Raw genomic sequence first — 129,778 nt, forward strand, 5'->3', positions numbered from 1 at the left:
CAGGTCCTTAAAATAATCTGCCTGATGTACGAGGCTATTACAAAGCCAGAAAATGTTGTTGGTTGGTTGCTGTTTTTTTCTTAATGAACAAAGAATATTCTCAGAGAAAACAAAACCAGAAGAGCTTTGCCCTCCCCTTCTGTTTGTGTCTGCATTCCCAACCTCACTCCAAACAGCACCTGCCTCCAAGCAGCCCCCTGCTGCTGCTCAGCCCTGTGCTGTGCCTTGCAGCCAGGAGTGCTCTCTCCACCCTCCTCCCTGGAGCAGCACTGGCTCATTGCCACCCAGCCACAGCCCACCTTCACTTTACACATCACCTTTTCTACTGCAGGGGTCACTTTGTCTTAGACTGAATCAAGCTTGTACGTTCCTGGCACCAAAGGGAAAACTGATGTGAAATGCTTAACAGGGGCAGAAAGTGTCAGGGGGCAGCAGCCAAACAAAGTCTAAAACACTACCTCCCTATCAGGTGCCTCGAATAATGTCTTCACTCTAAAAGCATCAGACAAAAAATTCTCTTTTTAATTTAGAACTGCTGTTTCCTCTAAGAATGACTGAGGTCTGGGGAACAGCCCTGGAAGTATTCAGTACAAATTCCTAATTGTACCTTTCCTACCTGATAAACACTTGCCCCGTGCCACTAATTAGGCAGAACCTCTTTCAAATGCAGTGGTTGGGGAACTGTCTATTTCTATGCTCGGGGAGATAAACATCAGCTTCAAGGTGTTAAAAAGCAATTTGAAGAATGATGTCATGCTGCAGGGTGTCTCTGCTAATGAATGGCGCTCCTTATTTTAAGGTTTGTAGATGTGACAAACTGTAACGAGCATCTGAACTACCCTGTGCTAACCACATGTACAAGAAGGTAAAGCACTACACAGCAAAAGGGAAGCTGAAGCATCCGTATTTTGTATGTGTCCAATTAATTTGGATAATAAAATGTCAGAGCAGTATTGCCTACAAATCCCAGAAGCCCAGATTCATGAGATATTTATGCTGGAGCTTCTCGCTTCTCTGATTATTTCCTCAAAAACCAGGTCACTGTATGAAAGGCAGAAGCCAAAAGCAAAGCAGACTGGCTGTGGCACAGGTTTCATCACTAACAAGATACGCAGTCACCCCCTAGCTGTCCAAATCTAACCCGATACACAACAAATAACTAAAGTGCATCACGCAGCAACAGCTTTTGTTGCAACGTGGGAAGTAAGCTCAGGGAGTTGATCCAACTCTTGGGTGACAAGCAGAAAACAAGACACAGCCACTGACACCCATGGGCATCCCACAGAGATGCGAGCACAGAGCACTGCCTGCAAAAATCCTTCTTTTCCATGATAATTTCTGTAGTGAAAAGCTTTCTTTAAAGGAAAGCAATACTTCTTAGACAAAGAACACGTACAATCCCATAGACAGAACATTTTTCTGTTTTTCTGGAACACTGTGGAGAAGACAGGATGTCTGTGACAGATTTTGTGAGCAACTGATGCCCCGCTAAACTCACAGCTCTTCTGTTCTCATAAATGATGTTAACTGGGAAGCATTACCTATAAGCACCGCAAAGAGAGATACCACCATTTTTCTGTGATTGCATCCCCACCACTTCTTAACTGCAGTGTTTCACACTTACCTTCAGTCCTAGAGCAGAGACATCAAAAGCATGTCTGATTCCCTGGGCAGGAAACTACAGATCTACCTGGACTCTTCTATATTGCATTTATCAGTATGCCAAAATGACTGTACTGGTTAAACACACAACAGAAAGGGCATGTAAAATGTCACTGCAAAATCTATCCTCCTAAACTGTCGGCAGTCACTGTGGGGCAGGAGCCAGAGCAGCTCACACAACCAGGGACAAAGCAAATGACAGCACATGACAGACTGAGCTGATGGCAGCACCTGCCTCAGGAGGGAGGAGGTTCAAGCAATGTAATTTTGAGCAGCGTGGACACAGGCCTGTGGAAACAGAGAGAGGATGAGGATCACCTGTGAGGTCTAACAGAAGGTTTCATGGGGCACAGACGGATGCTTGTTTCCTCTATAACTGTTCCAAAGAGCTTTCTTGCTGCTCCTGCACACCCTGTGTGGGCATGGCCTTAAGCAGGCAGTTCTTTCTGACCTGTCTGCAGTACCTATATTCACAGACTTATTAATTGAGACATATTAGTAGCTGGTGCCTACGTGAGGCACTGCCTGAAAAACTTAGACATGTTGTGACTTACATGCTGTTGAACCCCGTGGAGGACTTATGGCCTGCTGGGCCTCTTTGGCTTTCATTCCAGTCACTCCTGCAGTTTTCAACCTTTGTGTAAGTCTGAGCATCCTGAGGATGATTTCCTGTAGAATGAAGAAATTAATCCACTACTATTCTGCAAAGCACTATGATACTATGACTCTATGATACACTTTCTTTTCCTTTTCATATAAAATAAAATTAACTTAGCACTTACATTTCATGTTGTTAAACTTCTTTTCAGGCTATTTATGGCCAGATAACCAATATATTACACACTATCTGTCCGTTCTGGCTACAGAGCTGCCCACTACTGCCAGGGGGACGCTCACCTGATCACAATAATTTCTCTGTGCAGTGGCCTGTGATGGCAGCAGGGCCTCCTGCATCCCCACAGCAGGAGATGAGAAGATGGCTACTACTGGTAACTGCGGTTGGTGCAGTGAAACCACGAGAGAAAGGTTCATCGAAACACAGCAATTTTAGTGCACCCAAATAAACCATTCCTTATGGGCACTGTTTTCCCTCATTTAAACTTCTTATAGAAGAGATTAGAGACAAGGACAAATTACGGTGCTATTTTGAAAACTTCTGTGCTGACTCACCCACGGTAGCTCTGAGTACACAGTAAAAAATGAAACAGGTCTCCAACACAAGCTGAAAGAAGTGAGGGTTTGGATTTTGACTGGGCTGCTCATCAGAAAACACAACCATTGCTAGATTTCTACAAGCAGTGCCTTACATTGCTTTAATGTCCTTCCCCCAGGGAAGTCTCATAGGGTTTATGAGTGCAAATTCCAGTTTTTCAAAGGAGTCTGCGCTGGGTTTTCCTGCAGCACTGGTGGAACTGATACAGCTCTGGATGGACACAGGAATCAGATCATACTGCACAACTGCAGCCTCCAAATCAATTAAAATAAGGACAGATGAATTATTTTGTGTACCAGTACAATAAAGGTAATATAGTCCCAGTCCCACTCAGCAAGGCAGGTTAGGTTTAATATTACAATGTCCTTATATACAAGAACAAATTCCCAGAAACTCGCATTTGAAGATGTGTGCACAAACAGCTCTCCTAGATACTCAAGGGTGTTGTATTTCAAAGTATTTCCAGTTCAGATAGCAACATATTTTGGTTATGAGATTTATAAAGCACTTTAGACATACCACACGCAATTAGATTTGAGTCACCACCTCTGGAGGGCTCAGTTTCTCATGTTTTATTCTTAAGCAAGCTTAGGTGCTTACTTTCAGATTACGCTTGGACTAGCAGATAGAATCAAACATTCCTACACCCTGCACTCTTCCTTCTCTGGCTATTATTTCTACCTCTCTGCCATCTGAAGGGTGTGTTTTATAAGTGGCCTGAAGGAAGCTGTCCTGCAGTTCTCCACCTATCGTCCTAACGATGGGCTAGCACATCAGCAGATGGAAACCAATGGAAACCTTTGGGATGTACAGAACAGGTAGGTGTGTTCAAGGACTTGGAACTTTGTTGTGGAATCTATTTTATTACCTGATTTATATCCAGTTCAAAGAGGTTATCAAACAGCAACTACTGGAGGTAAAGGTGTACTGTGAATGTGAGCAAATTAATAAAATGGTTAATAAAAAACTTTAACCAAGAATGAAAGAATGATAAAATACAATGGAAAAAAAAAAAAAGTTATAAAACTTACACCCTTTCAAAGCTTTTTAGCATACTTGAAAAGATGAGTTTAAACGATAAACACTTTAACACCAATAACCACAATAACAGATCATCTTATCAATCACCAGAGAAAGACATCTTCATAAATTATTAATAATATTTGCGGAATACAGGATCCTAATACAGAGTAATTTAGACTGCTTGGTAAACTGGATACAGACTGTTTGACTGAATAAAGATTAGGACAGACCTTTAGAAAGTCAAATTTCTGCCCCTTAGCTACTCACCAGGTCGACAGCTCTTGCTCAGGAAACAAGAAAAAGACTCAGTCAAAGGGCAGCTGAAGCATAATTCCTTGCACATCTTAAGCCCAGAAAAGCTACAGACGTTTTTGAGCATAAATGCACGGTATTTTCAGTTAAGAAATTAATAGATACTGAAACTTATATGAAATATATATATTCATACACACAGAACTAGAAACTAACTTAAAAGAGACACTGTGATTATGGACTCACCTCCTCTTCAATGCAGTCTGCAGCAGGGTCTGCCTGAATTAACTCTTGTTCATCTGGAGTGCACTTCAGAAAAGAAACTTGACTGAAACACTGAAATTCATGTATCTACAGATCAAGGGAGGTGTTAAAAAGCAGGAGGAGAGTCAAAGCACAGGCATGAGGAAGGTTACAGAACTGGAAATACACCTATGCAACAGCCTTGGAAAGCTCCGACACACAGAGGGCCCAGCACAGGGTACAAGAAACAATGAGACCCAAAGGCAGATTCCTGCCAGGCAAATTCATACCAGAAACAAAGGTTTTTAAAGAAAAGGTTAATTAACCACTAAGTAACTCACTGTATCTCAGTATGATTTCTTCCGCACTTAGATTTACCAAAGCCAACCAGACCTAGTTCCAAAACAGCTGTTCCACAAAGGCCCCATCTGCCCTGATGACACAGGTCGTCTCCAGGCATGGATTCCCTGAGGACAGCCACAGCTCTCAGAGCCCAGCACAGCACTGCAGCACTGCTCTCCTTGCATGGGGCGGCCTTGTGCCCTTACAGCCACAGGGCTGGGAGCGTTATAAAAAACAGAACAGACCTTACAGTGCCTGGTTTCTGGCTTTTACCAATTATTTAGTTTACGCAAATTAATCTTGAAATGAAACAGAGTGACATAACAGAAAGAGAATGAAAGTTTATGAGGAGCTGATTATAACCCCACTGCTTTGCTGCATGCCCCCTGTGTGCTTCTCTTCCAGGTTCCAGTTTCCCCTGCATGCACTAAGGAGAGCACACAAAAAGCACAACCAAGAATTTGAGGAAACAGATACTTTAGAAATAAGTTAATTTTATTGAATAGGCATTATAGCTTCTCTCTGTTTCAAATAAGGAGAAGTCAATTCACACAGATTACAGAGCTATCAGTTACTTGGAGTAATCTTTCATAAAAGAAAGAAATTAAATTACAGTTCTGCTATAAAAAGTGCGACAGTTATAACTGGAAGTTTTTCAAAACATAAGCAAGTTTTACTACCTATTGCAAAAATTGGTTTAGTGCTTTAATACTTTACAAAGGAACAATCCGACTGCTAAAAACAGCTCGTACACATCATCTTTGTCAAAGTATGGATCAGATTAAAAATGACGTTTAAATTGAATTAGAATGAAAACTGCATGTAGAAAAGGTTCCCAAGAACTCATACTTTTCACAACAAAACAAGATCCTTTAACATTACTGAATGCTCACCTCCTTTGAACAACGGATTGAAATATACGGCAGTCAGCTTAAAAACAACCAAAAGTTTTCATTGCAGGCAAAAGTGACTCCAACCAACCACACCTTGGAACTACGACTGGGGAAGGCAAATTCATTTCTTTCACACGTAATAAAAGTTTTGCATGAAAATGATCAAATACAGAGAAACCCAAAAAGGCGCTTCAGCTTTAAATACATTTCAGATACACCTTACTATACTGCTTTTTGAAATCCAAAGTCAATCTTTGTTAGAAGAGTATAAATACATAGAAGACCGTAAGAAACTGAAACACAAGGTCTGAAAAATAAGGTAGGTTCCACTACACCAAGAAGTCCAATTCTTAACCAAAAAGATCATCGAGGCTTGCTTTACTCCTTATTAATGTTTACTTAAGCATTGGTGAGAACCAACCACCCTTCTTTGAGATACACAGTGAAGGTGCAAACACAGTGCTTCAGTTTTAAAAAAGCTTGGTTTGCTAGGTTCTTAGAACCATTACCCGACCTGATTTCTTATTAATTTTACATCAATAGCTATGGTTATAATTGAAGAGGGACCCTCAATTAATGAGTAAATGAACTTCTATAAATGGAGCATGAAATCAATGTCATTTGAAATAATGTTTATGGAGACAAGCTACTCTTTATGCCAACTGACCAGAGATGAAAAACGTAGCAGAGGCTTAAAAAGGTAAATGAGAACAAAGAGCTTTCGGACTTGTCAAGGAAGCAGAATATAAAAGGAAAACATTAGCAGTAGCAAAAAAAACCATGTACGAACAATCTGGGGAGGGCGAATTACACAACAGTAAAGGTGTGACCAATTAGCTATGTATACCCTTTGTGTATAATAATTTGGACTGCCCTTCAAGATTTACCCTTATCTGAAAGGCATTGGTTTTTAACACAGAACCATGCAACACAAAGCATACTGAATGTCAGAAACACAGATGAACTGCACCAATGTTTTCAACATCTCATTCAACTTTTCCCACACAAACACATCAGTCACAGGAATCAATGAGGAGAAACAAAGCTTTCCAAGGAGAACATTGCCTCTCTGCCATGCAAAAGTTAACTTTGAGACATGACAAATAGTTTATAACAGTACCTTATTTCTTAAAATTGAACGCAAAATCAAGCTCTAGACTGATTCCAATAGGAATGCAAGAGTTGTACAGTTTTGATAAACTGTTTCATAGCTGAATCATGGTAAGGCTGGCACATCATGAGTGCAACACAGAGCTCCCACAGTTAAGAGCAATGGGCTTGAGAAAGACACGAAGGAACTGCTCCTACCCAGGAAAGAGCACAGGCCTAATCCTAATCTGGATCATTTGGACAGAGTTTTATACAAAGCTGTCAAAGCTGACCTGGGTTATTGCGGTTGGGAACTCCCTGCTGCTTAGATCTGAGGGTCTGATTCATTATTTAACCGGGGCTTAAGCCCCATTTCTTTTCCTTGGTTTATGTTGAATCAATTGAGAAAGAGATTATGTACGTGCAGCACTCCTTGAGAGGCTCCAAGGGAAAGCATTCTGTGTACTGTACGTGCATAGTACAAAGACTGTATTTACAGTACTTGGAACCTTGAACAATTAAATAATAAAATCATTGCCTGATTTCTGCTAGTATTAAAACATAAGTACACACAGTTTGCAAAGTCTAGAGACAAGAGCGCTTTTACCACGCCTACATGGCTGTATTTCGATTTATACCTGATTGCAAGCCTGCTACAAGGAGACACCAGGCACTCTCCTAGCCTGAGACACTGTGGTTTGCTGTGACATCTCCTGCATATTTTAAAACAAAAGCATGGGGAAGAGGCTTTGTGTTAGTTAAACCTGGAGGCAATGACTAGACAGTGTTCCACATCGTCTGCACTGCAGGCATGGCTCAGCCACCACGGGCCAGAAGGGTCAGCCATGGCTCTCAGGCTCCTGACACACTGTCATGCTTCACTGGGCAAAGGCTCTATGCCAAAGGATCCCAACTCCATTCTATAGCAAAACAAGTCCATGGGATTCACCTCAAAAGGTGCCTTTTACCTCTGGGCTTCCTGAAAGCCAGCCCCAACCTTAAAGCCATTGTCATGTTTTTGTTAATTCTGCACATGAACAAAAGAAGTCATTATCGTACCAGTTTTCATGCCCTTAATTTCCCGTTAAAAAAAATAAAAGGATAAAGAAAGGGGAAAAGAAAAAGGAAAATGAAATACGCAGCACCCGCAGAGGGTACCTTAGGCACTGTCTAGTTCTCTAGTTCTAACACTGGTCCATACTTCTGTAATCTCAGATGATGCTGCCACTGCAGAATTTGCTTTTTGGCGAAGGGCAAACCTCTGCATCAAAGTGAAAGGCTACAGCATGCAGAGATAAACGGCAAAGCAACAATGCTCTGCTTTCCCAGAATGCACAAAGATCTACATTTCCAGTCTTGAAAGGAAATGGTTCCTGACACAACATAGCCTTCGCTTCTGCAGTATTCTGGTGCCATGGTTACTGCACTGCCCAACATTCACCTGTTTTTAGCCCCATTGCTTATGTTGAGTAAGGTCTTCTGACATAGGGACACTTATCAAAGAACCGTGAGCTTTTAAAGAAAAACGCCTTTTAAAGTGACAGGTTGTTTGGATGAATATGCAGACACTTATGCAGAGTACAGCAAGCTAGAATGCTTTACAGCCATGGCTAAATGAGAAGTGGGGCAGAGGCTGCATCCAGCTAAGTGACTCCTGGTCTCCAGTGAGCTGTAACTTTAAGGCTGTTTGGAACCCGGTGGCTATTACCCATATCACGTGCTCCACAGTGCAAATGTGCATCAGCCATTTCAATTCTCTTGACACAATACATGCATTCAGGTAATAGGAGATAAAACAGCAATCAGAACAGCATATTTACTTGAGAGGAAAAAAAATCAGAGCGAATATGCTATCCAAGAACATCTGTGGAATACAGTAGCCCTGTTTTGACTGCAGTAGGTTAATGTATAACAATATGGTCTTTTGGTACAAAGCAAGTCTCTCTGTAGGCAAGCAATCAATGAATAAACTCAACTATTTGTTCACACATGGAAAAATCACCGAAGATAAAATGCAATTTCCACTGAGTAAAAATAAGCAGAAAAATAAAGAAAAACCCTGAATACGTGTTGGAGTAATGCTCCCCTGACTTTCTGGAACCAAGAGCTCATGCTACAGCAGAAACTGATGCTCAGTCCATCTTCAAATCAGCCTGTTTATCAAGAGAAACTGAGATGCAGAAGCCTCACATTAGGCATCCAGATTCTACTGTTTTGGTTGGAGTACGTAACTTAATAGGGAATGCAGAAAACCAAACAAAAAAGCAAACAAACCAAATCACAAAAGCTAGATGAGTTTTAAAATCTGTACTGATGCCCAACTTAAAACATGCCTCAGTTCCTAAAGCCTTTTTTTGCATGACTTGCCGGTAATTAAGATGCACAGTACAAAAACCCATGAAGAAATGAAATCTGCACACCTTCATCTGCAGGGAGGCAACACATATCATATATATTCAGATACAATGCATCTACCAATCACAAGATGACATCTCTATGATCTATAGTCATTTTCTTCCCACAGATGATAAATCAATGCACTGATTCCTAAGTCTTGATTTTCATTTGCAAGGAATAGTCAATCCAAGATTCCATCTTTTTAAAAGGCAGAATTATTGTACATCAGTGGGTGCAGGGTACGTGATCAGCAGCCCGGGTCAACCAGAATCAGTGCAGAAATGCTTCATGTGGTAAGAAAACTTTCCAGATGAATGTTTATACATAAGCTGCTTATAAAAGTGGCTGTTGGTAGGGACTGGAAGGAGAGTTTTACCAAAATACAGAAAGGAAAATTTAAAGCTTTTCAATTAAGAAAAAAACTGTATACTCAACTCTCATTAGACACAGATGTGCACAACAGACAGCAGTTAGAAACAACACACACATTTTTACAAAGCTTTCTTTTCGTGCTTAGTTTCTACCAGCACTTTGGAAGGTAACCTACTAAAATGATGACCCTGTTTATAATAAAGGCGCAAAATATTGCTCTGTAGCATATTTTGAAAATAATATAAAAATAATTTCTATATTACAGTTTAAACTTGGCTTGTAAAATTCCAACATAATACAGCCTTAAGTCCACAAACAGAACATACTTAGAAACACCACCGTGTTATTTTCCTCTCATTTATAACAATACAGTATTTTTAGTCACATACATAGGAAATGAATGTGCAAATTAAAAGAGGGGTTAGTGCCTGATACCAAAATAGTTTAAGTTCTATGCTGTACACCGTTTGGTGATCCTCTCTGTGAGCTCTCATACCCGAAAAGTAATACGCTTCAAATACACTGACAGAGACTTGAAGTACCCAAAGCTGTAAAGCCATCTACAATCAGCATCAGTTACTTTGCTTCTCTGGACCTCTGCCTGTCTGAGATCATTGTGACGTCTGTCAACACACAGGTTTTTAACTGCAGAGCTTTCCCAGCATTACGAAGACGTTAGCTCTGCACTAGCTCATGCTCTGCTCTCACATCCAGCTTGCAAGTATTTTATGTGTCCGTGAAGCAACTGATTTAAGGCCCCCTTTGCTAATGGTATTCTGTCTGTAGATTTCAGAGGACAGCAGATTTATCTCACAAAGGCCTGAAGCATCCCCCCTGCTCCACAGGCACAATGCTCATCCGTTCTACCACTGTAAGAGCACCGACAGGCAGCCTGAGAACAAGCACTGGCTGAAGGTCTCTGGCCTCCATCCCACCAACATCTATGCTATGTTTCTTAACAGTTAAGTTTCCGAAAATAAGCAGTCTCCTTGATGTCAGGAAGACTATTCATATTGGTGAAGTTGAGCACCAGTGTAGTTGTTTGCAGAGTCAGGGAGTTGGAGGGCAGTATTTTGTCAGATCTGTGCTGTGCATTTTTTGATATCTACACATTCATCATCACAAGTGAAGTAGATTACCCTGAATATGCCTGTATGTATATTGCCTCAGCAGACTGCTTTGATCTGCAGTCAAATGGTGCACAAACCCATGCTAAGCATCTCCCCTCAATGCCTTCTTTATCAAATGCTACTGCTCTTACCATGAGATTTGTGATTTTAGAAATGACGACCCTGAAGACTTCACTTGGCCTATTTAGATGCACTAAGAAATAAGCAACACAATCTCCAAATACAGCATTTTTCTTTCACTGATGCTTCTCATGTTACCTTTGACTTAGGAAGGAGGAATTAACAGCTAAAGGAATCTGGGTCACATGCACTGCTTCCATTGCAGCTACAAAGCACAATGAATTACATTAACAAGAGGTCAATCAATCATTTAAAAATCACTTAAAAATTTAGAAGTTGCTTTTGATAATCTGTACCACCTTCAGAATGAGCTGCTTGTTGGCTGTCTGTTACAACTGATACCCACATCTGAAAAAAATACTCATAGAGTCTAGCAATAGTTTATGAACTCCTTGTACAGCATTTTAAATGGCACTTAAATAGAAAGCGTGACTGAAACCCATTATGTATTACAGGCCTATTGTGTTATGAGCAGACTTCTGTATCTGAGTTCATGACCAAATTAAAGTGTAATAGGTTTAAATGCTGCACATTCAGATATTATAAAAGTTTCAGCTTCCTCCAAATCTAAGCATCTCCTGGTGGTTTTGGAGCTGTTCTGGGAGGGTGCAGTCTGTACTTTAGTGTGTACTTTTAGAATCTGAATAACAGTGATAATGTCCAATTGCTGTTAAAGAGGAAGAAAAAAAAGGCATAGTACAAATGCATGAACACGCATGTACTGCAGCCATGTGAGATAACAGAAAAACATGAACAGGGATCTCCAAAACCAAAAGTGACTTCTGCACAGCTTGGCCTCATCTCCAACACGGAGTCAGGTCAGGCACAGAGAAAGACCCTGTGGCATAATTACTATTAGATGAGTCTCTTATCTAAAAAATGACCTTCTGCAAACTTCATGTTGCAAATAGCACATCTTTAAAACATACTTCAGAAATGATTACTTTGAAAAATGGAAAGCAGTAAATTCTCATGGTAATTCCTTGGTTTTAGACATGCACTGTTACTGTTCTCCTCATTCAGAAGGAAGCACCTGACTCAGATCCATGGGTTGGTGCACTCTGCTGCTAATAATGAGTTTTTTTAAGCATAACTTCACACAAACATTACCCAGAGCATCAAATGCCATCACTACTGTAATGCTCTAAGAATTCTTAACTATGTATTATATGAAGTTTTATCCTGGCAGTTTCATCCCTCCCAACAGCATATACAATCTAATCCAATGTCTCATTTAACATATTCTGTCCTGTTTTAACATAACCTGAAACCACAGATTTCTTTGGCAATGAGAACTTGCATGTCATCACAACACTTAAACAGGACACTGCTTACCAGTGTTTTCAAGCAGAGTCATGCATTTTAGAACCTGCTTACCTCAAGGACACAAGTCCCAGTGAGTTTTAATTTCTTGTTAGGCTTCCCAACATTTCCCTTTTATGAAAGGCTGCAAATTCAGTGACATCCAGCGCATGCTCATATATTGCTCTAATACATGAAGTACAGGTCTGAATTCATGGAACAGCAGACAGGGGAAGGACCAGGACTCTGAGGAGCAGTGAATGGACTTACTCTGAAAGAGTTCATTAAATCTCCCTGGTGTAATCAATTTTAAGTACATGTTAAGTCGCATAAATTTCTGAGGGGCAAGAGCAAGTGCCTATGTGCTTTTTGGAGAGAAAGTAAACATCAGCATAAGGCTGTGTGTTGTGTTTCACAGACTCCTTCACACAAGGCTTTGAGGCTAATTAGCATTAGCTGCATACAGGCCAACCATGCCAAGAGTCAAAAATGGGGTACAGCAAAAAAGAAGCAATCCCTGCGAAACAACCTGTTTTGTGCAGGCCAGAAAAATGCTATTCTGTAATGAACAGAGCAGAACTCACATCCTGCATCTTGAGATGGCAGAGCAAGTATTCTTGAAGGCAATGTTAGGCTGCACTTCTTCATGAAAACAAGCTGAAAAAAAACCATAGGGACGTGCTGATGAACCACTGCCACAAGCACAGCCACAGTAAAGGTCTACTCTTGTTAAATTACACCAATAGGTGGTGGAATAGCATAAAAAAATGCATATACTTCATTCAAGAAAACATGCTAATTTCAAGCATCTGCTTGAACAGTATTTCTGAACAGAGCTTTACTTTCAAACGTATTGCAATTACTTATGTATACATCTGGAAATCAGACGTGCACATCTGTGCTAGGAGAAGACATTTGTACCTGTAAGCATTTCATATCCATCTTGAAAGCTCCCGGTAGATGCATGGCTTACTGAAGGAGAAGACTTGAAAACAGGTTGGGTCAAATGTCTCCAAGAAATGCTCAGAAGTAATTATGTTTGCAACAACGTTGGAAAAGGAATAAACAATGAATAAATTCATATAACGGCTAAGGCAATCTGGGGATGCAAAACACTTGTTTTGACAAGCAGTTCATTCGGCTCTAAACTGATCCAACGTCTCCTAGCTGGTCATCAAATCTTCCAAATCTAATAAGACTTTTGTATTTTGATTTTAATATATATATATTTTCCAATTTCAGCAGCAGTGAAAATACTACTGAGATTCAGGTGCCCAAAACGATACTGAGTTTTATATGAGTTTTTTTGTTTTGGTTTGTTTTTTTTAGTTTAGGAAGTGAAGTCTTGCAGGTCATAATGTTTTTATATAAAATGTGTTTACAAATTCAATACAGGCAAAAATGGCACAAATCTAATTTTTAATGGACGTGTACAAATACTTGGTGAGAACTTAAAGTCAGGAAGAGCTACAGCCCTCATGAATTCAGACCTTTCACTTCAAGTTTCCTAGAATCATTCCATCTCAAACTAAAGTGAGTACAAACATTAGTGCTAATGCAGTATGCTGCCATGTTAGAAGTGTGCGTTATGCAAAAGTCACTACACCCTCTGGACAGGAAGAAAAGCTATGAAAAATTTATTCTTGCTGAGGAAAAAAATACTCTCGTAATAGCTACAGAATCTCAAATGCTCACAAGGCAGATACTACCCTACTACAACACCTCATCTCCGGCATTATGACTTTCCCCTATCGTACTACTACCTGAGTGATGTCAGTGTAAATTCAGGCACCATTAGTAAATTTTTGACCAAACATACACACAGCACTGACAAAGAAGTAAACAACCCTTCAGCTTACCCAGAGTATGTAAAAAAGACACTGACAAAATGGAAAATAATATATATATTTTTTTTATGATAAATTAATCCTATTATTTCCTCATTGCCCAGGAAAAGCGAAAAGCTAGACACTATTTACTCATCAATCCTTTATTCTCTTTCTTGAAGGATTCCTTTTACTGCAATTCCACACTGTTTACTCTGCAAGTAAGAAAATGGTAAAACTAAATATAGTCACGGAAGAATCCTCAATGCCTGTGTCCCTTACTTTCCCTCTCCCTGCGCTTCAGCTCTTCTTTGTAGCAGTATGAACAGTAATTGTCAGTCTCAGGACGACCATAAAAGGAACAGTTATCCTTCTTACAGCGGTTCTGCTGGATGGGATATATTGGGCAAACTGTGCTTCTGCCTTGATTTTTATCATTGTTCAACCAGGTCTGAGGAGCATCCTCATCAGCATATTCTAAGCAGTCTCTGATATCACCAGTATTGAATCCATTAGTGTATGTCTGAGACTTGTGTTCAGTAGGCATGGCATAGCTCAGCGACTCCACTGTGTTCACTGTGCGGATACCAGTTATCCGGGCTGGGCTGTAGCTCTGAGAAGACAGCGATCTGTTTTGTTGGGGATACGTGGCACAGGTCTTCAATGTGCCAACCACTGGCTTGTAAGTGTCATCTTGGAAGCTCGATGGCTTGGAGTTGACATCATGCAAATGGATGACACTTTGCCTTTGAACAGGTGGCGTATGGCTATAGTGGGCAGATACTGGAATGGGTCCGCTTTTCTTAGCACCATTACTAGGTGAAGAAAATGACCCAGGAGTGGGACTAGTGCGATCTTTAAATTTTAAAACCAGTTGTGTTGTATGGCTTTGAGGCAGGACAGGTGATGCCCTGTCCTGAGGAGATGTTTCTAACTTTTCTTTTGAATATGCTTCCGGCTCCAGCTTCCTACTAGATGACCCATTCAATGCAGCCTTTTTCTCAGCATCCTTTCTTTTCTGTTCCTGCTCAGCATTGAAACGCTCCTGTGCACTGGTCAAGTAATAACCGATCATCTCCTCGTGAAACTGATGCCTGTGGCTGGTCAACAGAAGGCCAGCAAAAATAAACTTTCGTTCACCCTGCATGGCTGCTCTCAAAATATTGAGGCTGAGTTTCACATCCGTGCTGTATTTCCACGGGTCAGTTTGCTTATCAGACAATGACTTTGTGTTCATCTTTTCAATGGGTGAGTTGCTAGCTCGGTCAGTAGGAGATGGAGTGGTCTTTTCAGATGGAGAAGTGCTTGCAGACTGTCCAGATTCCTCTTTGCTACCTTTGCGAGACTTAGACTTCTTCTCTTTGACTTTCTCTATGGTGTCACCATTTTTCCCATTCCCTGAATTTGCCCTGCTCATTTTGCCATGCACCAGGCCTCCAAGACCGCCCATATTCTTTTTCAGCTTAATCCCAAGGGTTTTACTGAGGCTTCCTATTTTATTGGCAACCGAGTCCGTCCTGTTCTTGTCTTTATCCTTCCTCTGTTTGTCCTTTTCTTTTTCTTTACTGTTTTTTCCATTGCTGCCGTTGGAATTACTACAGATGGAATCTCGGTCTGAGTCCATTGAGTCAGCCAGAGACTGAACATCTTCCCCAGCTGAAGCTGTAGGGGATTCTGGTTGAGCCAAAGGGGCCTGCTATGGAAAATTAATTATAATTAGATACAGAAAAAGCAGTTTCATACAGGGACTTTGTGCAAAAAAATGTAATCTAACACAGACTTTCACACTGACTTTAGAAGTGTATTTTTTAATTTACACACTGACATTTTATTCTGGTTTCTTTCTTATTTGGCTCTGCTGCCTATCTTGCTTGCTCCTGCAGTAGCTTTTGGCTCACTCCAAGCACATTTGTAGGGTAGAGGTCAGTTATTCAGATGATCTGTGAAAACCATTGACTGAATAATGGAGAAAGTTAGTACCCTCATCAAGAGAAGTCTGCAGCTCAACCTCCCTGTTCACACTGACCAGCGGAGTGGCTGGCCTGCATATAGAAACCAGTCACTGAACTGGAAGCATCCACAATACTTGCAGCCTCTTGGTGCGGAGACAGTCCGGAAGGGAACTGATACCTCCGTGATGGAAAATTAGCAGGGTTCTGCTGAAAGCTGTGAGGGGTGTGCAGAATACAAATCTGTCTGTAGTAACATTTCAAAATTCACCATGTCCATAAAACAACTTAGTTCATTTCTTTGTTGTTCAGGTCTCCAGTGCACTTACATCAGAGCTACAATGCACCAGTCATCCTGTCTGACATAGTAAATTTGAGCACATAGACCAATAAGGTCTGCTCACTCTTACTGGAAATACAATGTAGATAAAACTGATGCATGAAAGTCTGAGTTCCAAGTCACATTTTGGGTAAGGTGATAAAGTATCTTCCGTGACAATGCAGTAACAGAATCCTATGATAATTTCAAATTTGTCTGTAGTCACTTAATCCTGCAAAACTTAGTTTTGCATCCAGGCTTTGCAAAATAAATCTGCTAAAGATAACTTGAAACGCTTAACTGACTGTAGTGATATAGAACCACTCTGGAAATATATACACCTTCACTGAAGAAATGCACACCTGTTTCTTGTCCCTGAGTACTTAAATGTCCTCTTGTCTGGAATCCCTGAAGTAGGGAAAGGTAATGCAGGTCTCATGTGGTTTCAGGCTTACAGCTCACAATTACAGGACAATTTTGCCTCTCCTTTTTCTCATGTGGTGGCTACTGCTTTAAGGTGAAACTGTAGAAAAATGGTTTTCTTCCTCTCCTGAAGCTTGTTAAACCCTTTTTCCTTTTGTGTTGTGTTCCTCCTTTCAAACACCATCTGTGCAGGCTGTCTAAATCACCACCATCTTCTCCTAGCAACCTTTTGCCTTCGGACTAACCCCTCAATCTATTCAATGTAATTTGCAGAGAAATGTGCAGCTGATGAGGTGCCAGCTGGGCACAGTTCTGAGACAGTTTTCTGAAAGAACCAGGCTCCAGTTCAGTGCCAGTCTGTGGCCTTTTGTCAGCCAGCCTACACTGGAGGCTGTCCAGGAGACCAAATCTATTCTTAAAAAGAGAAAGGGCTGGGGACTGGTGACCTAACAGTTGTATTAGGAGAGCAAGCCAAGGTTCTGAGAAAAAAGTAGTTAGAGAAGGCCTGTCTTATTTTTCTGAACTAAAGGGGCTACTGAAATAGATAAGAGAAAGAGAAAGCTAGAAAATACACTTCAGAACAGTACGTAAGTTGCAAAAATATACAATAAACTGTCTTAAAAACAGAACACTATCAATCTACAAACCCAGAGGCAGTGATGGTGTGCTACAAGCGACTTGTCTCCGCTGCCAGGATACAGGTGGTTCCAGGCAGCTGGCCAGGACATGAAGCCTACCCCACACAACACCACATTGTGCCTCATATCACTTGTTTGGTTTAGACTGAGGAGGAAGTTTACCTTACCCGTGTTTCAGATGGTATGCGTATCCATGTTACATTCATATAGCTGTGTAGAAGATTAAGCTTTGCCTCAAGAGACAGAATCAAACTAAGGACGAAAACAGAAAGGAACACACAGTCAAAAACACCCTGAGAGAAAAAGGGTAACTGGGAGAGACAACACTGCCCAGCAAACAGCAGTCTGATCTGTGACCATCAGATGGAGACCCACCCCCCACCTCATCTCCCATGCAACCAAAACATGAACAAAGCTCTTTCTAGTAGCAGCTTCCTCAGTACTTGGATTAGGTACGGCTCAGGACACTTTACTGCTTAATACTGAAGTCGCAGGAAGGTCTTACTTGGCCAGTTTGGTGTTGTCGTTGTCATCTTTTCCCCACTCCCAGTCTTTCCCAGGATCAACCGCAAAGTGCAAAGGCAGTAGCTTGTGTTCAGAGTCAGTCAGGGGGATCACCGCTGAAGTAGAGATAAAACAAGAATTGGGGTGGGGGGCATGGAACAGAGACAAAAGATTTAGCTGCGAAAAGCAGTTTAAAAAAAACACAGGTAAAGACAAAGGCCAGAAGTTGGATGTGCTGCAGTACTGGCTCGTCTGTATTTTGATGCTTGTGTGACAGAGGAAGGGAGGAAGAGAGTAACACCCTGACTGCTACTGGCCATAGTCACCAGAGGCAGAGCAGAGACCTCAGGGCTGACAACGCTATTATGTATTGCACAATAAATATTTCCTGGAGACAGAACAACTGGAAGCAACAAAACGTTGAAGCATTCCTCTGCATCTCACACAGACACACACATTTGCTAAATATTTTTGTTTTCAGGTTTGTAAGTGAAAAACAAAACCATGGTAAGAAATAAAAACATACTGATAACAGCATTATGTGACACAGCAAACAGTTGTTACGGGGATTCTGGACTCAAACTGTGAATTAGCATAAATGAGGAGCAAAGATCAACATATTTATGAGCTAAGAGGTCAGTTTGAGACCTGCCTTTAGTATAGAGGAAAGAGCATTACTGCTGTAATAACCCAGCATCACTGCCTATCTGCTTTGGCTATTCTGTTCTTGCCCCTCCCTGTCAGAGCTCTCTGCCTTCTGACATATCTTAATGTCTTTGTTTTACACTCAGCATGCAGAGATTGCACTTCGATTTCATTGAGTGCCTGTCATTCATCACCACCAATAAGCTAAGAGAAAAGCACTGTCAGCTTTAATTAAAAACAGCAATTTGCTTCCATTTCATTAGAAAACAGCCAGAAAGCTGCTGAAGGACCGGGCAGGATCCTCAGCACAATGCAGGTCACTGCTGTTTCTCTGACAGCCAATCAAGGAATTTAGTTTTCTGTGCCACAGCCCTTAAGGACTTCACCCACGTAGCTATTCCAGCAAAGCTGAGGAACAAAGAATAAAGAGAAATAAAGAGAAATCATCCAGCAACATGGTGGTGAATTACTGCAAGTTTATGGCATTAGTTGGTTATGTGCTGTTTACAGCATTTCTTACAGTTCAGAAAATATGCTCTCAAACAAAGGCACAGCAATTTTGGCTAAATATTACTCTTTACTTAGCAGAACTCAGGAAATATAAACTGCATTTTTATTAACATTGTTATGTTGGTATTAGATTCAGACAGCTCAACAACTGCACATAATATGCTTATTTTTCATCTTATTTGCAGGTCTGGTATAGCTCAAACTCTCTGAATTTCATAGAAATGTTGCCCCCTACTGCCTATAGAAAGTAATTCCTGAAATATTTTCCCTATGCTAACAGCAAATACAGTATGGAACAGCTGGAGATTAATCAAGTTCAGCCACTGACTGCCTATAACATATCACTATTACCTGGAGAATTACCCTTCAGGTTAGAGTATAAACACTGTGCCTGACAACAAGAGGAGCTTCTTTTAAGAAGTCAGAGCTCAAAGCTCTCAGTCTTCTGACAGTTCAAAATCTGGCCATGTACTGTGGTGCCTTTGCCATCCTATTCTGACCCTCACAATTGTGGATCTCCCTTCCACCATACCAAAGCTGCCAACACCGCTGTGTTGATACAAGAGCATCCGTGTGCCAATCTATTTCCTGTCACAGTATTTGAAGAACAAGCACGGTGCTGTTAGCTGCCAGCAGTCTCTAACAGCAACCAGTTTTGCAGCTGAACGCCAAAGCATTCCCTTCGTGCCAGATTTAATGCCAAGCGTTCTCTGCTGCTTCTCAGAATTGAAGCTTGTGTATTCAAGACCCTGCAGCAAAACATGTAAAACCAGATCATACAAAATACATATTATTATTATATTATGGAGGCATGCTCTACAGGAAAACAGCTCTACAATTTCTAATAGACACGTGTAGAACCTGGCAACTTAATGGCATGGAGACATTCCTGTCCTGGCTGCAGCATATCAGGAGCAACCACCAGTAGTGAGACAGTTTCCTTAAAAGGGTATCAAAAATTCCTTCCTTCCTTCACTTCTTCCTTATTTTTGCATTAAATTGTAAGAATTTGCTTTGCAGACTTTAAATTTCATACCATTCATCAGCTTAATGTTTAGAAAACGGCTTCTATGCAGAAAGCTTTTTCATAAGAGCTCTTCTACAGATTGAGCTGGAAGGCTGCTGCAGTGTGGAATGTAAAGGCCAGAGCTATCGCCCAGCATCTCCTTGCAGATCCCTGCAATAGTTCTGTGTACTGAAGGCTCAGCAAGTTGAGTGGGTTCATTTTCTCATAGGAGATCTGACTTTCAGATCAACTTTTTTTCCCCCATTTTTGTGTTATGATTCAGTTTCCACCAACACAAAGGCTGCCACATGCAACAACCTGCAGTGTTGCCCATATCATACGATCTCATTTCAAAAACAAAACTCAGGTCCTTCCAACAAGAATGACTCAATTGGACGACAGATTCTTTCATGAAACTGTTTACAATAAAATCTGTCCTTCAACAATTTTTCCTCATTCCATCATTTCAATCAACAGCTTTCTCTCTGTTGACAACCGCACAGCTGCAGCATGCTCACTGCCCCATAACCATGGGAAATACCAACATACATCCAAAATCAGATGGAATGCATGCAGTCTTAGGGAACTGAATGCAAGATATTCAGTTGCCTCTAAACCGCTCTCTAGGAAGGACTAAATGAAATTCACTTTGGAGATCTGAAAAACCACATGTTCCACATCTTTATGTATTCATCAGGGATTTAAAACACCCCTGCAGACATCGGCAAAAATACGTGGAGGACTCATGCCTAATGCTAAGCTCCTCTTCACTGAATTCTTCTAAAGCCACATCACGTCTTTAGCAAAAACACGTTTCCCTTTGCCACCAAAGGAGTGCAGACAGACATGAGCTCATCTGAGCTCTGCTTGTTTTGATCTGCTTACTATTTAGCTTTGAATTTCATGAAAGTGGAACTGGAAGCTTAAGTGGACAAGATTTATTCACAGCAGGATGGAGTTAGAAGTTTGAGTTGAGACTGGAAAGCCGCACATGCAGCCCTTTCTGTGCTAGAGGTGTCAGCACAGCAATCTGTAAATGACAGCTGGAGGAACTCATTTTAAACCCATACTTATATAATTTTAAATGAGCTTTGTAGCTTAATGATTTTTTAAAACGTAGAGCTTTGGCAATAATGAATAGTCATATAAAACTGTCATCAAAATATACAATTTTTCATATGAAATACTGGAAAAACAAAATGGCTTATGGAAGTATATGCTACCTTAAAGCAACAATACTGCTCAAGAATCTTAGACTCCCACTACACTAATTATGCATCAGCACAACAGAAGACACAGAATTGAGAAGCACCATCCCAGCCATACATAACGCCCAATGGTGACGCAGGGTTAATTATTCTGAGAAGAAAGTGGTACTAATGAAATCAGGAGCCTGACTGCTTACAGTCTACCTACTTAGGACTCTATGTTTCTTCAAACATGTACGCAAATCTATCTAGCTGGCTTCCAAGCAGACACAAGCTCTAGAACTACTGGCTTTGCATTTCACAACATACCAGTAGTGTAAACTGTTATAATGCTTTTGGAAAATGTCCTAACATCAAAATCTCATGGCAATCTAAATTCTCTGTGATACAGTGAGAGGTGGATTCTCTATGAGATACTGACTTTCTGCTCTAATGAGAGAGAGCACCTAGAGAAAAAATGTTCCAAACAGCAGGCTGGCACATGAGAACTCCCAGCACACCAAACCCAGTAGTAGCTAGTTATCTACTCTGAAATTGGGTGCTGGGAAACAAGATAAAGGTAGGACGACCAAGTGCTGTTTCGCTTCTTTCAGATTACTATAAGGCAAAGAGGTCTTCAAATTAACTGCAGTTACAGCTACCTCCTAGGCTACCTGTGCAGGAATTAATCCACTCCTGACATTCTTGTCAGTTTTAGTCCTGTATCCTAGAAGCTCAAATCTGACACACAAATATCCTCTCAGACTTTGTTGTCACTATTATGGAGTTAAACTGAAGATAAGGTATAAAGATTGATTTTCACTATATGTTTTAAAATGGAAAAACAAGTGCATTTAGTGCGCTGGAAGAGGCCTTTCATTACCTGATTCACAATTAGCTTTCTAAATGCTTTATAAACCCTAATTAGCACAGTCCTTCAAGAACTCAGAAGCACAGCACATCACTACAATTATAGCTATTTATATACGTAAAAAGACACCGTGATAATGCAAAGATTAGAACTGAGTAATTCTTGGCTCATGGTTTTGTGATTAGACTACTAAAGCTTAGACTGTAAGAAATAAGATTTAGTGCATATTGCTTCCTTTCTGACAAACACATACACTTACAGGTCTATGAAAGTACTTAGTGCATTGTGTTCAGTATGTATTCCTGAGATCCTATGTTTATAGCATACCTTGCTCTCTCTGTTGATCTTTTTGTTCCATGGAAACAAGAGCAGAGAAGTGTGCCTGATCATAGGCTAGAACCAGAGGTGAGCAATGGCATCTGTTAGGTAGAACTTCAAGTGGCAAATAAATTCCTCCAAATGGTATAGGTGCAAATGCTGCAACAAAAAATAAGATTATTATCACTTTTTTAAAAATTATGTAAAAAGACATTAACATTTACTATATGAAACAGTTGTGCTTCACTGCTTTCAGAGCTCCAGTAGAAGAGCTCTGAAGCGGAGCAAACAGGCATAACAGCATGTAAAAATTTGTTATAAAACTATCAGGAAATACACTAAGAGCAATAATGAAAACATTCCACCTTTACATATACTTTCCTTTGTCTGCTTAATAGAAAAGATATAAAAGTATTTTAACAAAAACTTGATGACTGTCACACATTTAACACATCTGTAAGGACAAAGCTTCAAAAGTATTGCCTCTTATTTTATTACATTGGCCCACAATGTCAGAGGTGATTGCTGGTGGGATGGTGGCAGTGGGGCAGTCTGGCAAAATAGCATCTGACATGGAAGTGCAGATGAAGCACAGGTGAAGAACTGAATTCCTCCATGTGGAAAAAATGCACCTAATGGCGATTCACTGACACTCGTTGAATGTTTCTGGAGCCCAAACAGTGGATGTGAGCAAAGTGAGAAAGCGAATGGTGCATTTCAGCCATGATAATAGTGATGTAAAATACAAGCCATGTTACAGAAGGCCATGCACAGATGTCATAGCATGAAAAGAAGAGCATCTCAATCAGCTAACAGTGCCAATCAATGGATAGTGACCAGTGAACCTTAATACTGGCTTTAATATTGGAAATGATAGTGGCAATGTTGGAATATCACAACATTTTGTCAGGAGGGTCCTATGAATGCTCACTTATGTACAGAATGAATACTATATGCAGGTTTGTCAGGGCTTGTTAAAGCAATATTAGGCTGGAAGTGACATTTTTCTTGATCTTATCATGACTGGTGGCAAGACATGGAGTCATCACTGTGAGCTGGAGTCAAAACTTTTGCAGCCCATGCAGCAGAGGTGTAAGAATTTCTCATTGAAGAGAAGCTCAAAACAGCCTTCAGTGATATGCATTCTCTTTTGGGATAGGGAAGGGCAATCCTTCTGCATTTCCAAGAAACGGGACAAACCACCAACTCTGACTGCTACATTTCGATGGTGACTAAACTGAAGGCTCCAACTTCCAGAGTCAGGCCAGAGAAGACAATAACCTTTCTCTTGCAACACAATAACACTGGGTTTCATACCAGTTTGAAGAATTTAGAGTATACCGTTAGTCTTGGCTGAACCACACCTACCATTTAGTCTGGATTTAGCACCTTCTGACTTGGATCTGCTCAGGCTGATGAAAGATGGATTGCATGGGGAACATTTTACAAGCAATGATATCATCATGGCAGCTGTGAATCAGTGGCTCTTCTCCACCAGTGCAGACTTTTATGCATGCAGCATGCACACTCATGTCCATTGCTGGAGAAAATGCACAGCTAACAGTAGTGACTGTGTTGAAAAACAGTTTTGTAGCCGAGAATTTACTCTATCGAATAATGTTATTATGCTCTTTGTATCTGTTGCAGCTTCCATGAAAATAAACAGGAGGCATTAGTTTTGGAGCAACCTACATAAATAAGTGCATCAATTTCCATTGAAAAACTCTTACCTTCCCCACCAGAGTCTCGTAACATTGTGTCTGCTACTACAACAATAGGTCGTCTTAAAATGTGGGCCAAGACAAAAACGTGGAACTCTTCTAAGCTCTCATACACCGGATCCTCTGAATTATCAACTCTGGAAGACACAGCATTGAAACTTTAGAAAACCAACCCCATGGGGCAGCTATTTCCTCTTCCTTGTTACTCATATTCCTACTCTTCTGAAACACACATTCTTATTCTTGAAATAAACCAGAAGAAATTGGAAAGAAAAATGTTTTTTTGGACATAAAGTAATAGCTACAGAAAGTGTTTTTAAATGCAGACTCCACATGGGTTTATTAGTCATCAAAATTAATTACTGAGATATTGTCTGATAGCATAGATAGAACTGAAAAGGTAAATCTCAGCCAAACTCCTTGTGTACAACTGCTTCCTATCATAAAAACAGTCATTTCATATGACGACGTGGGCAGAGAGATTCTGCAATGGAAAGCTAAATTTTCTTCCAGCTCCTTTAACCATAGCATAGACAATTTACCTTAGCAATATAAGAAACAATGTCAGCCTGAGTAGGTGGAATTTAACTTGGAAAGTTGAGTAAAGCTTTTTCCTCTGATCATTACCAAAAGATTCCTAAGATGGAAAAGAGTATCTACTTAAATAACTGGAGATTCATTTTGCTATCTGTTTTCCCAGTGAGATAAAATTCACCTTTGAACATCTGAAATAAGAATTCTAAGCATTTCATCTTGAATATATATAAATAATTTAAATAGATAAGCACATCTGGAGGTAAGATCATCCCTCTCACTTAAACATTTGCCTGAAGACAAGGTGAAAATTTTCATATCCTTTTTACAGAATGCAGAAGGAATACAAATCAATATGTACTGAGGTCAGACATGGCCAAGAAGTTTTGTCAGTGGAGCTTCATGCTTCAGAAAACACATAGAAAAAAAATCTATACAAGAATCCTATACATCGGGGCAACTGAATGCAACAGTCAAACAATAAAACAGCACTACAGAGAAGTTGTTTTGTTTGGCTAGTTGGCTTTTTACAGGATCGATCCAACTACCATTCCTTTAATCTAGCTGGAATAGGTACAGTAGACAGGTCATATTTCATTACAGATTAAAATAAATGGCTTATTCAGGACTATTCCATGGTTCTAAATAGGACTCACACCCAATCAGCTTCACAGTGAGCAGGTACTTTAAAATGCGAACAAAAAAAGTGCTGTTCTTGAAAGGAATTTCTGAACACTGACATAAAAACTAACTGGAAGCCAACTAGGGCACCTCAAGAGTTTTCTGCCTTTGTTGTTATCTTTTTTTTCATATTTTTGATACCACTATGTTTATCAGACATCATGGGACAAAATCTATTAAATTCATTTTCTTTACACAGCAGAAGTATGGAAATGCCTTTCAACACCTATTTCTTCCAGATAAGGGTACTGACTGGTAACATTTCACAGCTGACAATACGATGTTTTGCAACAAAACAGTCCTAAATTTCAAAGGTGGACAAAAAGAATAACTGCCTACTAAAAGAATTTAACAGGTACAAGTACACACAATATGGTGCAATTAAAAAAAAAAAAAGAAAAAGAGACTGAGCTACCCCAATCCTACCCATAATGCTTAAGGCAGTTTCTGTTCTAGTGATCATCTGATGTCTGAAATGCACAAGCAATGAAAGAAAAGAAAGAGAACAAACAGGCTGTTCTACATGTGAAAGGAATATCAGACAAAACTGATATGAAATGATATAATTACTACATATGGAACATAAAGCAAGATCTGTAATATTTTCATGAAGGTAACACAAATAAAAGAATTTTTTTCCAACATGTATCATTATGGCTTGGATCAGATCCACAATACTGCATTAACCAAAGGAGATTAGAAATTATATCTCAAGTTCTACTTTTTATTTCTTACTCTTTAAAAACTCAATGCTTTTTTCTCAGGGAAAAACAACCTTAATAGAGCATTTGTTAGTCATAAGGAACATAATTTTCCAGAGATATGACTTAGCAGAGGGTTGTTAGAGTTAGGGTACTATGGTTAGGCTGCAGTTGAACTTGATCATCTTTGAGGTCTTTTCCAACCTGAGTAATTCTATGATCAGCTAATATAAAAGATTTGAATATAAATAATATAAAACATTTGCAATATTGAACCTTCCTCTATCTGCATCTGGTAATTGTTCTACCTACTGAGATAGTATGAAAGGAACAGCACTCCTGTAATAGAGAAATACATCAAATAGTAACTGGTTTTAAGCATTACCTTTATTTAAAAATGATCTAAACTAAATCTTCTGCAAGATAAACGTCTTTGATGGATGCAGCAGTTTGGATACTTCATTGAATTACTCTGAATACCTAACCAAGTCTGAAAACCCAAATTACATGTAGTTGAGAGATAGCTCCTGTTTAAACATTCTGGTGTTGCTGTGTTAAATAAAACTAATGACACATGGGAAGATCACAGGAACCTTCCCTCTCTTCTAACCCATTTAAAATCACCTGACTTTTTAAACAAGATGCTGACACCATATAGGACAGCCAGCCAGAAACTGGCAGGTATTCCTAAAAATGAATATCATCCACTTTAAAAAATATGTATGTTTCATAATCTGTATCACTCCATATGAACAAAACAATTATGAAAATCTGATATATATATTTTAACGTTTACAGTAGGATGTGCAAATCCACTTCAAATTAAGACTGTGCCTCAGTTGATATGTAGTTGATTTGCTTGAAGGATTTTGCATATTGGGATCAAAAAACTAGGAGCAGGTTTTTTCAGTGTTCTCATTTATTTCTCCAACATTCAGGCCTCAGAAAGAACATCTTCTCAGAAAAGAAATCCGTGGAAGTTTAGTGATGGTTGCTGGTCACCTTTACACGTGCTTCAATCTCTGAAATTTATTAAGATTTGTAGGTGAACGAGGCAGCATAATTCCTAAGCCTGTCACTGAATTCTTTTGAAGCACACACAACTTCTGATGCTTTTGCTAATCCTGACACCAAAGGAGAATGCTTCATCTATAATTCAAAGACTAATATGCAAGATTTCTTAATATAGTACCTAAAGTAGAGAATGTAATAAACTTCATCTCAAAAATACTGTTTTGATGTTCCTTTTTCTTTTCAGAGTCTGTTATTTTGAACACTGGATGCATTTCATGATTCTTTTAAAGGAAAAATGAACTGTTACATATTTATGCTTACCTCTTTGCAATTAGAAAAAGAAGAACTGTGAACCATGGAAAAACAATTTAAATTTGTTCTCTATACAACAGCATGTGGTATTGCCTTTTGATTTTGTCTGGGGAATACAGGTAACTGCCGAATGCAATGTTTCATGACATCTCTGATTAGAATATACTGAAACCATAAACTACATGAAATTTGCAGAATTAAAGACAGAACACAGCCTGGGAAAACTAGTCGTAAATGGCCAAACTTAAGAGAAAAGTGAATTAAACTGCATTAGAAGACTAAAGCATATAAACAGGAAAATATCTACAAGCATGGGAAACAAACTGAGGAGTACAATGAAAATCAATCAGTTAAAAAAAAAATTAAATAGAAGAAAATGGAAACAATTATGGATGACAATTTGATTATCATCTTCCTTCTGTATTAGATTTCCCTATCCCTGGTATCACAGGTTTAAAAGGAAAATACAGTATTATGCCATAGCCCAGAGAATATTTTTTTTAACCTTTTGTTCTTTCATTATGTTTTATGCTTTGTCAACTTACTATTCACATACAGTTTTCTTCAGGAGAATCAGAAACTAGAGGAAAAAACGCAACGAGTACACAAACCAAAATATTCTTCATTACAAAAACCAGACAGAAAAACTACAGCCCTTGCATTAAGGCTGGTTGATAGTCTTATACTTTGGAAGAAATGCACTGCACGATACTGATACTCTGCACTTACCCACCACCAGTGCCTCCATTTTTGCTGAAATGTGTGCGAGGCTCACTTGATGCCAGCTTAAGCAGTTCATTCCACTCCCGCTCCCATTCTTCTTCTGTATACACTAAACCTGACTATGAGAGAGAATGAAACACTTCTGGAGTTATGCCGGTTAAAAATATTTAAGCAGAGTTCTGTAGTATTATGTGCAATTAACTTTTCTGGTCTTCTTACATGATACATTAATTGTTCAACATTCCTATTCAGATGAAAAGAACATTCATTTACTACAAAGACCTAAGACACAAACTGTGTGCATATTTATGCCCACAAAGCTACAAATACATTTACTTCTGATGTTCAAATTCTAAATACAAATCTCTCTCCCCATTGCAGAAAGGAAAAAGGAGGAATTTATAGCAAATGAAACTTGCACAAAGTTCAGAACATTCTTTTCGACTCTGAATTACGTCAGCAAGATTGTCTTCAGACCATACAGACCTCCTTATTCTGCTGGGTCTGTTGCCATCTCCACCTTCTTTTCAGTGCTTCCCTTTCAGCTCCACTTCTCATCATAGTGTATAGCGCCTTCCGTAAAACAAGATCCCGGTCATGAAATCCCCACATTCCTACAGTGTCACAAGAAGGCACTCAGTTTTAAAGAAACTACATTAGAACAGAAATAACAAGCACTAATATAATTAGTATTGTCCTATAAGCAAAAGCAACATATCTTATACATTATTTAAGATTCCCCTTGGCAAATAATTTACTCATTATTTCTGATGTTTCCATCTAAAACAGACAATTTATAAAGTAGCCAACAGTTAAAGGGAATTCTAACAAAGCTTAAACTTGGCTTAAAGAATGACAAGAATGCGAGTTGTTTGAGAATATGTTTGCAAGTAACAAACTTTGCTGCAAGCAATGGAATACTCAACGCACAGGTTACTTCTAGCCAGCTGCTTCTAGTTGCCAGCAGAGCTTGCAGACATGAGAAGTCTAATGACAACTGCAGGCACTTCTGTGCATCGCAGATGATGATTCCGACGCCCACAGGCGTCCACTCTTACACAGCATGACAGCAAATTTCCTCTGGCTTCAACATCCAAATAAATAGCATTCAAGATGACTGGAAGTCTAAAAATACAACCAGCCATGGGCTTTCAAGCTTCTTTTAAGAAAGTTTGCAGATCTTCGCACAGTCGAGCAGTAACCATGACAAAAGAGCAGAACGCTCATCGAGACACATGTCCATAGACACACAAGTTTCAGTTATATTATCAGCTGCTGGCATTAAGTATGTGTATTTTGAACTCTGTGAGTCAAAAAAAAAACCCAGCATTTTTTGTAAATAATGTACAGTTCCTCCAAGCAAAAACAACAACAACAACAACAAAAGTAGGCAAAGATAAAAAGGATCCTTGGAAAAAATAAAAGCTACTCATATACATATGTATTTTTTTTCCCTACTATTTCGAAAAAGATCAACTCCCTTCAAAATGATTGAAAATCTTCATGGTTTTTTTTTGTTTTTTTTTTTTTTTAACAAAGTTACTTTTGGAGATCTGCTGGTGCAAGATTTTAGCAACAGCAACAACAAAAGAAGCTTCCTCATGATAGTTATGATATGGAGCAAACATCAAAGACTTTTGGCTTCACAGGTGTCTATTTATTTCATATGATTTGCAAAATGGCTTCAAAGATGTTGTATTAATGATTAATTAATCAATTGGAAATTATTTTCCATTGAATCATGGAATCCTTTGAATTGGAAGGGTCCTTTAAAGCTCACCCAGCCCAACTCCCCTGCAGTGAACAGAGCAAACTCATAAACATTTTCAGCAGAAGGCTCCATGCACAGATTCCCCCTTACCTAAAGAGGCAGCATGCAGGAGGCAGTTTCCATCACCTGTTGTGGCCAAGGGAAGAAGACGTTTGCAGCTTGTACACACCGTGGACCACCAGTTTAAACGACCTGAAAAGAAAGCATCTATTAAAATGACATGATGGGTACTAAAGGAGGGTGAGTGCTGTGTAGAGTCACATGGGGATGATATGTAATGTTGAAGGCTATTTGAAATAGTCAGATTTAAATTAGAAAGAAACCCAACAATGTTATAATGATACCTTAAAAGAGAGTTTGCTGACACGCGCTTAGTTTCCTTAAGGGAAGTAGGCTAAAAGAGCCTTTCTTTCATTTCTTCAGCAGATTATACTTCCAGAAAACTGCCCATCTACAAAACCACTCATATACACTGCTGTTCCTGAACTGCAACACTGAGCTGTGCATGTACAAATAAGTAAAACTGACCAAGTAAATGCTTCTTTCTGGGACAATGCACCAGCAATACCAAGGCTACCAACCAGAATGCAAATCCAAAGTCATAAACTAAGATGGCACAGAAGTACACAGCTACGTATAACTGGCTTCACATACCCAGCAGTGAGATCAGTTTACGCGTTTATTTTGTTATCAGAGATGTGTTTTTCCATGACATTACTGCATGTCATTTTAGTGTGAGAAAGTATCTGCTGCTCATACTAGAATCAAATTACACAGACATGTATTCCAGGCTTAGAAGGGAGGAAATTAATATCATTTTCTTCTAATTGTGATGGTTGTGACTCCAGCACCTGACAGATATTTGAAAATCTGTTTAAAAAATCATAGCTAGGAAAATGTTCCTATTGTCTCAAAATGCACTTATTGATATTTCTTTTAAATCAAAGCTTAATTTTTAACAGTCTGAAATCAAACATTTTTATAATTTTAGGCATTTGTTTTGAGGAGTGTGAAATCCAGGCATAATGTACAGCTGCATTATATGCTTCATAAGAATTAGTTTTCAGGCTCATACAGTTTAATCGTTACACTGAGTTATGTTTCAGCAGAGCAATACAAATCCCCACTGCGTTAGAGCACTTCCTGTAGCCATTCTGCTGCCCACGTGGTGTGTTTGCGAACCCATCAGCACAGCAGTTTGGGCACTGCTGGTACCTCCCCTGCAGCCAAGCTGCTTCTTTGTCAGACTACACCTTAACAACAGAAGTGTGGTAATAGAAATCAACTTGCTGCAGTACAGTGCTTAGACTTATGTAATTCCTTTCACCCAGATCTCATTTAAGATTACCACCACCTGAGCCATCCTCCCTTGCAGAGCTACATTGATTGCTGCAAGAGCACTCAGTGTGCACATACCCTGCACACTGACCTCATTCCAGGCAATACTGAGCAGCTGGGGTTACGAGATGCACGAAAGCCTCAAATGCTTTTATGAGTGCATGATGAGCTCTAAATGTATAAGAGAAATTCAGAAGGCAATCACACAAATACTAACAGATACACTGCAGCGGCAGCAGAGAGAGAGCAAGGAATGCTGCAATAACCTGGGTCTTCTGCTTATCATCTGACAGCATTACTGAGTGAAACAGGAGTTTCTGTACAGGCAGGAAGCAACCTGAAAATCCTTTCACATATAGATAGTGTTAACAAGTGCCTAAGCATGTAGAAAGAAAATTTAAAACCTTTTAAAGACCTCCATCTCATTTGGGCATCTCAAGCTAAATGTGCTCCAGGCTGTTTTTAGCATTTTTGCACTCCCCATCTAAGTTTTTCTGAGTAGTAATCTGCTGCTCCTTCTCTTGTTTAATCAGCTGTTTTTTTTTCCCCCCCTCCTCCTATTGAAATTCATGCCCTTAAACCAGAACTCAAGCAGACACTCTTCCCTTAACAGTATCTCCAACTTCAGCTACTGAAACAACAACCCTTTTTCTCTTGTTAAAATAAGATCCCAGTCGTTTGCTGGGAATGCATCTTATCCACCAATGTTTTGATGTCACTGACCAAAGAGTAGTCAAACTGGGCCCTCTGTTGGTCAGACACAAAACAACGTGTGATGCAAAGTGACACCTATTAATTCAGGCTTCTCATTTCTGACATGTGCACAATGGCAGGTAGTACAAGGAGACAGAACATTTGTGTGTTCTATAGAAAACAGGTCACTTTATATGACAATGCTTTACATGAAAACACAGGTGTGTTTTGTTTTTTTGTTTTGAGGTTCCTCTTCAGAAACCAGGAGCTCCAGGGGAGAAGTAAGCTTCACAAAGCAAGTAGTAATGGGGGGACCAGCAGCCTTCACTAAGAGAAGTGTCAGGAGCAAAACAGTTACTGGTTGTTTCCACTTCCATAACACTTTATTAAAAAATAGGTCAGCTTTCCTAGTGTGAGTCAAGGTATTGCCTTGATTCAAGTAACATGAAAAAAATGAATAAATGATTAATTCTAATTGTCAGAGAGGTCTGAGAGGAATACCCAGAAGCAGGAAATTCTAAGCAGGTTTCCATGGTATAATCCTGTAAATGTATCTGCTTTTTGCCATTTGCAGTGATTTTGGACACATGAATGACAGACAGGACTGCTGCTCTCTACTTCCTTACTCATCTCTTCTGCATTAAATGACTGAGCTGCTTATGAAACAAATCCTGGACAGCTGTGTTTTAAAATCTACATTTTTGAGGCAAATCAGCACTGACTGCTGGCTCTAGACCAGAAACCCAGCCCTAAGTTTTCTGTCTCGTTTTGTTCTGTATTTGTACACCCCATTCTCCTATTTCCTAGCATGCAAACTACACCCATGCTGGTATCCCAGTCCTACCACCCTTCCATATGAGATTTATTTTTTGGATCAATACATCCATCCCTATATCCTCCACTCCCTGAAGTACACCATGTACATCCACTCTGTGGTCTCTCCGCAAGTTTCACTCTACCAGGCTTAGGCTTATTTAGACACACAACCTTCAAAACTAAGTCAACATCTCAGTAAACAGAGCCCATACTGATGGGTACATTTCATGGTTCATTAAAAAACTTTATATTTCACCAGGTAAAGATAACAATTTCAAATATGTTTCTCCATATCTATCAAAATTAAAACTTGAACTTTGAAGTACTAATGAACACGAATATCAAAATTAACCTTTTTCATGTTAGTAATGAACCGTTACTTTCACGATCCTCAGTTTCTTATTACAAAAGCAATAACCAATATGTAAATTGTTTTAAAAATATTCTCAAGCCACAACAGAACTTGAAGAGGTTTCCTTTGTTAGGTTGTAATTGTTAACTTCAATGCCATTTCCTCACAAGCACTAGAAGCACCAATGTGACTCCTCCATCAGTCTTCCATTCCTTCCTGCTTCATTTTCTTTAAATTATTAAACAAATTTGACAGTATATAAAGTTTTAAGAGAGGATGAGCAATGCATCATTCCACAAAGCACGGCTTTTTTTTTTTTTTTTTCTCTCATGCTGGACACCCAAATTCCTAAAATTAAAAACAGCAAAATCTCAGATAACCCAGCCAATGGCATCTGAAGTCCACACCCACCTGCTTGCTCCAAAGCAACCATCGTAGCCTGCTCAATTAAGTCACGTTCAATGAAGCTTCTGAAATCTTCACTGTACACACTAAGGTCTGGTAGCTGGAATGTGTAGATGGGCATCTCCAAAGGAAATTGTTCATTGTTGCATTCGTTTGCTACATGTGATCGAGCAAGAGAGACTATGGCTGAGCTGGCATGAGAAATGCCTCTGGAAAGCCGCTTTTCTGTAGAGAAACCAAAGCGATTACAGACTGTAAGACTACAATGAAAACCATTTAACATCGACAGCCTGGTGAATGTCTTTCACTTCAGAATGTATTCTGCTTCTTTATACTAAATTATTGTTTAGTTCTCATTATGGATTCCCTGTTATAGGTGAACTGCACTCTCCTTTCAAAACAGATTAACAGTAAAGAAATGGCATGAAAGACAAGCATTTTATTTTCAAAAAGCTCCAAAGTTATTCTTATGTTTCTAAAGATGCATTACAAGAAACAATGTCTGGCGGACTTAAAAAATATCAGTTACCGCTTTGAATTCTTAAATTAAGTTGACTTGTGAATCAAAAGACAGAGTATTCTGCACTCGCTCCATGTCGAATGCCACAGTGTTTTAATCTCAGAGCAATCCATCTGGACACAAATTTAACACCACTATGATGAAAGTCAGACAAACTCAGTTTTTAGGCAAGAGCATTTTTTAAAATCCTGACCCAAGGATCAAACCACAGTTCAAAACTAACAATAACATCACCAAGTCTGGTACAAAAGGATGTACTGCTTATCTAAACTGATAGAGCTAACCTTTCGTGATTCCACTTCTCTGCTGACAAATGCCATAAAAGAAGCCTTTTTTCCTTTACTGTCCATTTTATGGGATGGGATGGATGGATGGGGTAAATGTAAAGGGATGGGGATGGGGTAAAAGAAGCCTTTTTTCCTTTACAGTACATTACCTGATAAAGGTAATAACTGATAAAGCAAAGTATGCATTAGAATGTTAGAACAGAACAAATTACTACCATGTCTTTTTACTTTTCTGCACATGTCCTCAGCAAACAGGTAAGAGAAAAATTCATCATTAATACTCTGCAAGCATTAAAAACCATAAATTGTTCAGCTCAAACCGATGGATTGTTAAACAAAGAATGTGGGAAAGTTACAAAAACTGAGAAAAACTGTGCATACCAGGACTTCAGTGATACCAAAGGGGTTAGATCTGTTAACGCTGATAAAATGATACAGATAACAATTTTAAAGGGAATTGAAATAGCTTATCTCTGAAAGCATTTCATTTTTTAAACAAAGACCAACTGTAATTCTCCCCTTGTTTTGTCTGACATAACTGAAACTGCCTACTCCAGTTTCAGAGCTTTAGTCAGCAACAGCTCTATGATCACAAAGAGGTCAGGAAGGATTTCAGTTACGCACTCAGCATAACTCAGTTAAAGCCAGACTTGGACCACAGAACGCACTACAGACATAAACCCATCAGATGGACATTTCAGTGTAAACTCAGTAGTATAGCAATATGGATTTTTACAGTGAGTTGGATCCTAATAAGGATGAAAGAAACAGTTTTATCAACTAAAATGCGCTACTCTTCCTCCTTTTATCTGCATTTCACACTTTCTGAAGTCATAAGAAGCACTGCAGTTCCTTTTCTACTGGTGGAAGTTATCCATTTAAAGCAGAGGTTCACTGATACCTGTGAGCACTAATGACGTTTCCTGTCAGACAGAAGGGATGAGCTGGCAGGAAAATGGAAGGCTTTCTGTTCTAATGATTGCATAGAAAACTCTGCTGAAATCAACATGCTATTGCTGTTGCCTTCCTCAATGAGAAGCTGTCAGAGCTGAAGATTTACTTTAATGCAAACTACGGCTCCTTGATAAATTAATACGAAAAAGAAATGAATTCCAACAATCCGAGCAAGGGAGTGAAAACCTGAAACAGAAATGCACACATCCTAATGCTCATGATGCTGTACTGGAAATCAGCTGCCTGAGGTAGCTGACTCATTTTAGTTCTGAAGGTTTCCATTTCTATTTGGTGGGACTTGAGAAGGGATGTTCTTTCTTCAGTGGAGCCATAAGGGATCAAAAATTAAAAGCTGAAATGTATTCACAGATTTCATACACCCTAATCAAATACTATAAAAAAGAATGCCAAGAAATATTATTTATTAAAAAAAACACTGTTTTTGTCATTAAGAAAAAACCAACGACTTGTAGAGCTGTGGCAAAGCTTTTGACAGCTGAAAAACACAATGCATAGCAGCTCTGCAAAGCCCATCACAGTGACGTGGATTGCAGGCTGGCGGCCAGTGACTTCAACCTCCTTGTGGACACGCAAAACTCACAAGTAGACCAGCTAGAATGCCACTCCACAGAAACCCCAGAGAAGAAGAGCTCTTACCTTGAGCGATGTCATCCTGCCGCTGCAGGCAGGGCCGCTCGGCCTTTGTCACCTGAGGGGGCTGCTCGGGCTCGGGCTGCCTGCAGTACTTGCCCTCGTTGAACACCTGTGGCAGGTTGGCGGTGTGCACCTGACGGAGCTGCTCATAATCACTTAAAGCTGCTGTCAAGTCCCAGTTTTTGCCTGCCAAACAACAACAATAAAAGACATCACCTCAGGATGGTCTGAGAGCAGACTGGGAACATGAAAACCATCTCCCTGTGCATTGAGAACAAACTTAAACAGAGAAATTGTTCTCACTTAGAGCATCAGCTTTTGGATAAAACATTTACAAATGTTCCTTCCTGAACAAAAATGCAGTTGATAAGCACCTTGAAAGTACACAGCAAACAGACAGCAATACAACTGTTTTCCCTCTTGCATGTGTTCTTGTTTTGTTTTCTTTATTTGTACGTATAGAACACATGGCCTTCTGTACCCACCCACTGCTGCATATTTGCTTGAATTTACTGCAATGCTTCAGCATTCCCTTTCAGAGGGTGAAATGTCCTTATACTGCTCTCCAGCACACCAACCACAGTAAGACACACCGTCCCTCAGCTGGGTCCCATCACCTGACATTGTTCCTCTCTGGCCAAAAAGAGAAGAGACCTCTGAGTGGAAGAGACCTCAATGTGAGTAATCCTCGCTTGCTCGTAATTGAGCACAGCACATGCTTTGTCAGATCATGTCTCACACTCCTTAACAACAAAACCCAGGCACCACTTAGGCAGCCCACACTGGCTGTACTCTTACTAGATTCTATACTTTTCAGGCTGATAATGCTCCTGCAGCAGGACCTGAACAACGTGCTGTTTATTTAGGCCTTAGTGGGTTTTTTGTGTCTTTGTTTTTGCTAAAAAACAGTGTAGATTAGCAGCATTGCAGCAGTTAACAACTTCATTTTCTTTCAATTCTTAACAACAGACATCATACAATTAGGGGACATTCATCATTAATCAGCAGGAATACAAGCATGCAATTACAAAACCACACTCACAAGCTTCACATATCCACCTACTCCAATATGTTAAAAAGAACATTTGAAAGGTCACCAGCAATTCCTGCTTTAGTGATAAGCAATGTGCCAGAAAGGATGCAACCTGAGGCTGACAATTAGGAGAGCTCTATGTTGTAAGGACCACAGCAAAGGTCAGTGTGCAACAATACACACATACAGCACTTCAGCAAAGCACATTTTACAAAGGACAGGAAATGCAGCTTGAAGTTGAACAGGACCAAAAACATGGGGGGGAAAAAAGGATGCAAAAGGGAAGGGAGAGGTTAGAGAGGACAATGATGCCAAACAGGGAACTAAGCTAAGAGGAAAAGAGGGCATAATTTTTCAAAATGACAAATGTGAGATATGAAAATGAGTATTTTGACAAAACGACAGTAAAGCTCAAATGAAAACATCTGTCAGAATTTTTAACCATCCTAATCAAAGACAGTATTTGCCCAGCTACTTTACTTTCAACATCATTTTTTTGTTCTTAATGAAAATAGTGTGCAAATACAAAGACTTTCTGAAAACAAAGACAGGTGAAGAAGCAGTATAACAACATAAATCTAAAGGCTTTTGCCAGCATTTCTTATCTACTTTATTATCATTGCACGTACATTTCACAATTCAAGGAAAATAAATCACAATCAAGCATTACTAAAGCTAATGCAAGGCTTCTAAAGAACAAAACCCCTACTGAAAATATATGAAGCTGACAAATAATTATAATAATTAAAAAGCCAACCAAGTAAACCAAGTCTCCCTGCCTGCAGAACAGAAGTCTTGCTGGCAGACAAATCCTATGTTTTCAATCCTATGTCATCCCAATCATTTTCACTCTTTCAATAACTAGTGTGCAGTCACTACCTTGTGACTCAGATATTCCATACTGTTGTACACAAAGGTGTTCTTAGAATAGCAGCTGTGCCACCATATGAAGTAGCAGCTGTTAGGTGGAAGGGACATCATCTCCTCTTTTAGCCCATTACACTGACCCTGCATTTCACACGAGACTGTACAGTGGCTCGGTAACAAAGTGGTTAAACAGCAAAAGAGCTTTCAGCAGGAATGCTCAGCTCAGGCAGCCCTTTCCCTATGGGGATGAAATCTACCTGCAAGGATGTACAGTCACAGAAGTTCATGAAGCACCAGACACAAATCCGGTATTTGGCACAGTGCACAACTTATTTCTAAAAACGAAGTCGAGAACTCTTGCTCCATCTATGCTCTGTGCCATCTTTCAGCTTAGATTCCGAGCAGTTCTGCACAGCAAAAAGTGAAAGAGCATTAATCTTTACACTATTGTCTTCCTCTCAAGAAGGAAGAAAAGAGTTCTTAGCTGAAAATGTTGGCTGCAAAGCTGAGAGGAAAAATGAGGAAGTCCTACAATCAGGTGCTCCTTATGAACAAAGACATGCCCAAAACCAACCAATTTAAAGGCAAATATCGAAAGAGGGTTATATCTGTTCCTGTAGTTACATAGGTGTCCCATTTCACAAGTGAATGCAGCAAGGCCTGAAGGTTGTGAACTGAACTGAGCTCTCTAAAACAGAGGAAATTCCTTAAAACTCTTCCTTTTCCTATCAACCTCAATTAGTCCTGTCCAGATTTGATGTTAATTTGCATGTTCTTGACATCCTATAAATTTGGGAAGTGGAAAACATTCCCCTCGACACAATGGCAATTAAAAGCTGAGTGTGGCTGGTGCATTTTGTCACAGACAGGACTTCTGGAACACCTGTATGCCTGGGTGTTTTGTGCAATGCTGCTGGTTGACAGGCTCATAATTGCCAATAATTATATGAGATCATCAGTCTTACTTAGCTATCAGAAGTAAAGATTATTAACAAACAACATTGTTCAGTCATTCCAGTACCTTGATGAAATCTACATAGGAACCCTTATGTACATGTTTCAGCAACTAACCTCAAGCTTTTAACACAATGTGTGTGTCTAGTTGTATGTGCTGGTGAAGTGACAAGAACTACTCTGAACTCAGCACGTTCTGGCCTTTCACCCTCACTATTTCATAGGCCTTTTTTAACACAGGACTCCCTCCAAATGTTTAGAATTTGGACTGCAGGTACGATGCAGAGTTATAAGCTGCGTAAAACAAGATGAGAAAAAAACAAGGAACACTCCCTTCAACTGCAAAAACCTTTTTACCTCTTCAGTTACTTTTCTTTCCATGGACGCTTTTCTCTATTTATTAAAACCAGGAGGTAAAAGATGACCAATATAGAAAGACATCTGAAGAAATAGAAAACAGCCTCTGACTTTCCAGACAATTAACTGATTCTTAGTTCTTACCAACGTAGAATGACGCTCATTTTGTGCAGCTAGACCAGTGAACAATTAATTAACAGATTAATTAAAAAAATAACTTCCCTCAAGTTGATAATCATTTAAGAGGAAGTCTGTTCTGCTAATAAAGCAATGCACAAGTTCACTCTAAATGAAATCAACTCTTCCCATTTGGCATGATGTGGATTAATGTGGATTATAACAGGCACACGATAAGTAGAGGAATTCTAGATCAGCTTCACTCTTTCTGAAAAACTTAGGTGCAAACCAGGCTAATATTATACCACAGGTTTTAAAATAAGTTTAATTTTTGTTCAAGCGCTCAAATAATAACATAGCAAAGACACTTAGTTCATGCTTTCCTATTTTCTGCTTGATTGCAAAGTCACTCAAGATGAACAGACAGCTGGAAATGACAATTTTGATCTCTGTAGAAGACATTGATAGCTGCTCAGTTTCTTCCTCCCTTTGCCAAGTCTTCCACAAGAGAACTATAAAAGGAACAGTCTGAGGGAAAGAATAAGAGGCTATTTTGGGAGAGATGGCTTTGTGCAATCATATGACAACACTGTAAATTTCTCCACCAATTACGTGGTGTTGGTTTTGCTTTGTTTTTTGTTGTTGTTGTGATTTCTTTTTTTTCTGATAAACACTGTTCTCAGAAGGAAACATCTTTCTTCTGCCTCTCTTAACTTCCATAGATCAGCCTCCTTGAACACACATATTTCATGACTTGGCCAATCTCCTGACTTTTATTAATGTTGAACTACACACACCTCAATTAAGTTCCACACGAGGCTGGAAACAGATATCAGTTATCTCTGTATAATGGTTAAAAACAACGCAGATAAACAGTCTAGCTGAAAAAACAAAGATACTTTCGTTTATACAAATAAATGCTGAACATATTCATATAAATGAATGAAACCACTTATAAAAGTACACACCATTTCTCAGTACAATATACTATTATTGCTGCCATCTGATTTCTTTCTTATTTCCATTATTATTATAGACATTGAATTTCACGAATCTCCTTCACCTGATGTTCGTCTATAGCACTGGCATTTCAGTGTATCTCATCCTATGCCTGATCCCTTACCCTCCCTACTAATCAAGTGATCACTGCCTGCGTACCTCCTGCTGTCTGAAAGCTAACCTATGTGTTAGCTGATCTCATAGCAACCTCTGCGTTCACCCACATCTATACAGCAAGTCTGTGAGTACAGAAGGACATCATTAGAGTTTTAGTCCAGATAGCCATAGAAATGTTTTAAGTTACTCTTGCTTTCATAAAGGCAAGTGTGCGCTCCTGATTAGATCAATAGATCAATACTGAACACAATTATTTCAAAACAAAGCTTCTACTACTGTTTAAGTAGAATCAATTTTACTGCTGTAAAAGTGTATGAAGAGCATATTTTGGAATGAGATCTAAAGCTCAGTATGTATTTTCAGCAATTAAGCACTAACCACTGAAAAACACTACAGAGGAAAGTAAAGTTTATACCAAAACCAGACACCTGAAGCAGTGGTACTGACCTGCATGAAGCAGCAACACATCTTCCAAGTAAGACAGACTGAGTGGAAACACGTAACTCACGGATGTGGAGTTTTGCTACAACATGACACGCAAGTGGATTCAATAGAATATAATGCATTCCTGGTTTTCTAATTTTCAAAAATAAGGTTATTATAATGAAAATACAATTAGTTTTATGTTTCAATTTAATGAAAAAACTCTTTTATAGTAATGCAGAACGAATTGTCCTTCCAAACTGGGTCAAATTTAAAAGGTATTTGCTTGTCCTTCAGCCATCCAGCTTTTGTAATTATTAATATCCCCATGAAAGACAGGGTAATAATACCAGCAAGCATCATTTTAAGATTAGAAAGAATATATTTCAAGAGAAGACATAATAGAAAAGAACTGGCAAAAGGACTGGCAATAAGGTCTTGGTGCCTAAGATGCATGGAGAGATTTGAATGCTATTTTATTAAGTGCTTTTAAACTTAGAAAGATGTAGATGTTCACTCTGTGATTTTGGATACCATCAGTCCAAAAGAAAGCCTCTGTCCCAAGGAATTCTGTGAAAGGCTGTTTGCATGAAATCTACCGTACTGGAAAAGCTTTTGTTTTCAGGTAAGTTATATATATATTTGTTTGTTTGAATATATTGAATATATTTTTGTTTGTTTGTTTTTGTTCTACATATGCACTTACATCCAAGGTCTTTGTAACCATACAGAGTAAAGAACTCAGGTCTTTATAAGATATTCTTGACACAAATTGATCTGCTTCAAGCACAACTGATTCTTAAATCATCACATATGGTGTCAGATCCAGTTTCCACATCTCCAGAGTCAAATGCTGCTCAGAAAGCCAAGCAACTGTCACAGTCATTCTACCTACTCTTTAATTTGCTGACAGATGTGGTACTCATATTATCCTCAACCTGCAGTTTTATTTACTTTCTGGTACAGACAGGAAATAGTTTTTGGTGTCCCTTACTTCCACAGGAACGTATTCTTTGCTTGCCTCTTAAGTATTAAGCATCAGGATTTATGTTGTTATGGAGATGCCACAATTCTGAAGACACTTATTTGTAGACGTTCAGGCTCTCAGAAGTTAATTGCTATCGGGTGTTTACTTCAAAGCCTCTGCAAGACTGGAGAAGGTGTGAAGTGCTATCAACCAAGAAGCCTCTTATGAATCTCGATCAATAAGGAGGGGCGCTGCAAAGTCTTGCAGTCATAACCGAACTGATAGAAATGTGTTTCCCATTTTAATAATTCACCCATAGAAGCAACTATGAATTTCAGTACTGTAAGTAAAAAGCTGTTCTTTTAATTGAAAAGAATGTTAAAAATAGCCTAGCTGGTTCACAGCAGCATTCAGACAATGAATGCAAGAAGTGCTGAGGAAGAAAAAGCCCTTCAATTAAAAAAAAACAAACAAACATATGGTAAGGTACCAAAAGGAACAAAACAATTCAAAACAAGCAGGAATTGTTCTATGCAATAGACACTGCCAGCAACTACTAGATTAGACAAGGAGTATTACAGTTCCTGATGGAACATAGATTCTGATGTGGAGTTGGATCATCTGCAGAATTCTGCCCAGAAACAGCTCTCTCATTGCTCAGGCACGATGGCACAATGTGAGCAGAAAAAAAATGATACTGCTATAGAGAAGGGGAGATGAAATCCTCCTGAGCAGAAAGAAGGTTTGGCTTAGCAGTATAGGTGTCCCACGACAGGTTTTATTCTCATGATCTCAGCTACCTTGGATCCTCACCCTAGGAAAGGGCATGAGGTTATCAGGATATTTAAATGCAAGAGGAAAAAGAAAAAGCTGGGCGAGGAGGTTATTCAGACTTCCCAGATATAAATTTATTCCCAGTTGACATAAAACAATTCTTTTGTGCTATCAAAACCTCTGTTTGAAGACAGTGTAGAACTAATAATAATTCTGTGCTCAAGTTCTCTCAGGTAGTGCACAAACGTCAAGAATGGAAGCAGCCAGTTTAGCATACTGTCAATAAAACTGGTTTCCTTTCTTAGACTGCCCTTGGGAATGAAGAAGTCCCTCATCTCTGAAGACAAAATAGGATTAATCAAAACTCCATGGGTCCATGACATAAAGGTGTATGCTACCCATGCACTGAAAGGAGACATTTTCCCAGCGCCATGCTGGAAAATCATATTTTTTTCAATTCTAATACACATTCAAATGAAAATAAATCAATAAATACATCAGTGAGTTACTCCTGACACACGGCTCTATGACCGTCTAGACTGCAATCTCAGGTTTTAAAAGCTTTCATTAGAAGGAAAACTATGCTGCTTATAAATATACCACAGTATTGAATAAACTGCAATGGAACAAAGGATCTTTACAACATTCAAGAAACGCAAGAAAACCTAAAAAGCAAAACAGATGACACATTAAAGTGCACCTGCATGTGTTGTTAAGTGTTAAGCCCCTTCCACCTCCACATCCTTCCCTGACTATTCTTCAAGTCTGTACATTTCTGAGTTCCCACAGTATTATCACAGGAATATAAAACAGCAAGCGGCCTAAAACTGGCCTTTCAGACTAGCCAAGTAGAAGTGAAACATTATTCACTGGGAAAATATCAACTAAACAATTATGATTGCAATTTTAACCACCAATGAATAGCTGATTAGACAGCTGTGGGACTTCTATAAATGCACTTAAAAGACACTGTAATACCATGAAATTGATTTTAATTTCTTACATATAACTAGGAAAACCAAAGCCTATTTTTGACTTTGATGCAGCTTTTAAAGTCTGCATTTACATCTATTTTCAGATGTGCACAGCAAACTCCTCAAACAATTGAACCAATGCTTTTCAGTCTGTGAAATGTGAGCCCCTTGTCAGGTAAGCAACTACCCAAAAACATTAGAATTGGTTATCTCAGAATGTCAGAGCAAGCATACATTGACCACAAGCTCCTTGTGCTATACTAAAGCAAGCACAGCCAAAGGTGCAACAGTATAAATAATGTGACTGACAAAAGGCAAACTTTGTTCTGTATGTAACACTAGTGTAACTGTCCAAGTCACGGGCTTCCAGCTTCTCCAGGGGAATACTGTGGGAGGCCATAGCAAAACTAAACTGACTATAATTTGAGATTGCATGGAAATGAGTCTAGACAAGCCACCCTAAGAGACACAAAGCTCTCCATGACATATTTTAGGAATACAAATTAAAACTGAATCATTAAACTTCTCAGAAATACGTAAGCCTGTTTTGATATTTTTAATTGAAATTATTATTATACAAACATCATCATTCCAAGACCAGGTGCTAGACTTTGGCTATAGCCTTGCACACCACGGAGTGGGAAGTTGCCCTTCTGAATATTTCTATCTTTAAAAAGTTATTTCAACACTTTCAGAGCTGCTAACAGAGTGCAAAGCACTGAGAACAGAGGACATTTCCAAATTCAGGAAGGAAAGTCAGCAGTATTGTCTGGATGTTACGTGGAAGTCCTCTAGAGCCCAGATCAGATGCAAACCTAACAGTATTCTATAAAACTAGCTAAACAAGGCTGTGACATTAGCTGCATTTTATCTGGGGGAAATACCTGACTCATTATATCTGTCTTCACAGCAATGAGATGTGCATGAAAGGCATTTAAATGCTTGCCACATCACAGGCAGCGCGTCAGCAGGAATGTCAGTAAAATACTGCAAAACCTGCACACTGTGACTGCTAGAAAAGATAATTACAGTGACGTAAGTGTGGCAGTCTCTTCTATGTCCTTTTTAAACTAATGAGAAACCACTGAGTGAATTACTGACCCACAGAATGAGGCACAGCCAGTGTTAACAGCTGTTACACAAAATACATTCATTAACTGCATGTGCTGAAGTTTTCCTATGAGCACAATCTTGACCAGGACTAGCAGTAATGCTTCTACCTCGATAAATTCCTGTATAGGAGGCAGTAATTGGTACTAATTGCACGTGTCTATTAGTCCGTTCAGAAAAATTAAATTGCTTATTGCCAATTTCTGTTAATACGTATGGTGTAAATTTTGCAGAACAGTGCAACGAAAAAAAGAAATCAGCAATTTAGAAGTATCTCTGATACAGAGGAACCCTTTTCAAATTTCAAAACAAAACAAACCACACAACCAAGCAACCAGAAAAATAAGAGACCGCGATTAACTCCAGGTTAGAATAACAGGTTGATCAAAGTGGTCAGACAGAAGTGAAGACTCTGTTAAATACAGCAAGACAATAAAGATATTCATAGTGAGATACACTGTTTTGTGTGTTTTGTTTTTGTTTACATGCAAAATTGTGTACACCTCTGAATTAATAGTACATCACTTCTTATTACTGAAAAACCTGGGGTGAAAAGAAAACATGGCAAAATACAGAAGTTCCATTGCAAACACTGTAAAGTAAGACTGTGTTTGCAAAAAGTAGATGCATACTCTAACATACACCCCAAACCTGCTGCGGTTGTTTAGTAATTGGTGCAAAATTTCTCAAAGAATATTGTTTACAAAAAAAGAACAACAACCAAAAATGTCAACTGAAAAAGTCCACAGAACCAGATGGCAATTTACATAGATAACTACTAAATCATTTCTAATTTTCCATCCCCACTTATCTTTCCACGTCCAGATCAGAAGAAGTAAACAAAAATGACCACTACAAGATGCTTTCAAAATCAAAGATACTCTTCCACTTTTAAGCCTCTAAGCTTAAGGCTAAAATAAAATTACTAAAAAGATCCAGTTATTCTTCTCATACAGCCTCTCAGATGTTTTAAACATTGCAGCCTTTTGAGTCCCATACCATCAAGTTGAAATTAGGCACCAAATTATTAATGTGGACCCCAAAACATCTCTGGCTTCTCTGTCTACAGTACAACCATCTCAGACTCACTTCAGTGATTTGGCCACTGAATCAAAACATTTAAAACTGCTTTCAGACAGCTAAAAATGACAAAATTATGCTAAAGCCCTGTGCCCCCACTCCCTGGGCGGGGCATATGATTGTCAGTAAGTTAAAGCAAGCAATCTAACACACTAAGAACTTTTTAAGGCTTTTACCAAAAACATTTACTTTGATGAAATCTATGGTCAACTGACGACAAGAGCTGGCTTACTAACCAAAATACTAAGAAATGTCTGTCAACAGAGGCTACAGCTTTCTTTTTATTACTGGCTCTTGCTTTAACAAAGCCGCAGACATAAGAAATAGTTGTGTCCTGAAGGCTTACCTTCTAGTAAGTCTCTGGCCAGACCTGGTTCTGCCCCCGTGGACCGAACAAAGTCTGACAGGACTGCATCCATATCAAGAGTCATGCGATCATTCAGAGATGCTGCCAGACATAAGGCAGCAGAAGGACTCGCCAATTGGCTAGAAGGCATCCATCTGCCAAGGAGAAAAAGAAACAAAGTTATGGAACATACTCCAAAATGATGTAAATGTTAGTTTTCCTCTCTTCATCAAACAGTGCTAACAGCAATGCTAGAACATTCAAGTTATAATATTTAACAGTATTTATCATTCATCTCTGCCTTAGCCTAGAAGTTTTTGGTCACTCACGCTTTCTTCCTAGTTTTCTTTTTTTATCATTATTATTTTTTAACATTTCATATTTTTATTTAGTTTTCTTATCTGCAGCTTCTTAGTAACTCCACTGCTTAAATAGTCAAACTAAATGTATGCGCTGTTCATACAAAACACTAAGACCCAATCATTTGTCTGTATGGATAGAAATGCTCATACATTGATTTAGCAAACACTGAAATGCTTGACTAGCCTCCAGCTCTTTTGCTTTACTAACACTAACACGTGTAGGACAGTTTAGTATTTGTTCTTTTATTTGCTTTCTCACTACCTCTTCCATAACTTATTGTTTCCCCATTACACTGTCAGAATTAGATGGACTTAATTAACTGACTTCCTAGATTTGTGACTAACACAGTGTCGATAACACATCTATGTTCTAGCCATTGCTGAGAAGTGCTTACACAGCATCAAGGCCATCTCTACCTCACCAAACCAGAAGCTGGGAGGAAACAGAAGTATGACAGCTGACCCCAGCACACCAAAGGGGTGCTCCATACCATGTAAATGTCATGCACACTAATAAAACTGGAGGAGAGCCCTTCTAAAGTAGCTGTTGCTTGGAGACTGGCTAGGCATCAGTCTGCCTGTGGGAGGTGGTGAGTGATTGTCTTTGCGTCACTTGCTTTTCCCCCCCACCTCCTCCATCCTTCATTTTAATTAAACTGCCTCTGTCTTGATCCATGACTTTTTCCTCCTTTTGCTCTTCTAGTTTTCTCCCCTATCTCTCTGCAGGGCTGAGGGGACAGTGACTGAGCAGCTGGTGGGTTCTTAGCTGCTGGACAGGATTAGCAAACTCAGGGCTTGTTAACAACAGCAAACAGCAACAGCAGAAAGAATTACTGTTTTCTTTCCATGGGAGAATAATCAAGCAACGGCCTAAAGTCTAATTTGGTATTTGACCCTCATATTGCTGCCATCTCCCAGTATTCCAGAAATGATCTCATTAAGACAATTAACAATTATATCTTTCCCCTCCTACTCCTCCTCCTCCCCTTTCCCTCACTTCATGAGGAAATGAAGAATGGCCTCTAGGATCAATGTCTTGTCTTGTAGAAATAGCCCTTTGGTTTTTCAGATATAACTGTGTAACCAGAATGCTCATGTGATGCAGAAAGATTACAGGTGCCACCCAGGCAGAGGGAATTACCACCTGTCTTCTCTGACACTGGGGTATTGAGGCCTCATTGGGAAGGACAAAGTCATTAGCAGCTCAGATCCAACCCTAAGGGCTAAAGAGTCAACAAAAGGAGTAGAAAAGGGGCAACAATCCACATATTCTACATGCAGCCCCTGTTGAGTATGAAGGCAAAGCATCCTCTGAAAGAAGACCTTGCAAGCTACCAAGGCAAATGGACTAAAGTTGAGAATGGTACCCAGTATCTGAGGTAATTAGCAGTGGTGGAGGTGCTTTACAGCAACCTGGAGAGCAGCCAGTCCTCCAGAGATCTACATGAAGTTCAGCATGTGCAGTCCATGTCACAGAAGTTCGTACGAAACACACCAAGGCCATATATCTGCACCTCAGCAACAGTGGACTGACAACCACCAAGGGACCGTGTAAGGACAGACTAGTCTTCTGGTCTCAGAATATGTAGCATATTCCTTTTTAATACAAAAAGCTGATGTGGAAAGCAGAGTATAAAGGTGCACAGTATAAACTACATCACAGTCATACAACAGGACAGTCAGCCACAGATAAATGAAGTCCCAATTAATAAACCTCAGCCAGGTGACCTCCAGGCAAACAATTCAACAGAGCACAAAACACACTGCAGCTAAACCGGGCATCTTTCCAGCCTCCAGTATCTCTGTAGCTGACTTCCTGGTGGAGAAACCCTTTCCACAAACCAAATGGGGAAAAAAAACCACCTGAAACAACATTAAACAGAACCTGACATCCACACAAAAAGACCATAACAAACCAGATCCAAGAGATTTCTTCAGGGACTAGAAGTATGAGACAAATCTTAACTGGCAGGAAGGAAACATATGGACCAAGCTAGAAGAACTTGCTGCTGGTGAATGATACAAAACATTCACAAATTTCAGATTCTAATATTCAGTGACTCAGTCGTATTGAGCCTATGACTAGTGATTTAAAACACACCAGCTGGGCAATCAAGTGCAGTCATTATGTCTGTGTGCTAGACTGCTCATACATTTTGAAAACTTAAGTGCCTCTCAGTCTGAAGAAGGCAGTTCAGGAGCTGTCTCAGTATCAGCATTATTTCAGTGTTCTTCACTTTAGATTGAATGGACATCCTTTTAACATCTGAAGACAGGACTGACCTCTGCATTTATGCCATCAGCAAACACCTCAGAACTGCCTCATGATTATATGACAATCAGAACACACTCAGCAACTACATCAACAGTAGGGAGTGTTATTTTTAATCCATTCCAGCAATGGTTGGGTAATGAAGATCCTTTCTGTGAAAGTTCCTTCTGGTAACACAGAAGGTTCTCTGGCTACATGCAGAAAACTGGTTACCCCCGCATACAACAGCTGATGAAAACATATAAAAGCCAGAGATGGCACTTGCTGCTTTCCTGAGAAACAACAATATAAATTGAAATGGTATCCAGATTCTATTATAAAACAAATAGTAGCTTTGCAGCTAGAAAACAAATGATTTATGCTGAGTGCCAAGACAACATCAAACCAGATCTCTCAAATCCATGACAGTGAGAGGAACGCTTCAGTTGAATGCAGCTTATGTGCTTGTGTCCTATGCTATACATGTCTCTAAGACCCGAGTCCTCCAGCAGTGCTTAGAACACCTGCACAAACTCATCTACGCTATTTAGTTTTTCCTGGTACTCATCAGACCTGCATTTACAACACAGACTGAATTAGTAGTGTTTATTCAGACAGAACTGCATAAAAAATGGAAAGGTTGACACACCCACATGTTCATCAACATTAAAATTGAAAGGCAACTAAGAACAAACCCATCACTGATTACCTGAAGTTACCACTGCTTCATCATTACAGACCACTTAAAGATGAAATCAGGCATGCAGAGATGTGCTGACTGAAGCTGGAAAATTCCAAATGTTACCTGTGCTGAATTAAGCACATCCAAAGTTGTAAGAGACAACCAAAACCCCTGCTATGCATGCAACTCAGTAGCGGCCTGCTGCAGAAACTCCTTTCTCATACAGCGTCCAAGCCTCACTTGGCTCAAGCTCAAGTCTCTGGAGTATTACAAACCAGAGGTGGCACTACTAAACCCATAAAAATTAACAGTTCTACTGAAAAAAGTCTCTAAAGGCAAAATACTGCGTCTCTTACTACAGCAGTATTTTGTTGTTAGAACTAACTGTATAAACTATTACACTTCTTTATTTCGTTCAGCAGACTATTTCTAGTCATAATTATCACAGATGGCAGGTGGTCTAGCTATTCCTTCAGCCACCACTCAGTGTGAATAAAACCCTGTACAAAGCCCGAATAATGCACGCTCACAATCTGAAAATACAGATCACCCCTTAATAATTTTGAACTAGCCCAGATGGGAGTTTCTTTATTGTTCATTTCTTTTTCTTTTTTAACCTCAGAAAGAACCATTTTCTTACCTCTCTCAGATTTAGAGAGGTATTTTAAGAAAAACAACAACAACAAAAAAAACCCCACAAAACAGCCTTTAGAAAATCATACTCTTTGCCAGAAAATTGCTATTAGCTGTAAAAACATATCCAGATGGACCTGGGAAAAGACTGCAAAGGAAGAAAAGAAGATAAATTGTAAGGAAGAAGGCAGTCAGTAATTCACTGCCAACAGGGAGCTCAGAACCCATCTGACTACCAGCATCACTGCTCTCACCAGAAGAATGCAAGCTCTCCTCACATGAAGATAACCACCACCACCTCTGCTTCTGGTGCCTACTCAAAGCATTAACATAACCTACCCTCATACATATCACATGCACCTAGAGCAGATCCAACACACTCTGCTGTATTATACCCGCTGAAAAAAACGTCTCCTGTTCCATTACATTGGTCCACAATGTCAGAGGTGGATATTGGTGGCGTAGCAGTAAAGGTTGAACCTTCCTATCAATATTCTGTTACATTCTGTTGCCATGGGACGGATGGCAGCTGAGGGCAGTCTGACAGAATGACACCCAACATGGAGGAGAAGATAAACCAAAGGAGTGGAAATGAATTCTTGTTTAAAAAGCAGCACCCACTGATATTCACTTATGCTGAACATTTATGGAGCCCAACCAGTGGATGTGAGCACACTGAGGCAGTGAGCTGGATGCATCTGTAGCATCTGTAGTTGCATGAAGGGCGGTGTACAGATTAGAAACTTTCACTTTTTAACTTCATAATCACCCAGTAATTGAAAGGAGGAAAATAAACATGAAGTTCAGACAAAAGCCAAAGTGCAGGACGACTAAAGAAGGAAAAACATAACAGCAGTATAATAAAGCACACAGAAATCAATTCAGACATATGGAGATACAGTGCTACTCTAGGCATCATCCAGTACTGTCTGGATTACATCTGCTGCTCCAAATACTGCATTATATTTTCTAGTCCTGTGTGGGCAACCCAGACAATACAGAACTACCAAAATGACAATTCACATCTATGAGTATGGTGCCCAAATCACCCATCCCTACCTATCATGCTTACCAAGCCTGTATTCGGGTATTTGAATCTCACTTGAAATGCCAAAAGATCATGAAAACGTGGGTTATTTTATTCTTGTAATCTCACATATGCTTTAAGTTCACCTTAATATGTCACAACAGCACAAGATGATAAAAAAAGAGAAACAATCAGACAGAAATTCTGCAGCAGCCTTTTTCAGATCAGAAAATTTAAAAGTCATCAAGACAGTTTTTCCTGTACCAAGTGCCTCCAGCTAGAACGACACAGCCTCAATGCATACTGAAATACAGGCTAACTCTGTTCAGTAACAAAAGCTCTCACATTAAGCAATAAACAAAATCATCTAGAAAATGTATATTCCACAGCTGTCCATTACTCAGGACTTCCCAGCTCTCCCTGCAGAGATTTCAGTGTTTCCACTCAACACAGGCTCTAAGTTTCCACACAACCTCTCCAGCAATGGCCAAACTTGCACGATGCTGACACCACCCACCAGAAACTCACATCTGGCATACTAAACATTAAGCAGCTCTTCCACACAATGCATAAAGCTGCTTAAATGAAACACTGCGCCTCTATGAACAGCTCTCACAGGTCACTTTATGATCATATTCTGAGTAGATATCTATGTCCTTATACTATAGAATTTTCAAGGACAATTGAAAGAGAGCTTATCAAGTAATTATTTTTACTATCAATATGATCTTACATTCAGCCCATTCAACTCAGCTCCTCCCCAGTAGCCAGCAGGAGAAAAAACGATACCTGTTTCACTGTATACATGCACTTGTACAGAGCTTAAATAACCCACACGTGTGTATTCAAAAATTATTTATTATGAAGCACATTATTTGTATTATTATTCACGTATTCTTATCATAATCATATGATATTTCATGTCATACAAACACCTTCATCCAGATTAGCTGCATCTTACTGAGTTCTGCTACCAGAATGGCATATCACTGTCTTACAATGCAAGGCACAATGACATTATAGAGGTGACATATGGTCAAAAACTAATAAGAAATATGAATCATCCATTTCTTCAAAGACTGATTAAAAAAAATTCTTTTGTACTGAATGGATGAGATCCTGATAATACCTGTAGTTACGGTATCAAATTAAAAGGTAATAGCTGAAGTAGCCAAAATGACAATAACTACCCTACCTAACGGGAAGTAACATGCACTACACTCACAACTGAAGTGGGATAATTATAAATTACTTACAGAAAGTTGAACAAGCAGTAAGACAAGACAACATTTGGCTACAGACCACCTTCCTTCTCAAGAATAAAACAGAGTTACAGGAACAAAAGGTGAAGAAGGAAGAAAAAGACGCTCCCATCAGACATCGCTACTAAGGTTCTGTCCACACAGTGGAACTCAGGAAAATCAGCCCAAATTAATTTAGCTAGGTTTGTCCAAGTCTATTAAATTCCTTTGCAAACACTTTCATCTGGGAGTAAAAATGTGGTGTTAATTTGGCTCATCTCATCTTGCCTTTGAAGCGAATTAAACTAAATCCACTGGAGGCCACTTTAATAACAAATGGAAGAATGTACAAAGAGACTTGGTTGGACCTAAGCCGTCCTCTTTAAATTCCCACATTTAGTTGACTTCCATCAATTCTCCTTGGCATCTTGTGTAGATGAGTCCTGGCCTGACAGATTAGATACAGAAGTGAAAAACAGAATGAGGGAAGATGTGCTGAAGAAGTCCTCAATCAGTACAATAAACCCCTGCGGGAACTAGTCAAGAGAAAGGCCGTTCCATTTCAGAAATGTTATTTAAAACATTTATTACTTGCTTATTTACTGCAATTCCTTGAAGCTAGAAGTATTGGCAAAGGACTCTGCTAAATTACCTTCAGAGGAGACTTACTGGAGAACCAGAGATTAGAACCTCACATTGCAGGCTAAGATAAAAGAATGTAGAAGACTGTAAAGATAAGGCTGTGCTTAAAAGCTAGAGCACACGCCTGCTGCAGAAACATCACAGAAAGCTAAAGACTCTCAATACCTTAAAATACCTGAATCCCCTTCAAATCTTCTGAAACAACTACAGTCACTGCAGTGAGGGCTCTCAGAGGTGCTTTCCTGGCACTGCACAAGTACAGCAGCTACCCTGTGCCAGATGAAAGCAGGGAGATAAATTCACTGCTCAGGCAATGTTCCCACCTCACTGTGCTGCAGGAACACTTTTACAACTGTTTTTCATAGAGCTTGAGAAGAATTTCATAACACTACGGCATTACAGGAATGATCACAGAGATAAATGAGAAGTTAATGGAAAGAGGGGTCCACAACAGAAACAAGCCAACAAGCAGGAGAGAAAAGCTTTCCAAATCCATCCCCATCAACAGCATAAAACAGTTTTACTGCTATAATGTCTGTGCATTCGAACAGGACAACAGATGAGGGCCTGAACATAAGACAGTTACAGCATCTCCCTTATTTTATTCACACAAGTTCTCACAGTGTGCTAATTATCTTCTGGCAGAAGGCAGCAGAAAGATAAATGCAATGACAATGATAAAAATGGAATTTCCCTAAAGCAAAGCTTCATCTTAAATCAAATCCAGGTATTGATTATTCTTTTACATGGGAGAATGACAAATATATAGGCAGTATCTTGTACTGTACTGGAAATACAATCTGAGACCTCTTATTAAATGCACAATTTCATTAAGAAACACATCTCTTCCACTGCAATGTACCTCTACAAACTACAAGCAATTAGAATAAACTAAATTTTCTTCTCATTTTGAGTTTTTTCCTTCATGTTCCCCCCCCCCCCCCCCCCCATTTTTCATTCTGCTTCTGCAAGAAAATACTATTTTCAAGTACAGAACACATTGCTCCAAATTTCAGCCTTCAGACAAAGAAGATACTCCAGCAAAAGCTCTAACCTTACAGTTTCCTCTAACATCCATATACTAAATAGTTCACAATTACTCTACATGCACACAATTTACTTCAGTAAGTAGAAAAGTATGATACCAAATCATTATCACTGGATACAAAACGTATGGCTTGTTTGGTTTTTAACTTAGAATTGCATTATAAGTTAACACTCAGGCATACAGGCAAAATGAAATGCATGCAGCTCAAAACCCAGCACAGTGAAAAGCAGCAGCACCTCTAGCTGTTTCTTATATTTTGAGTTATTTAGACTCCTGTTTCTACATTGGGAATACTAAAACTGTCATAGCAACGTGAGGCTACATCTTTACAACACAGATAATACATTTACAGATACATTTACAACACAGATAATAATATTTTAGGTTGTGCTATTCATGCATCCAGTTTGCTAAGCACTGCAGTAAATACTTAAATGGGGGTAGGGAGCGAGGAAAAAGAATACACAGGTATGATGCAATGGTATGCAGTGGTCAGGAAGCAGCTCAACCTCAAACTGCTTTACAACAAGTTATTTCCTCCAATACTCTCACTTAAGAGCAAACAGCTGCTGCTAAAAGCCAGACTGCCAAGATTAGTTCTCTAGTTAAAGCTGCTTGTTCTTGAGCCATAAATAGATACAAAGCAGTTTAAAGCTACCTTCAAGTAAGTTTCTCATTTTACTTACTGTGAACAGACTTTTGATAAGATTTCCTTGAGGCAAGTGTCTGATAGGCGTTATGCTGCTGGTTTTTGGTAAGGAAAATACTCCATTTTTGCCACAGTAAAAGGTATGAATAAGCAAAATTGTGTCCCCTGAGAAATCTGGGAAGAAAAAAAAAAAAAAAAAAAAGAACAAGATTAATCATTGCTCTTATTCTGCACTATTTGAATTACATCAATCACTGTCAAAGACAGCTTTGCCTTTGATACCAACAGCTAAATAGATGCACTACTACCATTGCAGATAAACTGGTAAATGCAGTGATTTGCATTAAAAAGATTACTTGGGCAATTGTAGTATGAAATGTTTGTAAGCTTATATATATATACTGATAAAACTACGCAGCCATTTCTTATTCTCTCTCTCCTACACAGACATTAGAAAAGGGTTCTGATGCTCAACCATATGCCCAGCACACAGGCAACACTAACAGCTCAGTACAGTTGTTTAAAATGGAGTCTCATGCATTTTCAGACCTTGAGGAAAATAACACAGCTGCTCTTTCCCAATTGTCTGTTTTGAATTCCACATCTTTACTTATAAGGAGGTAATGCATATAATGGTGATTTTTCTATGCTCCCCATAAAAACACTGATTCTTCTGAGTGGTTCATCCCACAGCCTCAGTAACAGACAGTGGTACAAAAAACTCCCCCTCTTGCAATGTCTTAAAAAGAGAGGCAGAATTAAACTTCTGAGATTAAGATCATGTGCAAAAAAATCAATCTTGGAAGGTCTCATATACACATAACATAGAGAGAGCATCAAGTTACTATACTGGAGCCAGTTACTATACTGGAGTCTGGCCAGGCACCCATGTAACGTGATGGAACTGAGCTTAGCATATACAGCAGCTAGGCAGGCCACAGCAGGAAGGAGCTCACACAGGCACATCATGCAACAAAACTGAACAGGCGAACCTCCCCATCCCCACAACTCCTATCACTGTTTCTGCTGAGAGGAAGTTCTTTAGTTATTGCATTTATTTTAGTAAAGTTACTTAAGCAGAACAGAAGGCCTAGTTCCATTTCCTATTAAAAAAACAATGCTTTAAAATGTCATCTACAACATTTTTCAGAGCAACCAGAAATACAAAGGAGAAAATACAGAGAGATGAAACTTGGAAGCTTGAGTGATTCATTTCACAACATTCTGAAAATGCATAATTTAATGCAGCAAATACTTTCCGTGTGTTTCACTTGATCTACATAAGGAACTGACAATCTATGAAATACCCATTAGTAAAATTGAAAACCGTGCATCAGATCTGCACGTAGAGATGGAAAGCACCTTTCCACCCGTGTGAGTAGGACAGAACACTGCATCATAAGATGTATGCATTGAAGGTCAAAGGTAAAGAAATAACACAAAAATTGCAGATCAGGAGGACTAAAAGCATTAGTAATTAACAGATATCCAAAATCTGATGGTAAAACACTGCAGCCTGATTTTGAGTGCTGCTGAACGAACATTTCTAACCAGCTTCAACAGGATAAGTGGATACTCAGTGACTCTGAGAAATACACTGCTAGTTCTAATAGACACTGTTGTCATCATCCATTACTACATGATATGAAAAGCAGGACACGCAGCTGGAGTTAAATATCAGCATGTGAAACAGGAAATTGAGAAAGCCAGAGAAAAATAAGGAAGTTAGCATTAATTGCAAAGTAAGACTGGAGGTGTTGAGACAAAACACACTGAACAGCAGTTTCTACAGGAAGCAGCTGAAGAAAATCACAACAGCTCCTGTTTATTAACATGTATACCAACCTCACATAGGTAAGCAGTGCCCAGACCTTTAAACAGTCTCTCCTAAAACGAACTGCTCATTGTAGACCACAAGTCAGAAAAGAATTAGAGAAGATTTGTATCCTCTTTGAATCTTAGTCATCAAACCTAATGACAACAGGACTCTGAGGAATCATGACGCACTTCACACAGTTTACTGCAAGCTTTAGCACATAACTTCCATCAGTTCAGTTCACTGCAGAAATAATTATTTATATCTACTTTTTAAAATGTATCTTCAACACAGATTCCAATAACATCTGTATATTTGCCCTTAAAAAAGATTTCAATAAATATCCACTGAAGGTATCTAAAGTGATAATCCCTGTCTTACATTTAAAGACATCGATAAACATCTGCTTAGCTGCTGGTCTGAATCTAAATGCATGCAAAGCTGTTTGGTAGTTGTAGCTGATTATTTTTAGAAAGAACGTATTGTCAATGTGGATAGCATCGACTGTCGATTCAACAGGAATTCTCCCAATTATCAAGGCAGAAAATTCTCCTTCCTAACTGTTTATTAGACAGAAGAGCAAGGAAGAAAGAAGGAATCCTCTGACTCTTGATTCAAAACAAAAAGATGCAAAGATGGAATGGAGATGATTTCAAAAATAATCTAAAACTATATTTATGCATCGTATGAAGTATAAAGAGCTGAAAAGGGACCAGAAAAAGAGAAAACTATTTCACGAGGGCAGCTGGTCCCACAGCAATGTATCGGCAGTGTTTGGTGAAACAACAGGCAGGACTGTGGATCTCATAGAAGAAAAAAACAATTTTGCTGGAAACTATAATCTTCCATCATCTTTCAAAATAAACCGACACCGATTGGACTCCTCAAAATGGTGGCTGAATGGTGACCAATCATAGCACGAGAAGCAGAGAAACACAATAACTCATTCCACTACTCGGGTTCACAAAAACCTCTTTCAAAACATGTTTTTATGGTTAGCGTCAACAAACTTTCCAGTAAATCAGTCAGTCAGTTGCCAGTGCACGTGTGCACTACCTCCTCATCTAAGTCAAATTTTCTCTTATTTACAAATATTTTAGTGGGAAAAAAAACCAAAAACACTTGTGACTCTCATTCCACTGAACCAGTCAATTAACTGGAAGCATTCTCCTTCTCATGACAGACAGAACGAGCCAATTGCTTGGAGCTGCAGTCAACAGACACAGGAAAGCAAAGCATCTATTCCCACAAGACTTAAAGACAGGAGAGGTACAAGCTGAATTTTATCTTCTTGAGAATATATATTTTTTCCCAAGCACTAACACAAAAGGAAAAATGGCCGTGTCAGTAAAACAAAACCATTACCACCAACACCTAGTCAAGCACTTAAACACGGATTTGAACTGAGATCATGCCATCCATATTTGTGCCTTAAGTAACAGGGATGTATGTGGTTATATGCAACATAAATGCTACGCAAAACCGCACAGCAGACACAATTTTCTGAACGAAATACAGCAATGGTTTATTTTAAACTCTTCCTCACCATGTGTAAAGGAGAAAATAAAACAATAAAAATAAAAATTGTATTTTTAGTTTTTATGGCACTTTTGCTCTCACTTGCAGGCTCAGCATCTTTCTCCTGATCATGACTAAGCTGACTACAATATCAAACAGCATAACATAAATTATTTACTCTGAAAACGAACAGTGAAGAGAAACATCCCATTTAAAGCACCATTTGGATTTTGCTGCACTCTTTCTGTGAGGAAATAACCTCCAGTATTCTTGCAAAAGAACACCAGCACTTAAAGGAAAAAAAAAACTTCTTGATTGTGAAAGGTAAAGCTGAAGATCATTATACAAGCATATCAGAAGCTGCACTTACAGGCACAAATGTGATAAGCAGTAAGTAGCACACAGTCTTGTGACCTTCAAAGTTTACCAACAGCTCTAATGTTTTTCAGAAATAACAGCCAGTTCTTAACACTGCAGGTACTGACCTCTTCAGTTTTGTCTGGACCCATCTATCTGCCTCCAGCCAATAACACTTACACAGCAGCACGCTTTGAAGGACAGTTAACATCTCTGAATTTACAGAATCAATAAATCAATTCAATGTGCAGGAGACTTATCTGGAAAACTCTATCAGCTCTGCAGGAAGCTATTCTATGTGCAGCAGAAAGGAATCCTGGCTTTGGTGGTGTTCTACCCCTATTTTTCAATTCTCTCCTTTTTATGTTAAACTTTAGCACCCACTAGCACATCTCAGAGGTAACCCGGAACCATATATGCATTACCAGCCAGACACCTGTTTTCAAAGAGTCTAAAAAGCAGCAAGGTTCTAGTTTGTCTCCCTTCTCCACTAGCATTAGATTTCTACAAATTCTGTGTGACTTTTATTAACTTTCACAGTTCTGTTTTCCAAATTCGATAATGGTTTCAGAGGAATGGGAAACAATGACACATGGATGGATGAGCATGAGTCTCATCTGTCAGAAAAGCAGGCTAAAACTTCTTTCCCCCTTTCATGGCACTTGACACCACTTCAATGCTGCATACCTGTGAGCTTGCTAACATGACATCGTCCAGTGTCTTATTTCAAAACTTCATTTCCAGCTAAGCATAACCCTGTTTTGTAGATCCTATGGACAGAGTTGAAGGTTTACCCTTTTAATCAGTCTTTTTTTCTTATCAAGTGATGGAAACACAACACTCAGATCCTCCAGTCTGCAGCCACACAAGTTAATATGCAAATAGAGAAGTTCTCCCAGGACGGAAGTAGACAAGGTGCTCAAGTTGTTCTCTGGAGTTTCCATGAGCTATTTTGAGAATCTGGCTTCTACAGAACAATGGTTGAAAGTCCCATCACACAAATGTTCTGTTCTACCTATTGCTTTAAACTGCAAACAATTTTATAACATGTTGGATGGATTCAGAGACATGACAGAAATGACAGCATAGTATTTAAACATCTGTACCAACAATTACTAGATATACAGATTTCAGCATCCTTATTATGCAGAACAAGGAGATCATTTTTGTTTCTTTGTTTTATCATGCAGTTTTAATTATTGTATCATGTTTTGTCCTTTGAAGAAGCCATCTGTTACGGTGACTTATCAAGATTAATTTTAATTAAAATTAAAATCAGAGACTCTGTCTCATTTGACCAATTGCATGCCCTGGAAATGAACAGGTACAGTCAAACTCAGTTTTCACCATAACATAGTTTACCAAACCCCAATGTAACCTATTAAAATAAAGCTGTTTTGCATATATTTCTGGCTTGGCTCCAGCTTTCAAATGAAATTAATCTGCACCAATTCTGAAATGTTTTGTGCCTTGTTCTTATTTATTTCTACTAAGATTTTTTTCTACTTTATTCAGAGCATTCCCCACTGCTTGCCCTTCCCATGCTACAAAAGACAATGTAACAGATAAAGTAATTGAACAGACATCTACTTTGTTATTTTTACTGTCTTACTGCCTTCCTAAATGGTTCCACCATTGATAACTTCAGAGCATTCCTGTTTCACAAGAGGTGCGGTAGGTGACTCAGATGGCGCTCAAGAGAAAACAGTGTTCTATGGTTCTGTCACTGTCTACCTGTAAAGCTGTTCTGGATAACCAAGTCTACAGCTTCCCCTACTAAGAGATACAGAGAAGTGACCAACTGGCTTCCTCTTGGTTCTCTCACCCAGGTGACATTTTAATCATTACAAGAACTAGAAGCTTATTTAATGAATTGCCTTGTTTCACCAGAGTATCAAGCAATTCTAGCTGATGACTTGGGAATTAATGCAAAATTTGATTTATTTAATTGTACCTATTATAGCCCCTGTTAACAACAATCACTGAAAACTCAATCGCAATAAAATGTTCTCCAGTGTCTTTTCAACCAAGATACTTCAATAAAACATCCTTTTAAATCCTGGTTTGCTTAATAACAGAAATAAGACACTTGATGGTTTATTATACCACACCAACGTGCAATTCATTTTTATGAAACAGCAAGAGTAAATAACTTGGGAACACAAATGGAACAATCATATCTCCTAGCCTCCAGCAATACAATATATATGGAACATAATTATATGCAGTACACGTTTTGCAAAGATGTTGACTCAGTTCCAAGTTGGCAAAACGTGACCATAAAAAAAGATGTCTGAAACTTAATTAGTGTGTTTGACCCTTTTCAGTCTTGAAACCTACCACTTGCCAAAAGTCATTTCAGCCCGTAAGAGCACAGAGACCCTCAGGTCCACTGTAAAGAATTAACTGTTCCATAAGGAGATTTTTATTCATTTTTTAGAATCACACAGGTCTAATTTACACTGCAACTCACTTCTGTTACTCACAAGGATTTAATTTGCTCTGAACAAAGTTTCCAAAAATTTCTAATGTCCCCACGAAATGAATAATATCAGCTCTTCCTGTCTGAAAGCTAAGGAAGTATTTCAAAAAGAAATATCACAGAATCACAGAATGACCCGGGTTGGAAGGGACCTCAAGGATCATGTAGTTCCAACCCCCTGCCTAGCAGGGCCACCAAACATACACCTTTACTAGATCAGGTTGCCCAGGGCCCTGTCCAACCTGGTTTTGAACACCTCCAAGGACGGGGCAAATATGAGAGATGATGATTTACTTGGGGAATAAGTTACTCCCTACCTCCTCCATCCATGAATCAACTGCTTCCTTCTGGTTATAGAAACTCTACCAGCTTCTCCATCCATATGGTCTCAGCCCTTATATACATCAATAAAACTGAAAAATCAGGTAGAGATCATTTTTGTCTAATTTGACCAATTTCTTTCTTTCTTTCTTTCTTTTTTTATTTTTTTTTTCCTATGGAATAGCACATAAAAATATTTTCTTGTACTTCTACTAATCAGCAGAAGTGTTTCAATTTCATACGGATTAAGCAAGCAAGTCAAGCTCACACTAATGAAAGGTACAGACCAGAAGTAAAGAGCAAGAACTGCTTGTTTTCAGCTTTTGGAAAAGCAAAGCTGTGTGTTTGCACTCACTGACAACACGTGCCTCATATAACAACATTTATCATGTATCATTTTGCTTACCAAAACCACCAATCCAAGCAGCAATTAAATCACAGAATAACATTGCCTATAATTAAAACACGCTTCTAACCACATTACGTAAAGAAAACTGAGTATCCTCACACAGCTCATAGTCTTTATTAATTGTATCTTAATGAGGACTCCTATGATAAATTCAATTTTGACATTCAAATAGACTACAACCAAACGGTACACAGTCATAAAGTAGCCAAGAATCAATAATAACTGTTAAATGATGAATTCAAGAGTAAGTTGCCTGCAGTGACAGGTAACGTATTCAGTTACCTTAGAAACTAAACAGCATTTCTCTGTAATATATCAAAATACTTCTGTAAACATTCTACCACAACATCAGGACCCAAGAGAACCCTTCAGTAAATGGAGTAACATTTCTCTATTCATTCTGACTACAAGCTACATAAATTTGAATTAGAAATTATATTTGTTTCCTGACAGCCACGTAATCATTACCAGAAAGTTCTGGGATGTTCCTTGAGCCCCAGAGAACGCAGTTTCCTTACAACTTATAGGTGGTACTTTATTACACTGTGGGTGATGCCACCACCAGCCCCTCATGAGATGGCAGACAGCTGGGGTAGATGTGTAACACAAAGAACTTTCTGTTCTCTGCAGAAGATATATACCAAAGCAGACAGGGAAGTACTGACTCATTTTCCACAGGCGCTGCAGGTCTCTGAAAACTATCACAACTAAAGTTTGGGAATCGGCTGGGGTGTTTGCCCTGAATAAAATGATCACTTTTAAAAGATTAAAGAAGCCAATAATGTGGCTTAACTTTGATTGAGCAGAGCAACGCAATCCATTCAGTGTTGGTGATCTGGTAAAGACAAATAAAATTAGCCTGACAACCGGCTAAGAAAGACTTGTGGATGGTGAGTGCAGTGCCCAAAGCCACAAAGACTCTGGAGGAGGTAAAGGCTCCAGAGGAAAGGTTCCAATACTTGGACACAGCTTTTCCCCACCATGACTGAACAGGATACCTATGAAATTCTCAGCAAGAATTTGAGAAGGCTTTAGTGGTACAATTCTTAACCTTCAACCATTTGAATAGAAAAAACTGAGCTCTCAGAGATGGGTGAAGTTCTGAAGGAAAAGTGTTTGTAAGCCATTGAGAGAAATGCTGAGCTCAGCAACAGCTTAAGAGTCTTCACGTAGTTTGGCACATCAGGTCCCACTTCTGAAAGGGAGGCACATTTGACAGACTCACATTCAAGAAGATATATTTGATAGAGATGAAAAAAAGGATCTGAACACCACTCAGACCTGAAAACATGGAAGATCTTTGAATTCTGAATTTGACTGACTTCAATCACACACACTCCTGTCCGTTTAGATGTATTTAATACGAATTCCAATACATGAGGAAAGATTTGTCATCGGTCCATTTCTAGAGTACATAAAAAGGTTATTAACTCAAAACCTGTGTGCATGGGAAGTATGGCCTTCAGCATGGAAATGTTACTCAGGTTTATAGTTATCTTCCTACCCTATTCCCCAAAAGTACCAAAGCTAATTATGCCATGAGATCATATTTTGATAGTTACAACCAGAAAGGAGTGTACTCAACACTGTATACTGAGCTCAATTCAGAACTGCTGGATGTAGAAATGCAGCTCTCTGCAATGATTGTTCATTGACTGACAAATGCTGCAGAAAAAAACACAAGACTGTATATGCCAACATACAAGAGGGAGCACAACACCAACACTATAATGCACAACCTCTCTGTTCAGCTATTATACTTAGGACAGACAAAAGAAAGCTGAATTGGTCAAGTATACTCAGTACTTGTAGCGCTTCTAATATGCTGAAGACAGTGTTCTACTTCATGGGCTCCTCTATCACCAAAACAGTCTCCCAACTTTTTCTTTTTTTTAAACACTAATGTATGCATCATTTTCTGCAAAGAATCTGAGCAACAAACTGTGTTTATTCCACTTCAGATGAGTTACAGATTGACTTGCAAAGAGACAAAAAAATCCAAGTTTTCACAGCAATCTGTTCTACAATATAGAAGCATCTCTAGTAACAGTACAGTTAACTAAATATTTTCCCTTTCTTTTCAGACCTAGTTTTAGAATAATTTTCCTAATTAAGACCACTTAAAATAATAGAATACATTGGTATCTCTATCCTTCATTCAAAAAATATTTAATTGCATTTAAATGTCCCAGCAACTGTACTTAATGTAATTTTCCAACCACGTGAATGGAGACTTTTTTCTTCCTTTGTGCAGAATATGCCCATCTCTTTACTAAGCTCATTAATGTTGTTTAAAGTGCCTGTAAGGTGTGTAACTGCTACTGTTTTAAAGGAGGAGCTGAGGAAGCCAAATTAGATATAAAAAGTACCTACTAATTTTCAGTCCCTGCACAATTATTACAATTTTAGAGGGAATTTATCACCTTAAAAAGCATGTTAACAATGTGCTAAATTTTCAGCATAATGTTCAAAACAAACACTCTGGTGTGAAATCACAAAATACATGCCATAGTTTCACATTCTTCTCTGTGTCCATGGAAGAAAATAAATATTTTTAACCCCATTTATTTATTTTGCCAATTCAGTTCACTGACTGTTGCCTCCAGTAGTACTGCAGACCAAAAATGTCAGGTGAGGAAGATGCAGTCAAAAAAAACTTTTCAAGCCAAGGAAAGGTTACTTGAAACACTTAGAAAGAAGCAGAAACATTTGCATGAAGTTTGGTTTAAACAACGTATTTGGCATTACCGAGAAATTCTGCAAGGACAAAATCCAACTCACCATTGTAGCTTCCACTTGCAAAAATATCCCTTCTCTCCTGCATGCCCTATCTCATTTTGGTGAAGCAAATGAGGCAGGCACCGGTAATCCCACTTTCCTCCTGGAGAAAGCAGAAAGAAGTCAGCAAGCAAATGGCAATTTACAGCAGCTGATAATCAGCTAAGTAACATGTATTTGGCAAACGCATGGTTCACTTCACCAACATCATCCTGGCCTGCAGCTCAAATAACATGTTCAGCAGAACTAAGGAAGCAATTGTCCCTTGGCACTAGTGAGAACACACCTCAACTACTATGTTCACTTGTAGACCCTTCTGTACCAGAAAGACCCAGAGTTCCTGGAACTTGTTCAGAGAAGAGCAATAAAGCTGGTGAGGGGACTAAAAAACAAAACATATGAGAAGCAGCCAAGAAAACTGGGGCTGTTTACTCTGAAGAGGAGGAGGCTGAGGGGAGGACTCATCTCTCTCTATAATAACCAGGAAGGAGGCTGCAACAGGGGTGTCAGCCTCTTTTCTCAGATGCCAAGTGATAGGACAGAAGGAAACAAGCCTCAAGCTGCTTAGTGATGGAACTTGGTAGGTCTGGTTTACAGCCGGATTTTATTATCTTGAACCTAGGTGATTCTATGATTCTAATTGCTATAAATTGGAAAACAAGTGTAATTCTTTTTTTTTTTTTTTTTTTTTTTTTTTTTGCAAGGCCCTTAAGTTCATCATTTCAAAACAACTAAATGACAGATGCTAGTTTAAGGGGTGGGAGGGATGTTTACAGCTACTCAAAGGAATAAAGTAGGCAGGCTCCTTTTCCTGTTTTTAGTATGTTTACCTATTTAGGAAGGCAGGTGGCAACCGTCCAGATGATTTTACTTCTGATTTTGAAGCTCTGGAGTGTTATGTGCCTGTGAGAAAGGAGAGAAAACACAGAACATGTATTACTGACTCCAAAAGTAGTGCTATAAAGAACTGTTTTGCATCCACTTATATTAATCCCACTACAATCTGCAGCATTATTATGAAGAAATATTTTTTCTAGTAGCAGCACATAGGACAGAGCACATAGTCAGAGTACCACTGCACTTCAAAGTACTTGTTCATTTCAAGTGCCATTAAAAAGAGTTGGTTACAATGCAGTTCAAAAATAGCCAGAAAAAACCTCCCCCTAGATAGCAAAAACTTGAAGGAAAGAATGAACAAGGGATTGCATAAGGGAAAAAAAAAAATTCCTATGATTCCTTTGCGTCCTGTTAAAACTATCTCTACGGACACCATGCATCCACTAGATGGTCAGATGGACTGGGAGAAGAAATACATTGATACTGACAGTAACCCGATGGAATTCCTGAAACGGCACCAGCAGCAGGCAAGCAGACAAAAAAACTTGATTTTCAATACACAAGTCATAAAAAGCCATAGATGTCTCTGACTATAAACTACAGATTTAAATAAAGTCACAATTGCCGTAACAAGCAATAAATATGACCTCAGTATCCAATTCTATATTCAGTTATTAAATGAGTGTTTCAAAGTGATAGACATAAGAAAATTAAATTATACTACATTCAAACTGGAACAATCATGACAAAGTCTTTAAGAAAAGAACATCAAACCTTTCCAGCAAGTTCTTAGCGGTAATTAACGATGCCAAAATTAAATCTGTCTTATTTATATCACAACCAAGATATGAACATCTCTCCTTAATGATTCATTAGTTTTCAGTGTAGCACTATCTTGACATTGTTACAGCCTAATAAGTACTCTATGTTCTCACATTAGCTTCTACTATCCCAATCTCAATAATATATATGTATTTAACTGTTTAAGCTCAGATTTTCAATATAGTTCCATTTAAGTTCCCAGTTGCATATGTCACTTTAAGGCAGCAGTTTGCCTCCTTGTATAGAGCTCCAATTTAAGACCTGATAAACATCTCCATTATGTATACTGCTGCTTGCTTTGAACAGCTACAATGACAGTCAGAAGACACAGAAAATGCAGCAACCGCTTGACTGGTCAGAAGCTGGAGAAAACTGCTCACAATGGAAAATCCTCTTCTTATTAACTACAAGAGAATTAGAAAATTATATGGCAAGACCTACTACTTTGTCATGTACAGCAGAGAATTTCAGGCCCACACTAGAAAACTACAAAAACTAAACTCTCAAGTTGATCAACTATCTACACTCAGATTTGAAAACAAAACAGCTAAAATCCACGTTGAATAAAACAGTGGATTTGATCCCTTATTTTCAAATCTCTGCTTTGTGGGTAGGTAGAGAAACAAGAGGCACACACAGCTCCAGAACAAAGAACATGTCTGTAGAGATGTTTATCCCATCACTTATCTACTTTAGTGCATGAAACAAGGAGCAAAGAGATCACACACAAAAAAATGAACTCATTAAAAGGTCGGGAATGTCATTTCCTGATATCTATCTATCTATCTATCTATCTATCTATCTATCTATCTAACTATATAATTTTTTAAAATGCTTTTTTGATTTGAAATTCAATGTAACTGATTACAGACCAGTTTAAAATTCACTGCCAAACACTGCAAATCACTAAATGAAAGTGCAATTCAAAGTGCAATACCAAAGCCACAGCTTCTGTCAAAGCTACAGAACAGACCATTGCTTTACTACTGCCTCAAGTGCCTGTATCATAGTCCTTGTTTATTTTTCATGTGCACGCCTGAGGGGTGGGACTGAAGGAAAAAACTCACATCTTATGGAATAAATCTGGGAAAATTCAGCTTAGAGAAAAGAAGGCTCAGAGAAAGACTTATCAACATCCATAAATACCTGGAGAGGGTGTTGAAAAGATGGAGTCAGGCTCTTTCAGTGGTGCCCAGTGCCAAGACAAGAGGCAAGGAGCACAAACTGAAACACAGGAAGTAATATTTTAACATGAGGAAACACTTTTCTGATGTATGGGTGACTGAGCACTGGCAAAGGTTGTTCAGAGCAGTTGTGGAGACTCAGCTTTCAAAGAAAGGAGGAAAAAAAGGAAAAATTCTCAACTTCCACCCCAAGTATGCAAGAAAATCTCCATACTTAGGCACCCTGAATATGTTATTTGCATTTAACCATTGTAAGCTCACAAGAAAGTCACAGCAAGTATTGCTAGTCACTAGCAAATGATTTAAACTTGACTTGGTGAAACACATAGCAAAAACATAAGGGCTTCCTATCTACCTTTGTTTAACTAGTTCCTACATTAACAACTTTGCAATCCAGCAGCTGGAACAATCTATGGAGACAGAAGGGGTACATGCAGCAGGGAGAGACTAGTGAAGGTTAGCATTCCTTTAAACGACACGATTACAGCTTTTTTTAGTTAAATACCACCACACCTATGCAGATATTTGATAGTTTGTGAAAAACCTGAAATGCAGCTGAAAGCAGAGAAGAAAAAATCCCAGAAGAACTAGTTTGTACTGACTCAAGTATTACGTTAAAATTCAGTAGCCTTAAAAGGCCAGGTGCCCCCTTCCTTTTCTGCTGCTCTGCTTTGGGCTTCCTGGTGCCATTCTCTCCTTCCCACACACCATGATGCTCATCTAAGTGGTGTGAGGGCCACTGACTCACCGAGCCAACAAAAAGCTCCCATTACATTATTTTTCCTGTACAGATGAACTTTGTGCTGGACTGAATCAACACACAAAAGTCTGCAAAAACACCACAGCCAGTACAAAGCAGGCAGCAGGATGCAAGTGGGGTGTAGAATGTCTTTAATTCAGTGTCAGCAACCTTTGGCATTAGCTCATGTCACCTCTTCTGCAGATCCACAGCCTGAGTGTTCTCAAATCCAGCTCTCTATTGGTTGGCCCCATGTAATCGTGCTGAATGCAGAACCCAGCCTGTCCCCACAAAGTGGGCATCCTGGTAGCCCCCAGGCAGCAGACAGCTACGTTCTGGTGTAGTGTCAGCTGGAGAACCAGTCTTCACTTTCTACATCACAGAAGCAAACTTAGCTGGGGCTTAGGACCAAAGGCCTTATCTGCACATTGTACACAGCTTTGTTTACGTGCCTGCACGTTTCTTAGCACTGCCACAAATAATGTGGAAATAGCACCAGTCCTACCTGTCCTCCAACAAAAGGGGCAATAGAAGTGAATTGGAACATCTCTCTTTTCCTCCACAGCCAAGGAACATTCTACCAAGAGTAACAAAGAAAAAAAATCATTTGACTGCCTAGCTATGCATCACTAAATTAACTGGACTCTTATGCATTCTCAGTACTGCTGTCAGCTGTGAAGAGGACTGAAAAACACATGATCACAGAACTTGTTTCTCCTCCCCAGCATCCATACTCCATTGTAAATATACATAAATAAGACAGATAGATACAAACACTCAAATAAGGAGCTCTTATCTCCTTAGCCACTAAAAGACAAAATTCTCAAATTGGTTCTAAGAATTTTCTTGTTAGATCAAAATAGTATATACAGATCTGACTTGAACCCCAATTCTATTATATGAAACAAAAACTGCATTAGACAAATCAAGCAAACATTAGTTGTGAAGCAAAATAAGGAATACGAAGAGAATGAGCACAATTTGCCACCGGTTACTTTTAAAATCAAGCTCTCATCTACCGGGTCCAGAAGTAAAAAAAAAAAAAAAAAAAAAAAAAAAGAGTTTAAACTGAGACAAATCTATCAGCATGAGCAGTTTTACTGACCCTTGTGACACTGTTCACATGAAAGCAAACAAGCACCCAGTCACTGGCATGATGATGTGCTTCTGAGGCCTCTTAGAACTCACAGGAAGAAATCTCAATGTCACCGAGTCACAGAAAACTTTCCATGGACTTCATCTGTAAATATCCTTTGAATATCATGAACTCCGTTAATGAGCAAACAGAAATCTCAGGAGGTCAATTGTTACCTCTCACCTTTAAATGACATTTACATTAACTGACTTTTACCTGTGGCTTCTAATTTTGTGGTAGCTTGAAAACATAATCCATATCAGAACATGTTTCAATTTAAAATATTTCTACACATATATGCATACATAAGGCTATTTTTGTATATGTACGTATGTATACATATACAGTGTTCAGACATATACAGATAAAAATAAACATAATGACAAAGCTTCCTTGTGAGACTTTGATCGATTGCCAAAGCATTACTAATTTTGATCAATCCATGTTCTTATCAGAACTCTTTTCTACCACTCCCCATTTTGGGCATATCAAATGATATTTCTCATTAGTTTAAAACAGTCAGAGTTGCAGCATTGTAGGGGTTGGAGGGGACCTTTAGAGACCATCCAGCTCAACTCCTGCTACAACAGGTTGCACAGCAAAGCATCCAGACAGCCTTCATTCATTTCCTGATGGCAGAAGAGGAATAATTTTTAATTTGAACTACATCTTCTTTATTTTTAGTTCTTTTTCCTTAAATTATCCACTGGAAATTTCTCTGAGAAAGATACTTTTAAGTCACATGCATTTGCAAAAAGATCACAACAATAGCTGAACAAAGCTCTGCTGTCAACTTTCTATGAAAGCCCTCAGCCAACTCATTTCCAAGCATACAGACACAGTAATGGTGGACATGAGGAAAATCTGCTGCTCAAGAGCCGTGCAAACTTCAGCAGAAAACAAGAGAGCATTTTTAATTACAAACTGAACTACCTTGTTCTAAAGCAACTCTAAACACAAACAATTCAAATTACTCTTTTGCACTCTGCACCAAACACCCAGCTTATTGACTTCACAGGAAACACGCAGCCATCATATTCCCCTTTGAGGCTTCTTCTGACCATTTCAGCTGTACTGGGAGAGCTCCACCTTAATAAATAATAAATGACACTTCACTGTTAAAAGGATCTTACTTGCTTAATTGCTTTACAATAAGTTGTATCTATAGATACAGAAGCTGACAAACTCCAGAGCATCGCTACACCATATTGTTAAGTACCTACTTGTGGGAGAGGACCTTTCTGGTTACTGCCGGATGAGAAAATGCAGCACAAAGCTGGAGCACGCTACAGGCATTGCTGCCTACAGAGAAAATGTGGTTTCCTATTGATTTTAGTTTCACTTCACAAGGCCTACTTTTGTTTAACTCTTGCTTCACCAAATAAAGCAGATTTCCAGTTGCCACTCTCCCAGTAACACAAGGTAAAAGATTCAGAGGTTTCAGTGAGTTTCCTGGAAAAACTGGGAACCTGCTGATGCTTCAGCTGACTGCAGAAGCCTTGTTTCTCCCCAGTCAGCTTCTGAGGACTGAAACCAAAGAAAGGAGCCCACAGTCTGCCTCACCGACCTGGTACGGCTGAGCCAGGGTGATTCCAACCGCCCGCAATCAGCACAGCTCCCTGGTTTGCCACCATCTGTGCTGCACACCCGCAGCTTCTCGAGGTGAGGGTGGGTGGGAAAAAGAATGGAGAGTGTCAAAGGCGCTGAGACGTGCACAAGTCTGCTTCGCTAACCAAATATCTGTGCATCGTGAAATGCCAGCAGAGCAAATCTCACTTCTATACAAGAGAAACGATTAAGGTAAAGGAGAAATGAGTAGGGGAAACACTGTAGCTTAATGAGGTGAGGGAGGGAGAATAGATTTTGAACCACAGACAGCAAGTCTCATCACTCGACTCTCTCTCTCTATATATATACACACAAAAACATATATAGATAAGATGTTAATGCACATTTTCAACAAAAATAATTACTCAAAATCTGCTTGTTAGATGAAGATAAAAAAGAAAAAGTCTTTCTTGTTTTTCAGAGATGGTCTAAGAGGAAAACATGATGATTATACGATGAGCTGTCGCTCAGCTACAACCCACTCTGTTCTATTACTGCTCACTACAGCTGCTTTAACATTCAGTCAGCTCAGCTGCCTTTTATATTCATTACATGCAGAAATTCTCAAATGCCCCTTATCACACAAGGCAATCCCTGTCCTCACGGTCCAACCCGATTTGATCTCTTTTTGCTTTGTTGGCATTTAGGATTGATTTGTGAAATAGAATAGGAACCCTGCTTCGATACCATCTGAATTCCTGCACCACATACATTTTCCTCTGCCATTCCTTTTGGTCTCTAGAAAACTGAAGTTACACAGTACAGTGCACCTATTTGCATATCAAAAGCAACAGCACTTTATGCAAAAGTGAAATGCAACCAGTTTTCTGCTTTCAGAAAGAGCTTAAGACATGAAAAGCACTTCCTTCCTCTGAGTCTTTAGCTCTAAATTCAGGTGTAGCTTAGTCCATCACAAGTGGTTAAGATAAATAGCTTATGACTGAAGAAGCTCCTCCACTGCCACTGTTACCTGATATTTGCCAAAAACAGACATCATTTTCTTTCCAGACAGAACAGTTACAAATTTCATAGTCCAAAATGAATTAACATAATTAAGAAAGCAATTCAAATGCCTAGAATAGCATAAAGAAAGTACTCTAATCTATCCCAAGTGACCTGCAACTTGTGTGAATGACACCACTCCTCCTACTGGGGTGTTTCATTGTCTTTTTTTCAAGCTGGCCACGACGGCATCTGATGTATTGCATTATGTTATTACAATGAGCAGGATGACTCTCTGTTCTGATTTGTGACTGATTTGTGGCATCAATGCCAACAACTTCTCCATCTAATAATACACCCAGCCAACCTAGACAGAACACCGTGGTGGGGACAGCAGAAGGGCTGACAGAGAGTGCCGGATGCTCAGCACAGTGCCTGGCTGCTACTGGTGCAGACAGTGGGTGGTGCTCGAGCTGCCCTCAGCCCTGCCAAATCCCTCCCCATTACTTTCCATGATCAGAAATGGTGAAGTATTCACCAAATGCTGCCTCAAGAATACACTGACCAATTTGGGCATCCCCAGTTTCAGAAAATATGTATGTTTCAGGTGATTTCAAAGAAAAACAGACAGCAGACAGCTCCTATGGTCCAAGAACCATGCTGTGTTACAGCACATCGGATTGTATACTCATCTGATTTTTACTATCCAATCAAGTTAGTCAAACATTTTTGAGTAGCCTAAAACCCTTCTAAAACCCTCACAGATAACGTGAAATTTATCCCCTTACATCTTCAGTTACAGTCAGATATTTCACATAAATTACACTGGATCACAAGCAAGAGCTCAGATTTAAAATTAGCCAGTCTCAGCAAAATAACTTCCATTTTTCTTGCCTACAAAAAATCTAAAGCACACAATGCAAAGGAATGCTCAATTCATATCACCAAACAAGAGTACACTGATACTGGCATAGGTATCTCACTATCAACCCTTTGTCATTTTAGAATTATTTTTATCACATACGAAGGCATTTGTGGAACACAGTGAAAACACTAAAAAGATCCCTGCGCTGTAGGATGAAAATAAGATACCTTCTGCTATAGTCTTAAGAGAAGCAGAAATTTACTTAAATTTATGCCAAAAATACCACTGACCCGATGTTTAATTTCAGTGTTGACAATCAATTACTCTCTTGATAACATACCTAGAGGAGCCTGAACTTTAATCCTCAATTCTAATCTCTCTTTATGTGATTGTAATCAGCCTTTTTGTTTGTGAGTTTAAACCCTGAGATCACAAGAGTTAATTGCAGCTGAATTTTTATGTCTGTAGATCATGAGCTGTGCTAGAAGGTGTTGCAGCCTACCAAAAAATGAGAAGAGCACTAGTTCACAGCAAGTTGAATCTACGTTACGAGAGCTACACTGGATAGCAGACTTTATTCAAAATGTTCTTTGCACCAAACAAGCCGAGACAGCCTTCACTTTTAGCTCTTCACTTGGTCCTTTCCAACCTTGTGATTCTATGATTCTATGTGTATCACCCAAGGGAGACTTGGTGCTTGCAGGGAGGATAACAGAGAAGACATGAAGATACACCAGAGGGAATGGAGGGGCTCTGAGTGAAATCTACAAAGATTTGGAGCAGTGGCTTGGGCATCCTGTGTTCCTGTAGGTATGCAAGGGGTTGCTTCCTTTGGCCACATTGCCCTGGTAAATACATATATTTTTGGAACATGTGAACCCCTTCCTCTGCCCCAAGGGCCTTACAAATGGAAGACTGGTACAGCTAGCCTTGGCAACTGGCAATTCACATCACCAAGAGTCACTAAGCCTTCTGTGATGTCATAAATCACGCAGCAGACCTGGGGCCCCGCAAGCACAGCCCCCACAAGCACAGTGCATTCTGGTGCAGGTGCTGGTACTGGTGCTGGTGCAGGTATTGGTACTGGCAGTGTTGGCACTGGTGGTGGTGGTGCTGGTAGAAGTGCCCAGTTTTGACGGATCATGAAGATCCAGTTTTTCCGGAGACTGAGAAAGACATTGAGAAGGTATGTGCCTGCTGGTTTCTGTTCTCAAGGGCACTCAGGTGTGCTTAAAAGCCTGGCAAAATCAGCACGTCCTGACGATGGCAGCTCAACCCACAGGCGAATTTGGCCTCCCTGCACATAGCCCATCCTGTGCATATATACCTCCCAGAATGACTGCTCACCTGTTCTAGACATCATTTCTTCCCCTCTGGTCACCCCCATCATCCCATGCCTCCACTGGCCAGTATCAGCTGGAGGCAGGAAAAAAAGCTGCCTGGGGCTACTGTGGGCTGTCAGCACCTCTGGGAATAAAGTATGCTGCATCTTTCATAGCAGTCTTGTTTCAGGGAAGAACTTGCTAGTAAACACCATAGTATGCAGGAGAACATTTAAGTATCTAATAGTAAGTGTGTGCTGCTCTCTCCCAGTTTGCTGTCAGTCTGAAACAGGTGGCCAAGAAAGGGCTGTTAGGAGCGCAATAGGCAGCGTGTGCAACTGAATGTGCCTTCCATTTTCCAGGTGCAGTGCTTGTGTGCACCCCATGGACTACCCTGATGAGGAAAATCAGGGCCTTTTGGAATCTGAAGTCGAACAGGTGATGGTCTTCTGGATTTATAAAATGCTTGCCATTGCATCGTCCTTTGAGCTGAGTGTTGACCATTTGTATTTGTTAACTTTGAACAGGCAGAGGACAGCACAGATGGAGTATCAGCAGCAACTTCATCCCCGCTCAGTCTCCCCAACATGGGTGGAGTAGCAGCGGCAACTTCTGTCCCGATCAATCACTCCAACACAGCTGGATTACCAGAGGCAACTTCTGCCCTACTTGGTCTCTCCAAGACTGATGGATTAGCAGACATAACTCCTGCCCCTCTCCATCTCTCTAACACGGATAGACCAGAAGCGGCAGATAATGCCACGTTTGATGACAACTGCATAGATGGAACAGCAACAGCAATTTCTGACCGGATCAGTCTCTCTAACACCAATGCAGGAGCAGTGGACACTTCTGCTCTGCTTGGTCTCTCCAACACAGATGAAGAAGCAGCGGCAGTTTCTGCCCCATTCAATGACTCCAACACAGCTGGAGTAGCAGAGGCAACTTCTGCCCCACTTGGTCTCTCCAAGACTGATGGAGTAGCAGACATAACTCCTGCCCCACTCCATCTCTCCAACACAGATAGACCAGAAGCGGCAGATTATGCTTTGTTTGATGACAATTGCATAGATGGAACAGCAGCAGCAATTTCTGACCCGATCAGTCCCTCTAACACCAACGGAATAGCAGTGGACACTTCTGACCCGCTTGGTCTCTCCAACACAGATGGAGAAGCAGCAGCAGTTTATGCCCCATTCAATGACTCCTACACAGCTGGAGCAGCAGAGGCAACTTCTGCCCCACTCAGTCTCTCCAACACCAATGTACTGGAAGCGGCAGTTTATGCCCCATTTGATAACAACTACATAGATGGAATAGCGGCGGCAGTTTCTGCCCTGTTTGGTCTCTCTAACACCGATGCAGGAGCAGCAGACACTTCTGCCCCACTTGATCTCTCCAACAGAGAAGAAGCAGCAGTGGCAACACCTGCCCTGATCAATCACTCCAATACGGCTGGAGTAGCAGAGGCAACTTCTGCCCCACTCCATCTCTCCAACACCAATGCACTGGAAGCGGCAGTTTATGCCCCATTTGATGACAACTATGTAGATGGAGTAGCAGCGGCAATTTCTGCCCTGTTTGGTCTCTCTAACACCGATGCAGAAGCAGCAGACACTTCTGTCCCGCTTGGTCTCTCCAACACATATGGAGAAGCAGTGGGAACACCTGCCCCGATCAATCACTCCAATACGGCTGGAGTAGCAGAGGCAACTTCTGCTCCACTCCATCTCTCCAACACTGATGCACTGGAAGTGGCAGTTTATGCCCCATTTGATGACAACTACATAGATGGAGTAGCAGCGGCAATTTCTGCCTTGTTTGGTCTCTCTAACACCAGTGGAATATCAGTGGACACTTCTGACCCGCTTGGTCTCTCCAACACATATGGAGAAGCAGCAGCAGTTTATGCCCCATTCAATGACTCCTACACAGCTGGAGCAGCAGAAGCAACTTCTGCCCCACTCCATCTCTCCAACACCAATGTACTGGAAGCGGCAGTTTATGCCCCATTTGATGACAACTACATAGATGGAGTAGCAGCGGCAATTTCTGCCTTGTTTGGTCTCTCTAACACCAGTGGAATATTAGTGGACACTGCTGTCCTGCTTGGTCTCTCCAACAGAGATGGAGAAGCAGCGGCAGTTTTTGCCTTGTTTGATGACTCCTACACAGATGAAGTAGCAGAGGCAACTTCTGCCCCACTCCATCTCTCCAACACCGATGCACTGGAAACGGCAGTTTATGCCCCATTTGATGACAACTACATAAATGGAGTAGCAGCGGCAATTTCTGCCCTGTTTGGTCTCTCTAACACCAATGCAGAAGCAGCAGACACTTCTGTCCCGCTTGGTCTCTCCAACAGAGATGTAGAAGCAGTGGGAACACCTGCCCTGATCAATCACTCCAATACGGCTGGAGTAGCAGAGGCAACTTCTGATCCACTCCATCTCTCCAACACTGATGCACTGGAAGCGGCAGTTTATGCCCCATTTGATGACAACTATGTAGATGGAGTAGCAGCAGCAATTTCTGCCTTGTTTGGTCTTTCTAACACTGATGCAGGAGCAGTGGATACTTCTGTCCCGCTTGGTCTCTCCAACAGAGATGGAGAAGCAGCGGCAGTTTTTGCCTTGTTTGATGACTCCTACGCAGATGAAGTAGCAAAAGCGACTTCTGCCCCACTCCATCTCTCCAACAGCGACGTACTGGAAGCGGCAGTTCATGCCCCATTTGATGACAACTACATAAATGGAGTAGCAGCGGCAATTTCTGCCTTGTTTGGTCTCTCTAACACCAGTGGAATATCAGTGGACACTTCTGACCCACTTGGTCTCTCCAACACATATGGAGAAGCAGCAGCAGTTTATGCCCCATTCAATGACTCCTACACAGCTGGAGCAGCAGAAGCAACTTCTGCCCCACTCCATCTCTCCAACACCGATGCACTGGAAGCGGCAGTTTATGCTCCATTTGATGACAACTACATAGATGGAGTAGCAGCGGCAATTTCTGCCTTGTTTGGTCTCTCTAACACCAGTGGAATATTAGTGGACACTTCTGTCCCACTTGGTCTCTCCAACAGAGATGGAGAAGCAGCGGCAGTTTTTGCCTTGTTTGATGACTCCTACACAGATGAAGTAGCAGAGGCAACTTTCGCCCCACTCCATCTCTCCAACACCAATGCACTGGAAGCAGCAGTATATGCCCCATTTGATGACAACTACATAGATGGAGTAGCAGCGGCAATTTCTGCCCTTTTTGGTCTCTCTAACACCGCTGCAGTAACAGCAGACACTTCTGCCACGCTTCTTCTCTCCAACAGGGATGGATTAGCAGTGGGAACACCTGCCCTGATCAATTACTCCAACACGGCTAACGTAGCAGAGGCAACTTCTGCCATGTTCGGTCTCTCCAACACGGATGGAGTAACAGCAGCAGCTTCTGCTTCGCTCGGTCTGACTGAAACCTTTGCAAGTCACTCAAGTGCAGCAAATGATGTTGAGCAGCGATTTAAGAGACAGCTAGAGCTATGGTCTTCTTGGGTAGGAAACCTCTTTGGTGTCACACTTTCCTTCTTCGTAGAAATGCATAGTCTTGCTTCTCTATAAAGTTCCTCAATTTCACCATAACTGCTGTTGCAAGTGTTTTCTTCTAAGGATCTAAGGCCTCATCTGGAATACTGTGTCCAGTTCTGGGCTCCCCAGTACAAAAAAGACAGGGATCTCTTGGAAAGAGTCCAGCAGAGGGCCACAAAGATGGTGAAGGGCCTGGAGCATCTCCCCTATGTGGAGAGACTTAGGGAACTGGGTCTGTTTAGCCTTGAGAAAAGAAGGCTGAGAGGGGACTTGATCCAGGTTTATAAATACCTGAGGTGTGGGAGCCATAGTGGTGAGGCTGGTCTCTTTTCAGTAGTGCGTGGGGACAGGACTAGGGGTAATGGGATGAAATACAGCATAGGAAGTTCCACACGAATGTGCGGAAGAACTTCTTTACGGTGAGGGTGATGGAGCACTGGAACAGGCTGCCCAGGGAGGTGGTGGAGTCTCCTTCTCTGGAGATATTCAAGACCCGCCTGGACGCCTACCTGTGCAACGTAGGGAGCCTGCTTTGGCAGGGGGGTTGGACTTGATGATCTCTAGAGGTCCCTTCCAACCCCTACAATTCTATGATTCTGTGTGATTCTGTGTGATCTGTGTGAAGGCATTTCAATACCAGTGCTCTGCCTCCCATGAAGCTAACAATGATGCCACTACCATGCTTTTTCAAAGACATGACAGAACAGTGAATCCATAAAAGACTGAGATCTCACACACAGGAATAATAATTGCCACCACAGCATGCAACCTTCAAAGGGTTCGACCCATCTGTGGGGCTACATTTCTCTAATGTATTTTAGTTGATAAAAGGGAGAAATAAAAATAACACTCCTAATAAAGCATTAGAGAAACTCTGATGCTGAAGTCATACATCTTATAGTGAATAAATAGATTTCTCCTTAATAGTTGCCAAAGCAGACAGACATGGAATTTCTAATGAAAACTAGAGTCATCTTTCTAGAAGGGCCCACTGCCTTCATTCTTCCAAGACTCCAAAAAGATCCCACACCCTACACATGCCAAAAATGTGAGTAAATCTGTACCCAGCTTCCTCACAGTCAAGTCTGACCACATTTGTTCATTCAGAAATTAGAGTGAGAAAAGTACCCACATTCATTAAGCCAGCCTTTCTCTCTGGCAGCATGCACCAAACAACAGGAGTTACCCATAAAACTTCATATATCAGTAAGAGATAAAACGCATACAGAAGATGCACAGCAACTGACACATGGCAAAGATCAATGCCACCTAGAGTAGTTTAGCCAATCTCTGACAGGCTCCATGATTTGTAAAATTCAAACAAACCTGCCTGGATACACATGAATTAGAAGTGAACTTATTCACAGCTCCATTTCTCACAAAGCACAGGGAAGAAACCTAAAATCCACATTTCAAACAGCATACATAAGCCTCTTCAAAACAGATCGCAAGTCAGCTGTCAAAAACTGTCTTCTATATCTTGCTCCATCCTCAGTCCAGTCCTGCCTTTCCATCTGCCTGCCTGATGTATTCAGAGGTTGTTGCGGGAGCCGCTTCCTCTTGTCCGTCCTATTTAACTGATGTAATTCAACGGAATAAAATCAACTATTTCTGCAATAGCAGGAAGGCACACAGCACACTCTGGAATACCAAATATACCAATTCAATTTATTCAGTGGATACGAATTTTACCCAGAATTCCTCCCTGTGACTGACTGACACTGAAACAGAACAAATAATTCAGTAATCACACCTGCACCCAGAACAGGCTGTCTTGTTCAGGACTGAGGTCATCCAGAGAGGGGTTTGCAGTGCAGCTGCTGTGCTTTACATAAACACAGAGCTTCCCTGGAAATGTGAATGCTTGCTTCTTCCACTCCTACCTCCTTTTTAATATCACTTTCCTATATGCTTTGGTCAAAAAAGCATTTCTGTCCCCACTGTCCTCTATCAGCAGCTGTTTTTTCCTAACTTGAGAACAAACTGCATCACAGAACTATTTTCTACCATAAGCAACAGAACCTTACGATTATCTCAACAGGACTTCGATGCAAGGTTCTCATGTGTTTTAATTGCATAGGAAATGAAACTTTAAAAACCAAATGTTTCATCAAAAGCCGCTAAGACAGAGTTTTAAAGGAGAAATAACAGTTCAGCTGAGAGCGCAGCACAGATAGTTTACACTTACCCTTTCAGTGGCAAAATCATCCAGGCTCACATTCACATCTCCATAGTGCCAGGCTCCTCCCTATGGCCAACTCTCCTTCACCTTCAGCCACTGGCACTAAAACAACCTGCTTACAATGAAGAGCAGTTATAGCCATTTCTCATGTGCTGGATGTGCATTTTCTTCACAACATCCCTTGTGCTTCACTTCCCTTGCAAGGATTACACAGTATAGATCTTCCCAGCGCTTGCCAAATTACATTCTAAATATTTCCCAAGCTAAACTGGTGAGGTATGAAATTCTGTTCTGACATACAGAATAACCAGCCTTATCCTGATGGATTATTTTTGTTAAATGGCAGCTGAAATTTCTGCAGCACAAATAAGTGTTCAGAAGAACCCAGAATAACTTACATATTCATGTATCGTTAACATACATCACTACACATTTAAGCTCTCATGTTATGAGCAGTTCTGTTCAAGTACGCTCATTTTTTAAATGCATGTTCCTGAAACGAGGTGCAAAAGGTAACCAGCAGCTGTTTCAATATCAGCCAGCACAGCCATCCCAGCTGAGCCAAAACCCCTCACTGCTGCAAGCTGGGAATCCTGCTTCAATAGGCATTCTCTATAGACCCATTCAAATTCTCATATAACCCAACAGAATCAGCAGGAAGTTCCACAACAACAGAAATATATAAGCACATTTTAACACATTAAAATAACGCAAGACTACCATTCTTCTCTAACCAATTTCCTGTGCATATTCAAAAGAGAATGAACACAAAGCCTTCGACTTCAACTACGTTGTTACAAGCAGCACATGAAGATGTTTCTCTGCCAGTCCAGCTGAATGTCACCTCATTGGCTGTTATTAAAAATACTCGTTGAAATGAGTGGCAAAATCACCACTGGCTTCAAAAACAAAGAGCACTTTCTGAAGAGAAAAAAAAATAAAATAAAATTGAAGCAAGACGTTTGGTTTGAACTTTTCCTATGGGCATCACATCAGCTTTTGCATTGAAGCTGATAGTGCAAAGAGGAAAGCAAAGCCTACTATTTTATGAACTGATGTAATCATGCTTAGTACTCCTGCCTGCTTGGCAGCAAAGAGCAATGACTGCGCTTTACCTCAGATCACACACTCGTGTTCCTTTCCCTCTGCTCATACATCCTGACACGTTAGGAGTCAGTTTGCAGTCCAATGGGACACAGAACAACACTTGTCTCAAATCTCTCCCTCCTTCTCCCAGCAGTTCCAGCTACTGCAAGGAAAACCAAAATTTAAGAAAGTGAAAAGGGGACAGGAGAAATCTCAGGAATTGAAAAAAGGACATCTAAACACTGAGGAGTGGGCCATCATTCTACACACTGCTCGAAGAACAGATGAACAAATGTACAGATATCTATCTGTACACAGAGCTAATCTGGGAAAACTATTGTCCCCCTGTGCCAAGAGGTGATGCTTCACTGCTCCTCCAGTCCCACAGAGACACATACTGCAGTTAAATTATAGGCTTGGTGCTCTTAGCTTTCTACTCTTCACAGGTCTACACATGTATTTCAGCTGGCTCCTACAAAGTTACGTTCTTCACTCTTCATCAGTTTCTTCACCTGTAAAATGAGAGTTAGGACATAAAGAACTCCAGGCATTAACTGTCACTTTCTCTTCACATAATCCAACTCTGAAATTCCCCCTCTAATGAGTTCTTGCATGTTTCATCCTCTGAACAGCCAAACAATGTTCCCAAATGCATTTACATACTGCCCTGAATTTTCACACTAACCAGCACAAACACACTGTACTGCCCCTAAAAATTCTATTTTGTAGTGTTTGCTTGTGTAGTAGAGCACAATTCAATCTGAGAGCAACTTGGATATTCTGCCCTCAGAGGAAAAACATTTCTTCCACAAATGAAGTTCTTACACAGTGTTACCATGCAGACATGAGCTTGAACAGAAAATATTATAGAGTACATACATTTACACATGTAAAATACTGCACATACGGACAAATATGACCCATTACCGAAACGTGCCAGCACACACTATTTATTTCCTAAGAAGTTCTACCAGGAGGTTTCTCGAACCTGCCCTGGTGTACAGCACACAAACATAACTGTCCATTGCTTGTATCAAAACTCATCTAAAAAATCCACCATCAAACTATCAGCCAAAGGGTTTCCCCACATCCACTTCTTTTCCCCTCCCCATTTTATCCTGTTACTACTGGAATAAATTAATAAAGAGACACTATAAGTATGGTGGAATCTGCCCTTTCAAGATTTTTTGCTGCCTTCTTCACTAAATTAGCTCTTTTGCAAGGTTTAAGACACTGTGAAGTACCTAATACACAATCAAAGCACACTGCCACAGACTAAAGATGAGGTATCATACTAGATAGTTACCTAGTTCCTTCTGTTCTTCAACTCAAGTACCTTCCCTAGTTAGATACAACTTTGCAAAGACAAATACAGTTCTATTCAGTGGAAACAAGCATATATTTTACTAGTTAGAAATCAAATACATTAGGAAAAAATATAAATATCAAGAACAGACCTGTTTTCATGGAAACAAAATGTTATGCATCTGTTAAAACGTATACATATTCATATCTATATAATCCAGATGAAACAGGTATCAATATTTTATCTAAATGCCAATTTATTTCATATGTATTTATATAGATAATATAACTGATCTATCTACAGATAAAAGCCTTTACGTAACATTGCTAACATTACTGGGTTATTTTTTTTCCACTTGGGATAAACTGTCGATTCCAAACAGAGAACACGATACACATCAGTTCTCAACCCTGCTGTAAACCATGCAGTTTGGAGCCCAAAGGATTATTCCAATATTCTTCTCACTAGCAAAGCTGACAGACATCTGACAAAGCAAAAAAGCAGCATTTCATTTATGCCTGTTCCACTCAGCTCCAGCTGATTTGTTTTGGTTTTTAAACCAAAAGGAAAAGGAAAAAGCTTCCAGTGTTTTAGAGTAGGAAGTCAGAAACCTGTTTACAACAAATGGCCCTTGTTTTATTAATTCAGATGCATTAATGTATTAAACAAAAAAAAAAAAAAAAAAAAAAAAAAAGACAACATATACTCTTAAGTAACAATTCTCATTAGCTTGACTTTTTTTTAGTACCACAGTTGCTGCAGAAACCAGTAAGAAATAATTTTCCTAAGGCCAGCCTGTATTAACTATCATGTCATTTTTCCATGAGATCATCAATTCTTTTCCAGTGGTAGAAAGAAACATACCTAGAACAGAAGACATGTATTCCTTTCCAGTTTTGTCACATGTATTAAGCAACATAAGATGAATTATAACTGAAAAAAATATTTTAATCTACTGTTATTTCATTTTATTTCAAAAGCCTCCTGGCACCACTGGCTCTCATCCCTTTATTTAACTCACAAGACCCTACTGTTATTAAGATGTACGTCTGTCTGTTAGACAAAAAAAAGGCAAAGCAAATTACAACAAGTAGAAATGACAAAAGGCAAAAGGGTTTTTAGTTTTGGTTTTTAAGCACAAAGTCACATCTTCTCCATCACCACTGTTACAGACAAATCTGCCCTCTGGCAACATGGAACAAGGTAACACTCCACCAGGGATCTGGAACTTGAGCACATACAGACTTGTTCCTTTTGCCAGCCACACTCAAAACCTGCATAGCTACCAGCAGGTGAACCAGTTACACCCAGTAGCACTTTGTAAGTGTTCAACACTGAACCATTAAAATCTTGCAAATAACAAGCTGCAACGTGTCAAAATACAGCCAGCCAGTGCACTGACAGAGTGAGCAATGAGAACTGCTGTGCAAGGGCCACGTTAGAAATCAAAAAGATCTCTGAAAACTGGCAGAGGTACAGAGCAAAGTAATTCAAAAATGAAGAGAGGACACAAAATCATCTTTTCAACACAACTGCTACGAGTGGAAATCTATCAGAAGCTAAGTTGAATAGCAGGTATTAGCACCAAAAGAAAGATTTCATTTTGTTCATCCTTCTTGTCTGAAATGCACAGCATAAGCAAGGCAGCCACAGTGTGATGAACTGCGAGTTGTTTAGAAATAAATTTGAGGCACTTTGTGCAGGGCTCAATATGAAATGTTTCTGTAAAATCATTGCATCATAGACTGGTTGGGATTGAAGTCCCCTCTGGGCCCGCCCAGTCCCATTCCCTCAAGCAAAACTCTGATAGCTTTGGAAGATCTCTCAGGAGGAGACTTCACAACCTGCGCTCCATCACCCACCCAGTACAGAAGCTCTTGGAAACAGTCAGATGGAACCTCTGGTTTGTGCCCACTGCCTCCTGCACTGTCACCTCTGAGTCACTGCTGCTTTTAAAGAATTCTGTCATACCTCAGACATTTAAAATCACAGACATCCAGCGTGAAACTGCTCAAGAAGTGTTAGTGAAGGGCAAGGATTGCTATAAAATCTCAAGGAAGTGAAGGAGGACAGAAACACTAAACCTCAGCCAAACAAGAAATCAATACCTAAAAAGCCATCAAACAGAAGCTGACAGGCTTCAAAGACAGAAGTGCCCTTCTGCAAGGAAACACTGGTCCAAGGCTGGATGTGTAGATGACCACCCATAATCTGTGGTGCTGCAGCTCCATTGCTACCTTGCACATCCATGCAGCTGTCAGCTCACATCCGTAAGGTTTGCTGCCGTACTGGAACTGGCCCCAAAGATGACTGATGTTCTCCACATGCTGCATCCTGAACTGCAGTCCCATCCCCACCCTATATTTTTAGTTAGATTCTCCAGAAGCTACTGCAGTAGAAATTGAATATGGGAAGAAATGTGAGTCTTACATTGCCATTTAGGATCTTCCTGACAGAAAAGCAAACCCAGCATATAGGTCAGACAGGATATAAGGATCCTCATCTTATGCAAATAGATTTACCACCCATGTGCAAATTACTGCTGTGGCACATACATGGTACATCTGATCTGAACACACGCTGTCAAAACGTCTAGGATTTCTGTGCATCTGCAGCTCTGGAGGAACTGTGACTCCAACTGAATGTCCTATGGCCCGACTGGAGCTACTACAGGAATTCCCAGGCAGCCATCCAAAGGCCTCACAAAGCATCCAGACAAGATTTCTAAAGGGAGATTGGGGGGGGGGGGGGGGGGGGGGAGGAGGGGCAGGGAGTGTACAGACAGCCCCCAAATACATGAACCCATCACAGAGACTAATCACCGAAACAGGACAGAAAGCATGGACAATTTTTTATACTTTCCAAGAATTACTGAGCTCTTTTTCCTCATTTGACTCAGTCACTGGAAGCATCTCTTGAACAGGCATAAAGCAGAAGACTGGATACATGAATCAGTTCCATGGTCACACCATGGCACAGCAGAGACAAGTAGCTCCATGCTCCTACTGCTGCTGTCCTCACTGTGAGGATTATTAAGCATTCTTTCTTCAAGAATAAAATAATTTTGAGTTTTAATTCCCACTATTGAAAAAGATCATTAAATGCAGATCAACACAAACCATAAAACTCTCCAGTGACGGTTCTCTTATAGCTGGAATTACTTATAACCCCACACTTGTATACAAACCAGAGCTCAACCAGATTAGTGTAAAAAACAGACTAACTATCATGCTGCTATTCAGTGGAATACGGCTAACACAACTTCAGTATACTTGGAAGTTTAAGAGTATCTGGCTTAGAACTTTCATTGCACAAAAGTAAGAACATTTTTAGAAAACTAGAACACAAAGCATTTAATCATTTACAAAATAATTTTATTTGGGATCAGAATGTATTCAAGATAAATTGTTTAGTTTGTGTTCTGTAGTAGAATAAAAAATAAAATAAAATCAAAGTACAGTTGGTCACATCCATCCCTGCTGTGACCTGCTGAGGCCCCCCAGACTTCATTATGGATAAATACGATTCAGCAGGCTCAGCTGTTATTATTTATTCTAGAAATATGCTAAATGTACGCTTCAATCCTGACATTTTAAGTGAACTCTCCTAAGTTTCCACCAGAGAAAATAAGTGAAGCTTTATTGCTGTTGTTTTGGGTTGGTTTTTTTGTATGTTTTTTGTTTGGTTATTTTTTGTTTCCACAGTTCACCTATGCATATACAACTTCACGTTCATTTAGCATCTCAGATTGCTTTCCTAATATATAAAGGTCATATGATTTCCAGATATGAAAGAATGGGGAACTGTCATCTTATTCAATATATTTATTTGCTCCCCAATTAATACAGATAGCAAATACTTAGTAAGATAGATATTCATGCTCTGAAAAGGCCAGAACTCACTCCATTTGTCATCTTGTCCCCCACGGACTATTCCAAATGCACAGACAGTTGGAGCCAAGTGGAACAGCTTGCAGACTCAGAATCTACATGAGCAGTGCTCCTCTTGACCTTGCACAGATACGCTGGACCCACCGGAGGGCTGTAAACACTCACATCAGAAAAAAACGCTGCATGGTTAAGATGAAGCTACTGCTACACAAATGTATATACAAGAAAACGTAATCAGAAAAACAGGTAGCATTGAACAATTAAGAATAGGCACCAAAAAAAATCAGAATGGAACTTGGCCTCAGGCCTGTGTTTCCTTCTTCCTGTTGGCTTTGTGTACCACATGAAGACATCACAAAAGAGAATGGAATTTCATCCAAAAGGATAGTGAAATTCTTCAGTCAGAGCACGCTAAATTGAGCGGACAGATTGTAAACAAGTCTAATTTCATAAAGGAGAGTCCTGCCGGAGTATTCAGTGACTATTTCAACCAAACCCTAAACTCCTTAAAACCAGATAATTATAATTATAATTATATGTTCAAGGAGAATACATCTCCACATTTTTAATGTTTCTCAAATTCTCTTTCTAGATGCTTTAGTATCTTTAGAATACTTACATTCTCTATAAAACAATGCTTAGCTATTGCAACACATTTAAGGAAATAGTATAATCCAGGCAAGGGTCAAAAGATTAAGTCTGATGCAATGACATTAGCAGCACATGAAGGTATTTCATGGATCAGAATAGTCATCATCTCCTATATGCTGTTTCCTAGGGTACTGGAATTTTCCCCTATTACTATATCTGCGCACTACGCCAGCAGACAGATGGCAGGTAGCAAGGTGCAAAATACGTAATGGCCACAGATCAGCTGCATGGTAGGGAGCTTGCATATTTTTCCACTGTAATCAAATTTATGTCAAGATTTAGTAACAGCTACTGAAATTACCATAGAACCACAAGTTCTTATGAAAAGCAAGCATATGTACAAGTATGCATATATAAGACTAATATATATGCATATATATATATATATACACACACACACACTCGTATACTTTCCTTCTTTGATCTTCAGTTACAGCCATAACGGGCAATCTTGCAAAAGGAAGGAGGAAACAAATGCGTGGTCACACGTTTATAACATACTAGGCAAAATGAAGAAAATAGGAAGGAGGGTCAAAAATAACCAGAGATGTTCAAAATAAAAGCCATTCATCCTGTTAGAGTCTTACAGTGCTTGTAGGTTTCTGCTCAGATGGACTGCTTTGACGGACAGTAACTTACCATTTGTAACATGTACAAAGTCATTCCACAGAATTTACTCTGACACTTATTTTCCAGGTTCCCCTCCACTTCTTCCTCTGTATTCTTGCAACAACTGACTTGTTTGTTACTTTTTTTGGACATGCAAAAATATAATTTTTCATTCTAATTAAATTCATTCAGAAAATTCCAGATTTTAAGAAAATTAATAGAAGAAAGACATGAAGAAGGGAAAATAAACAAGGCATTTTTAGAAAGCCAGAATTCCAACCAGTTAAATTTGTGCTAAATATACTACCATTATAAAAACCACAATTTTTCCTCCTATTGATTTCAAAGAATATTTAGGTCACCCATAGAAATAGTTCAGAGGACAGTAGATGCACTGATAACCTAGCTCCTGCGGAACAGAAGAAGTTTGCCTCTACATTAAGCCCATGACTTTCATTTGAACTACATCATTTATTTCAGAAACATAATCAGAACTGATGGAAAACCCTTCAGATTCCAGGCAATTTAGTGGACCTGTCACTGGAAACCAGGGGAACTGTCTTCCAGTTTGCTTTATCTAGCTCCAGCTTGCAAGTCCTGGCCCTCACCATACAGTCCTCTGCTAGACTTACTGTACTAGAAATTAGATTGTAATTCCATATCTTACCCTTCTTTTCCATAAAGTAAACAAATTGTTTTGAGCTTTGAAAAGCTTGTCCTGTAAAAGTAAATTGCAGAATCTTATTTCTCCTCTTATCTCATGTTTACACAGATCACTACTTTTACAGCACAGAACACCTGCTCTCAAAAATAAATAATAAAAGATTAACCATTCAATTTTAAATATATACTTTCATAGCCTGCTAGTCATACCTTGTGGCTACAAGCAGCTGGGATTATGCACGGCAATACAAAACATCTGGGCACTCAGAACCTGGTAGTCATGCCTGACAATCGCTGCCATTTCTTTCTCCTTCTGACATGTTCAATGGTAATTTTCACATTAGCAGCTGAAGACAAAGTGAAATGGAGCTACAGGTACATCTGCCTGTTTTAACCTGTGGATTGTCAGACACAGTAACAGGTTTTTACATAATGACATTTTGTTCATCATGAAGTAACTGACGCATCTGATGGGAAGTCACAATGCCTTCTCCATTCATAGAAGATAGGCTGAGGCAGATGGGCAAACGTTTCAGTTACAAACACAGAGCCACCCAAACTGAGTAATATCGTTCATCATTTCTGCATGTTTCTTAGAGGGTCTGGAGCCTCTACAAAACCTACCAAGATGTGTGCACATTGCTAACCCTGACAGCACAGTTCTACCTGTTGCCTACTGCATGTAATTGGCTTCTATTTCAAAACGTCACCGAGTCAACAGCAAGACTATTATTTCTACTGCTGGTTAAGATACATAATAAGAGCATTAAATAAAAACAGTTATTGAAAGTATTTTTGGATTTCATTAGCGGTAAAGAACCAGGTTTTAATTAAATGGAAGAATACATAACAAGCCTATAATAACAGACTTTTGGTAGATGATGGAAGGTGCTAAGCAAAACCAATGGAATCAAGTACTAACTTGTGTTCAAAACGGGGAAAAAAGAGAGGGGAATAGTAAACTGGGAAAGAGAAGAAGTGAGGTTCTGAAAAAGCATTCAGGTAGTGAATACTGAGAGAAAATAAAACTCGCTGCTTTTAAGAAGTCATAAATGTGTGAAGTGCATGACATGACGCTGAGCTATAGCAGCTGTTTTATGTCAGACAAATATTTCACTAACCGGAAAAACAGCAAAATTATAACCTATCATCATCACCACATATGCCACAAGAAAGTATCAAGTTTGGATATAAAGCACAAATATTTCCCAAAGCATTCACAATTGCTGAAAAGTTTTAAACAGCCTCACTTTGAACTTATTTAAAGAAACCGAAGAATAAATCTGGCAAATGCTAAGTTCAAAATATCACAGGCATCAATTAAGTCAGCCAGAATTAGTTTTTCACTTCCTCCAAGGATCCTCTTAAATAGAAAGTCTGGTATTCAAAAGGATAATGCACAAAAATGGAGGCTGCTTTTAAGAAAAAGCAGTCAAGGCTCACGCCAGTAAGAGAATGAGTTTTCTGATTACAGCAAGCTTTTTTTTAGCAGATGCTCATTGAAAATGTTACCAAAAGATAACAAACATACAGCCTCACCACCAAAAATGGATGGTGACACCAGAAGAACTCTACACAGGGTAGAAATGGCTCAGAACAGCCTTTGCCAAGGGATGGCATTCATTTCAGGAGTAAGCATTCTAAGTTAGTGCTCAAGGCATGCTACAGCATGATTCTGTATGGCAGTTAGAGCTATTCCATTATATTTTTTTACCAACATAAAATAAACTTAGCTCTTTAAATTGGCTCTGCAAATCTATTAAGCTAATGAGTTAGTAATTATTTTTTTTCCATGGTAAACTCTTCATGAGTTTTATCCTATGTTCTTATCCACACAACAGCACACCAAGAAGTCACTCCATAGATGAGGCTGAAGTCACTACCTCTACATGACTTAAGTGTGGAGTTAAACAGAACATAAAATAGCTCTTATAGGGAGAGGTAGCAAACAATCATAAAAATTTACCTTCAGTAATACTGGAATCATTTACACAAGAAACTTCAGTACAACCACAGAAAAACCATCAGCAAGCTCTGTTTGTTTTGCATTGATTTTAGCCACACAGACATCAGTGCAGAGTCTCTATTTTTCAACCTTCAAAGAATTAACACCATATCATAATATGGCAGGCAATAGTTTTTCAAAGAAAAGTAGACCAGTGTGGAAATCTAAGATGCAATTTCATCATCTGATAAGCTCTGAAACTAAATAGACTAGTTTTCATTCTACTATTTTAATAACAACAACAAAACGACACGAAAACGCTTATCCTGATGTTTAGATCTCAGAATGGATACTACCAAGGCCCCAGAAAGAGCCTTATTTAGAAGGGCAGATATAATACATAACCCGATACAAGGATTACAGTTACTGACTTTTCAATCCTAGAAGGATGAATATGTTCATTGATGCGGCGTGAAGCTAAGAATGAAATGGGTAATAGTACGGTTTTATGACTTTGAAGTCCAAATGACAGCAATCAAAGCCCATTCTGATCTAGTCGTTGCTAGAGCCCTATTATAGACATGCAACCTCACATCCCACAAAATTAACCTAGTATGCCCGCTAATTTCTGCCAAGAAAAGACTCAATGATTCCCTCTCCTGGCTACTTCCACAAAGAATTTCAGAGCTCACTGTAAGAGATGCTTCAACATCAGAGGCAGAAGTCTTCTTACAACTGCAGCATGGCTGTAAACCAGAATCTGGTCATGAAATAAAGGCTTTGGCATCCAGAGGGCAAAAGGCAGCACAGCTCTGAAAAGTGCCTGGCTTTCAAACACTTGCAAATGACAAGTACACAGGAATTCCACTCACTGAAAAAGCTGGTGCTGTTTATACACCTGACAGGGTCACAGCCAAGTTGACTGCATACTATTGTTACATAGCCTGGAGGAAAGCCTGTGTTTTAAGATTTCAAATGAAGTTTAATGATCATTCCATACAGAAAGGATTGTTAGAATTCTTTTTCTTTAAGTTAGAAACTGACCACACACTAAATACTCCACAAATACGAATATATCAGTGATCACAAGGAAATAAAATGGGGCCTTCACAGCTTTGGTAACACTTGAATAAATAATAATATCACTAGTGAAGAACAAGTGTCCCTTACAGCAACAAGGCTGTGCAAATACATGTCTAGGGTGGTGGGGAGGGAATTAACAAGGAGACTTCCAGCTATTCAGGCATTTAAATTGATCTGTTGTTCAAAACCCCGGAGATACATGTGACTAGTTATTTCACCCTAAACGGAGGCATTTTATAGACTCAGCTTCAGGAAGCAAACATATCAAAAGCTGTTTGACCTTGAAGGTCCAGCAAACGACGCACCATGCTACAGCCACACTCCTTGCCATGTTAAGAGGGTTGGTTTTTTTTTTCCTGTTTTTTCATTTAGGATTATTCACTACCACAACAGACATTTCTAGCTTTAAGATCTAATAAATACCATCTAAAATTAACACTAGCTAGAAAAACAAAGAAAAAGTTGTTTCCTTGGTAAACAAGTAACGTACACAGAATCAATGATGAATACATTACAGAATCATAGAATATCTGGCAGTCAGAAGTGTAAAATACTACTGGAAGGTAAGCCAGCATGCTAAGCTGTCAGCAAACAGTCCTAAAAGCCTCTTGGCCTTTGCTCAATCCATCAAATCACAGAGAAGACAGATAGCTTTCCTGAGATACAGAAAACAAGAAGGAAGAGGGGAACAAAATGTCAAATTACATTACATGTATATATTAATATACATAATAATAATATTATTTCTACAAAACCCCCCATCCAATTAGTGGAAAGAGAAACAAATAGAAAAACTCCTTGAAATGCAGCCACTACTAAATCAAGACAATAAAATAAATTAACAGCTACCGCCATAATAGAAATAGATTACTACACAATAAGCTGCTGAATTTTTTTCCCTACTGAGGGAATGCATTTCTAAGTCTCCAAAGCCCGATATTTTTGCTTTTGTGTAAGCACATCTTCCCCTGATTACAGCTGTAGCTCAGCTTTTGGACAGCGACAAAAGCAGGTGCAGATCCAGCAGTGAAAAGCTGTGTTTTTTCAACAGCTTCTAAGCAAAAGCAAACTTTATTATCAGACAGCAGGAAGACGGTGGGACCAAAATCTCCCTCCCTCCTCTTTCTCTTCAGGAACAGTAATTTCTAGAGCACTGCATCAACAGTTATTTGCTTCAATATCTGGAAAAAAAACAGCTCAGCTCATCAATCAAAAACATTCTCAGACACCTTCAGCAAAACCACCCCCAAGCACTAGGCAAAACATGCATATGTACCAAGGAAAAAAAAAAAAATCTGCCAAAAAGACTGCTCATCTGTGATGGTAAATCCTTGATCATTATCAGATTTGTACACAGTCTCTTTATTTGACTACCCAGTTACATGTTGTACAGATATAGCACAATGTTTACTGGACATACAGGCTCAAACTCCCAGTCTTAACAATTGCATTATAGTGCAGTTCTTGTCTAAGCAATAAAATTCACAGAAAGATGAACGTGAAAATGTATCAAGCAAGAAACTAACTTGTTCCTAAGACCTATGAGACTGAATACCACCTCATTTTCTATCATACATATATACTTCCAGATTTGAAGTATCCATCTTTCATTATCACAAATACATTGTACCATTATTTTTATATGGCATCCTTTCAGAAAGCTACAATACAAAACATCCTAGTTGAGTTCACTGCTTTGCAGCTGTTGCAATTTAGAGATTTTTCCACTCAGACATCTCTTGAATTCAGTTCTCACTGTACCCTTTAACAACCTGAGCCTTAACTATCAGATTTCGTTCTCCATTACATGGAACCTCCTGTATATCTTTGATACAGACTGTTTTTCTAGAAAGACAATGCAAACTCAGCAGCTCTTCTGCAAGTAAAAACAAACCAGCAATTCAAAATCTTAAGCTGCCTCAGCACTTGAAACTCCTTTGAATTATACAATGTGGCCGGCAAAAAAGAAAACACATGGTTTGGGTAAGTTTTTCTTTTAATATAGCCATTCAAAATGGGAAACTAACATGAACTGTTCACAATCATCTTTCATTTATCCACCCTTAATCAACTATCTACATAATCTATTTATTCCATTATCCAAACCAGATATCCTCTCACAGTTGCAGCCACTCACAGTACTTCTGTTTGAACAAATAGTGCACATTCCTTAAAATAAACAGCTAAATCCATGTAATTCAGCCTCCTTTGGGCTTTCTAAAAGATAGAGAAGCAAAATATTTTCGTCAAACAAAAAGAAAATAGATATCTGAATGACAGTAACCTAAAAATGGTGAGAGAACAAGTCTGAACTTTTAACAGCGATATTCCTTCTCATGTACTGGAAGAAAATGAAAATTATACAAGTGACCAGGAAATCAAGAAAAAGCTTTAATTCTTCTTGAATTGCAAACTTATTTCTCACTGCTGTACTTCTCAAAGGATTTGGGAAACGCAGGCTGATGGTGTTCATCAGAACGTACTACAGCCCTGTGGTCATATTTTTACTTAAGTTTTCATTTTCCCCATACAAGACTGCTGCTTCATTTTGGGGGCCAAGAAAATGCTCATGATACATCACATGCTCTCATTTCCCTATTTCATGCCTTAATCACCATGCAGAGTTGTTATACAGCCTTTCATGCATACAATAAAAAAAGACAGTATTAGTAATATAAATTTCTAAAAGAGCTGGTATTTCTGAGCTGCTTCTTTTTGTTTTGCAGTTTTCAAGAGGTAGAGGATGACAGATTTTGCTGACATTTACTCTTGGATAGCATTGGAATACGAAACAGAAATGGTTCATAAAATCTATGTTACTTTTTTCACAGTACTGGAGAATAACAACACCCTCTTCACAAATTAAACATAAAAATAAAAGAATGTTTCATGATAACTGCTTTCAGCAAAGCTTATATAAATTGTTTCTAGTCATCACCGTCTGGGCCAAACCTTAATTTTACTGAACTACTGAGAATAAAGGATGGTGATTGAAGGAACATGGTGCCACTTCAAACACTACTTCTGCAGTCTACAAGGAACAATATCATAGATTAGCATCCTAGTGTATGCTGGGATTTCACTGTGGCTGTGGTATACCCCAACCTGTACATACTGTGCTAAAAACTAAATGTATCAAAGGCATTCTACTACTCTAAAACACATGTATGTCTATAAGTCACCTTTCACTGGACAGATGCAGTAACTGTTTTAGTCAAAGATGTTTTCTTGATCATTACATTCAAGAAATTACTATGTGCTGCACTTATTACTTCACAATCCAGGCAACAATGGACACATAAATTAAACTCCAAACCAAAGTCAATGGCTAACCTTCCCTAGCGTGATTTCAGAAGTTTGGAATATCAGCAATAACAGATGTAATATATTTCTAGCTGCTCAAGCTTCTGCCCCAGTTTCCCTTTGGTAACATCCAGCTTGATACCCACCTAGAAAACTACCCCATCTAAAGACATTCATGAGTTTAATTACACAAGTTGATTTGTGAATTTCATGGACTTTATACACTGTTCCCCCAGACCGAGTTGCAGCCCATTCAACAGTTTGCTTCCAATACCAGATTATGGTCATCACACAATAAATGTTAGTCATGACAGTCATGTTAGTCATAAACAAGTTCCGATACTACTTGACTGACTCGCTTCAACACACAAAGTATTGAAGATCTGATCTGAAAGAACATTTAATTTGGGAGAGTAACTTTTTCAAATTCAAATAACCAAAGCAAATAACTTGTTCTAATTTCTCTGAACTAAAAGGAAGAATTCTACAGGATTGTCAGTTAAACTCAAAATGCCACAGTGATGTTTTCTTGTTCCCATCTTCTTATTTTATTAATTTGTTAATCCATTTTATGACTGGAAAAACAACAGGACAGCTAAGTGAACAGATCCATTTTCAGCAGTCGGTTGTAAATTTCTGATTTTCAGAGTTAACTCTCTAACATTCATATCCAATTCACTTACATTTCAGTTATTAAAACTGAAACCCACTTTCTGAAGCCAAAATGAGCACAAAACAAATCAAGCACTTAAAGAAGTTCTCAGTACAGAGAAAAGTGCTATTGATTCCAAGGGGTGGTTGACACAGACATGACAATAATGTAAACAGCAACAGGGTAAAGCTCCTGGGTTCCAGTCCAAATCTTTCAAACCTATTGCTCTAATCAGGGTCCAAAGACTAAATTTAGGTGTCTGAAATTGAAATGGCCTGCCTGTCTAAGGGGTCAATCTCCTGTATCTTCCAGTTAATTTAAGACAAAGGAGGGTCACTCCATTTTATGGAAAAAACAACAACAACAAAATAGATCACTAACTATGTATATGAACTTAAAGTTTCCTAACTTTAAGGGCACACACAACCATTTTCTGGTCTATATCAATTTTTCTTAAAGGTGAAAACCATGCCTCAGGGACAGAGATCCTCTTGTTCACATTGTTCTCAGTACCATAAAACCTTCTTTTAAAAACAACCAGGCAAGCATCTGTTCCTTTCCAGTTTACGTGAGCTTGACAATTATCCCCTGTCCAATCCTTGGTAATTTTTCCGTCAAGGAAAGAATAAGGTAGAACCCAGAATGTGAGTATTAACCCCCTGAATATTCAGTAAGCCACAGTTAGGAATGACTGAAGAACTGTCACAGTTGGAAGATGAAAAGACAAGTTAATAAGATGTGGATATTTACGAAATATCCAATTCCAATTGGCTGAAAGCTATTCAACCATAATGTACCACTTGTTTAAACAAACATATTATTTTCTTTTTAATTTTTATCACCTTCTCAGTCTTACGAGAAGTCTTTCATAGATCTACGAAATAGAAAGCTTTAATTCACCTTTTCCCACCAAAAAAAGAAATAGCCTCACAGACGGACTACAAAGATAACATTCCTGGTTAGGTCAGACAACTACTGGGGACTTCATTTCTATCCTTTTTCTACTACGCACACAAGAACACAACTCACACACACTCTCCACTTGCCTACACAAGATTAGGAGCTATCACATTTCCTGGCTACAGTGTCTGAATAGCTCAAGCCAAGGATAGATGCGCTGCTAGCATTACATACTTGCACTTCAGCACCTGATGTATCAGCTAAGAAGGTGATTATTATAATCATTGCACAGATATTCTTTATAAGGCAGGAAATGTTTTAATAATAGGAGATCTTAGATGAGCCAATAATCACATAGCAACTCAGCAGGAACCCCAAATTCCCATTCCCTGCTAGGTTTGCTACAAGAAACACCACATTTTTGTATATGATGTTCTTTGTCCAACAGAAACAAAGATTATTTGTACCAGTTCAAATACCTCTCACAGCTGCAAGTTACTTTGTTGGTTTTTTTTCCATCCCAGGACCAAAATTCTAATTTTTTTGTGACACACATTCTCTCATTTTACCTGTAGTAGTACACAAGCTATGACTACAGACCACAGCATTCAGATTCCTCATGATTGAGCAACAAATCAATAAAACACATTAGTATAGCTGTAACTTCCAACTCACTGCTGACTTGATTAGCTTCTAAGACCACACATGAATTCTAGGCAAACAGTCACTGGCACCAAAGAGCTGGTAAAATCCTGGTGTTCAGATGCTTTACTACAGCTGAAATAAACTAGATACAATAGCTGCTAAAGCTGCATTTTGCTAACAGGAACAGAACTGTTCATTTAAAATATAGTTTGTCATTTGGTTGAGTAGCATTCCATGCTAAATACACCCCACATAAAAATGGCCTGAGATTTGAGGGAGAAACTGGGAAGTGATGGTTGCACTTTGATAGCACAACACTGCAATGGTTCTATACACATTGTGCTTTTGTGCAAACAAACCACAACAAAAAGGAGACATCAGTCACATGTCATTAGAACAAAACCAAATTAAATCAATCAAAGGCTTCGATGAAGGGCATAAAGAAATGCCCTGGCCCAACCACTCTCTATAACAACCTTGACTCCCAGACTCTCTCCATCGTGAAAGTCAGCTGGACCATTCCACAGCCCCCACTACAAGCTACATCACCAGCGTGATCCCTGCTGCAGCTGGGGACATGCAGCTGGAGGAGAAACCAAAGCCCCTGCGAGAACCACGTGCTGCCCACAAGGGACAGTAAGCTATCCTGCTCTTTGCATACACAAATGCAGATAGGCACTTGCACATATAGATACATGTATGTATGAATCATTTTTTCCCTATCTGAATGGCATATAAATCGCTTAGTAGCCAATACCCTTCTCTGCCATGAATAGAGAAAGTTTATTGTCCAGACAAAGTGTTTAATCTGTACACAAAGAGTGATATTTTACTTCTCTAATGGGGACTTCCTGTCCCCTTTTCTCTAATTGATTAAATTAAAAATATCAAAATATTAGGACATCTCCTTTGGTCCTGCCGCAGAAATAGATCATACTGCCTGAGAGGTACTGTCTGAATTTCATTTCAAATCACACACTGGAGGTGGTTTTGATCAGTGCTGTGGTAAGCACAAACTGTGCTACTACTGCTTCAGTTTCAGTCAGCAGCACAGTACTTGTAGCTAAAAAGTCCTCAGTGAAAGTCAGCTGTCAGAAACAGAAACGATGCTAATCCAACCAAAGAAGCAGCCATACTCCATATTGCTGTCAACCAGGAACATCAGAGCCTGCTCCTTGCAGGGCCTACGGCACGCCAAAAACACAAGAATTTTTCTCATCTCTGAAGCTGTTCTTCATATTCCTGGCTGTTTTCTATCCTGCAGAGTCTAAGCTGCAGAAGTAACTAAGAAGGCACTGTGTTACTTTTGCAACTTAAGCTAACAAAGTCCATTAATACTTACTTCAATATAAGTATTAATATATAAATATAAAAATATATAAGCATTTTAGTCACAGAAAATATTCCTTGAATGACAACAGAGAGATGCAAGAGGGATGCTTTTAGACCTTCAACCTCTAATTAGAGTAATGCTTTCTGTTTTCTGAAATCAATTACCTCCAGCCACAAGCTAGCAGACAGCTGTTCACCCTTCCCCAGCATAGCAAAGATAGGCCCTTACATTAAAATATCTAGGAAGCACCAAAAAAAGACGTCATCAATAAAAAGTTAGATGAAATGTTAAAAATATAAATACCAAAAAGCATAATAAAAAAACACTTTATTGCTAGAATTAGTCCATCTTTTTTTTTTTTTTTTTAAGTTTCCTACATGTATCTTCACACAAATACTCCTACAAAAGACTCCCTTACTGAGTAAAGAACTGCACAGGCACCTGAAATTTGCTGGATGAAGTACTGCAGCACGTGACAGTTGTCACATTATGTGAGATGCCAAACAGTACAAACTCTGAAATGACCCCCAGATGTAAGCTGGCAGTCGTGCACTGTCCCTGCTGTTTCAGTATCAACACACATTCACATTCTTTCCCTGTCAAGATAACTCATAAATTCAGTACCTTTAAGAAAGGCTGTCTAGTACTCAAGATCAGAGTACAAAGTGAATGAAGGCTTCCCTAATGGCACCAAACAAAGCTTTTAGCATAAGTACATTAGCTGCTGTAGACAAATGAATAGCTTAAATTGCAAATGCTCACAGGCAGCAGATAATTGGGCGAATGTTTGCATCTGTGGCTCAGTGCCTGATACTGAACTTTTGAACTCTCATGTAAAAGCTTGGTGCTTGCTGCAATCAGTAGAGGCTGGCTGTAAATTTTGAAAACACCTGGAGCAAACAGAATTAGCACCTCACCAATCCCCCAATAAACACAGAGACAGAACATGCAATTAACAGGCTAGTTGTGCACCATATTTCCAGACATGAACTAGATAAATGCATGAAAATATGGATTTGGGTACCAAAAAGAAGAGTTCCCAGCAAGAAAGCAAAAATAAAAAAATAAAACTAAGTGGCCAAGATACAAGAGGATGAAGAAGCTACCAGGAGCAGAGCTTCTGAAAGTAAAGTAAAGCAAAATCCTGGATATCTGAGGGGTGCAGGGATTACTGAAGGCCAGGAGAAGCCCAGTTAGCTCAGCCAGCAATGCCCAAGACTGGTAACTATAAGAATCTGCAGAGCACAAAGCAGTGTGACTTCCTACCCAGCCTTCCCAGACACGCAGTGACATCTCTGGTGGGATATAAAGTCAAGACCTAGCGAACACAGTGCTGGCAACAAAGCAGCTAAGTGAGTATACAAAATGAACCAACCATGGCAAATGCTCAAATCCTGTTGGTTTTTAAATGAACTCCAGTGCGTAGCTCCATTAGAGGCTAGTTTTTGCTGTTTCATCTGTGCCAGCTGTAATAGTTTCCTGTTTGTTCTCCTTTGCAGGCTTTAATCTACCTTCTGAAGACCTCCAATTAACAGTGGTTAAGCACACATGATTCACCATTTACAACATAAAAACAGAAGGAAAAAAATAAACCCCCCTAAATTAGAAAGCATTTATACAGTTAAAGTTACTTTGTAACTGCAAGCCTCAAATAACTGGATTTCAATCACAGAAACATTATCAGAAAATAGGAAATATTCTTCTGAAGAGAAGTACTTACTGTACTGCTACTTGCTACCTTGTGGGAAAATGCAGCTGAAGCTGAAAATAAAACACTACTCTAAAACTGAAGCTCACAATAACAGAAAAGGTTCTGAATCCATGGAAGGGATCAAAGAACATTGTTTCACAATTTCCATTTCAAGCATCATGAAAAGAAGCGGGTAGAAGTATAAAAGCTTGGGTAAAAACGAGCATCTTAGTCTCTTGGGACTTCATTTCATGCTGTAATTGGTGAAAAGTCTCCCTTAAAAGGTTATAAATGCCATATTAATTTCATTAGGAAAGCCTCTTGTGGCATATTAATTTAGCTTCTGGCACTGTTATTGCATCTTTTCAGATACACAAAATCTTAAGAGGCAATTTCATTAACAGTAAAGATCTGAGAAAAGCAACTATTTTAAACAGATAGGTGATAATTCAGCTTGGAAGCAGGCATGTTTATTAATATACTCACACTCTTCTGATTAACAATATCCTGACACAGCAAGAGATAGCAGGCTGTGCTATTGAAATTACGTTATCTTCAGCGCCTTTGTCTTTGCAAAGATTGCATGAACAGCTCTCGAAAGATTAATGGCCTACTACGTTATTTAAGGCAGATACTCATCTCCAGTGATCACGTGTAAATTCTGAAGCCAAGCATGAAATTTAACATCTGACTTATGATGCTACGAAAGAAGCCTTTTTTCCAAGCACTTGCTACACTTAATACTGTAGGTAATTCTAGACATATAACATAGTCTCATTGCCAATCTGTACAACAGCACTATCAGCTTCCCAATCCTGACCTTGGTTCTGTAATGTGATTTATACCTGCAAGCCTCTGAAGCTACCTATGGTCTCACCTGTCACCAGAAGGCAATAGAACCTTTTTTCATACGATAAAACGTAACTATGTGTAAAACAAGTTCTATAAAAATAAGCACACTGATGCTTATAAATCTCACATTATTAACAAGTTCAAAAATACAGCACGTATTCTGTATGCTTTACATCTTCGTAAGTTCTAAAACCTGCACAGCATTTCCTCCTAATTGAGTCATCCCAGGCACAGCTATCAAACAATTTTCCTCGGACCATCCTTCAAACACATTGCATTCATTCAACCCTGCTCAGTCATGAGAGAAAGAAGACGAAAGAGCTGCTTTAAACCACAAAGCTACAAGCTGTGCAACCAGAGCTGCTAATGTTAATACATTTGTGATATTCATCTAAACCTATAAATCAGGACTGAGTATCTTTCTAAAGAGGATGTCATTGTTCAACTAGACCTGTCGTTTCTTAAGCAGAAACTCCACCACCAAATTCTATAGCTATACCAGGCATCTCTCCATCAAAACAGAAATTCCAATGCAGTTAATGACACAAAGTCAGGTATCCATTGGTACATAGAAACAACATTTTACAATTAAAAAATCCATATGCATAAACGTATAGCGCCACTTACACACTTCAGGGACATTCAGCCCTACTCCTGACAACAGTAATACACCTCTCATTATTCTTGGTACACTTCTTTGGATGGTCTCATTTCCAATTTTTCTTGAGAGGTACCAAAAATAATGGTCAGGTCCACAGCAGAAAGAATAAAGAGTAACTGCTTACCAAGCAAATACAGATCACAGAACAAGTAATCAGAAATTGCATTCCTTTAGAACAGAATGGAAACAAATTAACAAAACGAGATAAGCATTGTTAAAATGAAATAATTTCAAACCCACAGCAGTGTGAATATGCAGAAAAGAAAGGCTTGGAATAGCTTTGCACATGGGAGTCAGTCAGATACGGATGAAAACATAGCAGGAATAGTACTTCCCTTCCAATAGATTATCTTCTGTAGAAAACAAAACGCAGGGATCCCATGGAACCACATCTGACCAACCAGCCATCACACCAGGAACCTGGCACTCCTCAATTCTGATTTTTCTTACTAAATTCTAATCATTACTGAATCACATACTGTTTATTTCAGACTATACATTCAATTTGTCGTGACCGCGCTTCATTCTGTTCCACTTTAAAAGAACGCCTGCTTCTTAGGCTACCATCTGAGCTGACATGAAATGCTGCTTTGCCACTTACGAACTGTCTCCAAAAACACTCGGCATATTAACAGCAGTGTTTGCTCAAACACTCTGAAAATCAACAAACATTTTCTCACATATGCAATTGCTGCAGCAAAGTAAAGAAGGCGGCAGTACAAGGATCGCCTCAGAGAGGCGCCTTCAGTTATCTGCCAGAGCTTACAAAGGACTACACATCTTAAAGATCGGGTTTAAACAGACATGTCCAAGGGCTAGGAAACCACTTGTCATCACAAAGTACAGAAGTACACAGAAAACTGACAAGGCTCTGTGGCTGATAACCAGATCCACTGTTTTGTGGGTTGGTTTTTTTTTCAAGTATTGAACTATATTTTTTAATTGGGGGGTTCCACAGCTTAGCAATTAATGAAGTCACAACTTCACATCACGGTTTAATCACCAGGACAAAAATTTAAATATTACTTCATATGATCTAAAAGCCAAAATCAGGTTCTAAGAGGTTATGTGATCCCTAAAGGTCCCATACTCAGCTTTTCGAGTCAGTCCAGGATCTCTGGAGACTTTTAAACATTTTTTTCTGATTGAGCTACTGATATTTAATAAATAAAATAAAACCCAAAAAACATTTTAATCCCCCCCTCTTCCAAAAAAAACAAACCTGAAATCACATCAAGAACTGCCACACAAGACTTTAATGTTCTGCTGCAAAAACACTGCTCAAGGACATACCAAGCCACTGCGCCTTCAGAGCTGCAGTCTGCTTTTCGTTACATTTGGTCAGATTAACCAGATCCTGTGATACTTACACAGGAAGGAAGATATTTCCACGAAGAATACACTACTTCATTTGTGAACTACTACTAAGATACTTAAAAGAAATGTAAAACATGTTTATTCTTAACTGTAATATGTTTCTTGTCAAACTGTGAAATCCTGCTACTAACTTCTGCAAATACGACAAATCCTCATCTTATTTAACATGCATTATATGCAGTGACCCAATTTAACAGCTCGAGGCTTGAAGAAAAGAAGAACTGTTAGGTCTACAAATATATAACATCACTTCATTCCGGCCAAACAAACAGTGGGAACATGCAGAAGCAACACAGAATGAGCACTGCATCTAATTAGCAGCTCCCTGCACCCAGCTATTTCATTAAACAGGTTACAAGCTCTGATGCTCACCAGCTGCTCAGGAATGTAAAAAATTAAAAAGAAAATAAAAACAGCATCTCTTCTGGCAAACTGATGTAGGATGAGCAAACGGGATTTCAAATAGATTCCTTAAAACTATTTACCAGCCCTGTTTATTCTCAAAGTTATGGGAGTATTTTCTTTTCCAATCACATGACAAGGTTCATATGATCGACTAATAGACCATCCCGATGTTTAAAAGGAAAAACAACAAACTGTATGAGAAATCCAAAAAAATTCAGTAGTTTTTTTGACTAGTTCTTTCTGCTTTTTGTCTGTAACTGGCGCATGCCTATAAAACTGAAGATACATTTTCAGTAACCTCTTTCTTTCTTATCAAAACCACTACAAACTCTGTATAAGTATACACATATATAGGCTTTCATACACATATCTACTGTGTTTCACTGGTTTTTGAACTTAGGCTGAAAGATCAAATAAAGGTCATATTTTGCATGAACATCCGTATGGAAAGCTAAGTTCTGCTTTGATGTTTCTAACCTTTATAACAGTAGCAAACTCCATTCCTGCTGCTCCATTTAAAGAAATAAATGACAGACAGCATACAGGGCTCATTATCTCAAGTCGTACACTTAACAGCATGTTCATTTTTTGATGATATGATGATAAAAAAAGATAACCATAACCTACCAAAACTAAAGTTGCACTTATTAGAAATTCTCTCTTTTGGATGTCCAGATTTTACTGTACGAAAGTGAAGCACCTATAAAATTACCTCCTCTTAAGACTATGAAATTTCGTGTGCAATACTGGTAGGGCACAGGACCTAAGGCAATCTATTCATTTTTTAAATCCACCAAATAAATTAGAATTTCATAGACATATCCAACAAAGATATTTTGGTTTGGGGATAAAACAACACCAAGAAATCACATCTGTAAGACAAAACATTGTGTACGATTCCACTTTGCCCCAGTGAATATACTGATATGGCATTGTTTCAAGCATCACCAAGTAGATCTTTTATCCATACACATTAGTCATGACAAGTGTTTTTACAACACCCAGGACTTAACTGAAACCTTTCTGACAGCAAAGGATTTTGTTCATCCAGATGTGAAAAGATTAACAGTAAGGAACTTAAACTTGTTGGCCAGCCACTATTCGTTCACTCCAACTTAGATCTGTGTTTTACTGGCACAGCTTTTCCTTCTGAGGTCACTTCTGCCAAAGTGACCCACAACCCAAAGGTTATTTTCTGGCATTATAACACCATGAAAGGTTTGGAAGAACTGGATATTTTGCTTTCCTAACTTGAAAGCCCCAGGCCTCTTTTTCTCCTGTTCTCAGAGTGTGGTAGCATGACTCTCAAGGCCCACCTATGCACCAAGTAATTTAAGTTATAGTCAGAATCTTTTTCTCCTTCACTGCTAAGCCTCAGATTTGTACTGAAAAATAACCAGCTCACCAGATGCATAAGAACAAAACATTCATGCTGTTCTGTATGTTCATATAACTCCTATAGGACAACTATTGGAGTAAAAACAGCCACTGGACCAATTCTAACCACTGTGACACACAGCATGCAGAGTAAAATTACGTACTCTTCAAACTCATTCCTCACAGAAATAAAGCATCTTTTAGGGAGGGAAAACTTATGAAATTCAAGAGAAGACAGTCTGTGTTTTTCTTCTATGTGTGGCTTTTGACACCTTTCCTCTCATGAGAACACACAGTCCTGTCTATAATGGATAGGAAAGTATTGTATATCAGTTGAGAGACATGTGGAATGAAAGCTAACAAGTAAAGGAACCATTTCTCCCATTTTCACGTGAAGTATATTTTAGGAGACAAAACTGGAAGACAGAAAATTATAATGGCTCCCTCTCAAATTTCATATCAAATAAAGTCAAGATATTATCAGCTACGTACAGTCATCAACTACTGATACTTACAACTGGGATGCTCAAGCATGAATGTTTATTCCCCCGGTAGCACAAAGCCAGTGATTTATATTGCTTTGTTAATTGAGGTCTACACTTCAGTATGCAACAGTCTGTGCTCATAATAACTTATTTCAACTCCCTGATCTGCTCTGGCACTGAGGGAGAGCAACCAAACTACTGATCTTCAGCTGGATGTACATTGCTCAGACTTTCCAGTATGACTGTACCTTGCTTATCTACTGAGATGAGCTTATCATCTTCACGCAGTCTTCCAGGCCTGTACGTAAGCAATACATCATAGCAGCACGGTACATGTGCCTGTAAATCACTGCCTTCAGAAAACACAAGGACAACTTGATTAAAAAATTCCACAGCATGTAGCAAGCAACAAACATTCTGTAGCATGTGCTTATGATCACAGACAATAGCAAGCTCAAACAGACCCAGATCCTATTGTATCTCCTAGTCAAAAGCCCTGAGCTGCAATTCCCAAACTACCACTGTCTGACCCATCCTACTGTACCAATTACACGTATTCTCCCTCTCAAGAGTAAAGAAACTGAGATAAGTACTTGGGGATAGATTCAGCAACAAAAGGAGGGAATCTCCCATTGCAGTCCAGCGAGACAATGTAATTCTGTTTCTTGTTTCAACACCACAGCACTAGGCTTCACGGTGCTACTCTTTCTCATGTACGTATGTACAAACCTCAGAAGAAATTGTGAACAATGAGGAACGAGAAAAATGCAAATTGTGTTGCCAAGGAAGTAATACAGACATCTAGACATGGTTTCTTCAAGAGAACTTCCCTTTTTGAAGGGTGAGAAAGAACTGCAACCTTCACAGAATGTATTCTTCCCAGCCCTCAGCCTGTTCCTCCTTCTTGCAAGAAGTAGGCATCCTTTTACTAATCCTGATCAAATTCTGCTTTGGCCATTTACAGTCTGCCTATTAATCTTTGTATTTCCTGCCCAAAATCATTATAATATCCTTACTATCAGTTTTGCACCTTAATGTAGAGATACAAGCATGATTATAGACATAGAAGAATAAGAAGCAGAAAACCAGTAAAGCATGTCTGGAGCCTTTGAGATGAAGAGAGTTATTTATATGAGTGCAAACAACTTTCCCCAGTTTATTTAAAACTCTGTCTCTAAATATTCATCAATGAAGAGAAAAAAGAAACTCTAGCATAGCATAAATGTAAGAGATCTTCAAATATAAACAGATAGATATGCAAATTTTGTCTATCTGAGGTCCCAGCATATTGCATTCATACAAAGGAGCCTGGAGGAACTAACTGCCTAAGAAACACACAGCTTTTAAAGGACCTGTCATTTCAAGTGTTCCTCACTCACTAAAAGTCATCCACAAAAACAGCCTCAAAAATTCCATCTCCTTCATATGGGTCTTCCAACACAGAAGAGACACTGCATAAAGCCAAATATCAGAGCATCTGATTTCCCCCCACAAGGGTATCATAATAATACATAAAGGGATGTGAGAATAACTTGCAGGACCTCACATCGTTGAGGCACACTGTCATTCCGATGTAGAGCTTCCCCAAAAGGACCTGGCACTTGGATGCCCTTCCATGATTTTGCTTCAAGTCTTGCTTTTACAGTTACTGAAAAGCCAAACATGAAACATTTATAGAAATGACATAAAGCATCTCAGCTGTTACCTCTGAATTCCGAATTTTCTTGTGAACTTTTACCTTGGACATCAACCCTCAGCTGGTAAATGATCGGGCATTCCAGTGTGTACGGTTCATGAAAAACTTACTCCTTTTCAGTGGCAATTTTTTTGGTTGCTTGGTTGGTTTTGTGATCTGGTTGATTTTTTGTTCATGGCAGTTGTTTGTTTTGTTGTGTTTTTGTTTGTCTGTTTTTAACAGCATAAACTTATCAACCTGCATATACTTTATCAGCCTGAATTTATTTAATGTTATCTTCTTGGCCTCCTCAGGAAGACCACTCCATTATGTGTTACTCATATCTTCCCACATGTGATGAATACCATCTACTTGCAACACTTCAGTCTGGATTCTGGTCTCAGGCAGTTATTCTGATTAGAGCACACAAGCTAAGTACAGCATTTGACAGTCTGTGTTTCCTTCCACAGTTTGCTACTCACTACAGTCTGAACCTCACTAATAAGCTGAAGCTCACCACCATCAAGTATCCAACCTCTGAAGTGATCTCACGGCTAACAGTGAATATTCATATTAACACAGGACAAAAGCTCCTTAGCAGTATTTTAAAAGGTCTTAAGACAATATAAGCATTTTCACAGAAACTTAATGAGCATGTACCTAGCAGGACATATTTAGCATCACTTCATGTCACTGCTTCACAATTTCCAATCACATATAAGCACTTGATGCAGTTGCTCACCAGTAACACAGAAATGACTCATTCCAACTAGAAGATAGAACACCTCAAGTCATGGACTGCTTCTGGTACTTTGCCTCATTGCAACAGATCTCAAAAGAGAAGAAACAAGCTGGTCAAGACATTGTCTGGAGTATGTTCTTATTTGCTATTCTCGTATTTAATACAAAGATAGACATTATTAATTGGTAGCAGGATGAGGTTTCCAAACTATGTGTATAATTAAGATGAGGCTGACCATTCACTAACAATTTTCTTAACATGTATGCACCAAAGCAACACACATCTTACATTATTAGAAATTATCTCACTTAAACACTGAGATTTTAGACAGTGTCATATTTTCTCAAGCTGCAGCTCAAAATCAGCACTCACCAGCATTCCCACCTTGCTAAGAAATTCTGAAAGATCCCTAACATTTTGTAGCCTTGGGCATGCATGCACATTTAGTGAGGAAAAAACATTGTCAGAAAAGAAGTACTGAATGAAGTACTGGCCTTCCAGAGTAGTTTCCTATGACTGAAGTGAGATCCAGTTCACAATCTGCATGGTTGGAGGCAGATGAGCTGCTTTACAGTGCCAGGTTCCCCAGTTAAACCTCTGTCATTACAATACCTTGAGGGCTACACAGATGCTGCCTAACAGACACAGCGGTAACCTTTCCTTGCTGAAGGAGCATTTTTGAAGAAAACGATGCTTACAGTACTGCTTAGAAAGTAATTACAGTAGGAAAGCAAACTGACTTAACAATGAAAATCAATACTGCAAGAAAGGCTTCTACTCCAACGCCCTTGTTCTTGAGACTGGGAGTCCATGGAATGACTGAATTGTCAGCCACTCGTGCATTTAGTTATTTAGACAAGACCAGTGCAACCGCAGCCCAGTCTGCTGTAAAACACAGGGGAAAGACATTCATTCGATAATCTGTTAATCAGAAATATAACAGAATTTCATTCCCTCCACGATGCTGAAAAATGCAGAAAAACTTAAGACTTTTTTTCATTCAGACTTCTGAACAGGCAATGATTATTTTACCAGTTTCTATGGCACTATCACCATGGCAGCTAGCCATTTTAATCAAAGGCATTAGAACATACTTCTGATAACATCAGAGCAACAGCTTTGAAATATATTACTTCTCCTGGCCATACGCAGCAGGAACAACTTTGTAAATTTCCTTATGACAGAGGCCACTAATGGCATCAGCAGTCATCACAATTAGAAATGTGACATTTCAAGCATCTAATATTGGAAAAGTTCTCAGTGTTCCTTATTCTAACTCCAGAAACTATACTGGAAATATAATGATTGAAACAGAAGTGAGAACCAAAGTTATCTCACAGGTTGCTCGTTTTCTGCATGGGTTTTTATCTCTTCAATGATCTATACATACCATATACAGACCATCTTCAATGGTCTATACATACCATTACTCGATAGATCCCAAGAAAACAGACAAGTGAAAGAAAACTGCCATAAAATACTGAGTACCTGAAAACACTGACAGATAAAGATAGCTAGAAAGATAGCTAGAGATAAAAAAGAAGCTATTCTCTGCACAGGTTAAATGGTATTGAAACACTGCATACATGACCGAAATTGTGACATGTGTGCCGACATGAAGTTTTAAACATACAATGCAAAATACACAAATTACACTATATTTATCATGAATTATTTGCAGATAAGCTCACTCTTGAAAAGAACATTCAAAACCAAATCAACCCTTGCATTTTTTTGCCTTAAATAACCAGTGCCACAATTCAACATTTTAAAGCAGCTTATTGAACTACAGCACAACATCAGTGGTAGTGATTTTAGGGAGCCTCCTCAGTCTGGAAGACAACAAGAATTCACATTCTTGCATGTAACCTGGAAAGCAGTGAAAATTAGTGATGTACATATACATAAGCTTGTTCAGAAAGCTTACTGCATCTAAAAGCTCAGAGCCAAAGACATTATATATAAAAACAAACTAGCTCTAGTACCAAAATATACTGCAGAAACACTTAAAAAGCAGATGTGAGTACAGTGAGATAGCAAGCAATGCATTTCAGCAGCAGCAACAGTGGGTCAACTCTGCTGGTGCAGATCATTATGAGTGCAGCATGCAAGCACTTGCTCATGGCTGGTAAAAATGCATAGCTAATGGTGGTGACTATGCTGAAAAACAGAATTTAATTGGTGAGAATTTGCACTATCAGACAGTATTGCTGTGCTCTTTGTGTCTGCTGCAGTTTCCACTGAAATAAAAATGACGTTTGAAGGAATACAGAATACGCTGAGCAGACAAAGACTTCATCAGTAAGATCTGAAGTACAGACTGCCTGGTGACAAATAACCTGCAAGTTCTCTTAGTGCTTTCCCACTTCCAACCTCAACTTTCTCTCCAGCAACACACAACCGTGTGGGAATATCTTGACAGTGATTTTCCTCCTCCAAAGGCTACAGGAGTTAAGTGAGTCTTACGGCAATAATGAGGTAAATAACAATATGTGATAACAAGATGATAAGCGTGTTTTTTAAACTCTTATGTGCCTATAATGTTTAACAGAATTTAAAATGCTGGCAAACACCATTTGTTTTCCCCAAATGCAAAAACAGTACCAAAGAACTCATACAATAAACGATATGTTTTCTTGTCATTTACATCACAGTGATTTAAACATAGCTTCATATTACAAATTCTATATCCAGTACTTTGGCCAACAAGCTGCTTTTTTCCTAGCGAGTAACAAGAAAGGCAACAATTAGCTCAATGGTTGTGATGGCAAGATCTGAGTCAGTGTTCACACACCTGCTCACATGTGGCTCTACAAAAATCCTGGCCTAGAGACCCATTCACAGAAAGTCTTCTCACTCCCTGGCCTTTCTGCTGAATCCACCAGCATGAATAAGTGGGACAGCTGCCAAGAAGTGTTAGAGATGCAGAGGTAGGCTTACTAAGCACCTTCCCACCTGCTCATCCTGCACACTTCAAGTCTACAACATAAAGCCAGCATCATCCTTAATTACACTGATAAACCAAAACTAAAGCCCTCTAGCTCTAGGGAGACCATTTAGACAATCCACATCAACAGCCTAAAATGGAGACAGATTCATCCTTGACAGTTATCATACTCATTTTAGTAACAGATTATAAGAAAGCAACATTTTTTCCTACCAATAGCACTTTAATTCCAGAACCTCGAGATCTTTTCCCTTAAATTTGTGCCATAGCAACCTTTTCTGAAGTCAATGTCACCTGTAAGGACTGAGTTAAAATGTGGGCCAAATTTAGCACATTAGTTTCCTTTGAGCTTAAAGCACTCCATTTCATCCTGTACGTGATCTGAGTCGTAAACATTGCGTCCAGCAACGTATTTTCAACCATCCCAAGGCAAAATACTTGCCCCGATCATCACTTTCAAATATTTGTCTGAGACGAAGGTCAAATGGAAAGCATGAAAGGTTTCTTTCTGTTCACATACGCATTTACATCTCTACACTAAAAATGGCAGCACTGTTCTGGCCTGAGGAATTTATTAAAATACAACACTTATACTCGGTCAATTTTGAGGTGCATTTAACAGAAAAGACCATTCCCTCTTGCAGTGTGCAGCGTGTATGCCCACACAGCCACGAGTATCATGTACAACAGGGACCAGGGATGGGAACTTACCGTAACTGAGCTACAGCAAAAGTGGCCCACGATCTTTTTCTTTATTTTCAGCACTGGGTCATGAGGGGCTCCACACCATTGGTGCACACAGACAAGTAACGAGCCCCAGAAAGAGCACAGAACAGACATTTCCCACAACCTCCAGCATAAGCATAGGGGTAGCGAGCTTTTAAATTCAGATTATGTAAGGTCGTGTGCCTCACTGCATTATGTTTTACATGCACATTACCTCTCCCCGCACAGTATCACACCCTATAAACTCCAAACAATCGTTATTTGCACAGATCCCACAGCTCATCCAGAGGCAAAACAAGCACCACGCGCACATCTCACATCTACCTGACTACGGTCGGCTCCCCATTAGTCCTGCCAGGGCTCAGGAAGCACGGGACGGAGGAGGCACCGCCTGCCCACAGCGGCCTCTCGCCCCAGCAGGACCCGAGCAGCCGGCCGAGATGCGGCTCCTTTCGGCAGAGCCGCGAACGCGAAGCCGGGCCGAGAGCCTGCAATGCAGAAGCCCTTCCCGGAGCTCATCAATGAGCCGGGGGAGACGGGGCGGGGGCAGAGCCGGCAGACCTGCCCACATCCCCAGCACGGCGACCCGCAGTCGGGCTGCTCCCGAACGCCGGCTCTGCCCTTTCCCGGCCACGGCCGAGGCTTCGCCCTGCGGCCGCTCCGCACAGCGGGAACTTCTGCGGCAAGGGCAGCCGGCGGCAAGGACACACCGCACCGGGCCGGGCACAGCTGGGCCACCTGCCGCCGGGGGACGAGGGAGAAGCGGCTCTTACCTGCTGCCGCTCCGCCCGCGCGCCCTCGCTACCCGAGCTCCATCTTCCTCTGGCCGGTGTGTGTGTGTGTGTGGGGGGGGGAAGCACCCGGCCGCCTCCGCCGTCCCCCAGCTGCCGCTTTCCGTCACCGCGGTCCCCCCCCAACCCGCCCCGCATTCGGCCCCGGGTGCCGGAACGCCAAACCCACCTCCCGCCTCCGCCGCCTCCTTCCCATGAAGTCACCGGCCGCAGGGGCCCTTTCCGCGGCTGCCCGCAGCGGCCCCGCGAGCCGCCCCGCCCCGCGCCCGCCCCCGCCGCAGCGGCACCGGCCTGGCCGCGGCCCGCAGGCGTCGCGCTCGGCAGCGCCTCGGCCGCCGCCCGCCTCTCCTTGACAGCGGCGGAGGAAGGACGGCGGCAGGACGGGAACCGACACACGGCGGGGAGGGGCGAGCGGCTGCCGAGCCGGGAAACGAGGGAGAAGGAAAGAGCGAGGTGCTGCCTCCTGCCCGTCCTGTCCCTGGGCATCCTCACACTGCATCTTGCCCTCTGCAAAGAGGCTGTGCTAGTCTAGCTACTGCTTTTCGCATGCCTTTCATTGTGATAACTTAGCATTATTATTTGCTCAAGGGATAGCAGTAGGGTTTACATCAGCCCGCAGCAACTTCTCAGGTACCAGCTATTCCAGCTACTCGATGGACACAGGTGTAGTCTCAGTTAAAACCTCCCCTGCACCAAAGCAGTCTTTCACTTCCACCATCATATAAAAGGTAACTGTTAGGGATGTGCCTCTGGACACACCTGAGTGTTGCCCTTTTTCACTTCCAATCACTTAGAAAAACAGAAGCCTGTAAGATCATGGCCTTGGGCAAAACATGCAGCACAGAAGGGAAAACCACAGGTACAGGAGTCTCTGTCAAGAGAAACCTCCTCCTTTAGAAACAGAATTTCCAACTGAAATTGGCCTGCTACAGATGACAAACAATCAGATACAGCAGCACTAAATCTTCAAGAGGTCACAAGAAGGAAATAAAGTACACTATTATAAAGCTTTTGCACCGACACAGCACATCCAGGGAAATACAGTTGGTGATGCATCTGAGGACAGTTTTGTAGATACGAATTTTCAATGACATTAGATGGTTAGGGAAGAAAACTAGGTCAGTCACTTGAATTCCAGCTCTACTAGAATCTCAGCATCAGTTTGGAATATTGTCAAACTACCCTCAAAGAAATCTCACCTCATTTCCTTTTGCAGCTGAGGAGGAAGACATCAATGAAGAAGCTGCCAGCTGTTCCTTAGCCCTTTGCTGTGCATGCAGTGAGCGAGGAGCTTTCATCATACAGCCTATGACTAATCAAAAAACCCACAAAAGTTCTGTGCAGTACTATCTTCCGTCAGCATTAAGTGAACTTATTCTTCTCCTTACAGGAGTTAAGTTCATTACTGAGGACTCTGAGCTGAGTTCTCGGCTATGATCTCAATTTCCTTCCAAAAGCAAAACAGCCACAAGCAGAACCGCTTCTTGTTTTCTTCACCAATGCAAAGACCAGCATTCTTTAAGTGCAGTAAGCAAAGATAAATTGTGATATACGTGAATAGCAGACTCATAAAGAATCACAAGTGCAGGAAAAGATACTTCTGTCTTTTGCCCTTGATGTGACTGCATATGGACTGTACTACTGATAATTCCTAAATAATCATAGTTCTATACAAAGATAGATCATATGTGTTCAAATACCTGCTTTGGTAGAGCTTTGTCTTGAGCTTGTCACAACTCTATTTGTGAACACTTGAAAATACCCTCAGCCAACTATTCCAGGGCTGCCTGGACTGAAGATATTTATTTTTGAAGTCAGAGAATACACAGAGGTGCAGAACTCCAAGATCTGAAGGCTCTGAGTTGGCCAAGTGGTAACACACAGTTGGAGATTCATTGAGATAACTGCTTGGGAAAAGTGGTTGCTCCTCTCTCTCTCTTCCAGGCAAAGCCAAGTATAATCATAGCAAAGGTCTGAAGGGCTTCGCTTGCTCTCAGCAAAAAAGGTGCCTAGAGACACTCAGGGAGAAGCCTTCCTATTGATAGTTTCCTTGTTCTTCACCTTTTCTTACCACTAGCAAAATTTTTTCTCATGACCTTACAGTGGGAAGACATGCTTTTAACAGTCAAATTCCCAGACAATGCATGAAAATGCAGAAAGACTGGATCTCAGTGTTGTGTTAACATACTTTGGGAGAATTATGCTCACACTTAACAGGAATGGCGGTATCACCACCAGCAGCAGCCTCGATGGATTTAAAAACCAAAATTATTTAATGCACAAAGATACAATCAATAAATACTGTCATCTATCTGAAAATCTTCCTCCTCTCTGAACTAGAAAGTAGGCATGCGGTGGTCTACAAGGACCAGCAACTCATTCAGAGGTTTTAGATTTCCTTTTAGAGAAAGCAAACATGCCTACGAATGACATTTCCTGCAAGATCTACTGCATTATTTCTGTGACCACACATGGATGCAGGGTGGAATAAATAAATAAATAAATAAAGGTATCCTCACAACTTTTGTTCTACACAATTCATTGGTTCCGGCAGCTGAGTGGCTGTCAGCATAACAAGACTCTGGAAGTAGATGGGGCAGGCAGGTTCCCGTCATGGTGAAAGCGATCTGACTTCTCTCTGTCTGTTCACATAAAGCACTGCTACTGCGTTGTCTCTCATCAGCCATCTTGCATTGCTGTGGGTCAGTGGCAGAACTGATCACAAAATATGCAGATTTCTTTGAGCTCAAAAATATCTTGGTACGGTAAAACTCATTCCTTGAGCACCACTAAACCAAAATACAGCTTTGTGTGTTCTCCTGCCTTCCAAGGACAGTATCCTCTTGTTTTTGCAGGTAGGTAAAACTAGAAGAACATCTCTGCGAGTGTGGTGAAAATTTTTCTGCTCAATTAAAATTTTGTCAATTAAAACTGACAAAAAAGTTCTTGTTAATAAATAAAAGGTGGAAAGAAAGAAGGCTGGCTCCTCACTTTCTGTTTTGTGTAGGGAGAGAAGACAAACCAGCAGGCCAAAGAGTCTGCCTCCCACAAAACGCATATATACACTGAAGGGAGATAACAAACTTACTAATATTTAAAGAGAACAAAGAAACTTTTGTACCCCAACTGAGCGAAGTCTCTTCTGCTCTTCAAACAAATTAACAGCATTCCTAATAGTGCATTCTTTTAAAAAATTATCTAAAGAAAGCATGATGAAATAGTAATTGAATAAGCATCCTACAGCATGCTTTCAAGTCCAACACTTTGGGCTGTTATACTCAGGGAACTATGAGGAGAAACATACATCATAAATACAGATCTTCAAAGCGTGTGCTGCTAAAACAGATATATGGACACGGACACGAGGTCCATGCGCCCTCAGAAACAGCACTGAACCTTCCTCACAACGTACTAAAATTAGACACTTGGCTAAATAAAGACAGGTAAGAGCAAGAGCACTACGGCTGGGTTAGTTCCATCTTCTAGGCAGAAAACAAATTCTGTGAGAGCTGAACGTTCAAAAATAAATACACTATTAAGTATAATTGCAGGCACCAAAAGAGATAAATAATAATTTCTCTTGATGTTATCACTCTGCTACGGTAAGCTTATAGTCATAGTATATACAAGCCTGACAGTCAAAAACATATGGTTTGAAGTATATTTAAATCACCACTAAGAGTTTCACTGCAGCATGTGCAGACATACCTAAAATAGCCTTAATCTGGCTAACACAGGTAGTCATGCTGGATCAGCAATATCCACACAAAGTTACTTAAATGCTATGCTTCTGAGGACCCACAAAACTCAGAAAGCTCATTTTGCTAGTTGAGTTCTCTTACCTTGCTTTGTTCCCTACTTCAAGGCACAGTGGTTTCATCTTGGCTGCATATCTACAGGTCTCAAAACGCAGAAAGTCTAATAGAGAAGTAGAGATGCTTGTTTCCCCTTGTAAGATATAGCTGAACGAGTCTCTAGGATGCTTTTTCTCAGCAGGGCTTCTTTATAGTGCAGCATTTCGGTTCTCACAGCACTGCAAAAGTAACAGCAACCATATGTATACAGATTGTACCCCACAGAGCCTTGTGATTCTCATTTCTATAAATGCAGCGATAGCACAGAGGTTAAATAATTTGAAGAGAGAGATTCATTACCAGCCTGTGGAAAGACAACACAGAACTTAATTGCAGGCCTGCCCCTCATTCCTATGAACTTTTTACACAAAAGCCTCGAAACATAAACACTAAATGTATGCTTGTAAATACCATTAACTACTTCAAGCGTTTCAGGCAGTTGAAGTAAAGGCAATGACTCAAATGCAGTATCATGACCTCTAATATACTTTGCTGGTACTAACAGACCAAAAGATCTCTGTCAGAGTTAGTGCAGTCTGCCTGGAGTTTTAAAAATAAGCTTTAAAAAACCAACCTTTTGGAGGGATTCCTATCAGCCACACAGGCCCTCTCAAGTCCCTCTTCTCTGCTACCATCTCTCACATTTCTGCCTTCCTATGGCACAAAGGCATATTTATGAAGAGTATGCAACACACCTGGTAGCCATATACAATGTATACTATTCCCTTCAGTTTTATCCTCCTGAATTTCAGTTCTGCCATGACTTGGATGCGATGATCCTTGTGGGTCCCTTCCAATGGAGGAAAAATACCTTTTGATTATTTCATTTGGACAAAATAATTTGGACAAAATCTATTATCCATGGAAAAAGATACCCTCAAAGGCCTACCAAAATCTTCTTTTATTCTAGATGTAAGTGGAGGGTTATAATAAATAAATAAAACCACACACAGAGGCTAGTCGAAAAGGCACAAAGGACAAACCGGAGTTGTGAATACCCTGGAAGATTTAATCCAAATTTCAAAGAGGATAAAAGCACTTATTTATTTTTTAAAATGTTATTGAATAATTGTAGTTAGTAGCACTTAAAATTACAGTTCCTGTGAGTTGCTGCTGCTTCTCCCATCTTCTCTCCCTGATATAGATCAAATAATCAGCACCTTCACTACTGAATTCCATGAACCACATTCACTGGAGACCAGGTCAGAACAGTGGGGCAGAGGGAAGGAAGTCATTCTTGTCACCTCCTCCTCATCTCTGACATTGGGACCCAGAAGAGATTATTGGTTTGGTAGCTAATTTGGTTTTAAAAGTTGTTCTTATTATTAGATGCCATTGAAATCTGCAATGTTTCTTGCCAGTCAACTGATATCATTAATTGTTAACTCTGGAAATATCTTCTCAACAAGAACATATTTTTCTACTAAGTCAGCTGGGAAGTTTATTTCTTCTGTCGTTACATCAGATTATTATTTTACAGTTACAGACAGATTGCTATCAGCCTTTAGAGGCTTCAAAAATAATACAATATGGTTCCTAGCACTTCCAAGCAGGCTGAGAAATGCCACCCACACTATTAGCAACACTTTTTTTTTTTTTTAAACACAGAAAGCAAGATTGTTTCTCCAGGTGTTATGGAGTTAATCCTACAGTAAAGAACTGGCACAGATCGGACTCAGTAATGCACTACGCCATGAAACTTCTGCACTAAAATTTACCGAAAATCTCCAGTGCCGTTACTGCTTAATGGAGAGAAATACGATCACTTCAGACATTTCTCAGGCTATCTGATAGAGGGCACTTTATTAGCATGTTTCTACAGCTGTACTTAACAACATGCTCTTATTACTAACAAGAGTAGGCATTACAGAATACTGCAATGCTATACCCTATGGGTGACGAGCCTAGACCTATAACCATAAAGTCTCACTGAGACAGCTGCACATGCTCTATGACTCTCCACTGCACTGTACTGTAAAGACAAGGAAAATATTCCACTTCTAAACCACTCTGATGGCATGCACAGGGAGGGCCTGGAAGTTGTTAGCATCAGACAAAGGTGATGTGATTTTCTAATTAAAAAAAGACTGATCAGTTTGAACTGCTAAAGAATCAGCAGCATTATACCTGAGGGACACAGTAAGAGTTCTTGACTTATAAATAATAAGGATTCCAAGAAGGAAGGGTCGTTGCTTTTTTATTTTTTTTATTTTTTTTCCCCACCCTAATTCATAGAATCACAGAATGGCCTGGCTGGCAAAGGCCCACAGTGCTCATCCAGTTTCAACCCCCTGCTATGTGCAGCATCGCCAACCACCAGACCAGGTGCCCAGAGCCACATCCAGCCTGGCCTTGAATGCATCCAGAGGTGGGGCATCCACAGCCTCCCTGGGCAGTGACCATGCTCTTCACTGCCATCTGAAGAGCTGTCAGATCAGCTAAGTAAATGTATTAAAATTTAAAAACAAGCCAAGGTTAACTTTCCTATTAGTGCGTTCTCAATGAACAGAGCAGAGTCTTAGAGTGTAAAATCTGGGACTTATGCAAGAAGATAACTGCTTATGTGCAATGAAATGAGCACTCAAAACAGCCAATCCAGGACAAGAGCATTAATCTAGCAGTAAGTTACCCAAGTTTTCTTTAAGAGAAACACTTCTGCATCACCATTATTGCTATGAGACATGGGGTTTGTTCATTTCCCCAATGAACCAACAGAAGTGAGAGAATACCTGCCTGCATTGCTGGTTTCTGCTGAGCTGCAACCTGCTAACACACATTTTTAGGCAAAGGCACAAAACTACTGTTCCAAAAACCATAGAACTGATTACTGGACTGGTGACATTACAATTGTTTTGAAAAGAAACACTAAAAGTAGAAAACTACTTTTAATAATTGAAAGCCTCTACAAAGTCATTAAAATTAGATATGAGCCACACATTCTGCTCAGTTTGCAGAAACCGTGAGAAATCAAGTAAAACATTAATGCACCTCAAAGGTTGTAGTGATGTCAAACATTTTACTACTGAAAATAAGGTAAATTTTCTTCTGTATTGCTGTGTTCAGCTTGAGCATGCTTACAAATAAAGGTGGCAGGAACCAAAGAAATTCAGAAACCTGTACAGGTATGGGAAGATGAGAGACACTACATGACACGCTGCTGGGGAGAAAGTAGTTGTGAGCTTCTGTTATCCCCTCATTGGAAACTTAAAGGAAGATGCCATAAATAGTGAACTCCAATCGCTAGAATTATGACACTTCCCCTCTCAGTGCATTAACTGCCACTGAACTGGAAACAAACCAGCTCCTGAACATGGCTGTAAGAGTGACTTCTTGGTCCATAGACTGCTTCAGGCTTGAGACAGGAATTATACAATGGTCACGCTGAATTAGCAGTTGTCATAGGGATGTTGGAGACCATTATTCCCTGTGTGCACATGCAACTCTTACTAGTGTTAATGGGGTTACCAAACGCATTGAAAGGAAAGCTGGCCCCATTATGTGAACATTGTTGGAAAGATTAACTGATTTTTCATGCTAGATGGATGGAATGGAAATTTTCAACACTGATTCATTGAAGAGTATAGGAGCACATACTGCTATGAAATGAATTTGTGGCACAGAAGGGGACTGAAAGCTTCCCTTTTGAAACATGAGGCTGCAAAGATCAATCTCATACCCCAGGACTCCTCACCTTCAGTGTCTGGAAAAACTACAGGTCTGCAAATGAGGATATCTGGACCTGATCCAGGTTTCTGCTGTGGATGTGAGCATGATTAACAACGCAACTTAATCTCTCTAGGAACATTTATATAACATAATACAGGAGCCACCTACAAAAGGTGACCAAATTGTAAGCCCGCATTCCCCATACAGTCAATAAAGCCTTTAGAAGCCACACAAACCTTGTTTTACCACACTCCACTGAATATTTAAGTAGCCTGGTCTGCTGCTGGAGATGCTTAGAGATAAATGTTTTCATTTCCATAAGCACTGAAGTATGAACTGTCTTTTGAAATCCACTGGTGGAAAAAACACTAAATACCAAATGAAACATACAAACAAACAAGGAAACACCAGACTTTTGAGTAACAGCAAAACAGAGTTTCAAGCCTACATAGGGCCACCCTTCATGGTGAATTAAACTGGAAATTATCTGCAGAGATTTCCCACCCTGAGTTTTTGTAGCAAAGATTGATTCTGAGATACAAAGGCATTGAAAGAGAACTTAAACCCAGGCTTCAAAAACTAAGAATCTGCATGCGAATTATTCTGCACATATGCAGATTTTACTGTAAGATTTCAGGTAGATGAGTGAATTATTAAAGGTTGCAAATTAACCATCCTGAAAACCCAAACACATTCAACTCAGACTAGATACTGAGACTACATAATCTTCTTTCTCCATATCACAGCTTGAGGAACCTCTGCAGGCAATGGCTGAGACATAACCACACAGCTATTAGCACCCTGACTGCAACCAGTGATTTGCATTTGTAAAATCAAAATCAGAGCATAGTCTGGGAACAAACAAAAAAATAAAAAACAGTAAAAACAGATCCTACTTTCAATATTAAACTTACTGACACACAAGAGACCAGGCATTATTTGACAGTTTACCTGTGTTGGACCAACAGTCTGTGTATAGACATAATTCTAGTCAAATCCGGCAACTGGAGAAAGTTTGACTGTTAAATCTTGTTATCAAACATGCAGCATTCTATCATCACACAGACCTGAAATAGCCCCAAAATCCAAGAATTACCACTCAAAGGTCTACCAAAGAACCTGAGAAGTTTATAATCTCCCCGCTGCTCAGACAGCAGCAGACCTAACACTTGGCAGAGCAAACTGAGATGTTTTGGATGTTTTAGCTTGTCTTTTCATTCAGTTAGAGTTTACTGTAAGACACACTGCTCCGGTCCAAATTTATGCCCAATTCCCTCCCACACAAACAACAAAAAATAAAAGTTATCACTGATACAGCTTCTGGACAAACATTATATTAATAAATAAATAAAACACCAAAAAGGCCACAAACAAATGAAAAATAAATAAACAAGCAAACAAATAACACAGAAACCAACCCCAAGTTCCTCACTCCTAAGGGGCAGTGAACACACCAGTATTTAGCTTCTGATACCTCCCTGATTATATTTTTACACTTCATCAAGCAATACCTTCCACTTTGACTCAGCACAAGGCTATTGCACTGAAGAGGATAAGAGAATTTAAGGACAGAAACAGCAAGCAGGAAGTCCCTTACAGTAGAGGCAAGCAAAATAGCACTGACATACCTCAAAACCCAAAATAATAGGATGTGTTTAATACTGATTTTTGTTGCAGGGTTTACTCAAGGCTGAAAAATGAGCTACTCATCTCTCCAGTTCTCTGCCCGAGTTCATAACAGGGGCAGTATGTGGGAAAATCCTTAGTTTTACTTCTCTCACATTTCTCAGTTCTTAATCCTTTCTCCTCCATTAGGTACAGGCTAGATGCTGAGTCAAGGTACCCCAGAGGAAATCGGAACTGAAGATTCTGCACCATGGGCTGCATACTCTGTCAGATTTGTTTCTCACACTGCCCTATACAGTATAATATTGTTGCTCCATGATGCTGGATTTGAAAGTTAAATGTCCTCATTGGGCGGCACCCAACATTTTCTATTTTTCACACTGAATTATATAATCTAAAATCAAACAAGAGTAAGCCATTAAGCCAGCTTGCTCCATCAACATCTATGGTGCACACAGTCCCAGTGCTCTGCTCTATGCAGTGTGATCAGACATGTCACCTTCAGCCTACACTGGAAGCAAGCCAGAAGTAGTTTCGTTTGCCCACTCCACTGTTTTCTCCAATCCACAATAATGTATGAAAATGTCTCATTTTCACCAGTTGTATTAGGGAGGTATTACTGTCAGCAAACACTAAACATTTCACATTATGAATGTATTATTTTGGCTGGCCCTGATTTTTCATGTGCCAACAGTTCCCCTGCCACACAGCAGCCTGCTGGCTATCCTGTTAACTCAGCACAAAACACGCTGTAAAGCTCAGCTCTGCCACGTGGACCAGCATTATCGCATGCTCTCTGTCTGAGATGGTTGCAATTCTGAGCACACTACAGGTCAGTGAGGCTATGGTTATGTATCACAGTTGTACTGGGGTCACACTTCACCTTCCACACAAACTCAGATTTCTAAAGTGACTCCATGAAAGGTAACTTGTTTAAAAGCTTTCACCCCAGACCCTGTAATTCTATTGCCTTACAGTTTCTCACAAGATGCTGTCACTAAATCCCAGGGCACAGATGACACACGGACACAGCACTGTGCATTTATTCCAAACCTATCACTGTCATGTACACAGACCTGGAGATGTAGGTCACAGCTGTCCGCTGGGACACCATTACTTTCCCAGATCTTTATTCTGCTACAGTTACCACACAGAACACTAGAAGGAAATTAACTTTCTGTGTAGTTTGCCTTTTCTGAGCTTGGATTTTCTGCTTCTAGGATTGCAGCCCTTACTCCTCTGAGAATTATTACCTCATTGTTCATAACCTGGAGAGCATGAAACACCTGGCACAGGAGAAACATTCAAGCACCCTGTACACAATATTCTAATACAACGGGTCAGAGGCACCCTTTCACCTTAATGCTACATAAAGGAAAATAAAGCAGTTGTAAACCCTACATCATAACATATTTTTTTTGCATCAGTGGGAAGCCTGCAGGAAGACTGCTGTCAAGTGCAGTCAATACTTACCACTGTCTTTAAGTTTTCTCTTCAAACCAGCATCCTTTCTTTCCCTGCACTCAGCAAAAACATCATGAACGAGAATTTAAGCCTGTCTTACAAGAAAAAGTAAATTATAAATTATACCATTATCTATTTCTCACCAAAATCTACAGAAAGCACTCCAGCGGCCTTAGGGACTGAGAAACTGGACTTCCAGTAACAGGTTCTTTTCTCACTTTGCTCCAAAGTGTTTTAAACGTCCTAGTTAAATGTGTGTAAGTGCCATAAGGTCTGCCCCTTTCACTAGTGCCCCCCATGGGAAGAAAGAAATCACCACCATCAAGTTCTGCAGAAGGCATTAAAGCAACCTGTTCCACAGAGCTGATAAACTCACTGGGCAGAGACATTCTACGTTTCATTGCTTTGATGCTGACAGTCAAGTGCAAATTGCTCCTCAATGCAACAATGCTAGTCACATTTCTCCAATCAGAATATATTTCACAAACTCCTAAAATTATATTAAGTGAAAGGCACAAAAACATGCCACAAAATGTAAAGCAGTATTAGAAGGTGGCTGGTGAGCAGCTGCTTTGCTCTACAGTTTGTAAGTTCAAAATGGGAATCCAAGCAGAGAAGGACTGATTCCTACAATAGCTGCTAATGAATATACAAACAGGTTGCAGTTAATTAAATAGACACGTTGCTTTTTTAATCTTCCCTTCTATATTGCAGTCTTCCTTTTTATTGCATTTTACTCAGCACAGTTTTTCTGGCAGACGCTGGACAGCAGTAGCCAAAAGCACTACAGGTTTGCCTGCAGAAAACCATCCCAATACTGCTAAACCCATCCCAGTACTGCACACCAGTCTCATCACTTATGCCTCACAATTCATTTTATTTTCCTTGCTTTTTCACGTTGAGGACCTGAAGATTTGTACTTCCCTGACAGCCCGCTCCTTCACCTCTCTCATACAACTAAGGCTACACAGGACAAGTGGGAGAAGCCCCCACCACCTGCAGAACTGGTGCTGCTGTGGTAGCACACATTCAAAATCAGCCATTCCCCTACAGCTGAAGAAAAGGATCACAGAGACCGGAGCAACTCTCTATAGCACCATTCTACTTGCAACACAGTGGTAAAGTCTAAAGGGGATATAATTTCTTTCCTATCCCATCTTTCTCTAAATTGTTGGAGCCTGTACACAACAAAGAGGAATAGACGCATTCTCCATTTTGAGCTGTACATAAAACAGAAATGAATATTGAAATATAAGACCTGAGCAGCAGACAGTGAGGTTTTTGAGTTTCCCGCTCAAACAAAATGTTTTTTTATTACTGTGTTTAAATCAAGTTATTTCATGTTCAGATCTGTTTATCTGTCTGTATTATGGGAGAAAATAAATGGAACTTAATGTGGATAGAGAAAAGACTTTTTTATAAACATCTGCCTCTGATTTAAGACTGGTTTGGGGTACTGGAGCAGTAACATGAACTCTGTTCTCATTCATTCAAATAAATATGAGAGGGGAAATCTGAGTATAAGGTAAACCAGTGTTTTTCAAAAGCAAAGGAGAGCTTGTAGCTGCAGGCACTTTGACATTTATGAGTGTAGTACCCTTCCTGCTGTAAGTCCCTAACTCAATGCTGTGTCATAAAGCCATCTACAGTAACCAGGTCATTGGTGAACGAAGGTAAGAGCAGCACTTCACAGACTTATTTTGTTTTGTAAAAGACTGTGTACAATATGGTTAGCTTCTGACAGTGAAATTAATTCCAGCCCTATTTTTTACTACGTTGTAATGAAAACAACTTAAATATGGAAAATGTCAGGTAACTGTCAAGCTCCATTTAACCACCTGTGAGGTAACATCATTTGGATAAGCAGATGGTATTGCCTGCCACAAGGTTGCCATCATTAATAGAAGCAGACTCTGAAAATGGCAGCTATAAGAATACTAGATTTAATATTTAACATTTCTGGAAGCAACACCATCCTCAAGCTAAATCTTAGTTTGCTTAATTCCTCCATTCAATAACACAGTTTTGCTGTTAGGGTTGCCTATATTAAGCAATAACTTAATCCTGCTACCCAATTCTTCGTAATTTTCACAAGTATTTGTACTCCTACTTCCTTTGCCTAGACAGTCTACTAAAATAAACTGCCATGCTGTTTCAGGCACAGGAATACCACTAGCCGGCTAAATTAAATAGTCAATGTTATTGTAAAAGCCAGAATGGAGTAAAAAACAGTTTTTTACCTGAGAATTTGTTATTGCACCCATTGTATCTGTTGTAATTTGCTTATAAATAAACACGATGCATTAGTTTCAGAGCAGCCTACACATACTAGAATGAAGTAAATATGCTTTCTTTTAACAAGAAACGTATACTTAAAGGAATCACAGAATCACAGAGTCACAGAATTATCAAGGTTGGAAAAGACCTAGAAGATCATCTAGTCCAACCATTACCGATACTTCTCAGCTAAATCATATTCATCAACACCACATCCAAACGTTTCTTGAACACTCCCATGGTCGGTGACTCCACCACCTCCCTGGGCAGTGCATTCCAGTGCCTGACTACCCTTTCCGAGAAGTAATACTTCCTAATGTCCAGCCTGAATCTCCCCTGACGCAGCTTGAAACCATTCCCTCTAGTTCTGTCTAGTATGTACTACGTATGTATACTATACTATGTATGTACGTACTATGTATGTATACTATACAGTGACATTATACATAAGTATCCTGGAAGTATACTTACAGGAAGTACTTCCTTCACTGAAGTCATCACACAAACCACTCTTCAAAGAGTTAAATTCTGATACAAATAGAGAGAAATAAAGGTATATACATACATAATATGTATGCCCTCCTTCCGTTAGAGGGACATTTTATTTGCATTACACCTGGCAGTGATAATTAAGTTGTTATATTTCAGTAAGACAAGTGGAAGTACACATAGCTGCATTTACATAGAACCTCCTTGCAAGATACCAAGCCAATCTTCTGTGCTCACAAGTTCTTACTATTACAGCAGAGACAAAGCAGCACAATCCATAGTTGCAATCATACCAATGAGCCTTGCAAGCAGGTATCTTTCCAGCTTGCTTCAGATTATCACTCTGGACAGACTAGTATTTGTAGCACTTTGTGCAGCAAATAGAGATAGATAAAGCAAGGAAACAGCTTCAGACTACTAACACAAAGTCACCCTGAAAAATTTAATAATCTTAATTACATATTAAATCTGCAACAAGAAACTGTAAATAGAAAATAATGTTACACTTCCAAACCACCTCGCAGCATTCCTCCAGGAGATGGTTTGTGAATAGTTCATATAATTCTGCCAGCAATGAAAGAAGAAGCACCCTAAAAGAAGAAGCCGAACTACAAAAGCCAAGTTAATGAATGCATACACATTGAGATTCCTCTCCACTCCTCTCAGAAGCAACATTTCCTGCTCTCACAATTTTATCATGAGTCTCACTACTTCTAGTGCTTTCCTTAGAGCCCTGCTGCTGGAATCATGCCTAAGAGTCCTAGCATTAATATTAAAAGATTTCCACCCCTTTGCATCCTCAGAACAGCTTGAAAGTGTGAAACAAGCACACCCTACAGGCTGAAAACCTACAAGGACCGCAATAAATTCAGGGCAGACTGTCCTTGTGTTTAATTCAAAAACAAAAACAAAATAAAATAGGAACCGCTGATCCCTTGAGTGGCAGGAGCCAATCAGCACAGCTACTGCTCGTAACTGGCTGCCCTCCGGCACCTTGCCTGAGCAGATGGAGGCACATCAGCAGTTTCACGTGGAAAAATATGCACTGTCACTTTCACTGCTCCATCGATGCAGTAACTATTCTTGTATTTCAAAATGTTAATCCAGCTTCTCTTAAAAGTCATACTTGAAAGTGAAGGCTTCACCTTCTGACCTATGGAAGAACATAATTTCATGGGCAAACTGTTTTCCAGGAACAAAAAATCATTATTTTTTTCCCTGAAAAGCTAGATCCTCTACAACTGGAAGCACCCTGAGTAAGAGGATGTAACCAAGAATTATGTTACCTACAAGAGAGGTGTACATGCACATTAAGGAGAAGCATAACATCGGTCTTCCTTAGGAGGAAGATGATGCTTTTACATTTGTATCCCTTAAAGCAGCTCTTTACTGTTAAATACACGTACACTTGGAATTTGAAAGAGAAAATTTAAGACTCTGCGTCTGTACAGTCAGAGGTTTGGGCCGCTTTCTTAAACGCTACCACTAGATGGTCCCACAACTTCAGAAACCGCAAATCTGCAGCCTCCCCTTCGCGCTTCTCCTGCCTGTAGGAACGGGCTCTCATAGGGAGGCAACACCAACCTAGGAAACAAGCTTATCTTCAGTAATTCGGGTTTGCTGAAAGCTAGCGCTGTCAAAGCAAGCTGTCTTTTAGAAATAAAAATCTCATCTTTTTTTTTTTTTCTTTTTTTCTTTTTTTGGCACCTTTTTCAAAAAGAAGGGAATGATATTTGCTCAACCATGGGAAAATCGTAAATGAAATTGCTGTGACTTGTTATAGTTCTCTATGACTGAGACCTATGGGAAGAAGAAAGTGACTGAGCACCACAGATGAGGGTGTCTAGAACACTCTTCTTGGACTTCAGAAACTCAAATTCATCTCCTTCTACTGTTAGACCAACTCAGCAATCCCAAATGCAAGTCTCAACCTCACTGCACATCATTTCTCATCTGGAAGTAAAATCAGGGAGTTTATAGCACTTATAACCTCATATGGATGCCAGAAAGGCAAGTACATTTAAAAGTTATGTCATATTCCAGAACTGAAAAGTATTTTAGTATATTGCATATTGCTCTAAGAGGCAATTACCAGCTTCAGCATTCACCTTCCCTTGGCCTATAGTACCTTAAACAAATGCACTCTGGTTTGTTCTAAAACAAAGCCATGATGACTTTCAGAAGTCTCTTACCTACTGCTGCAGGAGATTATACTCATGAGATGCTTCTACTGTGCACCTGCCTCTTCTTTTAGGGCCCTGTTAGGATCATCTCCTGATTTTGATGAAAGCCTGGTAAGTCAGACGTATAACTGTTCTAGTTTTGGCTGAGATAATCTTCTTCGGAGGCTGGTATGGTGCTTTACTTTGCATCTAGGAGGAAAATAATGTTGATAATGCACAGATAATTTTTATTGTTTGTTTGTTCTGGTTGGATTTTTGTTGGTTTGGGGTTTTGGTTTTTTGTTTTTTTTTGGTTTTTTTTTTGCACTGATCAGAGCCAAGGACATTTCAGCTCCTCACACTGCCCTGCCACCAAGAGCCTGGAGGAAAAAAAAGGCTGTGAGGGTGAACAGCCAGCACAGCTGACCCAAACTGGCCAAAGGAATATCTCATACCATAGGAGTTGGCCGAGGGGCTGCTCTGCTTGAGGACTAGCTGAGTATCACTTGGCTGGTGACAAGAAATTCCACAGTGCATCACTTGCTCTGCATATTCTTTTTCTTTTTCTTTTTTTTTTTCTTTCCCTTCTCCCCTTTCTTTCCTACTAAACTGCCTTTATCTCAACCAGTAAGTCTTACTTTCTTTTTGCCCCAGTTCTCTCCTCCATCCCACAGGGAGCAGGGAGTGAACCAATAGCTGTGTGATACTTTGCTGCCCTCAGGGTTAAACCACAGCTGCTACTCTGCTGCTACAATGTTTAGCCATTAGCTGTGCCCAGGCTGATGGTCAAGTGTGGCAGGATTTTTATTTTAGCAGTTTTGTTCAAATATTTATCAAGAGTTCCAGGAACAATTTCTTACAAATTAACTTTAAGTGAACTGATAATAAAACAAAGTGTCTTCCTCATTTCTAAATGGACTGCTGAGGAAGTTCTGGGCTCACCTTGTTCAAAACCAGCAGAGCTGGAAACCTGAAGTGTATCTTATTGCAAAAGAATTTTATTTTTTTTTTTTTCAGTAATCACCAGTAAACAGTTTGTAACCAAAGTTCATGAGTAATATGGATTTAAGCCCGTAAGAAAAAGGGAATTGTTGGGTAGGTTGTACTGGAACTAAGTCATGTAGACAGGGTAAATTTTCTATCAGCCAGTAAGACGTCAAGTGAACTATTTAATTAATCAGGTATGTGAGATAACACACAGAAAGCACACACCTTCATTTCACAAGAAAGAAACCTCCACCCAGCCATAGCTACCTGCCACATGAACATTAGAAGAAAGCTTTAGAGTAATATGCAACTATGAAACATACCAGGAACTGCTACAGAAACTGTGAGGTATCCCATACTGTACCTTCGAGTGGAAGGAAGAATTACAGGTTAGAAAACAAGTTGCAAAGCAAAGGAAACCATGCTTATTGCATAGACCCAAGCCCAAAAAAACAAGGTAACTGAGAAGGATCTTCCCATGCATCACAGTATCAAATACCTCCAGGAGGTGACAGAGCCTCCCCTAAGCTAAGCTAAAACTCTTCTGGAAGCATCATCAAGGTGCTCACTGGGATGCAAGAGGCTCAGGCTTGTGACAGAAAACGATGTGTTTTGGATATACAAAGTATAAGCTTTCTTCTCTGAACACATTTACTCTGTAAAAATATATAACTGTATATATTACTCTGCCCCAAAGGAGTACGAAGTGTGCCCTTTGCCCTTGCTAAACATGTATGTAATAAAAATGTCAACAGCAGACATGAATACAACTGCAAAGATACAGAATGAAAGATCAACAGTAATCCGGTAGCTTTATTATTCATTGAGAAAAGTGTACCCCAGAGACTTAAGGCTGAATTTCTGCATTCCAAACTAACACCATAATGGTATTACCATTAAAATCTTGGTTTCAATATAGCCTGACAAAAAGAATATTTAACACAAACAGTGTTAACAAACCGGTTATCACTCCCTCACAAAATCTAGGGTGGCTCCTTTGGAACTGGTTTGAACTAGCTGTTAATCTGCTTATTTCTCAGCTAAAGGGAAATTCATCTTTATCATCTTGTAAGGAATAATTCAGTTGCAGCCAATTCCCTTCTCACATACAACATAAATTCTTTATACAATGGAGTAATGCAGCTATATGGTCACTAAATAATTTGACCGTATAAAGCTGAGAAATAGCAGCAGCCTCTTTTAATTGCTACTGCTCATTGGAAGCAGAAAAGAATCTAATTTTTAGTTAAGAATGATCAGAAAATAACACAAATATTAATTGATGGCACATCTACACTGCAAGGCCTTTTTCTAGCATAGTGAGTGATCTTATGCTACTGCTATTATATAGAGAACAGCCTAAATTACTAAATCCAATAGCTACTGGCCAACCCCTGTACCAAGTAGCAGTTTATCCTGAAAGAAACAATTATGCCACCCTCTGTAAGTACCATAAACCAGGGCTGATCTAATCACACACATTTTATACCGGCAAAACAATGTTTACATTGGAGGGTTTGCTAAAAGGCAAACCTCGTCAGACCAAGCCTAAGCTTAAGCTGACTTAAACACAGCCATTCTGCTTATGTTGTTGACTCTCAACAACCAAACAACATTAGTTTATGAAGTGCCTCCTTGAATATCGTTATCCCAAAGTACGGGTAGGGGACCTCCCTCATTCAGCACACTTCATTTACTCTGAGATGGAGGTGAAGCCATTTCAGTAAGATCAGTCCTTGTAAGATGTTAAGATACTCTGAACCAGACAAGAATCCTTTACTACTTTGTCTTTTTTTTCTAACAAAGCTATTGCCCCTTGGTTGCAACACTGCCCTTCATTCTTTCTCCATTCAAATACTGCTGGAAAAAAAACCAATAGATTCTTAATGCAGACAGGGTCACCAAAGTGTAGAGGACTTAAGAAAAAAAGAAAAAAAAAAAGAACAGCGGACTCCAGACCACAGTGAAACCTAGACTCTGCTGACCCTTGCACTTGCCATAGGAAGATATACCATGAGTATGATCAAAGGCAGTTCTCTTCTGATGCTTGGCTCTTTCAGTCAAGGTGAGCCTCCAGACGGAACATTCTTAGCTAAAAGCACCCCACAGGCAGGACAACTCTTGTGGCCATCCTGAGCAGCAGTGTGGATCCAGCTGTGACCCAATCTGATCTAACCTAGCAGAAGCTGTATCAGAAGAAA

The 129,778-nt window shown here is 39.7% G+C and overlaps 1 protein-coding gene across 10 annotated transcripts; it reads right to left on the bottom strand.

Moving 5' to 3' along the window:
- Nucleotides 1–5,209: 5,209 nt before the first annotated feature.
- OTUD7A (OTU deubiquitinase 7A) lies at nt 5,210–111,263 on the bottom strand. 10 transcript variants are annotated; one of them, XM_085515007.1, is made up of 16 exons: nt 80,374–80,507; nt 79,265–79,370; nt 64,875–64,947; nt 64,048–64,147; nt 54,401–54,537; nt 45,829–45,983; nt 35,714–35,896; nt 33,302–33,520; nt 29,782–29,883; nt 28,407–28,534; nt 27,927–28,039; nt 23,965–24,092; nt 22,244–22,393; nt 17,699–17,813; nt 17,361–17,445; nt 5,210–15,557 (listed from the first exon to the last, which is right to left on the bottom strand). In XM_085515007.1, the coding sequence occupies exons 6-16, from the start codon at nt 45,977–45,979 to the stop codon at nt 14,127–14,129; spliced, it is 2,805 nt and encodes a 934-aa protein (XP_085371133.1). In that variant the 5' UTR covers nt 45,980–45,983; nt 54,401–54,537; nt 64,048–64,147; nt 64,875–64,947; nt 79,265–79,370; nt 80,374–80,507; the 3' UTR covers nt 5,210–14,126. The 10 variants fall into 10 exon arrangements, with proteins under 10 accessions (XP_085371133.1, XP_032302673.2, XP_085371134.1 ...); XM_032446782.2 differs by having other exon boundaries at nt 5,210–15,560; XM_085515008.1 differs by lacking the exons at nt 79,265–79,370; nt 80,374–80,507 and adding exons at nt 68,132–68,203; nt 68,732–68,893 and having other exon boundaries at nt 5,210–15,560.
- Between the last annotated feature and the right edge of the window lie 18,515 nt (nt 111,264–129,778).

This window comes from Coturnix japonica, chromosome 14 (genome assembly GCF_054131305.1).
Source record: "Coturnix japonica strain WE chromosome 14, WE-NBRP24, whole genome shotgun sequence".
NCBI lineage: Eukaryota > Metazoa > Chordata > Aves > Galliformes > Phasianidae > Coturnix > Coturnix japonica.

Excerpts from the sequence above, each read along its gene's own strand:
- OTUD7A (XM_015872691.3), bottom strand. The coding sequence starts at position 45,979 with ATGCCTTCTAGCCAATTGGCGAGTCCTTCTGCTGCCTTATGTCTGGCA. Across the intron at positions 35,897-45,828 it reads GGCCAGAGACTTACTAGAAG|GCAAAAACTGGGACTTGACA; the intron begins GTAAGCCTTCAG and ends GTTGTTTGGCAG. Across the intron at positions 29,884-33,301 it reads GGTTGCTTTGGAGCAAGCAG|GTCGTTTAAACTGGTGGTCC; the intron begins GTGGGTGTGGAC and ends CTTTCTTTTCAG.